This window comes from Syngnathoides biaculeatus, chromosome 16 (assembly GCF_019802595.1).
Source record: "Syngnathoides biaculeatus isolate LvHL_M chromosome 16, ASM1980259v1, whole genome shotgun sequence".
Taxonomy (NCBI): domain Eukaryota; kingdom Metazoa; phylum Chordata; class Actinopteri; order Syngnathiformes; family Syngnathidae; genus Syngnathoides; species Syngnathoides biaculeatus.
This window is the reverse complement of record NC_084655.1, coordinates 17,396,140-17,535,929: the sequence shown is the minus strand read 5'-3', so window position 1 is coordinate 17,535,929 and position 139,790 is coordinate 17,396,140. Positions and strand designations below refer to the sequence as shown.

The following is a 139,790-nucleotide window of genomic DNA, read 5'->3' as shown; positions in this document are numbered from 1 at the left end:
CGGATCCTCCCTATCCGCAGTGTACGCTGTCGTGAGCCTGACCGAGCATGTTTGCTCATGAGTGGACACACACATAACCTACATACAGCGCAACACACATCTAGTCTGTTATAATGCATACGCATGTGCGTTTGAGCTGCTAAGACGCACAGAGACAGTGGTAGTGTTTTTTTTTTTTTTTTTTTTTTTTTCATTGCTTTTTCTAGGGCTCCATCTCCGCAGTGTCCTCATTTTTCCATCTCACTGCCAGGTCATGTCTCCTGTAAAGCAAACGCTCAAATAAGATGGTCATGCTGTTGTAACGAGTCGAATGATCTGCTTGGTTTGTTGTCTTTTGGTGAAATGCAAAATGGCAACCACCTCTAGGCTGAGGAAACACCTTTTCTGCTACATTTTGTTTGAAGACAAATGAACACAATTGTGGTAGCGCCTCATGTCGGGACATAATCTAGGCGTTAGTCACTCTGCTTTGTGGTGGTGTGTCGGGAAGGGGGTGGGGGACAAAAATAAAAGCTTCAACCCATTTCACACTGACATTTTTACGGCTGTTTGTGTGCTGTTTAGATAGCGGGAAGATGGAATGCAGCAGGGTAAAAAGGTAAGTATTTGAACAGCCTGCTATATTGCAAGTTCTCCCACTTAGAAATCATGGAGGGGTCTGAAAGTTTTCATTGCAGGTGCGTGTCCACTGAGAGAGAGAGAGAGAGATAATCTTAAAAGAAAAATCCAGAAATCACAATGTATGATTTTTTTCATTTTTTTTAAACGATTTGTGATACAGCTGCAGATAAGTATTTGAATACCTGAGGAAACCAATGTTAATATTTGATACAGTAGCCTTTGTTTGTAATTACAGAGGTCAAACGTTTCCTGTAGTTGTTCATCAGGATTGCACACACTGCAGGAGGGATTTTGGCCCACTCCTCCTCACAGATCTTCTCTAGATCAAACAGGTTTCTGGGCTGTCTCTTCGAAACACGGAGATTCAGCTCACTCCAAAGATTTCCTATTGGGTTTTGGTCTGGAGACTGAGTAGACCACGCCAGAACTTCGATACGCTTTTTACGAAGCCACTCCTTGGTTTTCCTGGCTGTGTGCTTCGGGTCATTGTCATTGTCAGGGTGTTCAAATACATATTTTCTTCACAGTACGTAGAAACATTTCTATTTTGTATTATTGAAACCTGAATGGGGATGTTGAAAAAGTTCACACGAGGTAGGTCATTTCGCAATCCGGTAAAATCTGTCTTTTTCGGGTGTCCTGTGTGAAGCGTATCAGACAGAATCTGGAGGACAAAATCAGGTGGGAAATGTTCCACCTCTAATTTCCCCATAGGTGTGAATGTGAGTTCAAATGGTTTGTGTACAGTGCTATTCACTGGTGACCAGTCAGAGTGTATATCGCTTCTTGCCCAGAGTCGGCAAGGATAGGCTCCAGCATGTCCACTGCCCTAGTGAGGATAAGCCTTAATGGAAAATGCATGGATGGATGCTTGATTTCTTTTATTAGTACAGTGACCATGAGTGGCTTGAAATGCACCTACAAGTAAAATGAACGCCTGTTAATGTCATGGCTGCTTGATGAGGACACCTGCTACTCGATGTATGCATTTGATATAGCGTCTCTTGTTAACGTGGAGCAGTTAACGTCTCCTTTTCCTGCTTCATTTGAACGAATAGATGCTGTACAACTTGTTTTAAAAAGTTGCAGCTTGAATTAATAATCATTCTTGTGGAATATATTTATTAATATTTTAGTACCTGAGCATTGTCGCTTTGTGATGTTTCAAAAATAACTTAAAAAAAAAAAATCCCAAAAATGTGATTGGCCCAGTGTTTTTGATCAAGTAATTGAATCGAGACCGCACTGTAGGTCATCCTGATTATGTTCTGGCTTCTGGGTTAGTATCATTGCTGGCCTAACAGAAAGGATGATGATGGCTGTGTAAAAGGAAATAGCAGAAAGCTGGGGTACGTATGTGACCATTGTGAAGCCCATTTCACACTGCTATCAAAAGTGGCTTTTTTAATTGCCCATTGTGCTGTGTGGAAACTAGCGATGTGAATCGTGGAAGGACAATATTGATCCGGCTGTTTTCCAACGTCCATGGTTGCATCAGAGGATTCTCCACTGCTGGAACGGTGGTGTGAATTTTTAACACGACACTTACTTGTCACGCTCTTGTGTGGTTAAATCAATAACTTTGTGGAAATTACAAAAAAGAAAAAAAATGGCACTCGACGCACAGTAACTCTGTCGGGGTAGTCTCATTTTAAAGTTCGGGTTGTGCTTGAGTGACAGTAGATCATTAGCTGCATGCATGCGAGTGTGTGTGCAGGTGTGTACAGCTTCCAGTTGTGGTGTGAGGAAGTAACTCTCCAGCATGTCACATCAGCAGGTGGATGAGGTTCGTTCCAGTGGAATGTGGTTTAGCGGGTTTTTCGTGGTGGTGAACAAATGGCTCAGCTCACTGGATGACTTCCTTTTGAGTGCATCTCTCTATGGATCAGTAGAGATACAGTATGCCAATGTGGCCACCACAGTGGGATAGCAGTTGGCACGTCTGCCTGGCTGTCAAGAAGTTCTCGTTTTGAAATACAGCTCAGGCCCCGCCTTTTTTATTCTATTACCTGCTTAGTTACACATTCCAAAAAGATGCACGTTTTAATGGAAACTATGTTCTTCTTCTTTTCGGATTGTCCTGATTAGGTGTTGCCACACCGTGTAATCTTTCTCCATCTAAACCTATCTCGTGCATCTTCCTCTCCAACACCCACTGTCCTTATGTCCTCCCTCACAACATCCATCAACCTTTTCTTTGGTCTTCCTCTCGCTTGTTTGCCTAGCAGCTCCATCCTCAGCACCCTTCTGCCAATATACTCACTCTCTCGCCTCTGGACATGTCCAAACCATCGAAGTCTGCTCTCTCGAACCTTGTCTGCAAAACATCCAACTTTGGCTATCCCTCTAATGAGCTGATTTCTAATCTAGCCAACTTGCTTACTCAGAGCGAGAACCTCAACATCTTCATTTCTGTTAACTCAAGTTCTGCTTCCTGTTGTTTATTCAGTGCCACATCATGGCTGGCCTTACCACTGTTTTATAGACTTTGCTCTTCATCCCAGCGGAGACTCTTCTGTCACATAGAACACCAGACGCCTTCCGCCAACTGTTCCACCCCGCTTGGACCCGTTTCTTCACTTCCTCACCACACTCTACATTGCTCTGTATTGTTTACCTCAACAAGACTAAATTATTCTTAGGTGTTAATGTGTATGAGAGTGCTTGTTCATCTGTATGTTCCCTACGACTTCCTAGTGATTTGTCAGAATTGGCTTTAATGGCCAAGTGTGTAAAAATACAAGGAATCTTTCTCCGGCACTCGGTGCTGGACTGGTGCAACATTCATAACAAGGAACAACATCCATGGCGTACTCCACCATTACTTGCTCTATTCAGCAGTGATAGGCTTCAAAGTTTCAAAGTGAATGTGGTCAAACCAGCATACCGGAACAGATTTTGTTGGAATTTGAGGTTGTCACAGTGGCACTGCTGAAAGTTTCACAAATATTTACATAAATGACAAAAGTGGTGCACATGCAGACACGGCAGCAGGAAGTGTGGGAAATTGAGCCGTCTTGTCCAAAATGTATTCACCATCAACAACAATGAAGCACCACAGTGCCACTTGGCCCGTTGTTGTGAAGAAGTTAGTGCTCTAAAAGTAGGCCTGAACCACATTTAGAGTCATTCAATACAACTGAAGGTAACCACTGTGTTTTGCCATTCCAGTATTTTACAACTCGACATCAAGCTTGATTTATTGCCAGCTGTGCAGTATACTAAATGGGGAAGAAGTTGATTTGGACCTCGCGTCCACCATGTTACCGATTCCGGAGCTTCTTTTATGCTTTGTGAGAAGAAAATGACCAAGAGGGCTTGCTGTTCCTTCTTGCCCTTGCTCTTTCCTTGCACTCCTCCTGCTCGTCCTCCGCCCTTCCTTCCCTTGACGATAGCTACGTCCCTCCTTTTCCTGGCCTTCTTTCTCTCCTTCCTTGGCCACCCCTCCCTTCCTGCTGCTCTTTTCCCCCCATATTTCCTCCCTGTTTTGCCATTTCTCCCATTCTTCCATTGCTCTTAGAACAGACCCTGCCCAGTGCCAGAGAAGAAAGGGAAAGGGGGAAGAGAGAGGTTAGTTGGGTGTTGAGCAGGAAGGACGGCTGGCTGGCATCAACTCGTAAAACCTGTTGAGAAAGACTGCGAGATGTCCAAAAGTAGTTTTGGGATTGCACACTTTCCCAGCATTTACAAAAATCTTTCGCTCTCATGCACTCTCTCTCGCAATCATATTTAGGCCAAAACAGAATAGATACAAGTGCATCTGATTTACTTTATTTGATTCAACCTCTTGTTGAAATAGCATCGAGGCGATTTGCTATTTTAGATTGAAATCGTTCCAGTTTGTGGTTGGCTAATTTTGGCATCAACTGTACCCGAGGCTATTGGCGCTTGGTGTATTAAAACAGAAGGTTTGAGCAACTCCGGTCTTGACAAAGGTTTCAGTCTTCACTTGTTAAAAATGTGGCATTACAAAATCATCTGTTTCTTGGTTTTTAAACAAACACATATGTATTCATCAGAAGAACCAGTATTTTATTTTTGTATCTTAATGGTTTTTCTTACAAAACTGGGGTTAAACAGCACTTGGACGACAATTAATAGCATTAACAAATGAGATTTGTGGGGTACATTAGCATCACAAATCTTTTTTCCATCAATATGACAATGTTTAACTGTTACTTGAAAATCATCTGAACAGTTCATAAAGGCTTTGGGCAAAACTTTACATTACACACTGAACAGCGCAGTGTTCCATTTTGTTATTGCAGTTTCCAAATTTCTTTTAATCATAAGTCCTGAATATTTTTCTTTGTGCATTTCGTATGAAAACAATTGATTGTGGAGATGTTTGTCATGTGTTTCATTGGAGAGGGGGAATAAGATTTTAGCGTAAGTGCTTTATGTCGAAATGGCAAAAGATGACACGCTGTGGCGACCCCTAACGGGACAAGCCGAAAGGAAAAGAAGAAGAGCTTTATGTCGAAATTCCCCCGTGTTTATGCCCCTCAACATTGTCAGAACTGGCATTTTGATATGAATTTATAGGGCAGCTCAAGTGTAGTGGAAGATTTTAATCAGCTACGACCTGACATATACTTGTTCACTCCTACCAATCTGCTGAGCTGCACATCACATTTTAGAAGGACAAATATGAGTCGCATATTTGTCTTGATTTTAGAGCAGCTGGCCCTGCCCTACTTGGCTATAAACAGCCACCATGCAATTTACTTGCAAATAGGTTGATATTTTCTGTTTTTCTTTGTCTGTGTAGCCAGCCTGTGAACTCCCGCGATGGTTAGCATTTTCCCTGCTCTCCAGTTTGGGAATATTTCTCCATTTATTGACATCTTGTTTGTCTCTCGACAGTACTGGCATACGAAATGCTTTCGCTGCGAGGTCTGCAATATGTCTCTGAACATGAAGAATTACAAAGGCTTTGAGAAGAGACCATACTGCAATGCGTAAGTTGTCTTCACTTTGTTAAAATGTCTTTGTGCGAGTTGTTACCCAATGTCGGCCCCTCTTTCCCACCTCCCTTGTTTATCCGGGACTTTTATTCCTCCCTCCCTGACAGAGAGTCCTGTAATATGTGGTGTGGGAAAATGCCTCCCTCCCTGGTGAAAGGAGTGGATGAGTTTGGTTGGGAGGGATGGGGGAATCAACAAAGGAAATTCCTGAAGTTCCTCTCGAGTGACACAGGAGGACACGGCGCTAACTAGCTTGTCCACTCATGCTGCAATGCACTAAATCCCCCACGTGGAATTTGCGGAATCTCCCTTCAGAATAATGTTCTTTTCTCTCTGCATGTGATTTTTCTTTTTATTCAAGACTCATTAAACAGCCAGCGACATGAATCAAGATGTTACGATAGAGCCACTGCTCCACATTCGCGTTAACTGCGGTACAGCGTGAGCTAATAATCAGCTGTTATGACAGGATTTGGCTCTGGATTTTGAGTTATTTTCTGCCAGGGCTATAATTGAACAACATCCCTATTTCCCATTTCAACTTGATGATTTATTTTCTTGTGCAAGAATATTATGGTTGGCTTCTGGTTGTATGGTTGGAGTCTGTGTGGTCATCTCTGCAGATTTATGAAACGTTTTAAATAGTATATATCATATATTATGATGTTTAAATATGCTCGTGTGGTATTTGCGTCTCTGGAGTGCATCAAGTGTGTAATTAAACAACCAAGTAAATCTCATTAGCTGTTAGCTGCCCGTTTTGAAAATGTCTGTGAGCGAGCCATTTTTTATTTCATAACCCCACACTAACATTTTCTCAGCCCTTGACCTGGCTGCGAGGCTTAGTGAAGATCGACAGCCATTTTCAACCCATGGCCAGACTACACTGTCTGAAATATGTCACACATAATTGCAAAGCCTAAAGGTTGGAGGTTTTGTTGGGTCCATAGATTAACGTCAGTTTATGACCAGCGGGACATACAATGGTGACTTGCTACATGAGTTTAACCCTATTCAACAGTATTTTACTGTATAAAAACCCAATATCTGCTTTCTACATAGTGTGCGAAAACAAACTAGCTCTAAGCACAAAACACAAGTGTACCTGAGGGCTTATTAATGCCACCAGAGCTTTCAGTCTTCAGTTGTTAAAAATGTGGCATTACAAAATAACAAGCCCTTCTACTGCAAGGGAATCATGGTGACATGGTAGAGGTTGAATGTTTTTAAGTGTGCTGCCACTATCTAGTGATATCAGTATGAGGAACACCCGTATCTCAAAATTGGTTCGTACCATAAGACAAAACTTGATCAATTGACGGCTTGTATCTTGGAACACTCCTAGGTCAATCACTCTTCTCTCAAAGCATGCCCACACTTGATTACGAGGGGATATTGCTGTTTGCCAATGCTTCCACAAAGATTATGGCCACTTGTCAGTTTGCAAGCACTAAATAGTTATTTCTTTGCAAGTTTTCAGCAATTCTTCAAACATGTATAATGTAAATAGAAATAAATGTCTAAATTCACTTCACAGGCTCTAAAAATATGCATCAAAATTAATGAGTTGACTAATATGAACACAATCTGACTTGTTAATGGACTCTCTGTTCAGTAGCTCATACATCGTGGTTCATGGGGTGCGTTACAAATACCACTCAAAAGTTCGTACAACCCCATGACAATGTTTGGTGTCTGTTCCCACATCCTCGCATGACAAAGCTTGTAAGAGACCAGCACGTTTGGACTGCCTGTTGCACAGGCGCGGCACAGTTGTTGTTAGTGGCGCTAACAATGACGCTGTCCCACTTGTTCTTGTCTGCTCGTGTATCTGATGGAAGCACACTGAAGCAGCTCAATAGTATTTCATGTGCTTCTGTTACAGCTGCACAAGAGTTCTCTTTTATTATATTTTTAAGATTTGTTTGTGTACCAGTTTACAGATTTCCACAAAACCTCATAAAGGATGTGTGTGTGTGTGTGTGTGGGGGGGGGATCTGTCAACATCTAATGATTAGTTTTACAATCAGCAGCATGAAAAGTGGTCACCATCTTTGTGGAAATTTGTTAAAAAAAAACGTTATGGAGCACTTCAAGTGTCTAAAAACACTATGTCCAATGTTTCCAATCATTTCACACTTAATAATGTTAGATATTGGTTAATTTAGTACTACCATCACTAGTTAGGACACTTTAAAGTGAACAAATGCTAAGAACACTAAACACGGTACAAGGACATTCATGAAGTGCCGCTGGCAGAAAACGCCGTGTCACCGACATGTTGACCCCATTGTATGACCTGGCACAGTTTATAAACCCTTTTGAACCGATGAACTCATCATTTTCATTTATTATTCCACCTGTTAGTCACACTCCATGAAGGCTTATACAGTAGCACCTGATTAGTGGGACAATTTTTGTTTGACTTCTCCATTTACTATTTTTTCCTACCCCCTTCCACTCGGGTTCTCTGGCGCCAGCAGGAGCCAGATCCTTCGCAGAGTGTTTATTTGGCCTCTTCCCGTTAGTTTAAAACAGTCCACTTGAGCGTAAACATCATAAGTACCATTGAGCCTTCCACCGAAGGAAGAATTCTTTATCATTTCTTTCATACTGCTATATGATCACCGATCAGATCAATGACTTTAACATAAAATCACATCTGATTTTTTTTCTTTTTTTTTTTTTTTTTGTGTAAAGCTTAGTTTTAGTCATTTGCACCCATTTTACTCTATATGGATTTTTTTTTTTCCTGTGGCCTAAGACAGAGCACAGTTTTGTGTATGTCTGTTTATTTATATATATATATATATATATATATATATATATATATATATATATATATTCCCGCCTACACATTTATAAAGTCAAAACTTGCATCAAACTGTGGGTAAGAAGTTAATCATTTTAACATTTTCTGATTTTCTGAGCAGATCGGGCTTGAAAATCAATCTAAACTAATCTGAGACCTCAGGATGATTTAGAATAATCGTTGAGACATCTGATTATTGGGATTTTTCTGGTTGACTTGCAGGAAAAATGCTCGAATTGGTCCCTTTGTTTATGCCTCTACCTACCCCGCTTTAGTCATTCAACTTTAATAGACTTTAATTCTGCTTTGTGGAGCCTTTGCTGATTTTGCATGATATTCACAGGGGGATGATCAGAGATTTCCTTTCAGGGTGTGTGGATTGTACACGTAAAAAGTCTTCTACAGAGAAATCACTCCAAATGACACTTCATAGGGTTGGGTGGGCTGTTCTTAAAATGTTTCCCTTTGCTGTTTCCAGGCCTTCAGTCGAATACGGCATTTCCTGATCCCAGTATGTCAACATGTCAAGCAGCATGCGTGTGCGTGTGCCCATGTGTGCATAGCATAGCCACTTCACCAATCACACTCTCAACCTTTACCCCCCTCCCCAAACCCTCTTAACTGTTTTTTTAGCACCTGCCATTTGTGCATGTGTCACAGAGTTGTATGTGAGTCATTGTTATGCAAGCTGACTGACAGATGAGGGTTCTTGTGACTCACTTGCACCATAGCATGGTTGAGTACACATTCACTCAAAGCTCACACACAACATGCACACACAAACTGACACTTTTTTTTTTTAAGTCTCTTATTGTGTTACCACCCCAATGCTCCTGCACTTTTGTGACTGTAGCAGTTTAATGGTGGTTTTAGTACAAGGGCAATTGCCAAAGACACATCAGCAATCTGTGACAGAAAAAGTGATCTAGAGCAACTGGGCAAGGCCGCACACTCATACTGCTTCGCCCAAGCGGCACCTTTGACGTTGTGTACACAGTCAGTGTGCAGATTCATGCATCTGGCCCATAAAACAGATGCACAGCCAAACACAAATAACAGAGAATCTGTGCATTTCACAAACATTTATGCACGTTAGTTTACCGTGGCTTTAAAGTGACGGATGTTCGCAATATCCACATTTACAAAAGTAGTTGATACATCACTAGATTAAGATTAAATCTTTTTTTTTCTTGTCATAAATCAGGGGTGCTCAAACATATGTGGTTTAGGGCTACGTTTGATTTTTAAAATGGGCAGGTGTGCCGGGTTTACTTTCTCGTCTGTCTGGTCCTGGGATAGGTACCGTATTTTCCGCATTATAAGGCGCACCTAAAAGCCTTTAATTTTCTCAAAAGCCAACAGTGCGCCTTATAATCCGGTGTGCCTTATATATGGATCAATATTGAGCCTTTAGTGCAGCTCCGTCTAATGGATGCATAACGTAACCCCAGCCTCTACTATAGCATCTATTCTACGTGCCTTATAATGCGGTGCGCCTTATATATGAAAAAAAAAATTGAAATAGACCATTCATTGAAGGTGCGCCTTATAATGCGGTACACCTTATAGTGTGGAAAAATCGGGATGTATACCCACAAACACACGTTCAACAACACCAGCACTCTGCATCTATCGTTGTAAACAACTGCGCTATTTCCAGCCTTTTGGATGGGTGCATTTAGCATTCTGAGTGCTTGGGGGATTTTTTTTTCCCGCCAGTGAGCTCAATGACTCCACCTCACTCGAGAAAATTTTCAATTCAAGAGCTATGTCAAAAAAAAAAAAAAACAAAAAAAAACATGATCCTTCATTGCAGCAGGATTACAGGGGAGTTTCTTTTTTAGCGTGTTGACAAGAAAACTGTAAACAAGCAGCTTTAATCTGCTACCCGCCGCCAGTCCAGTCAGTGAGACTATATATATATTTGAGGTCCCCTTAAACACTGAGGTATAATGGGAGGACTTCAGGACATCAGCAAGATGCAGTTTTGCCTCCTTTCGACTACCACAAAACTTGCTGCTTCACCCTCAGCCATATTGTCACATATGTTTCACACTCTCCATGTTGCTGCAGTGGTTTGTTTTTTTCCACTGCTCTCATTCACACAAAAAATGATGATAAACAGCAAAGTAGCCAGCAGCCATCCACTAATGCTCACTTTCCAATACGCCATACCCCTTTGGCTGCTACCAAAATGGGTATGGTGTTTAACCCCACTTTCTCGGTTAGGAATTACAATAACAAACACAAATACCAACATTAGCTTTCCCTTTCAGTGTGCCTTTGAGCGGCATGCTGCTTTATTAGACTCCGTCTCCATTTTGCTCCTTCACTCAGTTTTCTTCCTGCTCCAGACAAAATCTGAATCTGTAGACAAATTAGTTTCCATCAGCTATGTATGTTAATCCTCCCTTTCCTCTCTGCATGTTGCCTACTTGATTTGGCAAAGCTACTCAATCTCTGCACTTTGCCACGTTCAAAAACTACAATGTACTGTTTCTAGTACTTAAAGCCTTTAAGTTTCTCAAAACCCGACAGTGCGCCTTATAAATCCGGTGCGCCTTATATATTAATCAATATTGAGCCTGTAGTGCAGCGCCATCTAATGGATGCATAATGTAACCCCAGCCTATACTGTAGCATCTATTCTATGCGCCTTATAATGGGGTGCGCCTTATATATGAAAAAAGTTTTAAAATAGCCCACTCATTGAAGGTGCGCCTTATAGTGCAGAAAATACGGTACCTCATTAGACAGGGTTCAAAGCGTGTCTTCAGCTAGAAATGTGAAAAATAAACAAATGCTAATGTGGGCCTTCCTTGTTGCTATGCCCGAGCTCTAGACTCTCCCATAAAAGACAACATTGTCTCCACTTTGTTGCTGCACTGTTGGCTCACTTCCTTTTGAATAAAATACAACATACTGAGAAGTCACTCCTTCTCCGTTGTTGTTTGGAATAATCTTTATTGGCCAAATAATACTGATACCACTGTGCAAATGATGCAGTTCAGTGTGTTCCAAGCTAGTCTTCTTTCCAGTCTCGTGTGTGTGTGTGTGTGTGTGTGTGTGTGTGTGTGTGTGTGTGTGTGTGTGTGTTGTATATCCCCTCGCCTGCTTCGGAAAACAGCCTTTTAAAAACCAGGGAACCATTCATAAAAAATGTCTACTCACATGCTGTTCTTCTTCCTGTTTCAACCCCCCCAATGAATATAAGCCTCTGTCTGCTGTGCATGTTTTTTTTTTCCACACACCTGCTATGGCTCTCTTCCAGAACACTGCAACCTTGAGGCTCCCATTACCCACTAACACACACACACACACACAGTAGCCTCACTTCCTCTTTCTCTGGCTACCTCAGCTCCCCTGACGCCACATTGTGAGCTATGTCTCAAAATACCTTCTGTCTTCAGGGGCTACTAATTCAACGTTTGGACCACTGTGTATAAAACGTGCCCTGCGGTTTTCAGGTGCCCCACAGGCTTGTCACTGTTAGTGTTGAGTGTGTGGTGGTGGTGCTCATTTCTGTTTTGTGTCTGTGTATTTGTGTGTTTTACAGACACTACCCCAGGGCAAACTTCACCTGCGTGGCTGACACTCCAGAGAACATCCGTCTCAAACAGCAGAGCAAGATGCAGAGCCAGGTGAGTCTTAGCCCAAAGTCCAGCTGTGGAGAACACGCATAGAAAGTACATGCATACACGTATTGTTGGCCCTTTCCGTTGGGGGTGGGCGGCGGCACGGTCAAAGCGAAAAGCCTCACTTGAGTTAACGCTGAAAAGACCACTTTACGATCGGCGTCCTGACGATCGCCCCAGCCCGTGAAAGTGATTCCCAACACTGACATTGTCACTGACAACAAATGCTTCAGCCTGGCTTGTCCGGATTAGTCCTCACCCGCCATATTTACACAGCTTATGTATATTAGTTTCAATCAGTCCTCATGGTTTTAATAGCGATACTATGACCGACCTTTCCGACCAGACCAAAATAGCCATCTTAACCCGGTAATGTGTCGTAATACAAAAAGGCGTTAAACTGGCCCTGCAGACTCTTGCTCCCACTTCGGGTGCCTCGAATCATATGGATCTTATCAAAGAGCTGCTTTGTCTTATTTGTGCGTGTGTCACACTACAGATTACACTGTGTGCATGTTAGAAGGGGGGATTTGGAGTATTGGGGTGAAGAGCACGATAGCTGACGGGCCGAGTGACAGATGGTGTTTTTTATTCATGCATCCTAGTTTCGCTCCATGCACACCAACAACCATAGAGGGAACTCTCACTATTTGTCCTGACACTGGTGTGCACGTTACTGCTTTTTATCTTATAATAATATTAGTTACTACTATACAATTAATCCTTTTTATATTTTGCATTTAAATGCATATACAGCGTCACAAGATACTTTATCTTTCCAGGCCTTTCTTTTAGGGATGCACCAAACATTCGGTCACTGAAAATCTACGGCCGAAAACCAAACAATGCAGTCTTGAGACATTTTCTGTTCACTTAAAGGTCAAGTGTCATCCCTATAGATATTGAAATGAAAAATACATATAACATTATTGACTTCAATGTCCATATGAAAAAATAAATATGAGCAGAGAGCGCGTCATCCATGCACAAAGTTGCAGAAGTGTCATTTGACATCCAAGTGGTCACCATATTGGCTGTATGTACTGCCCGTGACGTCACCCCGGACATTCGCCATTGAAAACACGCTGTGGCTCCTACTATGGGACACGCCCCTTCAGACACGAAGCTCTTTTTGATGAAGAGAACATTTCACAATCGAGTGACGTGTCTGGGGCAATATTACCCTGTTGTTTCGAGCCATATTTAGATGCTATGCGGATCACTTCTAACTAACAACAGACTCCCAGACAGTATGTATGAGCCAGCCTGGCCGAAGCTGTGCTCGTCCACGAGGCACGACGCGGAAGCCTTTGCCGTCGAGCCCGAGACGGCAGGCGTCCAACGCGCACAACGACACAATGAGCACCCCTGTTGTACGTCCGTGGATCTTTTATGTTATGAGAGATGTCTTACGTGGTCCTCCCAAACTATTTTTTTTTTTTTTAGTAGGTATATACACTCCTACCTGTCATTTAGAACCCACTAAGCTCTCGTCATTTGCACCCGTGCAATCCATTTTTCACGATGAACCGGGTCTCTTGGAAACTTAGGAAGGGTAAATCCATCATCCCAAGTGTTTGAGTAATATCCAACAATGGAATGAGCTGGCAATTTGGCTAACACGAAGGAACAACGAGCTATCTTCCCCCAGGTAAAACAATTAGAAACAAACGAGTCCGCTTGAGCACGCGACTGCCTCGAACGTCACTTCCTGTTTTTTCTCGAAAACAAATCCCTCGAGAGGATTTTCATGGCGGGAGTTACAAAACTCTGTATGTCATAATCACGTTTTGTGGTGGGAAATAAAACGCACGAGTCCATGCTGGGTGCGTTTTTTCATTAATAGCATACTAAAAATCATCCATTTCATGACACTTGACCTTTAACATGTATGTTTTTGAAATGTGGTAGTAAGCCAGACTACCTGGAGAAAATCCATGCGAGTACAAGAAGAGTATGCAAACTCATCTTTCCTTGAATGAAAACTATGTAAAATACACATCATTTCGCACCATTTATTCTTAAACCAAACAGCAATTTACTGTTCAACAACAACAGTGAGTCATATTGGGGTTGTCTTTACTGGACTACATGGTTGAATATAACAGTTTGGTGACGCTCATCCTCTGGCACCTTTGTTATGGGAACCCTATAGCTATGCAAGTTGTCACTCATTAAAAGACTGAGGGAACAGAACCACAGAATTGAGAGAGTCAGAGAGAATTGTGTTGGTTGAGGAGGCCAGATTGAGGGGGGGGGGGGGGGAGAAAAAGAGGAAGACAGAAGCGCACCAGTGCTTGGTGGTAGGAAGGGAGGGAGGAGCCGGGCTGAAAGAGGAAATGCAATATCCCCGGAAAGACAACGAAAGACCTCTTGGCTGAGGAGCGTTACACAGACGCAGTGAAATATGAATGAATCCACACAAAAGGGACGGCAGGAGGGGTGGGGAAGGAAGCGGCGACGTGATTGGAAGAAAGCAGGAGGGGAGACAGTCGGATGACGGGAAGATTATTCAACATCATGGCTTATCTTGGTGTGCACAGTAACCAATGAATCACAAAACGGGAAGTCTGAAGTGATTTGTCTTCGTTCGAGTGTCGTTTCCATGCATCAAAAGGAAGAAAAAAAAAAATCAAGTTCCACCCATAGAAGCTGATCCCTAACCTGCCTCGTCAGAACTGCAAACACAGTAACACTACACTACCTCTCCCTGTGCCCATATATGGTTACCACCTTTGGCCATCACTCTACCGTGGAACAGGAAGTGAGCGTCACCACGCAAGATAAAACAGAAAAACTCAGCTGCCAGCCTCGTCACATGATGGCCGATTCATGATTTTATGCTAAATATTTTAGCCCATTTATCCCAAAGTTCCACGAGGAAATCGGTCCATAGAGGTGAAATCAATTTGCTTGATGAGCGGGTTCACACGCATCTGAAATGTTCAGAAAGCTAACATTTAAAAAAGAATAAAGAATGTAGGTCAACGGCTATGAATGTTTTCTCTGACACACATGCAATGCATTGCGCAATTTCATTCCAGTTCTGGATGTTTGATCTCCCAAATGTTTTTTTTTTATTTTTTTCATTTTTACACTGCTTAGGTTCTCTATAAGGAGGATTTTGAGAAGAATAGAGGAAAATCCTTCACTGTGGTCACAGACACGCCAGAGCTGCAGAGACTCAAGAAATCGCAGGATCAAGTCAGCAACGTACGTTTCCATGAAATTATATATCCCCTCTTCATACTAAAATTAAAGTCTGTGTAAAGTAGATGTAAATGACTTAAAAAAAAAAAAAATAGCCAAGTATGAAACTGATACTTCAACATGGTGAAAAATCAAACCGTGTCCGCTTTCATACCCTGTGGGTTTATCTGCTGATTGCACTGTCAACTGTCAGTCAAATACCTCAACTACAGCCTGAAAAAATGGATCCTATGACGTCTGGAAGCTTTCATATGCCTACACATAATTACATATCAGTTCTGTGAAAATATATCTGTTTAAAGCCTCTGCTGGCTGGCATATACACCACTATATCTCACTGGGTCATTGTGGGATTTTTCTACTCCATGACAACAAAGCGTTCTTAATCAGCTACCTCAGCCCAAAGTCCATTTACTGCCTGTCTAGTTCTACTTCAAAAAAAATAATAATTTTCCACTCTTCTGGAATGCATTACAGTAATGAAGACACTAATGAATAAGACTCCCAACGGCTTAAGTGAATCATTTTTCCCAAATGTTCAAGAACATATGCCTGTGGGTACTAGTATATCGTCTGTTTACATGTGTTCCTGCACCATTATGTTCAATAGCCATCGTTTGAAGTTTGATAACCACGTTGTATTTCTTAGTATTAAACCATCCATCCATTTTCTTAACCGCTTATCCTCACAAGAGTCGCGGTTATATCAAATGGAAATGTAGAAGTCTAGATATTGACCAACTATTAAAGTGAAACAAAAACATAAATGAAGGCAAATTCTGCCATAAATTCTTAAATTTCTTTGACATTCATGGAACAGCACAATAGGTTTTTGAGGCAAAGATTAGAAAACTGTTTTTCTGTTTTATTTTTTTATTTTTGTTTATTGTTTTTACCTACTTTTATGAAAAATTTCTCTTTGAAAATGGTCACGTGACTGCATGGCTCAGTTTGATCGGTCAAATGGAGTCAAAAGTCATCAGGGGTGGGTCACTAACCACTGAATAGTGACGGGTAACTTTAGCATTTCATCAGTGAGAGCGTTTTTCTGCTGTGTTCCACATCAACAGTCATTAATTAGCCTCCAAGTAAGAGCAGTCAAGTAGAAAGACACACAAACCACTTCATGGCACGTCCCCCAGCGACTGTTCCCACGGGAATCACACGCAACACACCTACTTCCCCACCCGTAATGACATCCAAAAGTGGAGGCTGACGGCTAATGGCAGAGGCGCGAGGTACATTACACGCTACACAAAAGCCACACGATGGCAACGAGCTGCGATTGAGGCGCTGCATCTGCTTGAAATCACTCCTCGCCCGCAATACGCCAAACTCTGCCATCTTGTGTCCCGCTCCTTCTATTGTCCTCCCTTCCCACCATTGAGGAGCATAGGCCACTTCCTGCAAATCCCTGCCATCTGTTTGGACTGCTCCTCAAAAAAAACAAAAAACCCTAATAATCTTTCTCTCATACACACACACACACAATGCAACAGCGTTTTGCACTTGAGAGCATTGTTCTCTCTATCACTCGGCCCACTGTCCTCACCACTGCAAATGGACTCTTCGGCACCGCTGCTAAGAACAGGGAACCCTTTGATGCCGTCTGCAAGCCGGCCATAAATCTTGACCCGGGGGTTCTGTGAGTCAGTCTGTCGACAGGCCTCTCTATTCATGAAGGGCAGATTTCATCAGCGAGGCGTCTTTTTTTGTTTATGGGTGAATTTACCGCTAGAACTCGGGGGGAAATATTGCTCAGTCATTAGTCCCTTACCCGCACAATATTTTTGGCTCATTTCATGCGGCCCCCCAAAAAAAGCTTGTGGTCCGTTCTGCAGCCATATCCCCAAGCCCTCGGGTGCACTCCCTTATTCGCGTCACCTACTTGCTCTGATGTATCAGTGGCGGTTGCCGAGCAACGGCGCACACCCGCTTTCCTGCCCGCTGAAATGTCACATCCTGTCAGCGTCTGGAGGTGAGAGGTGTTACTGCACTCGGTCCCCACACCCATCACCCCTGCCGTTGTGCTGCGAGGGGGAGACCCCTTGTGGTTATAAAGTGAACACCATTGTCTGTGGCACAGTAAACCGTCCTGAAATCATAGTATGTATAATTGCCTAAAGTAGTAGAAGACTACATTTAATTTAAAACAATATGATTCAATTTAATAATTACTCGAGTAAAATAAAGTATTCCAGGGGTGGGGGCACCACTATTGCTGTACTCACTGGTGAGTAACTTCTGATTTATTTACACCCAAAGAATGAATGAAAATTAGACAGTGCCCGTATTTTCCGCACTATAAGGCGCACCTAAAAGCCTTTAATTTTTGTCAAAAGCCGACGGTGCGCCTTATCTGCTGCGCCTTATATATGGATCAATATAGAGGCTTTATTGCAACTCCATCGAGTAGATCCATAACATAACCCCAGCCTCTACTGTAGCATCTATTCTGTGCACCTTATATACGAAAAAAGTCTTTGAATAGGCCATTAATTGAAGGTGCTCCTTATAGTGCGGAAAATACAGTAACATAAAATGGGAGTGTAAAAGTCTAGATATTGACCAACTATTAAAGTGAAACGAAAATATAAATGAAGGCAAATTCTGCCATAAATTAACTTTTTGACATTCTTGAAACAGCACAGTAAGTTTTTGAGGCAAAGATTATTAAATTGTTCTTTTCTGTTTTTTTTTTGTTTTAACCGGTTTTCACGCAAAATTTGCTCGTTTGAAAATGGTCATGTGACTGCCTGGCTCAGTTTGATTGGTCAAATGGAGTCAAAAGTAATGAGTCGTTCCACTTGAATGGTCAAACAGTTATGTGACTGAAGTCTTTGACACACCAAAACATTGCGCAAGCATCCATCCATCTATCAATTTTTTTGCCGCTTATCCTCACAAGGGTCACGGGAGTACTGGAGCATTTCCCAGCTGTTAACGGGCAGGAGGCGGGGTACACCCTGAACTGGTTGCCAGCCAATCGTAGGGCACGTAGAGACAAACAGGCGCACTCACAATCACACCTAGGGGCAATTTACAGTGTCCAATTAATGTTGCATGTTTTTGGAATGTGGGAGGAAACCGGAGTGCCCGGAGAAAACCCACGCAGGCACGGGCAGAACATGCAAAGTACATGGGCGGGTCCGGGATTGGACCCGTGACATTAGAACTGTGAGGCTAATGCTTTACCAACTATGTCACTGTGCTGCCCTATCGCGCCAGCAATAATAAAAAAATTAAAAAGGTGGAATGTCGCTCTCATCTAATAGTTTTTTCCCCTTATTGTCTATAGATCAAGTACCATGAGGAGTTTGAGAAGAGCAAGACTTCACATCTCCACGAGGAAGTAGAAAGGAGCAAGACTCAGCATCAACAGCCAGGTAACCCTGCCCCAGGTAGATCTGATACCAAACCCGGTCGCAATTCATCTTAACAGATACAGCAACTATTTCTCATTTGACACGTTTTGTCTTACTGCTGCGTTTCGACAGCAGCTTTCCAGCCTTCTGCTGCCTCTCAGAACTACCACTACGATCCTGTCCCTGAACCTGTACGGCCAGCGGCCGCTGCACCTCCTCCCAGTGCCGGGGTATGTCCACACATCACCCTCTGTCCCAATTTTCCCAATCAAGAGCTTGAAAAGGAATTGAATATTATGTTGGCGTATAAGGAATAATGTCACAGCAAATGTCTAAATATTCTCTGGTGGGCTGAAGAAAAAAAATTGTAGCCCTATTAGGATTCTTGGCTGAGCTGGAGCTTTATCAGACCTTATTTTGGGTAAGTCAGGGTGCACCATCGACTGGTCACTGACCAATTTCAGCATACAAACATTCTCGCTTCAAGGTACAAAAATTAAGGCACATTTAATCACTATATTGATGATGGCCGTCAGATGGAGAGCGGTTGTTCTTATGCATCGTTTTGTGTGACTAGTCTCAGCTCTAATGTCTCATTTTTAAGAAGGAAAGTGGGACTCCATTGTACTTATCATACTTTATAACAAATGTAAGTAAATGTAATTTAAAGAATGTGTGATTTAATGCTGGGTGGCACTGTGAGCTCAGCTGTAAAGCGTTGGCCTCACAGTTCTGAGGACCCGGATTTGATCCCGGCCCCGTCTGTGTGGAGTTCGCATGTTCTCCCCGTGCCTGCGTGGGTTTTCTCCGGGCACACCGGTTTCCTCCCACATCCCAAAAACATGGAACATTAATTGGAGACTCTAAATTGCCCCTAGGTGTGATTGTGAGCGTGGCTGTTTGTCTCAATGTGCCCTGCGATTGGCTGGCAACCAGTTCAGGGTGTACCCCGCCTCCTGCCCCTTGACAGCTGGCATAGACTCCAGCAAACCCGTGACCCTTTTGAGGATAAGCGGCTAAGAAAATGTATGGATGGATTTAATGCTGCAATTCAGTTTGCTCTGTGTGTGAATGGCATTTTTCATCTGTTAGCATTAAGCTAAACACTCATAAAGCATACCTATGTGGTTGTTTAAAATAATTCTAGTTAATAATAAATAAATAAATTCTTTGGCATTAAACAGGTTAGTGTTTTTTTCCCCATCATTTTCACTATTGCCAAACTGTTGATTTGAGTTACCTGGCACCATACAGAACTCGTATCTCAGGTCTGAGCTTGCAGGTAGGCACAAAAAAAAAATCAGCCGAACATCTGCTCATTATGAGGAAAACTCCTAAATCAGATTATTCATATTTCAAGGCACCCCCGTATCCCTAATGTTTTTGCGTCGTGTCTCATATTTTGCAACCATTTTAATGCTATAAAGTGACAGAAAGAGGTGTTTCTGGGTCAGCAGAAGAGGTACCGGGCGGTGTACGACTACGCCGCCGCAGACGAGGACGAAGTCTCCTTCATGGACGGCGACGTGATCGTGGACGTGCAGCAGATCGACGAGGGCTGGATGTACGGCCGCGTGGAGCGCACTGGCCAGCAGGGAATGCTGCCCGCCAACTACGTGGAGGCCATCTGAGAGGGAGAGAAAAGGAGAGAGAAAGAAGAGGTAGAGGGAGGGAGGGCAAAGAGAGGGGGGGAAAGGAGAAAAAAAAGCCCAGTGCCATTTCATCTTTAAAGCAGCTTCTCTTGATTTAATTTAGCCTTGTCGCCCCCCTCCCCCCTGTCTCCTTTCTCATCGTTCAGCTCGCTAACCTCAACCCTTCTTCTGTCTTAACTTTTTTTTTTTTTTCTGTGTACTGATGTGTGGCTGTCGCTCAACCTCATCTTCGTCCCATTCCGGAAGTCAGCTCCATCTTTGCTACAACACTTAAAATTCTCCCCCCGCTCCCCCACAGCGCGACATTGGACAAAATATAAGGAGAAATATTTGGAAAATTCGCTTCGTGAGTCATTCCGCACAGATGTTTTGTTTGTTTGTGTGCGCGTTTCCTCGGTAAGACTGGAAGCAAAGTTTAATCTCAGTCGCAGTTACTTTGATTTCTCAACCCTGTCGGATCAGACAGCCGTCTGTCCTAATACAGTTTTAAGTCGAATATATATTTATCGATCCTGATATTATGCACTGTATCATGGGTAATGTTGTTCAACTGGAATCCGGAGCGCCTGCTCTTCTCATTTCTCTTTTGTTTTCAAGGATCAGGGATGAGTTGGGGAATGTCCAACATGCGTATTTGTACACAGCTGACTTCCTGTTTCCTGTGATGCAATGTCCCCCCCTCCCTTTTGCCACAAAGTTAGCGTACACAGCACAACTGTATTGTGTCAACCTTTTTAATCCTTTTATTCCTCTGCTTCAGCAACATTTCAGTCTTAATTTTTTCCTGAGATGTAAATGAATTTCTCGTCTGACTTGTTTATTCCCCCGCAACCCGCCTTCTTCCGCCTTCTATCTTGTGCTCATGTTCTTTGCCTTTTTTTTCTTTGCTGTATTGTAAGATGCTTATTTTGAACAGGAAAAAAAATTGTCAATTGTATTAAATGAATAAACCAGCAACACAATTTATGAAGGTTGGAGTTTATATAAAGTAAACTGTAAAAAAAAAAAAAAAAAAAGAGAGGAAGTGGTAGTGGGATAAGGAAACGGTGGCCGAATTCTAATCAGTGTGCCCAGAAACCTATAAAGTGTCAGCCAGTGTTCGAATGGTCGGTTGTAAATAATCTCCGACGATGGGGTGTGGTGGATTGATTTGGCGCGGCTATATCTAGATGACATTTGTACATTGGTGTATCATAACAGACGTCAGAGTGCGTCAGGAATTTTTTTTTACTGTGTAAGATGGCGACAGAGGGAATCGTGCTGGTGGTAATTATTTGAAAAAATCAAGTTTGGACGTTTGCCGACTTGTCAACACCAGTCTAGAAGGTCTTGCCGTGCTACCTTCAGGCCAGTGTAGAGATTTGTTGGACTGTCAAGCACAGCACGCTACCATTCCATGGGGTGGCACGTCAGTAGAATCGCGATGTCAGGCTAGCATAGACAATGACAACAATTTTTACAAACTTTGTCCCCTAAAACTAGTAACACTTGACCTAGCATTTGAGCGGCCAATATGCCAGGCTAGCTAGCTAGCATAGCACTACAACAACTGTTAATACCATCTTTGTCCCCAAAAATTGCTAATTTCCCCAAAATTTGTTAAGGGTAACTGTCCGCTGGTATTTACGCAGTTTGTATAATCCAGTGTCAAGCTAGGTAGTGTGCTAACCCTTTGACAAACTTGAACCTTTCGCCCCCAAAAAACATACTAGTAACCAGTACCCTGCTGGCTCGTTCCATTGTTTTAGTAATATAGCTTAGCACTATAATGACTACAAATTTTGTCTCCACAAATGTCACTCGTAACTAGTAAGGAGTCAGCTAGTGTTTGAGTGGTTGGCTACGGTCTGTGAACCTCACCTAGTACAATGACAGTAAACTTTCTGCGTACATTTCCCAAACTGCTTTTCAAAACATTGACTATGACGGGAATTGATCACAAGAGTGAATCATGCTGTTTCAGAAACCCGATTCAGAGCCCTCTCCCTCAGGCAAGTATCAGAATTGTTGGACACAACTGTTTTTACCCCCAAAAACATATTTGTAACGAATAAATTGGAAGCTAGCTTAAGGTGTTCGTGAACAGTTTTTGGCCCCCAAACATGTTATTTGTAACATAAAATGGAGGCTAGCTTCAGGCTAGCTAGCTAAGGGTGGGAATTGTCGGGAACAACAGTTTTTGTCCCCCAAACATGTTATTTGTAACGGATATAGTGGAAGCCAGCTTCAGGCTAGCTAGCTAAGGGTGGGAATTGCTGGGAACAACAGTTTTTGCCCCCCCAAACATGTTATTTGTAACAGATAAAGTGGAAGCTAGCTAGCTAAGGGTGGGAACTGTCGGGAGTAACAGTTTTTCTCCCCCAAACTGTAACAAATCACCTATCAGCCTGCATTTGCTTTTTTTTTTTTTTTTTTTTTTTTTTGGTTGCTCGATAGGACTCTGAAGACCATTTCTCTGCATGTCATCTCTGAGACTATTCTGTCATTCTCTGACCGTGCACTGAGACTGGGGCCATGTTTACGACACAATTGAGTCATACTTGTTTTTTTTTTTAAACTGAATTTGTATGTTTTTGACAAAAGTGATTGTTCGCTCTTACTAGAGTGACTGGATTTTAGCTTTGTCTATCAAGCTGGCGTAGAACTCGGACAACATTCTTTCTGTACATGATTCGTGAAAATATACCGTAAATGTACTACCACTGAGGGCATGTTTACAATCATGACAGGGATTAATCGTAGGAATTGTCGGGCATTGTTGACAGTAATTTATTTAGAGGGAGCGATTCTTGCACCCTTAACTCTTTGTTCGAAAGTAATGTCTGTCGGTGTCTTTGTTGGTCGTTCCATCTGTCAAGCTAGCGTAGCACTACGACCAGCAGCGTTGCCGACTTAAAACGGTGTTCTATGCAACGGCACTAGAAGGCGCTCACTTGGATAGGGAAGCTAACCGCGTTCCCAAAACTAACTGCGGTATATCGTGACATAATAAACTGTCAACACACCCGACTACAGCGACCGCCTCTCTGTGAACGTCATCTCCGAAACTGTTCTCATTTTCAACACACTGCAAACGGGGGAAAGTTTACAACAGCTACAGAAGGAATCATGGGATTAGTTTGGAAATTTTTAGCTCAATTTAGACGTTCAGATGCGTTTGACGTATTGTTTTAGATGGAAGCAAATGCTGTTCCTGACGTGAATTATTTTTTTACATTTTTTTTTCGTTCTCTTCCAAGTTATCTCGTCCCCGTCTCAGTCGAGCCTTCTCTTTCTGTGCTTCTGACTTATCCTTCCGTGCTTGTCATTTCTGCTTACATGTACCCGCCATAATAGGAATCATGAAACCCCAATCGGTGGAAGCTTGCTGACCAGTTTTGTGCATTTCCATCTTTTTTTTCATATGATTTTTAAACAGGAATAAAGATATTGTATGCATATTGACACGTCAAACAAAAAAACAAGTACATGACATGGTCAGATGTTAGGATCTGAAATCATCTGTCACAGCACTTCAAACTGTACTTAATGATTCTGCAGATTAAATAAAGTCATTTTTCTCAGACCGTTAGTCTTTTTTTCATACTCTGCAATGTTTGTTGGGACACGATTTGGTCTTAATATACAGTATAATGTACTGTTTATTACACTTTCTGCTTTGTGATTCACCCCGCCCCCCACAGCTCCACATTCTATTTGTTACAGACTTAGCGAGGTGGAAGTTTGACAATCAAATCGCAGGTGATCCAAAAAAGGGCCATCTTTTGACTTTTAGTCCAATTTTGTTGTATGTTCGGAAGCTATGGGTCAGAATTTCCTTGTTCCAGCCACTGATCTTAAAAAAAAAAAAAAAAAAGACTGGATGGCTCATTGGCCACCAAAAGTGAAGTTGCCATCCGCCATCTTGATACTCCCAAAACAACCATGCCAACTGCGTTAATTGCCAGTTTCGTGGCTGTGAGAAAAAATTCCACAGGTAAGTTAGAAAGATTGACTTTGATACTGTTACATTTTTTTTGTAAAGGGTTTATTTTCGGATGAGCTGAATTCACTTGAACAAAGTTTTGTTTACGGTTGTTCACTGCTCACTCTGCTTCACCTTTATAGGCTGATGGTTTTTCGCGAAAAAGCGATGTCAATATTTTCCTCAAGCGTCAGTGGATAAGAAAGAAAAACACATTTTCAGTGAAATCTTTGATAAATTTCATCACACAGAACTCTGCAAATTGACATTTTCCTCAAATGCGAGGAAACAGGTTGAAATTTTCCGTCTGAAATAGGACGTCGCAGGTGAACAATGCGTTTAGCATGTATTTTCCCATTACGACTCCTTATTTCCGAAAATATATCGAACTGATTGACTTCAAATGTCATGTTTTGATGCTTCGTTTTTTGCTACGTTATGATGATAGTGCTTCACATCGTATTTTGGGAAAAGTTAACATGTCACGGAAGTCGGGCCCTATGTAATATGCAAGGTCCCTTTCTGAATTTTTGAGCATCATTCCTGCCATCCTTTCTTCCTGCCTTGCACCCTTTTGTCTTTTCTTCTTCCATTGCTGTATTTGCCCTCTTTTCTTCATTTCACACTTTTTGTTCCCATCATCCTTTTCTTCTTTTCATGCCTTATCTTCTCGTCCATCCTTCATTTCTTCCATCTTTCCTTCCCTTTTCATCCACTCGTCTTTCCTTTAGTTCATCCTTCCCTTTCTGAACTTTTGAGCACCATTCATCCTTTCTTCCTGCCTTGCACCCTTTTCTTTTCTTCCATTGCTGTATTCACCCTCTTTTCTTAATTTCACACTTTTTGTTCCCATCATCCTTTCCTTCTTTTTCATGCCTTGTCTTCTCTTCCATCGTGTTTTTATTCCTTCCATGCTCACACCCCTTTCCTTCCATTTAGTCAGCCTCCTTTGTTTCCTTGAGGATTGTGTCAGGATTTGCACTTCGGCTTTTTTTTTTTTCTTAAAATCTCATTTTTCTTAATTCTACTTTCTTGAATTCTTGAAAGAACGAAACAACCTCTCCTAAAATAAAATTACAATTGCGCATTTCACTCTTCATTCGGGTTATTCTTCTCAACTATTTATCGTGCACGCATCCTCAAATTGCCGGAGTTTTGGGAGACGTCCGCGACAGCGTGGTTCGCGCAGACGGAGGCTCGATTCGCCCTCCACGGGATCTTACGGAAGCGTATTACTGCCACCCCCACCCCAAAAGAAAAGGTCGCGTTTCACAGAATTTTGTGAGACGTTACCCCCAAAAGACTTCCGGTTTGGATGGAGACCTTTAAATTCCTATACATCTACCCAGATCTTCAATAGATATGAAGAGTATTACTATCAGCTTTATTTTTTTTAATTGTGAACTATTTTACAGGATACATGTAGATATTTCATAGAAAGCTTTTGTTTGAAATAAAAAAAAAATGTCGACGTCGAGTCTAATGCGTTATTTTGCGGAAACTATTACGCATGCGTCAAACTAAACGGATGTCACAGGAAACGTCAATATTTGACATATCAAGTTGGCACATTGAAAGACAGTAGATGTGTATCCATCCAACCATCTGGTATCTCGTACCAACACATATAACACAAAAAACACACCGCCCATACACACTAGCACCAAATAACAAAACTAAATACACACAAATTCACCATGGTGACACAACAAACCCATGCCTAAACTTGTAAACCAATATAGAAACAAACACGAATACCAAACAGACGCACACGACACAAACAAATTCAAACCAAACAGACCAGAGCACAAAAGTCTTTTCGTCACCCTTCTCCACCCCGCAGGGGAAAATGAAGGCGGACCGCAACCGTGCCCGCGTGGAGAACTTTCTTAAGCAGACCCCCACTCAGCGCCGGGAGGCCGCACAGACCCGCCGAGAAGGAAAGGATCATGAACGAGGAGGACCCCGAGAGACAGCGCCGCCTCGAGGTCCCGCAACAACCAAACGAAGCAGTTTCTGGTGTTGTGCTTGTTTTGTAATGATCACAAACATTTGCATTGTTTCCTTTTGTTCAGGAAGCGGCTCAGAGACGAGAGCAGAAGAAGATCGAGAAGAAGCAGATGAAGATGAAGCAGATCAAAGTGAAAGCTATGTGAAGTCCGTCCGTCACCCTCAACGGCCACGTGTCGCAAAGGACATTTTTGTCAGGGTCTTATCAGCAGCACACCTCAGTGCATCATGTTTTTGTCTCAGTATTCTCTACCTGCTTGTAGATTTAAAATATCACGGGCCTCCATTGATTTGTAACCATAGCATTAATATAATCTTCAGTAACATTTGAATTTATATCTGCTGTGAGGTTGCATTCCTGCAGGTTATTTCTCATGAATTTCTGAGCAAAAGTCAATAATAAAGTGCACTGGAGTCTGCTGGTCTTGTTTTATTGACAGGGAGACGTCTATCTGCTCGAAAAGGATGACTGGAAAGGGTGTGGTGGGTTGCTAAATTTAACTATTGTGTCAGCACACTGAACTAAATTTGGTGTCATCACAGCACCACTCTTCCACATGAACAAGATGATCATATTACAATATATTGCATGGACAATCATCCCTCGCTATCTGTGGCAGAATGGGACAAGACCCTGAATAGTGAAAACTCAATGATCCTCATTATAATTGCATTAGGAGGGTGGGCAGCCCCGCTGAAATGGGGAAAAAAATGAAAATTCTACAAATCTGGGAATAGGTAAACACCTATGCATGTGCAAAATTTAGTATGGAGTGATCCACTGCATACAACAAAGTGGCATTGATATGATTATCAAAGCCTTGTCGTTTTAGTAACAGACATTTACATTTAAAAATACATAATTGTATTTAATATCTTCATTATAGTTTTTTTAACTCATTTTTTAAGAGCTAAGACATTAAGTGTACTTTTCAAAGCATATCTATTCGGTTGGAATGATTATTAAGCTTATTTAGTCGGAAATGATTTATTAGACAATTTGGTATGTTCCGTTTTTTTCCCGGCCTTTTTATTTTTTTAGGACTTTTTCTTCTTTTTTAGGACGATATTTTGTTGCATCTGATGACCCAAAAATACAGATTCGATCATTAGTTTCAATGTCATTCTTTACCTCATAAAAATTAGAATCATTCATTTAGACAAATCTTATTGACTACGTTAATAGTATACTAATATTATTGGTGCGCGCAGTAAAAGGACGCTGTCCAAACACTCTTTTGAGTGAAAAGCGAAAATTAGATCTAACATTGGATTACATGAAAATGTGATCAAAACAATATTAAAAATTGTCACTTTTAGAAACACAGTTGTGATTAGTTATTAATTGTATTTGCGCTTTGAATTCCGACAAATAGCCGCTAGAGGACGCTCCATTTTTTTCTATTTCAAAGAGCAGATTCGATTGTGTTTCAACGTTATAGTTTATGTGAAATACATCTATCAGAATAATATTCACGTCATTTGCATAAAAATATCTAATTTAAAGTGGTTTTGATTTTAGTTGGCATGATAGCTGTGATGACGTTTTTTTCATTTAATCTTTATATTTTTTGAGTGGAAAATGCGTATCAGAACTCGCCTGCTGTGTTCGCTTAGCCAGATGGAGAACAGGCGAGGCGTTCAGGTTTGTTACGCGATGGCCGCTCTCTCCACAATATTGGGCTATTAAACGCAAAAAACAACTCCCTGGTGCCTCGCAGGGGCTTGCGTTTGCAGCGACTACCAACCGGAATGTTAGCAGGGTCGTTTCCACAGGCTACTTTCGTTTGAGCCTACGGCTCGCAGCTGTCCCGTTTGTGTTTTGGTGGGTGGACTGTTTTTCTTGTTGCCCGGGCGGGCCTGGCGGCGGGCGGGCTGCTACCCTCAGATGAGCGGGCTCTAGTACTCTCGGAGGCGGGAGTGTTGTATTTTCGGGTGGAAACCAAACCCTAGAGTCCCGGAAAGTCTTGGACAACTCGGCTGCTGGTTACAGTATATTACTGAGTACTGAGTGTTGCTATTATGAGCAGTTTGGCTTCCCGAGTTGACGCTTATGCTACTTTAGCATTAGCCGACGTTCGCGATAACTTGAGTTAGCATTAGCAAAAAAAAGCTAACTAATTTGCCGCTGTTGTGTTCCACCCGAATCGCTTATAATATCTTTTGCATGGCCCAATTAAGAACCCGATTCGAGTTTTGCCAATTATGAACACTTGGGTGGAGAGTTCAGCTTTGTCTCTTCTTGTTAGCATGTTAGCATAGCTAGCTCAACTAAACTAGTGCTCTGTGACGTAACTTGGTCATTGTTTTGACAGCGTCTTATTCGGAGCGGCAAACGTCAGTAAACTATCGTCTTCTGTGCTTTTCACCGTATCTATTTACGAAACACGAGTAGTTACTATTCACGGTTCAACCTTGTCCGTTCCTGGGTTTGTCTCTTATATGCATTTAGTTTCATATTGCCAGTCCAAAGTCATGCACTGACATGCTTGTGTGTTTCAATCCCGAGACACCATGTCAACACACATGTTTTTGCAGCTGTAGGATGGATCCAGACAGCGGCGCAGACGCACAAAAAGCTGTGAGTTTGCAGTGGACGAGCTTCAAACTTGTCCAGGACCCCGCTATCAGACGGGTGGCGCAGAAGATCTACAGATACGATGGAGTGCATTTCAGTGTGCCTGTGAGTGTTTTAGAATTTTGTATCTTAAAGCCACACAAAGTGACATGACCAAGTACAATTGAGTTGCAGATGGCATTCGGTGCAGGCATCGTGGGTTCATCTGCTGCTTAGTGACACTGTGAACGTGAATGGTCGTCTGTTTTTATATCTGCCTTTTGACTGATTGGTGACCAGTCTAGGGTGTAGTCACGCTGGCTTTGGAAAAGACTCCAGCTCCCCGTGACCCTGAGAAGGGTGAGCAGTGTAGAAAATGGATAGATGGACTGCTGCTCGCATGCCTAATTGATGATCCTCAACTGACTGCAAAATAACAAACCTTGACACGCACGGCTTTTTCATTACTCTGTTTACGAACCCCCTGGCACTGCAGTTGTACAAACATGGCAGTGCATGCCATAATTCCAGCAACTTTTGCTCTCTTCCATCCAGTTCGCTATTGTTTTGTGAATACTGGTGTCACCTAGCATTTTAATTGACTTTACACATCTGTGCTGGCTAGCTTTAAGCTGATCAAACTGTAGTTCAACCTTGTGAGTGCTTCTTTAACTAGTTTTAATTAAACCTGCTGCAAACAGACTGAACTAGATGAAATTTAAGCCTCACCGATATGGCTTTAAATTAATTTTAATTAATAAATTGTGTCACTTCACCATATTGGTATATTTTGCAATATACACTTAAGTGTAGAATTATAATGGAAGTATTTATGAATGTTACAATGTTCTATAGCAAATTTAAATGGTTAAAAAAGCAATTTTGCAATCATTTATTATGTAGATCTAAAATAATATTGCTGTTGTGTGTGTATATATGTATGTGTATATATGTATGTATGTGTGTATATATATATATGTATATATATGTATGTATGTGTGTGTATATATATATGTATGTGTGTGTATATATATATGTATGTGTGTGTATATATATATATATATATATATATATATATATATATATATTATATATATATATATATATATATATATATACACACACACACACACACACTTTTGACCTTATAGGTTCTGCTTACTGGCTGACATATACGGTGAAGTACTGATTCATTTCTGGTTTTTGAGCGAGTGTGGTTACTGTGGCGCTGTTATTTTCTGTACAGACACTTTAGTAATCTACCAGCTAATTTGCTGTTCATCATTGGATACTCTGGGCTGTCACTTGATTCAGTCAGTCTCCTGTTAAAAGTAGGGCTCGACCATTATAATTATTGATTTCCACTGATTTATTATTTTTTGGGGGAAGGTACATGTCACAAAACATATCTAGCTAAGTAGAGATAAAATTACAAATATCTGAGCCCAATGTCAATTTGTCAAACATCTCGTGTTTTCCAGTGTGGTTAGCGAGACACACTCATGAAGTGATATGGTGATGGTATATCTGACTTTGTGAGTTGAAATTTTAATGATTTATGGATTCTATGATCCCAGCGCTTCTTACCCTAAAAATGTACAACAAAACATCTAACTGTACAGATAGTTTTACACGTGAGAAGTCGATTGCATGAGTTCCATGTCGGGCTTGTAAGATTTGTATCCCTTGTCAAGTTGGAGATCCGACTTCAGGACGAGCGGGTGAGTTAAAAAAAAATGTGGAGGGTACGGCTCGATGTATGTCATTATGAATCTGAGTGGGTACCAATATCATATGCGTCCTTTTCAGCGACACTGTCTTGCCCGACGACACGAGGCTGAATGTGCGTGCATCTCTTGGCAGTTTATAGTAACGATAAGGTGCTCTTTCAACCACCAAAAAGACGACTTTCAACCACCATGTTTTATATAGTGATACTGTCTTAGGGTAGCATTTAAATTTGCAACCATATTGAATTTATACTCGCGCACTGAAAAAGGGTCGCATGTACAACCATTTTGGTCAGAGTCGATTGTGTGGCAGTGTCTCAAAAGTGATGTGGTGTAGTGCGATTAACAAGTTCAGTGATTCCCGACCTTTATTCACCCGAGGCACATATCTTCCATTTGAAAAATCTCACGGCATACCAACAAACCCGATATATGAAAAGGTTTAAATTTGTTCACAATATCCTGTGAGGATTTGCAATGATTCTTATTTATTTATTTGTGGATTAACAAAATAATTTAAATGTTGTTTCTCGCCCAAGACACCAGCAGGTTTGTGATTGTTAGTCGGTCCACAAGGGTCAATTGCCGACTGTACCTTGATTGTCCTTTTCCATCTTGTTAACCTGCATCGCTGTGTGCGCGGCAGACATTAAATATAGTGCACTTCAAAGCCTCTTCTGAACATATGTCACCAGGACTCTGGATTCCCACCCGTGGGTGAACTGCGGGACCCGAGACCGCGCAGATTATGGTCCAGGTATTCAGAGATGGTGCTGCCAGTGCCAAAGTTTAAGGTGAGGAAAGTAGCACACATCTCAAACTTGCTCAGTCCGATGCATCTCTCGTCCTGTGTTTTTTCTCCCTGATGCACAGCTGGATGAGTTCTACGTGGGTCCGATCCCCCTAAAGGAGGTAACTTTCGCCCGGCTCAACGACAACATCAAGGAGCCCTTTTTGGCCGAGATGTGTGCCAAGTTTGGCGAAGTGGAGGAGATGGAAATCCTTTTCCACCCCAAAACCAGGAAGCACCTAGGCCTGGCCCGGGTGCTGTTCACCAGCACACGCGGTGCCAAGGATACAGTCAAGCAGCTAGACAACACCTCCGTCATGGGCAACATTATACATGCACAGCTGGACATCAAAGGTGAGTCTGGGGCACTGTTGGCACAACCCCAGTCAGCCCTACACACAAAGTTAAAATATATATACGTTTTGATGCTCTAATTGGAAGTGAAAATATTATGCCTCACTGCCAATGTTAATTTTTTAATCTAATACCCTCCTGATGGGGGTGACTGCTCTTTGCCCGTTTGCATATTGGGAAAGGAAAAGCCAAAACAAAATCAATCCATGCTGTTATTTAAAATGTGTAATTATTATACAAAAACACCTTCATTACCCTTTTCACCTCATGAGACCCCTAGGATGGCACTGGTGCACTCACACTTTGGGAATTTTCAATAAAGGTATAGCTAGTAAGCCTGGAACAATACAATAGTAAAACTGAAAATCATACTATAAAACAAGTCTCTTTGAATTGGCAGAACCGCGACACGCCCCTTACAACTCTACAGTTTGGGCCTCCAATTCCGATACATCCATGTATGATCACAGTGCGACCAAACGTTTTGCAGTTATTGTTATCAGGGCCTGACTGATGTTTTTTTTTTTTTTTTTTTTTTTTTTTTTTTTTTTTTTTTTTTGGCCAGTCCAAATTCCGATGTTTGGCAGAGAAAAGAAATCGATGACTGATTAATTGTCCTTTTCTTTTTAAATGAGTACTCATTAGTCAAGTAGCTTCTTTTGGAGTTGCTAATTTGCTTACAACAATTTTAAACTTACATCACATTTCCTTGACTCCCATTATTTTCTTCGCCATGAAGTTATGTCTCTGACAAACCCAGATAAAAAATATGATCCCTTTGACAGAGTTGCATGTTAAATAAAGTATATGATGTACATACTACAATAGTCAAGTCTTTTTTACAGGCTTTAATTTGAATTTCTCACTGGGTTATTTTTCGCCGGTAAGCCTATATTAATATGAAGCCCTTGACAACAGATAGATAGATGGCAGTTGCATATGCCGCAAGACCCAACTTTGCTGTATCGAACATACAGTACGAATAAATGTTTAATGGAATCAGCTGCTTTTTTGTCTTGATTGTATTCTTCACATAATGTAGCTTTTAGGTGTACCAGGCATTAAAAATAAACCAAAGAAACAAGGATGGTCGAGTTTTTTTCCATGACATTGCATTGGTGAGAGGGGGAAATTTTTTTTTTATTTTTTGTTCTACAGGCCAGCAGAGGCAGAAGTATTATGACCTGATTGTGAATGGTTCCTACACGCCCCAAACGGTCCCCCTGGGGGGCAAGGCGTTAGTGGACTGCCTCACACCACAGAACCCTGCACAGCCACAGCCTGATGTGGTAACCGTGATAAATAGAATATTTGATTTAACTTCCAAACCCTAACATATTCCTTCCTGTGCAGGCTGCGGATATCCGCCGCCGTCTCTCCAGCGAGCTGGCCGTATTGGCAGCGGGCGTCCAGCAAGCCCTAAAGTCCGGAAACATCACCCCTGGCTCTGCAGATACCGGTTTCGGCGAGCAACGCCTGGACACCCCTCCCTCTTCCTCCTCCGTGACAGGCCCTTACACCTCGGGGTCCTCAGCATCCTCGCAGACTGGGACACCATACAGCTCCAGATCCGGGACGCCGTTCTCTCAGGAGTCCGGCTATTCCGGTGCCAGGTGGGTTGTCGGGTCAAGTAGCTGTGCTAGCTTGTTAGCAGAGCTACTTTGGAAAAAGATAAAACATTAATAACACTCGAGCTCAGGGATTCCTAAACTTTGGTGGGTACTGAAGGCATATCACGTTAAAAGTGGTAAAAATGGGAGTCTCGTATAATCATTACTATTTTTATTGTAGTTGACTTTTACTACAAAAATGTGAGAAAAGATTGCTGTCTACATGATATTAAAAGGTTGAATATGAACAGAATTAAAAAAAAAAAAAATAAAGCTGAAAAAGAGTGAAGAAAGCTATCAAAGTCAAGGGGTGCACCAGACCAGGAGAAAAAAACAAACGTGTTTTCCTTACTAACATTTTCTTGCTTGTTTGCGCTTTTGTTTTGATTTAACTGTGTGGTAACACAGCGGGCGCATAGCTAAGATTTTAACTCTTACTTTTCTTGCTGACAGGCACAGTGGTTACAACTCAGGCACTTTGGGAAGCGGTTACCCCCCTCAGGACATGCTGCCTTCCTCCTCCTCCTCATCTGCTGTTTCATCCACAGTCGGCGGCGGATTTAAAGTGTCCCGCTACTCCGAGGACGTCCATGAACCTTCGCTTTACCACCGAGGTCGTCCCGGGTACCTTCCTGCTGCCTCTTACCGTCCCAACGAGCCGCCCTGCTACCCGCCGTACCATAATGCGGGAGGACCCGGCCCCCACATGGTCCACCACTCTCCCATGCACCCACTGCCTCCAGGGTCCCAGTATGAGCAGCCTGTCATGACTGAGCGGGACCGGGACAGAGACTCGGGAGGGCGTTATGGGGCGGTGGGCGGCATCTCCAGGCGGGCATCATACCATCACCAGCATGATGGCAACTCCTCCTCACTGAAGTATCATTCCCATCATTCGCACCATCACTCAGACCGCCGAGATGAGCGTGGCTACCGGCGTGAGCGTGTGGGCCCGCGCTCAGGCGACCACGGTCACCAGCGGCACCGCAACCACCACCACTCGCACAACCACCATAGCAGCCGCAGGAAGAGCAGCCACGACCGCGACAGGGACCGAGAGCGTGATGGAGACTACTCCGGAAACTCCGACCCCAGATACAATTCTAACTCGTACCGCTCTTCCTCCAACAGTATGTCACCCCCACCTTCGTCCTACTCCACGTATTCTTCCTCCAAAGAGCCCGCCCCTACCCCTCCTCAGGGATTGGATGCATCCAATCGTCTGGGGGCCACGACTCTCCCAGAGAGGGGCCCTGCACCTTCAGTGGGTGCCCTTCCGCCACCCCTTCCCCCACCTCCACCGCCACTGCCCCCGGCATCAGTCATTGCTGCAGCTGTTGCCGAGACGCTGGGTGCACTTGATTTCAACCAGGACAGTCCCACCCGAGAGGAGCAATGGACCAAGCCCAAACGGCGTCCCAGCACGCCACCGGTTCCGCCAAAGACCCCACCCCCTTTGTCCCCCTCCCATTCTTCCATCACCTCCTTATCCACTTCACCTTCCTCCACATCCCTCCCCCAGCAGCCTCCCACATCCGGTAGCTTGCCATCAGGCCGCCAGCGTGGTTCTGCCTCCCCGGAGCCGGATTCCACCAATGAAAGCTTGCCATTTGCCTACCATAGCAGCAGCCTGGACTCGCGCATTGAGATGCTCCTCAAGGAGCAGAAGGCCAAGTTCTCCTTCCTTGCTTCCGATGAGGAAGAGGAGGTGGAGAAGCAGAGGGGTACACGATCAGAAGGTGGGGCGAAAAGAGGGCGAGCTGGTGATGACTCAGTGGAGCTCACGGGCACTGACCAAGCAGGCAATGGCAGGGACAAGGAGAGGGGCAAAGGAGATCGTGAGCGAGACAGCCTCAGGAAACGAGGTAAAGACGCCGACGGTCGTAAGAGTCCCCCCAAGCCACCAGCTTCCACGCCATCTTCTTCCACGTACTCTCCTCATATCCCGCCCCCGGAAGAGCCCTTGCCGCCGGTCGGCCCTGCTCAGACGGAAGGCACCCCGGAGGAGTCGACGCAGGACCAGAGCACCGACGCACGGAACAGGACAGGAGCGCACACGCCACCTTACAATGGACAGAGTCAGGTAATCACTTGTCATTCGGCCGTCAGTTATTTTGTTCACTGTCACAAGGGCGGGCATTTCACCTGTCAATCACAGGACTGACCCAGGATTCAGGTTAAGCGCGTTCTCCTTAAAAATATCATTAAATGCGTGAATCTTGAAAAAAATTCTTGTCAGATATGTGGTTGCTCCCATGCAGTAGGGGAAAAAAATGGAAATCCAATGGTGGTTCCATTTGAATGCATGGAGACTATTTGAAGATTTAAATCATCCTTCTGCATTTTTTTCTATTCAATTAACTGTTAAAACCTTTTAAATTTTAAACTATTCAGTTCATTTGGGACATTTTGGAAGTTATTTTGCACATTGCCCAAATTCTCAAATTTTCCCTGACAAAATTCCTAAATTATGGAGATATTTTACACCTCCACCAATCCTTCCACGTTTCTTGACCAATTCAAAACATTCAAACAACTCATCACATTTTCGAAAATATTTTTCACATTCCGAAAATTTTATTTTCCCCAGAATAAATCATTTTCCTTTTTTAAATTCCTAAATGAATGGAGAGAATCTTTGTAAATTTCTGAAGCAATTAAATCCATTCCAGTATTAAATATCCGTGTTTCCTTTCAGTCCTCCCCTCATTCCTCGGGTGAAGACATGGAAATCTCGGATGAGGAGGAGGGCGAGGTGTCAATCACGACGGTGACGACCCACCAGTCCTCCATCAACACCTGCTCCTCGCCGTCGTCCTCCCAGGCGGCTATGCCATCACAGACAACAGACCCCTCGTCGTCGCACCCGCCCATCTCTGAGTCGGCACAGCACTTTGGCACCTCTGTGCAACCGCCTATCCCCTCCTACCCGCCTCACCTGCCACCCCCGCCACCGCCGGGATACTCACTGCAGCCGCCCCCGCCTCCTGGGATTCCGCCGCCGCCCCTCATGGAGCTGCACCCTGAATATCCTCCGCCCATGCCCCACCACATGTATGACTATGCCAGCTCAATGGAGCTGATGAATCAATACACCGGTGGCGCGCCCATGTCCTTCCAGATGCAGACGCACATGCTCAGTCGCCTGCACCAGCTGCGCATGGCATCGTCGAACGGCACGACGGGCCCGGGCGAGGCCGCCACAGGAGACTACTCCTCCTACCCCCTGCACTCACTGCCACACCCACACCACCCTTACATGGAACAAGAGGGGAGCGGGGCAGCTGCACACTACGAGCAGGATCACCGCTATATGCCTCCCCACATGCCTCCCTTCCCTTACACTGACCCCCACGGTAACCAGTTGCCGCCTCCGTCACACCTCCCCCCTCCACACACGGGATGGCCGCCGCACATTTTGGCTGCACACTACCCCTCCTACATGCCGCTGCCCACCTACGGCACATTGCCGCCCGGTGAGGGTGGCGAGTACCAGACCCCCACCGAGGAGATATCCGTGCTGCCCGAGAATCCTCACGAAACTACCGTGCAGATGGCACTCGCCACGCTCATCCAGGAGATGAAAAACATAATGCAGAGGGACCTGAACCGCAAGATGGTGGAGAACATCGCCTTCGCCACGTTTGACGAGTGGTGGGACAGAAAGGAAACCAAGGCTAAGGTAAGGAATTGTTCATGTTTTTAGTTTTTGGTCACTTTTCCATATTTGTTTTATTTGTTGTATTAGTTGTATTTGTCTACAATTAAGGCGATGACTCCTTTGTATCCAATTATTCATGATAATCCATACCTTGCACAAGAGAAATATACCAAACGTGAAATAATCCAGTCAAAATTCCATGGCAGACATGGACAGATTGTTGCAACCTCATTTGTACTAGAATTTCGTGGCTATGTCCCTATTGCATTTTCCAGTTAATAAATCATTTCTATATTAATCTGCAGGCTTCTGTTGCGGAAATTATTTAGGTATACCATCTCAATAAATTAGACTATTTGTTCTAATTTATGAATGTATTTTTTATTAAGCGCTATACTGTAAAGAGTTATATATTCTAAAGTAAGACTGTGAACAAGGGTTCCAGGGACGCTGGACTGCAGGTACTTCTCAATGAATTAGAATTAATATATTCTCATTAATAATTATAATAAATGTTTAATTTATATATTAATACATTAATTCTGTGTGTGAATTAATATACTAAAATTCTCAATTGCATTGACTGTTTAATTTATGAATATATTATAATTTATTGAGATGTACCTTTAATCCATAAATATTGAATTAAATTTTCTTATTCTCGCTCTCGCTCTCTCATATACACACTCTTAATACAACGGCTGTTGTCAGCTGCCACCATGTGCAATAGAAAATAAATGATTTTTTTTTATTTTTTAAACCCTTTCTTTCAGCCATTCCAGACAATGGCAGCCTTCCGTGAAGAGGAGAAAAAAGAAGAGAAAGTAAACCGTCCTCGCGAGCCCCTCATGTCTCTGGTGGACTGGGCCAAGAGCGGTGGTGTGGAGGGCTTCTCCCTGCGGGGAGCACTCAGGCTACCATCCTTTAAGGTAAATGTGTGCTCGCAGAGAGTGCAACAAATGACATAAACACTAAGCAAAAAAAAAAATGTGCAGGTGAAGAGGAAAGAGCCTCAGGAACTCATGGAAGGAGACATGAAAAGGCCGCGACCGTCAACCCCGCCCGATGAGGATGACGAAGGTTTGCCGAGGTCATGTTATGTCAAGTCATGTCAGAAGCAGTCTGCTTAAAACTCGTGTCTTATTCTCAGCGGCTGACGGGAGAATGCCGGATACTAGCCGAGCGGGACTGGACAACAAGAGGAGGAAAAAGAAGCCCAGGAGTCGAAAACCTTGGGAGTTGGATAGCGAGGGAGAAGAGACGTCGGATGGTTCCTCTTCTGAAAAGGTTTGATGTTGCGCTGTCTTTGCTGCTAGCAACAGGCTAGCATTTCAGCTTACTTTTCTGATGGCTACTTTTAACTTTATTTCCTAGGATGATGACGATGTGGAGGCGAGTGACAAGTCTGATGGTAAATAACGCTTTTTTTTTAACCACACGATGTTATGATTAATGCAATGGCAACTCCCACTAGTTATTTATATTAACCTCCATCATGCACAATCGAATTTAGCAGTCACACAAGAAAAAAAATGACAGAATACATTTTTAAAAATCCATTGCAACTCCATCACACATGGCAATGTTTAATGTCAGGATTCGTGCCGTTGCTCCTCTCGCCCTTTACTCATGACAACCGCTACCTTGCAGGGTAGAAATGAACAGAATGATTAGAAATAATCCAGCCAGTAACATCCATGATCTGCACAGTCGACTGTACCTCTGACTATTTATATTAACCTCTATTTTGGCCAATTGAAATAAACAGGAAAACAATCCACCGTCCAAAATGTCCAATGCACGCATGGCCATATGTTTCATTCATGGCTTTTTTCGCCAGTTATTTGTGACAAACGCTTCCTTCTAAGACAGAAATTAACACAATGACTATGAATTACCCACAGTCAAAAAGGTGTATTACTTATTTTTCAGACGATGCCCTGAGCGCTGACAGCGACGATGAGAGCCTCTCCTCGTCCTCTGAGAGCTCTTCCTCTTCGGGGTCCTTGTCCTCGTCCTCCTCCGAGGACGAAGAGGAGGAAGGGGAGAGGCCCGACAGTGACGGACTGGACACCATGGATGAGTCCACCATGGACAGCACGATGGAAAAAGACAGCCGGTGTGTTACCTTGTTTATAAGAATAAATAAATACACCTTTGTTTTGTGTGTCCTAAAAACACTTCTGATGGAATTTTGCTTTTGTACTTTTATCAGGGGGAAGATTTTAACAAAGGCAGAACTCAAAATTGGTGAGTCTTCTTTAGTCAATGTCACCTTCTGAAAATTCTGTCAAAGCCATTAATAGATGAATGTTAACCAAGATTGATTTTGATAAAGGATTATTACATTTTTCCAAGTGGTAGATCTGCTGAGGATGTAGGTTTTTAGTGTTTTTCTAATACGTCAGCACTTGAAAAAGGATTATTATATTTTTCTATGTTGTGGGTTTTATGATTAATCACTGTGCATAAATGTTTTTAGCATTTTACATTTATATTAGTCCCAATACTATTGGTAATATTCATCGCTGGCCCACTGATAATAAACCATTGAAGTTGGTGGTGCTGGGTCAACATATTAGGCTGCTTTAAATAAGAAATTTTGTGTGCTCTCAGTCACCACTTGATTTTAAAGTCCAGGGTGATGATTTTACATACTGAAACTTTAAAGAGGCAATTTTCACTCATATTAAAACAATTTCCAAGTGTCTTGCAGAACACTTAAATACAAAATCCGAGTGTGATTTTAGGTAACACTGTACATCCAACAACACTGCAGTTCAGTTTGGCTTTTATTTCCCTTTAGCTTTGAAATGAAAGTCTTAGACCAGCTGTTGCTTTAAAATGTCTGACTAAGTCGGTGTCAGGTCAATCTATGGGAAAACTCAAGTGGGTGCAGCCTTATTTCAATTAGTCATTCTTAGAAAATATTAACAGTTGAGAAATGCGGATTGGCGCTTTTTCCTCTCCTGGGATCTCACAAAAAATGTATGCAATGTTTTCCAGGTAGAGCCAAAGACAGCCAAGCGGGACCTCTTTCCAAGCGGCCACCATCCCCTCCGTACCCTCGTCCTCCATCCCCCGTGGTCCTTGTCCCCCCTCTCAAAAAGCGCCGAAAGACCGTCTCCTTCTCTACCGAGGAGGATAGCAAAGCTCTCTCATCATCTTTGCCGCCGTCACTGTCCCCGCTTTCCTTGCAACCAACGGCCGAGGCTTCCCCCCTCTTGCCCACCAGACCCTTGGACACTCGCGGGGCTGCTGTCCTGCGTCCTGCTCATGGCATCCAGCTTCTTCCCTTCGCATCCAAACCGGGTGAGGGCAATGCTCTTATTTTGCCACCATGTGGACGGTCTGTGGATTCGGAGGAGCCCAAAAGCGTCTCCCCTCAGATCACGCACATCAAGGCTGCTGGGAAACGGGGCTCAGGCAAAGACTCCCCTAAATCCTTTGCCCCTGCTGTCATGGTGTGCCGCACTGTCCAGAACCTCCCACTGGACCATGCCTCTATGTGCAGGATTGCCTTCGAGGAGGCACCCCCTGTGTCTCCCCTCAGCAAGCGACCTCGAGGAAAGTCCCGGACTACCATCAGTCCCACGTCCCTCCGAGAAGAAGACGAGGATGAGAGAGACCAGAGGCTGAGGCTCCGGGAGCAGCTCGGAGCATCCAGCTTGCTGCAGTTGGCATCAGCCACCACCACTGACTTGTCTGTGTTGGCTGACGTGGCCCTGAAGATGGAACCAGACGCCGGAGATTCAGAAGAGACCGAGACGTCGGACGAGGCTGAGGAGCAGAAGATGGAGGCTGGGTTCTTCTCCGAGGAGGCTCTGCTGCGTGTCATGAGCCCGGAGAGCTTGGTGGTTTTCATGGAGCACAACTACTGCAGACCCCCCATCCTCTCAGCTCCACCTTCCCAGAAGAAGACCACCTCCAAGCAGGAGTCCTCCGTCCTGCTCCCGGCTGACCTCAATGCTATGTCTGGGGTGCTAGAGGCACCTGAGGAGGTCATCGGCGAGGCACTTCCCCCAAGAGGCGATTCTGGGGAGTATTTGGGTTTGCTGTCTGAGGAGTCTAGCCAAGGCAGCGCTACACATCCTTCGGCCAAGAAGCCACTGGTGGGCAAAGCTCTAGAGATGGAGAAGAGTAAAAAGAGGAGAAGTAAAGACAAGGAGAATCTGGACATTCTTTCAACAAAGTTACAGAAGGAGATGCCAGCCATGAAACAAAAAAAACACAAACTTGAGGTGTGTGTGCTTTTACTCTTAAATGAACCAATCCAGTTAACACATTAAGTTATGCAAAATTACTTTATTCATAAAAAGGAAACCAAAAGTATACATGTAAAAAAAAAAATGGAAACATTTTAACATCCAGCTGCACGTTTTTCTAAGTTTTGATGCACACTTATCTGATAAAGTAGCCTAGAACAGGCCATTTCAGTAATGTGGTGTCTCAGTTTGAACACCAGAGGGCACTATGTAGAAGAAGTACCGTAGATATATAAGACTAGGCAAAGTATAATGAAGGGACAAAGTAGAATTAAGCAGAGGTGGGAGTAAGTTAAATGTGCAACATATAAGCAAGTTTCAAGTCATAACCGTCAAGTCTCAAGTAAATCCCAAGTCCCTGTGTGTGTGTGTGTGTGGGGGGGGGGGGAATCAAAGTTTGATCAAGTCGCCACAAAATTTCAACCAAGTCAAGTTCAGTCATTGGTTGGTTTTAAGTAAGTCAAATCATACAATCTTTCTCCAGTCGGAACATATCTTGTCGTGGTGAAATGTTTTTCCAAAATTTTCTCTTCCCCCCATCCCCACTATAAAGCAACAATAAAAGCATTATTTATACCCTATAACAGTTAAACAACTGAGCTTATGATTGAATTTATTACAGTAAATTTCAAGCTCAATTTCGAACTCAAGTTAACTGAACTTTATTTCTGAACAAACTGTGCACTTCATTGACGGTCTTGTACCTGTTTTGGTTCTTAAGAACAAAACGAAGCAAAAGACTTTCTCTTGGTTGAATATAGTTAGTTGTGTACTTAATGAGCTAATGGAGATTGGAAAAATATTCAGAATTAGGCGAATAATACATGACAAAATGTTGGGATCCTTCAAAAGAATAATTTGAACAAAGTCTGCCTTCCTATTGTGTCTTAAGTTAAATCAGTCGTGTTTGTTAATTTATTAAAAAAACAATGACTGAACAACTGAAAATTTTCACAAGATTAAAGGTTATGGTTCACATGTTTTGGTCTAAATGTTAAAATACAGTACAGAAAGCTTTACCACAGTGCAGAAACAACAGATGAGATTTTAATGGAGATATGTCAACAGGTACATTCACATTTTATTCACATAGCCACTGACGATTTTTACTGTACATATAGTGGAATGCACTTTTGTCAACATTTTTGTCGGCTTGATTGTAATGCAAAGTGATTCCATAGAACAGGTCTATAGCGCCAATACCATCCTTTTTTGTGTTAAATCTCCACAACACTAGTGATCACTTCAAAAAGCACTAGTATCCACAAACATGTTAGACAAGTAGTAGAACCAAAACTGTAGTGACATTGCCTCGGTGTGTGCAGGACTCCGACGTGGACGAGGACGTGGATGTAGAGGAGCTGGAGTCCGGGGAGTTAACAAGCACCGACTCGGAGGATGAATCTGCGGTGATGGCGGAGGACGTGAGGAAGAGCGAGCGCCTCTTCCTCCAGGAGGCCGGTGTGATGTCCGCCAAACCCCTGCCTTCCCCCAAGCCGCCGGCGATAAAGTACGAGAACCGCAGCAAGTTCGAGCAGATGACCATCCTGTACGACATCTGGAATTCGGGCCTCGACGGCGAGGACCTGATGCTGCTGAAGACCACGTACGAGAAGCTGCTCCAGGATGACCACAACTCTGACTGGCTCAATGACACCCACTGGGTGCAGCACACTGATATCCTTCTCACACGGTCTATCTCGCTTTACTGTAAGACCAAGGGTTGTACATTGCCAATTCGTGTTCCACTCATATTGCTAGTGCTACATATTGACCTTAGCGCTGAGCCGCACTGACCAACTTGCCCAACCCTCGACGGAAGAAGAGGAATGTGGACGGGCAGCTGCGCGAGCACGTGACTGGCTGCGCCAGGAGCGAAGGATACTACGCCATCAGCCGTAAAGAGAAGGACGTCTACCTGGACTTGGACCTTCCCGAGCAGGTCATACGGGAGGTGGAGAATGTCGACAGCTCGGTAAGTTTGGGCCCCTTCACACAGTACACCACAGGGCACACTTTTTTTAAAAATAACCATAACCTAAAACATTTTGGCACGGTGGATCAGCTGGTAAAGCGTTGGCCTGACAGTTCTGAGGGCCCAGCTTCAATCCCTGGCCCCGCCTGTGTGGAGTTTGCATGTCCTCCCCGTGCCTGCGTGGGTTTTCTCCGGGTACTCCGGTTTGGAGACTCTAAATTGCCCCGAGATGTGATTGTGATTGCGGCTGTTTGCCTCCATGTGCCCTGCAATTGGGTGGCGACCAGTTCAGGGTGTACCCCGCCTCCTGCCCGTTGACAGCTGGGATAGGCTCCAGCACTCCCCGCCACCCTTGTGAGGATAAGTGGCAAAGAAAATGGATGGATAAAACATTGTTAGCCAACTTTTATTGAGCCAGTGGACATTTTCCATTCAAAAAAATCTGACGTTAGACTGAAAAACAAAAAATATATAGCGTAATGAAGGCAGTTTTTAAGTTCTTTAATTTTAAAATGTGTAATCGCAACGATTTTGACAACTTCAATCTGCAAATGGAGATAAACATTTCTTTACACTGTGGTTAACAACAAGCATGAAGGCTCTGACTAGAAAATTGATGACACAAGAGAAATGTACTATTAATACCTGATTAACATTGGTTACTGGACATACTGTTATGTAGAGTCATGAATGAGATATTGAGATGTAGAATAGATACTTTTGAAGCCAAAAGATTATGCGTACTGTTCAAAAACACATTTTTTTGTCTCACTGTCTGAAGTCAAATCAGCCTAAACCCCTCCTGTTTCAAGTATAAACATCATAGGAATGTCCATTCATCATGCCGCTCAAGAAGGAGACGGGCTCTGTATCCCAAAGATGAATGTATTTTGGTCTGAAATGTACAATTCAACCCCAGAATAAAAAATAAAGACCTTTTGAAGACACTGGATGAATCTGGTAAGAAAATGTCGTTATCCACACTGAAATGAGCCCTGCCTCAACATTTGCTGAGAGGCCACTCTCTGAGAATGAAGCCATTTCTCTTGTGGGGCCATTTTGCTACAGCAGGAACTAGAGCTCTCCGTAATGAATGCATGTACTAAAATTTGACTGTAACAGAAAGACTTCTCTCTCCCCTCTTATCTGCTTTATTGGGGATTTCACATCAAGTTCACTGAACTCCTTGGATGTGGGTCAAGGTTGTTTGGCTTTCATCCACCTCAAGGACACCGCAAAACATCTGATAACACGACATCCTCCTCTAGAAGACATTTGTTTGTTTTTGTCTTAAAGGGCACCAACCGCGTGCTGTCAGAGCGGCGATCAGAGCAGCGGCGGCTCCTCACGGTCATCGGCACGCCGGCCGTCATGGACTCCGACCTGCTCAAACTCAATCAGCTAAAGGTACGGCCGGCAAACATGCATGCCGATAACCACGCACACTGCAACAGGGTCCGTTTCCAGACAGCCTCAAACCGCATGACGTTTTCAAAATGTCGCTTTTGTAACCTAATGTTGCAGCATACTTTTGCCCGCGCACAATGTGCTAATAAGGAAATGATAACACATCTTTCAATGATTGAGGATGGATGGAAAATGCAAGACACCTCAGAGATTGTTAAATATGTAGTAGAATAAATGTTTTATTTACTTTATATTATTATTGTTCTATTGTTTATTTTTTCACATTAATATTTAATTAATATTTTTTCTTTGTTATATTTTGTTTAATTTTATTTTTTTTATATAATTTATTTATTTTTGATTTTATAACATTTATTTTTATATACAATTCTACACATTTTAAATCCACACAGCCTCAATATGGGCTTCTCGTGCGATTTTCCAGCTTTTTTCAGGGTCCCTGTTCTGTATAAAGGGCACACTTATAGTTTTTCACGTTCTGGGTTGTATCAGAAGCCACTTTTACACTTGTAGTAAAAATGATATTTGTACATGTAGCTCGGGTGTATAAAAAGTACCACAATTGGGGATGAGGTGGGCTCTCTCACACTGCCTGTACAAGAACATTATTTGTCCTTAATAAATAACTTATTTGTGACTATGAATCGGGGAACAAAAGTGAAATTGAACAACAGGGGAATCGCAGCATTAGTTCACAGTAAAATTGTGAGCTTCTACATGAGTTAAATATGTTATTTTTTTTTATCGTGGTGGTGGTGGTGCAGTTCCGCAAGAAGAAGCTTCGATTCGGACGCAGCAGGATCCACGAGTGGGGTCTGTTTGCCATGGAGGCCATCGCTGCCGACGAGATGGTCATCGAGTATGTGGGTCAAAACATACGACAGGTGAGCCTTATTTCAAATACTTCAATGTAGCACCATTGCCATCTGTCAACGTTAATGTAATATGTGTGCGGACACGAACAGATGGTGGCGGATAATCGGGAGAAGCGCTACGCCCAGCAGGGCATCGGCAGCAGCTACCTGTTCCGAGTGGACCACGACACAATCATCGATGCCACCAAGTGTGGGAACCTGGCACGCTTTATCAACCACTGCTGCACTGTGAGTGGATACACTCGCTCATTCATGTTCAATTCATTTTGAAATTATGTAGTCTACCGTACAGTCGTCCTCTTTGCCCACATTATTTAATTTTTAAGCATATGATTTAGGTTATTAGAGTATACAGTGGTGATTAGGGACCGAGGCCAAACTGGAATTGCAAATTCTCACAATAGTGAACACTTATCTAAAACTGATTTGAATTTGTCTATATTAAGTTTAAACGAGTGATTCCCAAAGTGTTGGTGGCCCGCAGGTTCTCTTAATATGTGAACGAATCACTGAATAGAATACAAATATAAGGTGCGACATTTAAAACATGTAATAATCAAACATATTACAATAAAGCACGTTTTTTTTTTTATTCAGTTCAGTTCATTTTTTTATTTTAATGTGCATTCATTTTTTTTCCAAGTTTCATTCCATTTGACTAAAGTATTTTCTAACAAATGTATTTTCTATTAAATGTGCAACATTTGAGATGAATCCATTACAAAGTACCGTAATTCCCTGCCTACAGAGCGCACCTGGTTAGAAGCCTCACCTAGTACATTTGTAAAGGAAATGCCATTTGGTACATACATACTCCGTAGCTGTGTAAAAGCTGCAAGTGCCCACATTGAAGCCCACATTGAAACACAAGATATTTACAAGAACGGTACAAAGAGAGTTTAACGCTAGCGCTGCAGCGCTAATGCTAGCGCCGCGCGAGCAAGGCCAGTTAAAAAAATAAATAAATACCGGTAAAAATAACTGGGACATGACATTAACACGCTAGCGCAGCTCTAACAGGGCCATACCGGTAAAGGTCACTTGCTTGGCACATATATTCTACCAGTCTCACTCTTACCTTTTCTGCTCGAGTGCCCCCTTGGGGCTGTTAGAAAAAATGCACAAATTAGCCGCATCACCGCATAAACCGCAGGGTTAAAAGCATTTGGGGAAAAAAAAGTCGTGGCTTGCAGGCCGGATATTACGGTAAATAAAAAATTGTTTTCCGATATTTAAGCACTGAATTTAAGTGGGGGTCTGCAATTTTCAGTCACTCATAAAACCGTCATTCACATATTAGTAAAATGTTCTATGAAAAAAACCAAAACTGCTTCTCCAGCCCCATTCTATACCTCTAAATAGATTTCCAAGAAACCACCGCGCATGAGGAAAGACAACCAATCGCCGGAGGGTGTGATTTACAAGGTGTCCACCATTTGTCAGCCTCATGGTGACCTGATACCTTCTCATAGAAAAGCCCCTTATTTTTAACTGTGACTATAACACTTGATTTTTTTTTTTCTTTTTAGGTTTGAAGTTTCATTTTTTTGTCACTCAAATTTGATTTACTTAGCAATTTATGGATCTACTATTTCAAATGAACTTTTGCATCACACGGTGTCATGCTGTCGTGTATTTCACCCCCACAGCCCAACTGCTACGCCAAGGTGATCACCATTGAGTCCCAGAAGAAGATCGTCATCTACTCCAAGCAGGCGATCGCCGTCAACGAGGAGATCACGTACGACTACAAGTTCCCACTCGAGGAGAACAAGATTCCATGCCTGTGCGGCACCGAGAACTGTCGCGGTACACTCAACTAACTCTCCTGTCGCCATCATCCCCACCCCCGCCCCCCCACACACACACAAACAAAAAAAACCATGTCCACACCTTGCACTTTGGTGGCCATTTTGAGCTCCACCCACCCCCCACCCAGCTCTCGGAAGATCCACACTTCTCCATGCACAAGGAAGGCAAACGCAAAATTCAGGGTTTTAGAATTTTTAATCCGACATGTTCCCGTTCTGTTATAAAAGCGTTCCCCTTGTTTCGGGATGGGTTTGTTTTGCTGTCCGTATTATCTGATATTACTGTTCTAAAATCATATTTCAAGCTTCCGTGTGACCCAGATCCAAAGGTTATCTCCAAATTTGAAACAAAAAAAAAACGGAATGCCTTCCCTGAGTTAGTTCTCGTATTGTTTTTATGGTGCTGTTCCCGTGTTGTCGCTTTCTTTTTATTCTGAATTATTTCTACCAAATTCCTGCAGGTTTTGTTATCGCCGTGTGTTTGCACAAGTCTGTTTTTAACAGGCACTTTTTTTTCTTCTTCTTCATTTTCTTCATTTTTGCATTGTTTCGTAAAAACAAAACAAATAGAAGGGGGGTGGGGTAGCGAGAGGTTATTTTTTACTGACAAAAAAATACAAATGAAAAAAATGGCGACGGGCACTGGTCCAAAGTTTATCTGTTGAGTAGTAAAAAAAGACCAAATTAGTCTTTTTTTGTCTGCTTTCCCAGATGAAGTGATGAAAAAAAAATGGATGTACAGAAGTGTTTGTTTCTTGTAGAAACACACTGAGTTGTAAATAGATGTCTCTTTCACCCCCTTTCTCCCTCCACACCAGGACACATGTACATACCTTCAACTTTTATTTTGTATGGTTCTTCCTCTTGTTTTAATATTATTTGCAATCTTGTTTAATGCGTTGGACCCTTTATTATTGGTGCATTAAAATATTTTTTAAAGAAAAAGCGGCTCGGGCGGGGGGTTTTGTGCTGGGATGGGGAGGCGAACAAGAAGTAGACCGACGTTGACCCACTTCCTGCGCCGGTGTGACGCACCTGAACAGATACTCAACAGGAAGTGTCGGCGTGTGACCTAAAACGGGTGACGCGTCATGGTACCGTTATGCGTGACTGTTGCGTGTGGTCTTAAAGGAGACATGACTATTTCATAATTTAAAACAATTTCTAAGTGCCTTATAGCATGTTTGTGGCAGAAGTAGTTAGACGCTGTGGTTACAGTAAGCGGAAGTATGGATACTTAAGTAAAAGTACTAGTTTAATTTCATCCTCGCTCATCATGTCATAGGGTCTGCTACTCGGTTTGAGGGTGATTTATTATAATAATTAGCTCAGTTGTGAGGTAAGAGGCGGAAGGCAATTTTCAATCATCTACGACGTGCCTTGTTCGCAGATCAGAACAACAAGTTCAACTTTGTCGGCCTTTAATGGCTGCTGACAGCATTGAACTTTGACCCCACTCTTCAGCTCCAATCGCAGCAGGTGCCCTATTGGCCGGTCCAAAGGAGAGCAGTAGGAACACGCTAAAGAAAGTACGTGAGGTCAAACACAAATGAGTACTGAAAACTTGGGAATAGTAGTATAATAATAGTAAATTCCTTTGTTTCAAAAAAAATTTGGGGCACTCTTCTACACATCTTTTTAAGACGTCTGAGCATTAAAAAATAAACTAAAAAAAAAAAAAAAGTTCATTTTTTTGAAACACCACCAGACAGGATTAATATAGGTACCTAGGGATATGTATTCCAGAGTATATTATGGAGTGAAGAGAAAGAAAATAGCTAGAAATCTATTTTTTTAAATATAGCTTTAAAAAATTAAAATAGTTTTAATGAACTGCACAGATTTGTTTTTCACATGGCGCGTAAATTTCCATGATTTAACTTTTGTCTACCTGTTGCCACAATTTGAGAACCACAGCTTAGAAAGATTTAGAGTTTTATGTATACATTATGGTGGCTCAGCTGACAAAGCGTTGGCCTCACAGTTCTGGGGTCCCGGGTTCAATCCCGGCCCCGCCTGTGTGGATTTTGCGTGTTCTCCCCGTGCCTGAGTGGGTTTTCTGTAGGCACTCCGATTTCTTCCTACATCCCAAAAACATGCAACATTAATTGAACACTCTAAATTGCCCCTAGGTGTGATTGTGAGTGTGACTGTTTGTCTCGATGTGCCCTGCGATAGGCCGATGACCAGTTCTAGATGTACCCCGTGGACAGCTGGGATAGGCTCCAGCACTCCCTGCGACCCGCGTGAGGATAAGCGACAAATAAAATGGAAGGGTCTATATATTATATTCAGACTTATTTTGGTGCTTCCTGTGTCAAAAATAATCTTATTTCAGATACATAGTTGTTTTATGCAAATATGTATGTACAGTAAAGTGTGTGTTTTTCATAATACAAAATGTAAACTGCTTTTTTTTCCCCCAAGTGTCTGTATGGCTATATTATATTAGATCATATTGAATTAGAATTTTTGGTTTTTTTTTTTTTTTTTTTTTTTTTTCAATTTTCAAAGAGCAACATTTTGGAGCAGTTCAACCAAAAGTCATGAAAAGAATAGAAATGCGGGGAGTATAGCATGTTATTATTTAATTATTGTTTTCTTTTGTGATGTTCTGATATAAATGTATTTTTCACATTTCCCAAAATATTTTTTAGATGCCTGTAAAACCCAAATTTAGTTTTGGGATGATCAGATTAAAAATTACAGAATGTGATGGAAAACTCCACACAAGCAAGGCTGGAATTCAAACCACGATCCTTACAATTGTGAGGCAGACACTTTAATCAGTCGACCACCATGCCGCAGGCCAAAAACATCCATCCATCCATTTTCTTAGCCGCTTATCCTCGAAAGGGTCGCGGGAGTGCCGCAGCCTATCCCAGCTGTCAACGGGCAGGAGGCGGGGTACACCCTGAACCGGTCGCCAGCCAATTGCAGGGCACATGGAGACAAACAGCCGCACTCACAATCACACCTAGGGGCAATTTAGAGTTTCCAATTAATGTTGCGTGTTTTGGGGATGTGGGAGGAAACCGGAGTGCCCGGAGAAAACCCACGCGGGCACGAGGAGAACATGCAAACTCCACACAGGCGGGTCCGAGATTGAACCCGGGACCTCAGAACTGTGAGGCCAACGCTTTCCAGCTACTCCACCCTGCCTCCCAGGCCTCAACATTAAACCTCCAAATGGTGATCATAAACCTTTTCGGAGGACCCCTGACCTGTTTCGACGTGTTGCGTGCAAACTATTTTAAGATGCTCCCCACATAGGGGGTGTAAAAATAAGACACACACATACCGCACGAGTAGCCGAGTGCATACACTAACCACACACACACACACACACACCATAATGATCTGTTCACTCTGGCTTGGACCTTGTACTCTCTTAATATACGTAGTATCATTATTGATATGTCAACATCAAATTTCCGTATAGGTTCAAGTAAATCTTTGTCTCTGTCTGTTTCTTTACCTCTCTCGTTCTTGTGCATTTAGGGCCTGTGCCCTAGTCAGTTTAGTGCAAAGTCTCCTCCATGCGACATTATCTGAGCTGCTTATCCTCACGAGGCTCGCGGGGAGTGCTGGAGCCTATCCCAGCTGTCTTCAGGCAGGAGGCGGGGTACACCCTGAACTGGTTGCCAGCCAGTCGGAAGGCACATGGAGACAGATAATTAGAGTTTCCAATTAATGTTGCATGTTTTTGGGATGTGGGAGGAAACTGGCGTGCCCACAAAAAACCCACGCGAACACGGGTAGAAGATGCAAAGCTCCTCATTTTGAATTTTTTGTGTTTATTTGTTGTACTTTTCGTTTTTTTTTTTTTGATTGACAAGGTTTCGTTTTAAGCACTAAAAAGTCTGATATTTTGCAAATATAAAAAAACAAAGATTTTTAAAAATTAGGTTGGTTTATTCTCTCTTAGATTAGGGAGAAAAATGAATAATTTCAAGAAAGGTCTCTTCGCAAATGGAAAAAAACTCTAATCACCTTTTATATTATTTAAGTGTAAAAATGTTGACATTTTAAAATGTCCATAAAAATAGTACTGAATCCGTTATTTTCTTTGAAAATATTCAAATTCGATTCAAATCGTATTTAGTTGTTTTTACTTTTAATTTACACACAGCATTCCATTTTATTATATTTTAAGATACATCAATGCGTTTACTTCACAAACACATCAATATGACACATTTACATCTAAAATTCAATTAATCACTTATTACATATTTAATTGAAAGCTATCTGCACATTTTTTATTTCATAAAGAATTATCTATTCTACACTACACACTCTATCTACACTTAAAATATCTATATTAAAAATATATAATATTAAACATTTACACATACATTATTCCATTTAATTTACAATGAAATAAAACAAACGTTTTGTTTCATTGTACCCTAAAAGTTTTTTTTGTATTTATAAATTATCATTTACTATTTAAAACATTTGATTCTAAATCAAACACAAATGGTATTTATAAGCGAAATGCATAAATGAGTTCGCTGCCCCTTTTTTTATTTTTTGATAGTGGAGAAAAAACTTTGTTTTGATAATCCCTTTGTGAACTCTTTTGTGTTTTTTATTGTTATTGTTATGCTTCAACGTCAAAATGTAGCAGGCAGACATCAGAATAATAGTCTTTATTACAGGAGTGACGTATCAGCTAACGGAATGTGACCAGTGAACATAAATCACAAGGATTGTCATTTTAAATTAAATCATACCAAAAAATGTTTTCATCGTGTACTGGAAAATACACACAAACACAAAAAAAGACGGTGTCGATAAAGTTGAAAAAAAAAAAAATCACTCTATAGAATAGTAAAGCATCCGACTGTCCTGGGGTCCTTAAACGCACCACGGTCAAACGATATAGTCGAACTCGCGACCGACTTCTGCTCTACTTGTCATACTCGTCCCCGTCCTCATTGTCATCACACCGGGCCGGACCGCAAGACACCATGTCCGACCGCCGCTCCGAGCTTGTGTACCTCATCACGGGGGGCTGCGGCTTCTTGGGCCGGCACCTGCTCCGGGTTCTGCTGGACCACGAGGGAGACACCGTGGCGGAGGTTCGAGTGTTCGACAAGCACACGGATCCCGGACTCAGCGAGCTCGGAACCGGTAAGAAAGACGGCGAACACTTGAGTTCAGCCTCTTGTGGGACGTAAGCGGGGTTTAATCACTTTATACAAGAAGGAGTAATTATATAATCTTCGAAGTGCTTCACGTAAAATAAAGTCATACATATAAAAAGAGAGATTTGCAACATTTTACAGTATTGTTATTATTATTATAGTATTTTATTTTTATTACAAACATACAAGAAATTAAAAAAAAATAAAAACAATTCCGTTTCACTTGAATGCCTCAACAAGCAGCGCTTTGGCAGATGGTGAACAATTTTTAAAACTATAAAGACAGAATGACACTTTAAGCTGTTCATTGACACTCCCAGTCGACGTTTACTCTCAAACTAAACATAAAACAAAAACAGTTACGTGTTATTTAAAACAACAATATAGCTTTGTATTGGGGTTTTCTGTTTACTTTAATAATAAAAAGCAATGCAAAATGCCATAGACGGGCTAACAAATAGTGGTGCGGTGTTGTAACTGTTACAGCAATGGCTATTTGAAGAGTTTTCAATACATGTTGTCGATGTATATAATAAGCATATATATATATATATATATATATATATAAAATCTTTTGTGGAAAATGGCGATTATACTGTAACTACTGTAGCTCACTGCGTTTTGTCCATATAGCTGTACTATATACTTAACTTATGAAGTTGAATTTTGGTGGGACTTGAACTTGATCCATTTCCCTTATGAATCATTAAAAAGCGCGCACATTTTCACTGTTGCACTTTGCACACGCTCCCTCGGAGCTGCTCGCGATCACCTTTGAACCTCTGGCAAGCGACCGATCAAAACTGCGGCAACTATAATTACATAATGTTGTTTCGTGCTATTAATGCTCATTCGTCAGTTGTAAATAAGTGCAGCATGTGGTACCTTTGTTTTAAAACGAGCAAAGTACAGCCTCCCGTGTTGCAGGGATCCCCCCTCAGGATGTACCCACTCCCATGCGCTTCCTGTCGGCCTGTCACCACCTGCCACCTGTGTCAACGCGATCTGGGTTTGCATGTTTTGTCGCCCGGCGACAGGTCCGTGTTGCAACTCGCCTTCCCCCTCACCGAGCAGTCAAATCCATCGAGATGTGAATTGTGTTGGAAATCCACTGACGTGGACGTGATGCCTTCGTGGAAAAACGCTTTGTTCGGACTTTCATTGTGCGTCGGCAAATACGCTCCAGTACACCGAGGCCCTCGTGTAACCAGAGACCGCAGTCCATTCCGGCCGCACCCATCCTGGGCCTCACCGACTGTCAACACATCGAGCGCCTGTGCAACATCCATCCCTCCATTTTCCGTACCGCTTATCCTCATTCGGGTCGCCGGTGTCCCCAGGCCTATCCCAGCTGACTTCGGGAGATAGGCGGGGTACGAGCTGGACTGGTCGCCAGGCAATTGCCGCCATGCTCTCCGTCGGTTCTGACTGACTGGATGTTTACGTGCAGAACTAACACATTCGTCACGGCCGACACGTTCATTGGTAAATTTGAAGAAAATGGAGCCCGCGCCATCACTGAACACAACACTCTCAGTGCGCGTTAGATTGAATTTTACGAACGTGTCCTTTATCTTCCGGAAAGGTTCAAGGACTCGCTCGAGATAAGAGAGGCCTGCAGTATCGTTGCCAACATTCACCAAGACAAAAACTTTGCAAACGGTGCATTTGGAGAAACTTGGAAATCGGAACTTCCGAAAGAAAAAGCGCACTGGAACACCTACTTTACTTTTTTTTTTTTTTTTTTTTACATGCTGAGGCATAACATCGTGCTTTCTTTCCGAAATATTTTGTTGGCCGTCACGAGCTCAGACTTGGAAATTCCCCAGCTCCCCTGAAGACACTATAATCCCTCAACACAAAAATGATATAAAATACTCACAAATATTTGGCGTTACAAGCTATCACTTGGACAGGACAAATACACAAACACAAAATGAGAACACCCGCAAGGCCTCGAGCTGACTTCAGCTCCTGATGTCACTCACTAGGCCACGCCCCTTACAAGCACACATCCAACGCTTGACACACTACAGAACGTCATCACGCTGCATAACGCCAGTTAATTTTGGATTATTTTTTTTACAATAATGCTCCCGTGTGCTCCCCTCTCAGGCCGGACGAAGGTGACGGTCATCCGGGGCGACATTACGGACTACGACAGCGTGCTGGAGGCCTCCCGCGGCGCCCACGTCATCATCCACGCCGCCAGCCTGGTGGACGTCTGGCACAAGGTCCCGGAGGCCCTCATCTACGCCGTCAACGTCAAAGGTGAGCAGCTCGTCATTTGGGACTACAAATATGGCGGCCGATTTAACCGGTACCGTCAGAAGTCAGCATTATTTATTCACTTGGGACAATAAACATGGGCACCAAAAAGTTCTTGACGTAAGTAGAGGTCAGACCAACTCGCTCGGGACTACAAATATATCATATGAATATGTCATCAAGAAGTTTGGCACCGTCATAGTTTGACAACTCATTTACTGCCAATGTTTTTCCTGTAATTGGAAGCCAAACCCACTCGTTTGGAGCTACTCGTAAAACAGCCGCCAAGAAGTTTGTTGCCGTCGTAGTGAGACCTGCTTGGGACTACGTGTTTGGATGCCAAAATGCCACACATTTTGGGCACCAAATACTGATCTAAAAAAAAAAAAAAAAAAAAAGACTGGGTAGCGCATACTTATCTAGCCCTGTCGATTGGTTGATGCCAGTTGGCCGCCATCTTGGTACTCCCAAAACATGTGGAGGACATGATTTACAGGTTGGATTATGGCAGGTTTTTCCCCAAAGTTTGGCATGAAGAATTAAAATTCGCTGTGTGGGCCTGACATTTTTTCAGTTCTGGTAACATGAAGGATTTTCAATTCGACATGGTAAGCCAAAAAAGTCCAAGTGCAAAGAAAAGACAAATAACAATGTGACTACCAAGAAACCTCGCATATAACCTCGGGCCCGATTTCCGTGACATGTTCACTTTTCCCAAAATACGTTGTGAAGCACTATTGTCATGACATGGCAAAAAAATGAGCATTTTTGTCATAAAAACATGAAATTGGAAGTCAATCAGTTAGGTATATTTTTGGGAAAAATGACTCGCAATGGTTGTTCATTTGTTGCATCTGCGACGTCCTATTTCAGAAAGAAAAATGGAAACTTGTTTCCTCGCATTTGAAAATCTAATTCAATTTGCGGAGTTCTGTATTATGAAATTCATCAAAGATTTCACAGAAAATGTGTTTTTTTTTTTTTTTTTTTTTTGCTTATTCACTGATGAAGTTTGGGAAAATATTGACATCGCTTTTTCTCGAAAAACCGTCGGACTATAAAGGTGAAGCAGAGTGAACGGTGAACAACAACAACCGGAAACAAAACTTTGTTCGAGTGAATTAAGCTCACCAGAAAATAAAATTTAGAAAACTTTACAAACAAACTTTAACTGTGTCAAAATAAATATTTCTAACTCAACTATGGAATGTTTTCTCACAACCACGAAACTGGCGATAAATGCGGTTAATCTCTGTCGCTGCACAGGACGGCATGGTTGGTTTGGGAGGATCAAGATGGCGGATGGTAATTTCAGTTTTGGTGACCAGTGAGACGTCCAGTCTTTTTTTTTTTTAGATCACTGGCTCCAAATATATCCACCGAGAGCTACTGTATGTTGCCATATTTTGAAACATGGCTGTAAGCAAATCAGCCGTGTTTGAGTAAAGGTGCAGCACACATATTTGAATAGCCAAAAACGCAACAATTTCCTCACAAACTTTTCTCCATTGAAGATTTGTCATTTATTTCTTTGCTGATCACGGTCGTAGTGTCTCTTTACACAGTCATCAGCCATTTTTTTGTTTACGGTACATCGAGGTTGGGTATTTGGATCTCTGACTTCCCAGCTACATTGAATGCAACATTCATCCTGTTTTCATAAAAGCATATTTGCGCTGCTATAAAGAATCACCGAAATAAGAATAAATGAGTTCATGCTGTCGCATCCATCCCACGCCGTATATTTGTGCAGTGAGACGGCAACTGTCAGTGCTGCCATTCAGATGGAAGGTTTTTGGTTTTGTTTTTTCCCCCAGCAGCCCTCAAACGTTCCACGCTGGCAGCTCCGTGACAGCTTCCACAGAATGCTGTGAATGCCTGGCGCGCGGAGCAATGAGGTCGTCGTTACCTCCACCGGGGGAGGTTTACAAACGCTCAATTCCATTTTGGGGAAAGAAAATTACATTACGCGGCTGTCATCATTTTCTCCATGACCCAAAAGACTTTTTTTTTTTTTTTTTTTTTTGGGTCCTGTGTAAGAGTTTTAGTTGTGTAAGAATGTTATATGCAGAAGGAAAACAAGAAACCAGTTAAATCAGTAGCTGAAAGAAGCTTCAAGCTGTTGATGCCACTCCCGGTTGAAGTTTATTGTCAAACTAAACATCAAACAAAGAGAATAACTTTTTTAATTTAGAACAAACACCCAAATTTGCCTTCTGCCAGCATACTGCTAACACGATAGCAGGTGAAACATCGTAGCAGGCTCACCAATAGCATCCATGCTTGTGATCTTATAACTCTTTAAGCAACAGTCATTGGAACACAAATGGTGCATCAACACCTGCAGACAGATAATACAGCATTACTCAGAATGTTTTCTTTATCCTAGAAGAAAAAGCAACCGATAAAACTGCAGTTTACCGCCTCATAATAGTTTTGAAAGTATGGAAGTGAAGCACAAACTTAGTTTTTAAATTCTGTTTTGTGAAGTAAAAATAATTTTATTTTCCTTATTAAAAAGCATTTTTTGTCGTTGTTGTTGAGGGTCAAACAGATTAACGGCATTTCCATTCCTTTCAATTAGGGAAAGATGATTTGTAGCACGAGTGTTTTGCTTTACGAACAAAGTACATTTGTATCTCAAGGCACCGCTATCATTTATCCCTGTTTTCTTGCGGGCCAAAAACATTTGTTTAAAATCCAATTATTATAATATGTATAAAACATCTTTTGTGATACGTGTTCCTTTCTTTTATGATTTCTTGACATGATGGTATCTGTTGGTAATATTTTTGTTTTTTTAATGATGATTCTGCCGCGTGTCACATTGACCTGCGTCTGTCACGTTTTCAACGCAGGGCCCACACATAAATTAAAATATAATCTAAAAAATAATCATCTGGGCGGGGGCACAAATGAAGGATCTTCCTGAAAACGGTGATAATGAGCTTACCAGGCGCACCTGAACATCACACGCGATACCACAGCAGTCATTTTATTATGCATTCCTGGGCTGTTTTTCTTTCATTTTTTTGTTTTTTCCTTTCATGGCCTGACGCTCGGCACATACCGGAGACATTAACATGTTGCAGGCCAGGATGTGACGCTGGAAAAACTGTGCCAGGCCTTTAAAATGCTTCTTTTAGGAACATTTAGAGCGACACCCCAGACATTTGGCAGCACTTGTGTACTTAAGGGAGTCACAAGAAATGGCAATTGTGATGGTTGATGACGAACTTATCGGTGGGGGTGACTTTGTGGGTTTTTTTGTTTTTTTTGCTTGCATGTTTGGAATAGTTCACCAACCATGTAAGCCTGCTAACCTTTCATTATCATTGCTAAGGCATGTTCCAGCACATTTTCTTACACCCTCTTGACCATAAGGGTCCCTCCCAAGTATTCACATCTTGCTCTATCCAAACAACATGAATTCAAATTTTTCCCTGCCTGCAATAATCTAATATTCCTCACGGAATGTAATAATCGTCATTCAAATCTTTTCTTTTTTCTTCTGTCAGGGACGCAGAACGTTATCGACGCGTGTGTGGACAACAACATCTGCAGTCTGCTGTACACCAGCAGCATGGAAGTGATCGGGCCCAACATGAACAGGGAGCCGTTCGTCAGGTACACACTTGTACTGCGTTACTACTTATTCCTTTGTTTCAAATGTTGACACCCCAGCACTGTGAGTACTGCAACAGAAGAGTGCCAAAAAGTGATCTAAGTCTGTTTTGGGATAGCCTTTTGGCAAGAGAAGAACATCAAACTACCGTAATTTCCGGCCTATAAGACGCAACTTTTTTCACACGCTTTCACCCCTGCGGCTTATGCGGTGATGCGGATAATTTTTGCGTTTTTTCTAACTGCTGCAAGGGGACACTTGAGCGGAAAAGAGAAGAGTGAGACCAGTGCGATTTATGTGCCGAGGAAGTGACTTTTACCAGTATGTTTATTTTTTTTAACTGGGCCTGGCGCTAGTGTTAGCATTGTGCTAATGTGTTGCTCTGTCTCAGTGATTTTTACTGGTACGTTTTTGTTTTTAATCGGCCCTGTTACCGCTGCACGAGCGTTAGCGCTCTGCTAGCATGTTGCTCCTGTGTTACTGCTGTGTCTCAGTGATTTTTACTGGTGTGTTTTTTTTACCGGCCCTGTTAGTGCTGTGCTGTGTTGTTACTGTGTAGTTGCCGTGGCTGTTTTTTTTTTTTTTTTTTTTTTTTAACCAGCCCTGTTCGTGCTACCTACCATGTTGTGTTGTTACCGTGTAGTTGCCCCGGCTGTTTTTTTTTTAACCGGTGTTTTTAATTCAATTTTATTTTTAAACAGCCCTGTTCATGCTACCGTGTTGTTTCTATGTTGAGTAAAGCTAAGGTATTAAAACATTGAAAACTCTCTGTGTACCGGCTTTCTTTGCAAATATCTCATGTTTCAATGTGGGCACTTGCGGCTTTTACACAGGTGCGCCTTATGTATGTACCAAATGATATTTCCTTGACAAATGTACTGGCTGAGGCTTATAATCAGGTGGGCTTTGTAGGCCAGAAATTAGGGTATATTTGCTTTCTGGTTTTTAGGTTACCATCACTGTGTTAGTCGGAACTCCGACAGAGGCGTGTTGCAAAATGTTCCAAATCTTTTTTTTTGTTTGTTTATTATGATACAGGTCAGCTATTTGAGTGATCGCGTTTTTCCACTGTAATGTTTCCTTGCATCGTGTCTGGCAGGTCAGTTATGTTATGCAACGCTACTGCGAGCACACTTAATACACTTAAACCGTCATCCTGGGTTTACCCACTAAGACGGCAAAACCCAAGACTGAGCGATGACACATCGTCGTTTCTTTTTCTCCGACATCTGCGACATTCCCGAAACTCTAATCCTGACATATGTTGAAATTAGTGGCTAAACTAGTCACATTATGACTTACGCCTAATTTGGCGTTGAGTCATTGGAGTCATCAGATTTCACCGTGATGCTGTGCTCAGATGTAAAGTTGGAAAGCAACAATATTCAAATTGTCAATTTGTAGCCTGTTTGAATTGAGTATTGATTGCACAAAAGCTCTCACATTGGAAAGCTAAAATGATCTTAAAATGGTCCCTTCAAAGCAAATTGGCAGTATGTTAAATTTCCCCTTGTCAACCCCACAAGATTCAGCTACAGTGTTATTTATTTTTGAAAGTATGTGGAAAAAACATTGTGATTAAAAAAAAAAAAAAAGTCACCAAAATTGGATACATTCTATCCTGGCCCCTCTTTCACTCGTATACAAAAGCATTGTAGAAATGGCCAAAGTAGTTTTTACATATTCCCCATAACCTCTCCAACAAACGGTAAGAAAAGATAAACATTGTCTTGGTGATAACAGAAAACTCCTTAAAATAATTGTATGTTGGGTGCTGTATTATATCCGAGCTGCTTTCCTTGATGTTTCGTTCCATTATTTTTTTTCCAACCAGAACTCTTGTAAAGAAAGATTGAGTCACATTTTCTTGATCATTGGTCACCTCATGTATCATTATCGAATGTCGTTGTGACATGATTTAAGGCGGGCGGGACAAGAGCCCATAAATCTACTGTAATTTCCCGTCTACAGAGTGAACCGGATTATGAACCTCACACAGTACATTTGTAAAGGAAATACCATTTGGTACATACATAAATCGCACCTGTGTAAAAGCTGCAAGTGCCCACATTGATACGCGAGATATTTGCAAGAAATACAGTACACAGTGTTTTCAAAGTTTTAATACCTTAGTTTAGCTTAACATTGCAACAACATGGTAGCACGAACAGGGCTAGTAAAAAAAATTTAATAATAATACCAGTAAAAAATAAATAAAAACAGCCGCGGCAGCTAAACAGTAGCAACACAGTAGCACAGCACTAACAGGACCAGTTGGAAAAAAAACATACCTAAATCACTGAGATGCAGGTGTAACACAGCAGCAACACTCTAGCGTGGCGCTAACGGTAGCGTGGCGCTAACATGGAGGTTAAAAAAAAAAACATACCGGTAAAAATCACTGAGACATGGCAATAACAGAGCAGCAAGACGCTAGCACAGCGCTAACAGGGTCGGTTAAAAAAAAAAACATACCGGTAAAAGTCACTTCCTCAGCACGTATATTCCACCGGTGTCACTCTTACCTTTTCCGCTCGAGCGCCCCCTTGCAGCCGTTAGAAAAAATGGCACAAATTAGCCACATCACCGCATAAGCCGCAGGGTTGAAAGTGTGTGAAAAAAGTCTCGGTTTATAGGCCGGAAATTAGGGCGATCATACGGTTGCTTGGTTGCGTTCACGGCAGCATGACTTGATCCTGTGACTGTGACTACGCAGGGGTAATGAAGACACGCCCTACCAGGTGAAGCACACTATGGCCTACCCCAAGAGCAAGGCCAAGGCCGAGAAGATTGTCCTGGAAGCCAACAGAACTAAGGTAGAATTGGCACTTTTTTTTGGGTGACTCTCCACATGATTGAAAGGCGTACCGAAATTCATGTTGCGAACATCCCCCCCCCCCCCCAAAAAAAATGGCTCCTCCTCATCCTGCCTGCGTAGGTGCGGAATGGCGAGCGTTTGCACACGTGCTCGCTGAGGCCGACGGGCATCTACGGCGAGGGCCACGAGCTCATCAAAGACTTCTACAAGCTGGCCGTCAAGAGGGGAGGCCTGATCGTCGGCGGCGTCCCCGACGAGACCGAACACGGCCGAGTCTACGCCGGTGAGTGCTGGAATAGTCACGCGACACTGCAAAAAGCAGAAGTCACGCGTGTCCTCTTCCTCTTTGCTCCTTTGGAACATAAAATATGCCTAACCACTCTCACGTTTCTCGTGAGATGATTGAAATCATTGGGATTGGTTCTTCAAAAATGGAACCAAAAAGCGGCTTCAATGCAAGTTGTGTGTTTCAAAGTAGCTCCACCTTTGACCTACCCTTCCTCTGTGACAGAAGAGTCCCAAAATGCGTCAGGGATCCATTTTTTTGGGAACCCTTTCTAACTTTTGGGGACTGAAGTGGTCCCAAACTAGCTCAGCCCAATCGGTACCTTGTTGTTTTGAAGAGTCTTGAGAAGTTTTGTTGGTTAATGCTAATGTTAATGTTGAAGTTTAATTTGTTTGCCTTTTGGTGACAGAAGTGTTAAACCGGACCTCAGCCTTGTTGGTATATCAACAGAACAATGCCAAAAAGTGGTTATAATTTCTTTTTTGAGAGCATTTACAATTTTTGGCAAACAACAAGCGTGTCATTACTGGGCAAAACAGCACAAGAGCAGCATTCCAAATCTTGTTCCTCTGGGCAGGCAACGTGGCGTGGATGCACTTGCTGGCCGCCCGGGCCCTGCGCGATCATCCGGAGACCGTGGGCGGCGAGCCCTTCTTCTGCTACGACGACTCGCCCTACAAGAGCTACGAGGACTTCAACATGCTCTTCCTGTCCACTTTCAAGTTCCGGCGGGTGCGCATGCCGCTGCCGCTGCTGTGGTTCCTGGCCGTGCTCAACGACGTCCTGCGCTGGATCCTGGCGCCCTTCTGCAACTTCTCACCCCTCCTGAACAGCTACACCCTGGCCGTGGCCATCACGTCCTTCACCGTGAGCACGGATAAAGCGCTGCGCCACTTCCAGTACCGCCCGCTGTACGACTGGGACCAGTGTCGGGACCGCACCCAGAAATGGGTGGACACCTTCTCCCTGGAGGACCTGAAAAACACCCAATGAACCTGCTGCATCAGTAGCCCCACGCTTCTACGTACACGCACATGATTCCGTTATTACCCGCATAATGTTACTAAATACTATATTTTCAGAGAATTCCAGTTATTCAAAATGGTGGTCTGGAACCTGCAGCGTGGCCTGGCGGACTTTTTCAAATATAAATACAACCTCAAATAAACTGATATATATACATTTTCACTTTTCACACCAGAACTAAAAACTTAGCGATTGTCTTGAGTTCCGGTGTACTTAACCCGGTCCAAATAAGGACCTTTCTACTGAAGAGAGTTCCAGAAACCTTTTTGGGGTGGCGTTTCCTGCACTGAATATGCTTGATTGATGCCAGGATTCTGAAAACCACCCAGGACAGGACCAGGATCTGTTAATTTTGACCGCAGATGTATCCCTGATGCGGGAACTGTTTTGCATTTGAACCATGGTCGTGAATTTAGTTCTTTAGATGTGGCCTCTACTTGTGCTAGTTCGTTAAACAAAACCAGCAGTCACAAGCTTCAGGGACTAACAAGGGGACTGAAATCGTGGATTTCTGTACTGACTGTCATACAGTCCACAAGTTCGCGGCGATGGTACTACATGATTATGTGAAACTGTTGTTTGAAGCCTGAAGGATCGACACTAAATGTAGAGTACAGTATTCCAATCAAGTTTGGTGTCCGTGGAGCTATGGAGTCCCAGCAATAGCGCCCCCAGAGGTTCACTGCGGAATTACAATAAAGCGGTCCGTTATTTTCATCGTCGTCGTCAATGTTGTTCTTGTGTTGTATTCTGAAAATGATAATTAGACAATTATGACAATCAAATCTGACAAATGTAAGCACCGCTTACAAGCAATAACCACATGTACGATCACGTCATATTTTTTCACGTTTTCCACCCTGTAATTTCAGTAATGATATTTTTTCCGATGAGACTGTGAAATGATGTTTATTAAGTGTGTAAAATAAAAATGCTTTAATATATTTTAACTAGTTGTGTTTAGTACATCTGTTTGTTCTGGGATTTGGGGATCTTGAATATAGTAGCGTTTTTTGTGTGTGTGGAAAATACAGCAGTAATCGGGTGTTCCCTCAGCATTTGTCAGCAGCCACGCCTTGTCTTTGGTTTCCTTCTGTGTGTTTTTTCCATTGCGACCGCCACAACATTTGCACGCTTCTCAGGGAAGTGTGGAGAAATGCAGTCCTTGTTGCTGTCTACCGTTGCTGCGTAGAGAACAATAAATGCATTGCTATGGGGGTGCAAAAAAGGTGTTTATTTTTTTTTTTTTTTTTTTTTTCAGAAGTAGCCTGTTGATGGATAGGGAGCGACAAAATAGGCCTGGGAGATATGGAAGCGTATTGTTGTCACACACACACACACACAAACACACACACACAAATCCTGTTTTTCCAGAAATAAAATGTCCGAAAAACAGAGGGAAAAATATTACCCCGAAAAACAGGATTTTTTTTTTTTGTGTGTGTGTGTGACAGCAATACGCTTCCATAAAATTAGCTCTAAAAGCAGGATTTTATTGGGGGGGGGGGGGGGGCGAAAAATAGGATTTTTATTTATTTATTTATTTTTGGGGGGTGACAGCAATACGCTTCCCTATGGGAGGGCTGCTATCAGGAAAAATGAACAATATTCCATCCAGTACCTGTGATATGCAATTCATGTACTACTTTTGGGTTTCTTTAAGATTTGGTCAAAACCTTTCCTGCCTCAGTTTAGTGAGGCGGCATAGAGTGAATTCATAGACTTACAGGGGACTTTGAGCAAGTGCTAATTTTCCGGTACTCAGGCAGAATTGCCGAACACTCCCATACCACACCAGTTGGTTGAATTTTTTACATTTTTGTCCTTATTCGTACAGAAATCTGTGTTCCCATCTGGAAATTAATGCAACCCATTATTTATAAATTAAATACACAAAGTCTTGTACGATGAAAATAATTATTTTTGTTTCAAGAATGCTCGGGCTCAATGTGGGATTACACACTATTACCTGACTTTAATGCTGTCAGAAATGAATACGATGAATACAAAAGCTGAACTAAATTGAATCTGGCGTCATCTGTCGATCAAATTAATTAGGTGCACCAATGTGACGTAATTACATCAGCACCCATCTCGCTATACCAGTTTTAAAGTCAGCGAATTAAGTATTTAGGCGACAAGTATTTGTTATATCTTCCGGCGTTCTGTCGTGGTAAAAAAAACATTTTTAATATCATTAATGGGGTTGTTGCCGTGCAGCTGCGTGCGCGTCCCCGCCGCCGCAGACACGCGCACGTACGGACCTGTCAGTCGGAAATGCGGGTGCCTAGCAGACGAAGTACCAGCGCCGCTGAACTCAGATGAATTACACACACAGAAAAAAAAAGAAGTGGTTTATTTTTCTTTTTAGTGATGCAGGAATGAAAATGAGCAGGTTGCACCAGTGAGATGGTTGACCAGGTAACGGGGGCTAGCACGCTTTGCTAACACAGACAGACAGACGGCTCCTGCTAGGAGAAGCTAGTAGCTCGGTGTTTGGCTAGCTGGCTAACACCACCACCAACAACCGCAGCCGCCGACCCTCGACACCCTCACTACCGTTTCGGTGGGTCGCCTCCACCGCGTTTCCTTTACTCTCCACCGAGGAGCTTGTCGGCGGAGTCGTAGCTGTGGCGGGCCAACGCAAGCCCGGGAACCCTCAGCGGACACACGGGCGGACGCGTCGCAGTGACAACGCCGGCGTGGGTGAGTTGAGCTTTTTTTTTTTGACGGCCGGCAGAGTGGCCGAGGCCTCGGACCTCGCTCGGCTCGGGCCTTCTGCCACATCAGATGCGCGCTGGCTACTTAGCCGTGCGTAAATCGTCCTTGCTGGGCGGCCGGACCTCTCAATGAGGGGGGCCCTCGAAAAAGTGTTGTTAGCTTAGCATGTAGCCGCCTACAGGCTCCACACTGCCTGATCAGCAGAATAGCGGATTGGCGTTGTGTTGACAAGGCTGTTATGTTATTGTGAAGCACTTGACACCCACGATTTATGAAAGAGTCACCAGTGCTGAAGATGTTACTCCGGTCATGCGACCTGCGTAGTGCACTGGCAGAGTCTGCAACAATGTGGAATTACTCATCATATCCTTTCTATTTAAAATATCCCAGCTTGCATAAGAGGAAATACAGCCTGGCATGTATTGTTGCATTGTTATGTTGAGAGAGTGCAGCACGCTACCTGATTGAAATGAAAAGAAATAACCATCGTAAATGCTCCTCTTGTGTGTCCAGTACGCATAAACATGACGCTATCGTGATAGCCTGCCACAGTTTGCAAAAGAAATGAAACTACTGGAAATCATTCTGAATATTAAAAAAAAATCCCTGGCACACCCTGTCAAGCATGTACGTGTCATGATTAATGGGATTGCTCCTAACACCAATTATTCACAATTACTGCTTCATGCGCAATAGAAAGAAATAGAACGAGAATAATTTGCAAGTAATCTAGTGGAAATAAAAGTGCTCGGCCATGCACAATATATGTCTTATATTTAAGGCCATAACCAATGCCACTTATTAGTTAAAACTACCCCTTGCCCAGTAGAAATTAACTGAACAAAAATAATTCATCCAGTCGCACAGGAGTCCACAATCATGCACGAGTACATGCTTGCTCACAATGTACAGAATGTTATGAATAATGCAATGGCTCATCACCAATATTTCATAACAGCTTGCTTGCACAAAATAAATAGACAACAGCAATAGGAATTAATCCATAGTCAAAAAAGTTTGCAGCACTTATGCACACAGGCGTGCATGACATGAGGCCTGTAGTAATTACTATGATTGTTGCTCACACTGGTTATTAATAATGACCACCGTTGTCTGCAAAATAAATGAAAAAAATGTTTAAAAATAATTCAGTTAAAAAAAAAAAAAAAGTCCAAAGCAAACTTCGTCACACCTGAATGTGTCTTGCTTAATTTAATCGTGTCTCTCATTTGTTATGCACGGTAACCCTTACCTTGTGCATTAAAAATTAAAGCCTGTTCTATTTTCCTGACTGACAATGCAACAAAACAATTATAATGAACGGGTTAGTTTTGCCACTTTGTCATCATCATATCACTGAGCCGTGTTTGTGGTCGTGGCATAAAACAATCGGTATGAGCTGCAGATGTGTTTTGACTGATTCATTGTTACAAAATGTTACAGAAGAGCTCTTCTCGCAACATGGCCGAACTCACTGCCTTTTCCCCGTCGCAATCTCCAGCCTTGCTTGATTCCCACGCGCCTCCCCCTGCGTCGCCGTTGGCCCCCAGTTCTGCCCTCTGCAATGATGTAAATGTGACCGTACACACTCCCACCACGCTGTCGACGGCACCACTACCGAGCCTGTCAACAGAGCTTGCAGAGACCCCTGTGGGCTATGATCAGGCGGCGCCGCCCCAGAAAGCGGAAGAGGCGGAGTCTGGTGCTTACATAGAAGCAGATGTGCCGCAACCTGCGCCCCCTTCCCTTGACATCAGCCTTGGTCCCAACCTGTATCCCAGCGTGCGCATCACCCAGAAGCCTCCCCCCACTCCTCCAGCTGATGTCCCTGTGGCACAACCTGCAGCGCCCCATGCAGCGGCACCTGTGGAAGAGAAACCACAGCGAGCCCCCAAGAGTCCTCCCCCGCCCGTGTCCCCCAAGCCTCAAAGTCCCATCAAAGCACAGCCGCCGCCCTGCACCCCGCCTCTCCAAGCGGTGCATCCCAGCCCAACGGTGCCGTCCCCCACCCCCATGGTGCCGGTCATCCAAGAACTTTCCCCCAGCGTACCCCCGCCGTGCATCCCCCCTCCAACGGCGGGGCACCCCAGCCCCACAGTGTCCCACTCCAGCCCCACGGTACCACTCATCCAAGAGCCGGCACCCAGTCTACCCCCACCGGGCGCCCACCGGCCGGCCCCTGACACCCTCAGCTACCTGGAGTCTGCCAGCCTGATGTCAGGGACGCTGGAGTCGCTGTCGGGCCTCGGGGACGACGGGAGTTCGCTGGGTTCTGACTCTGAAATCAATGGCTTGGCGGTTAGGCGTACTGACAAGTATGGATTCCTGGGCGGCAACCAGTTCAGCGAAGGGAGGTCAGTTCGGTTCGCATCAAACTATTCATTGTGGGTGTATCATACCTTTTGCACTTGTGTGACAAGTGGTCATGTTTTCAAATGAGAACATTGCATAGTTAAAACTGAACGTTTGTTTTAACTTTTAATGTGCCTTTGATGTTAATTTAAAAAAAAAAAAAAAGATTGCATCGTGCTCATCTACAACGCAAATTGCCTCCATTTTACATTAGTGAAGTACAACACTGGTTAACTTCCTTTTTACTTTAATGGCAGATAAAAAGGTTAAAATGTGACTGAAAAGTGGAAACATTGCCTGCACATTTGCTATTACGTTTTGATTGACCTTTGGAAAAATGTAACCTGATACCTCTCCAGGTAACAAAAGTCAAAATATCTGTAAAAATATATAGAATTAATTAATAGTAATAAAATGAAGGTGCCATTAGGCCATTGCTTTGCAAGTGACTCAAATCGTCATTATCCATCCATTTTCTTTGCCGCTTATCCTGACGAGGGTCACGGGGAGTGCTGGAGCCTATCCCAGCTGTCAACGGGCACCCTAAACTGGTTGGCAGCCAATCGCAGGGCACAAAGAGACAAACAGCCAGACTCACAATCACACCTCGGGGCAATTTAGAGTGTCCAATTAATATTGCATGTTTTTGGGATGTGGGAGGAAACCGGAGTGCTCAGCAAAAACCCAAGCAGGCACTGGGAGAACATGCAGACTCCACACAGGCGGGGACGGGATCGAACCCGGGTCCTCAGAACTCTGACCATTCTCACCATTATTAAATGATATTTCATGTGATCCTCTGTGACGAGACACGACCTTTAGTACCATCTATTGCCTGCACAACTAATGACTGGGCGCAGTTCGACTCTGTTTGACCGATTATAAAGGTTTTATTTGTAATTTCTATTAGTTCATGCAAATGGCTGCGCTTGTTCATGTCATTACTTTAGTTTGCCATCTCTTTCCTGCTCTAAAGTTCCTTATTAAGCTGCCTTTGCTGTGACTCACATGCTGCTGAGCGTTTGAGTCATCAACATGCACTGATGACCTTCTGCATTCGAACCTCTCAGCTCCCCTCTTGATAAGTTTTGATAAGCGAATTGCTTTAACACCACTCTCCCACCTTTTTAGTAAGAACGCACTTGTATCCGCAGTTGTATCGTTGTGACGTGGTCGTATTGTTCATTGTGGCAGTGACAAGGAAGTGCGGGTGGAGGTGTCCCGGCAGAGGGAGATGAAATGGCTGGACATGTTCAACAACTGGGACAAGTGGGTCAAACATCGCTTCCAGAAGGTACGAGAATGCACACTTACAGCTTCGTGTTGACATGCAAGTCATCCGAAACACTTTGAGGGGCAAACAGAGTAACTACATTGTTATATCACGTTAATAATGTGCATTTGATATGTTGCAGGTAAAGCTGCGATGCCGGAAAGGGATCCCTTCGTCTCTCCGCTCGAAAGCGTGGCAGTTGCTGTCCAACAGCCAGGAGCTGCTGGACGCCAACGCTGGCAAATTTGAGGTACAATAATGTTTGTAGACTTTTGAGCTGCTAAAGCAAGATAAACGCATACCTGTATTGCACATACCTGCAGTATACATGAAAAATACAAAAGAAGAAGAAATAGAAAAATGCAGCTAATTTCTGTTTTAATGAAGGACCTTCATGGACACGTTACGCTAAAGTATGATAAATATTATAAATCAACATAACCAGTTTCTGCTTTATTTGTGTCTGGTTAACGCTACCAGCTTCAGCGAGTTTCCTGATTGGCTGTTGTTCATTTTCATGTCCAAGTCACGGACTTTATAGCTCGGCCCATTTTAGGATTGATGGCACATACACCCTCGATCATATGGGCACACTTCACACACCTCACACATTTGTGTGTACCTCGCTTTAGTGGTAAGACGCTTGTGTACAAAGTTCCCAGCCATGCCTGAAATTCTTATAAATGCCGGACATTCAGTGTTGCAGTTTTGTTAGTTCAGACATTTCTTGGAATTTGTGAATGACATATGTATCTTGGAGATGAATAGACTATCAAACTGAAAAGTTTTTTTGTTCGATGTGTGTTTTTATATGGGATAAAATGCTGAAAGACAACCTGTTTTGTTAAACTATCCTCTTTGAAAAAAAACACAGTTATGAATGATTATAGTAAGCAGGCACACACATCACGTTATATGTTTTAAAAATGTAACAGTAGAACTAAGTTTACCAATTACCAGACAGCAAAATAGATCAACACAATGTTTAGATTTTGTTTTCTTTTTTACATTTTTTTTCAATTCTTCCTGGTCATGTCAAGGGATCACTATATTGCACAATCATATCCGCCCCATTGGTCAATGCTTAAAAATGAAATGCTCGACACGCCTCAAAAAAAAGCATGATCAGAGTTACGTGACAACTTCATTTTGGAATTTAAGCAAAGGAATCTATTAGAAGGGGGAAATGGGACCGCCGGGTTTGACCTACATGTTTAAGTCGTGTTAAAGTGGCAGGCTGGCAACGGGAAGTTGTGGCTGAGGCGTCTGCGAGGTGCAGGAAGCCGTAAGCCTCTTATTACACCGCGTAATCCCGCCTGTCAGACGTGGGAGTCCACTCGCTGCCGGAGGGAGGAGACATTCGTCGGTGCTCTGTATCAACTTCCTGTCGTCTTGTTTGTGTCTTCTAGCCGCTTGCAAATGCTCATGTTTCACTGATTGATTTTGTCTCGCCTGCAGGAGCTGGAGAGAGAGCCGGGGGAGCCCAAGTGGTTGGACATCATTGAGAAAGATCTTCATCGGCAATTCCCCTTCCATGAAATGTTTGCTGCCCGCGGCGGCCATGGGTCAGAATCAAACCCAACTTTATTTACACACGCCCTCAAAAAGTTTCCGTCCCTCTAATACAGAGATGTAATTTGGTTTAAATGTAGGCAGTTCTGGTTAATGTGTTGTGGGTCCGCAGGCAACAAGATCTGTACCGCATCTTGAAGGCCTACACCATCTACCGGCCTGACGAGGGCTACTGCCAGGCGCAGGCTCCCGTGGCCGCCGTGCTCCTCATGCACATGCCCGCCGAGGTGAGTGAGAGTTAGCCAATTTCTGAATTATTTAGGGACTATTTCCTGTTGTTCTGTTTTATTTCACTGGTGCAAGGCAGAAGTTGTCATTTATAACCGTCAAGAGGAGCCGTCATATTAATCACGACCCCATTGTTCATGTGCTCAGCCATGCCATACACTTTTTTTTTTTTTTTGTCCGGATTATTTTTAGTCATTCTGTTCTATTTCTGCTGTGCACACAGACGATTATTACAAATAAATGTCAAGTGTAACAGTGAAACAATTTAATTGCAACTTGCCAAGTGGACTTAGCCTGTAATGATACAGTATACAAACTGAAAGTTGCGATACAAATCTTTGAAATGTCCGAACCATGATCCGCACTCTACATGTGACAAATGAATGCGCCTTCAAAAACGGTTATCCCAAAATTCATTTAAGTGAGGCATGGAAGAGCAGACAGGCTACTGATAATTTCTAATGATTATTTTTATATTTCTATTGTGCATGATGTAAGTCATCTTTTCTCAGTGTGGTGAGTATGATGCATTACTGTGTTCATTCACTGTCTTGTGCCTAGTCACAAGATGTCTGTCGACAATAATTCATATTGTGTGTACACTTTTGATCTCCAGCAAGCCTTCTGGTGCCTGGTGCAGATATGTGAGAAGTATCTCCCCGGTTACTACAGCGCCGGGCTGGTGAGTCCACTGTAAACCTCAGCTTTACGTTCTCTCTTCTTTTGACAACTTGTGTTGTTTTCCCCTTTTCAGGAAGCCATTCAGCTGGACGGCGAGATCTTCTTCTCACTGCTACGCCGGACGTGTCCCATGGCTTACAGACACCTGAAGAAGTTCAAGATCGACCCCATCCTCTACATGACAGAGTGGTTCATGTGCATCTTTTCACGCACGCTGCCCTGGGCCTGCGTGCTACGTGTATGGGACATGTTTTTCTGTGAAGGTACGAAATACGAGTCACCTTAACAGATTTGATCTCTTTCTTTTGCGCAAGATGGCAGTAATTCTGAAAAATCGGCGCTCAGGGTGCGCATTATGACGTGTACATTACATGCTTGTGCATGTACCTGTGGACCAATGCTCCCTCTAAAATGCGCAACTGCGCATTTGCGCACTTGTCGCACTCTCACAGCGCAGAGGAAAACAGATCCAATGCAGTTAACTACAGCCTGAAGTGGTTTTTTTTTTGTTTTGTTTTGTTTTTTAACACGGCAGCACACTGCCTCTCACAAAGAGCTGCTGCTCGGTCACACCGGGCCACACTACTACTTCCTAGTTTACCTGACATCGCCCCCATCCATTTTAAAGGGGTACAATCATAATTACAAACACCAGGATATGTGAATAATAGAAGAAAAAGTAGTGAAACTGGATGAGATATTCTCTTTTTTGAGTGAGAAAGTTCTGGTCTGAAGCCAAAGTAGAGAGTGCAGGATGAGATGGTGTGTAATGTTAAAATTCCACCTTGGCACTGCCTGATCAAGGATGAAAGCACAGATGATACAGTGCACAAAAAGCTAAATCTGTATTTTAAATATAGGAAACAACATAACATTAACCCTAAAGCTGTTTGGGAGCATCATTCAGCTTTCAACATGCATTGCGAAAGATATTCTGGAAGCAATAATTCAGTTTTACACCAAGAAAAACAGACGGGGACATCATTGTGGGTTAAAAAAAAATTCAAATTTATAGTTAATAGTTGGTTTGGTATATATTTGTATTGGAATGTATTTTTTTTTTTGTTTGTTGACATTTTCAGTGTAAGTTAACAAAAACACAAAATTGTTCTTCAAAATGTTCTGATGGGAATGTAATCTGAACCTTTTAATGAGCGATGTAACTTCAATGGATGACACTGATTGACCGCAGTGCATACATCTGATGTTGCCCAGGGTGGCCAAAGGGGGCGCTCATGGGCTTAGTGTCTTTGCTCAACACGTCAAAAATTAGAGGGAACATTGCTGTGGACTTTTTTTTCCCCACTTAATAGATTATGTTGTCGTGTTTTTCCAGGGGTGAAGATCGTATTTCGGGTGGGACTAGTGTTGCTCAAGCAGATGCTGGGCTCGGTGGACAAACTGCGGGAGGTGCAGGGCATGTACGAGACTATGGAGCGGCTCAGGGGCATCTCACCAGACACCATTAAGGAGGACAGCTTGGTTCAAGAGGTGCGTCACTACTCTTCTCGAAGTTTTTACTGGTTCAAATTGTGACAAAGCCAGTACGATTCTGCCCATCAACCTCTGCAAACACGCATGCAAACCGGTAGTTTATCCGGTAGCGGTTGACAATACGTTAACACTGAACGCAAAGAGAGGTTTCGCCTTGTGGCTTGGCAGCCTGGGGGCCGTACTGAAATATCCGAGCAGCTGTTCAATGCGGATGCTGTTTTTAATATTTTTTTTCTTCAATAATTCCTAGATGCGGGATGTTCAGTAACTACTGGTCGCGCCGCCTGATAAACATTGAAACAATTTTATATTTGTAAACAAACCTCAGCAATGCACCCAGACAATATTGGAATACGTGCAGCCATATTTATCCTCTGGAAAAAAACAACTATTTCCTCAACTCCTAAGTGAAGTCTTCCTCCCGTATCGCTCTCTGGTTCCTCCAGGTGATCCTTCTCCAGGTGACGGAGGCACTGATTGAGCGTGAGTGCAGTGTCCAGGTGAGGAAGTGGCGTGAGTCCCGTGGGGAGCTGACTCACCAGCCGGGGCGCCGCCTGCACGGCACCCGGGCCATCTTCGAGCACAGGCGCCGCGCCGCCGCCATCAGCTCGGGCGGCAGCTTCTCCTTCCTGGCCAGCTCCGTGCCGCCGCCGGGACCCCTGCGGGCTTCGTCCTCTCTGCTTTCGCTTCCGGGTTTCCGCAAGTCCAGGACGCCGTTTCACTCGCACGCCAAGAAGAGCTCCTTCTCGGGGCCCTCCTTTTCCGAGGGGGCGCGGCCTCAGTCTCCCCCGGCCGTCAGCCAGAAGCCGCCCATTCCTCCTGGGGCGGCACAGAGGGTACCGCAAGTCCAGAGTCCCCTAGTGGGGGCCGGCCCACGAGGTGGTCACAGCGCACCGGCGCCCAACGCTTTAACCCCCACCCCGAGGATTGTTTCGGAGCAGATCACTCCCACTATCCCCTCGCCAACCGCCAACAACGCCCCGCTGATGCCGGGCACCGACGCCATCATGAAAGGGGAAACCGAGTCCCCGCCGGCAACGCCACCACCCCGTGTGGAGGAGGACGGGCGCAAGAAGAAGAAGAGCAAGGAGGACAAGAAGAAGGAGCGTGAGGATGAAAAGAAGAGGCTGAAGGAAAAGAAAGAGAAGGACAAGGCAGAGAAGGAGAGACTCAAAAAGGAGAAGGAGCGTCTGGAGAAAGAGAAGAAGAAGGCGGGAAAGAAGAAGGACAAAGGGGCGGCGGCACCGGGGTCTGACCACGAAAAAAATGGCGAGCCTGCCGCAGCCAGAAGTTCCGCCTCGTTGGAGCATGAAAAGAAAAAGGAGGCTGAGTAAGAAAGAGGGGAAAAAAAGGTCACCCTTGGGGATGGAGGGAAGGATTCAAAAATTATTTACGTACTTGCATAATTGCCCAAGTTGTTTTTTGTTTTTGCAAAAGAAGTTAAAATGCAATAAATTCAACAAACAAGAATAGTCTAGTTGTCTCAAGCTTTGACCGGGATGACTGAGAATCAACAAATATTTCAAAAAAAAAAAAACTTTAACAAGCACATGATTTTTTAAATTGATATTGCGATAGTAAATTAAAAATGACTTGGGCAATTATGCGCTTATGTTGAAGAAATGGGACTTCCTGGATGGCGAGGATGTGATCTCATGTTCACAACAGGGCGCCACTTTTTTGTTGTTTTTTTTTTTTTTTTTTTTAAGAGATTTTAACCATGAAAAACCACAGAAGATGTAAATATTTCTAATAAGAATTGATACTCTGCCTCATAAGGCGTTGAGTTGGATGCTTACCATCATGCCGAGTCACCTCCGGGAAAACGTCCGGAACCCTAAATCGGGAACGTTTTGGGGCGCACCCGAGCTATTTATTAAGTCGTGTGGCGTTACTGTGGTGTGCGCCTCCCCAAACCCCTCCCCCACTGATGACGGAGTGTTCCAACCATGTGGTGGTGCTTTTTTGTGTGATTTTTAGTTAACGCAAACTAATAAGGGGGACGTTTCAAAAAGGCAGTCAAGTAGTTTTTATAGGTTCGGCCTAATTGCTGCCACCTCAGTAAATGAATGAAACGGCAGTGCCGGATGGCCACCAAGAAGGATTAGTGACACCTGAAACAGAAGAATTGTCTTATGAGAATAAAGGTTTTTTTTTTCTTTTTCAAAGATGAGACGTTATTTAATGAGGAAATTATCTACGCGACTTGCTATTTTCGGTTTGCTCTTTCTGTGGTCGCTGCTGGAAGACACTCGTGATTAGTTTCCACAGTTTTTACACAAACACGTTTCTTGACGTTACCAGTGTCCTTCGCTACATGACTATTCTTGAAAAATATTAATTTAGTCGCCTTGTGAGAGAAATACTTTTTTGTCCAACTTTATTTTTTCTTGGAGGGGAAAAAACCCTTTATTCTCATAAAACATTTTTCCTCCTTTGTAGAAATAAGACCAATGAGTATTACTTAAATAATAATAGTAATAATAATAATAATAATAATGCATTTTATTCATCCAAATGTCAGAATGTGACCGGAAGACGATGAAGGATGGTCTTTGCACTTCTCGTAAAACAAACAAAAACATTTCCTGTCGGGCTTGCTATCAGCAGGTTTCCCTCCTTTTTTTTTTTTTTTTTTTTTTATACATAATTTTTTAAAATGTTATTTTATTTTAATAAACCACTTGAGTGTGAGGTGCCCGGTGTGCCTATGTAGCATTAACCTCTCACCTTCTGATGTATTTATGTACAGAGTGGTTAATTTAATCATATATAGTATATAATGCTGATTAATATTATTGTTCTTATTTTTCTATGAGAGTTATCGGACGCCTGGTCGACTGGAACGCCGTCGCACGTCGTCGTCATTATTCCACGTCGTGTTCTGGAACGTTTTTTGGGAGTGGGAGCTCGAAGCTTCCTGCGACGTAACTGTGGAGCGTTCGCTTGTTGCCATGACAACAGCACATCAGTGCAGTGCGAGCAACACTGACTCCCCTTTTTTGTCGTTGTCCTCTTGTTGTCGTAGTTGTGAAGGATCTTTGTGCATCCAAAATGTCCTCCTATGTTAAAACACTCCTAAGTACACACAAACACACACACGTGTAGCGTTTCCACGAACGCTCCTATGCAAACGATGACTGGCGCAATACGTCACCGTGGTTACCAGGTGCGGACTCAAAGAAAGTAGTGCATTTATGTCGGATCCTTTGTGCGTTTCTCGTCTGGAAAATATTCCATCGACACAAAGATTTATGAGGCTCTTGTCTTTGTTTTTTTTTTTTTATGTGTTTTTGAGTTTACAAGCTACTCTCACTCTAGTGAAAGTGAATTAATTGACGATAGTCTAGCTAATTGAATTCATTCCTCCACATCGACAAGTGATGTATTTAATTGATTAATGGTGATGATGACATTTGTGATGAGTAATAAACTATAATATATTAAATTAGCCCTGTGTCGATGCCGGTTTTAGTTTTTCCCCTTTTACATTCTGCATGTTTTTGTGACAAATTCCTAACAATTGAATGCAGTTACATGACGTTCCACTGGGTGTCGCTCAACTTTAGATTAACGTCGGGGGTTTTGAGCTCGTTTTACCATGGCTGTACTAAACCTTCCTTCCATCCATCCATCCATTTTCTTTTGACGCTAATCCTCACGAGGATTTCGGGGAGTGCTGGAGCCTATCCCACCTGTCAACGGGCACGAGGCGGGGTACACCCTGAATTGGTTGCCAACCAATCGCAGGGCACATAGAGACAATCACACCTAGGGGGCAATTTAGAGTTTCCAATTAATGTTGCGTGTTTTTGGGATGTGGGAGGAAACCGGGGTGCCCGGAGAACACCCACGCAGGTACGGGGAAAACATGCAAACTCCACACAGGCGGGGCTGGGATTGAACCCGGGTCCTCAGAAATATGAAGGCCAACGCTTTACCACGTTATCCACCGTTCTGCCCTGTACTAATCCTAAAAAAAAAAATAAAAAAAGAGGTATGGGTGCGAGGGGTAGTTTCTTTGGCATGGGTTTTTTTTTCTTTCATTTTTTTATGCTATAACTTAACTATTGAAATGCTTACTATTTCCAAAGGTTAAAATGCTAACATGCTAGGAGTTGGTATGCAAATTTTTATGGATACGATTACAGAGCTGGGTAATGTAGATTTAGGATTTTACATTATGCCAATTAATTAGTTGAGTTCAATTTCAAGTGAGAAATGATAAGGCTAAGGCAGGTGATCAGTTCTTTACACTTTTCCATGCAGTTGGAAACAATTTAATCTAAGAATTACTGAAACACGGATATTCTCAGGTTATTGAATCGATTGCAATGGACATTTCCGATGGCGATCTTGAGCTCCGCCCCCTTAGCCATGTCCCACAAGCTTCCGAAATGGCGATTGAAGTCGATTTTCTGTCACATATTCCAGATAATATTAGGGTGTGTTTTTTTTGCCAAATGCGACAGACTTGTCCAAGAGAGTTCTACAGAGAGGTTGCAACTATTTCCCGCAAGGTTATGTGCATGGAATTAAGATTTTGGATGGAGCAGGGTGCAAAAAAGTGACGCCTCACAAACTTATTACATATTGAAATCCAACAGGATAAAATTGTGGAATTGTACTTCGCGTGTAAAGCAGGGTGAGTACTTTTTACTTGAAAAGATCACGAGTAATATCATTGTAGTCTTTATAAGTGAATGGGGGAATTAATTTGACTTGGCTCGTAATGGAACCCAGTGCTCTGTTTTAAAAGTCCTTTGTGATACATTTCCGCGAGCCTTAATCCATCGTAGACACTTTGTCAACTATGTTTTAGGCTTTGGAAAATTAATCAACTTGTAACCTAGCTGGATATCTTTCATCAGAATTGCACGTTCCCCAAGCGGATCTGAGGACCATTTTCTTCATAACATTGACTTACTGACCACCAGCAAGGTCCATTGTTGTGCTTGTCAGAACAGATCAGAGCGGTCCAGTCGTGATCGATTCAATGTCCTCAGAATGAAATGACCTTGATGAATGACAATATCCACAGGCATCAAATGCAAACATGCCAGCAGTTGTCAGTTTGATTTAGAGGAGCGGAATGGCGAAGGTAATAAAAACTGTACTTAATGATTTAAAATTTGGTAGGAGTTGAAAACAACCAATTTGCGACCAGATCAAATGTTTACGTTGACTCGCTATTTCCCTCCAACAACACCGCCCCGCTCCTCCCGAGAGAGAGCCACTGAGCACAGACACTCTTGTACAAAAAGAAAGAGGTTTTATTCACAGTTTGTCCCTTTTTTTTTTTTATTCAGTACAGAGGAAAGGTGAGGACGAGGAGGGACGACGTGGACCAGTTTACGGAGGACGAGGAGGCCGACGAGCACGCCGGGAAGGGCGGAGGAGGGAACGCCGCCGAAGACGGGAATGTTTTCTTTCGGGGGCTTCTCTCCTCCCCTTTCAGTGTGTCATCCCTTCCAGCCCGGGAGGACCTCTTCGGAATGGGAATGAGAATCCCTCGGGTGGTCTCGAGAAGGACGGGCGGAAAGAAAATGGCTGGCGTTGGCGAACCGTGATGACATCATCATTTATTGAAAAGCATCCCCTGTTCCCCCGCAAGCCGACACAGACATCCCGTGAGCCCCCGCGAGTCTCTGCTTTGAATGAGAGAAGGGGGGGGAATAGGGCATGGTGGGGACCCCCGTGGGTATACACGGAGGGTATGATGGAGGGAGGCAGACAGGGAAGGAGGAGGGAGGGGAGAGGCAGGAAAAAGCGAAGGGATTTCTCGTCTTTCTTCTGGTCTTCTTACTCCTCCTTCTCCTCTCCGTGTGTGATGACGTAGCAGATGTTCTTGTAGTCTACGTTGCCCGCGACGTCAGGGGGGAAGGCGGCCCACATGTTCTTGATCTGCGGGGACGACAGCAAGAAGTTAGTGGAAGAGTTGGGGAAAAAAAAACAAAAACAAAAGGCGACTACCCGTAGTCAGATCTGGAAAGCAGGGGTGGGAACGGTGGGGGTCGAGGGCCACAACTGATATCGAAATACATTTGGCCACGCGTAGTCGGTGGCATCTTAGCATTAGGCTATGCAATGTCAGAGTAAAAAAAACAAACAAGCAAACATTGCAACATTTTTACTGATATGTTAAACAAATATATTCAGTTCCTTTTCTTTTGTCTTCTTCTGTGGTAGGTTGGCAGCGCTAAATCACAACCGGCTGGTGTATTGACGTAATACCGATGCTATTTCCTGACATGACTTAGTCTTTCCAGGTAACTTTTTACAACCCGTTGAAGTTTATGTTTCGCAAAAGTAACATTTGCGCACGACTGACTAAATGCTGTAAATAAAACTCATCCGGTTTTACCTCCTCCTTGGAGAACCTGTCGCACTGAGTGGTCAGGAGCTCCTCGAGGCTGAGGACACACACACACACAAAAAAACGTCAAAATAGAATCAATGATACTCGTTTGCAGTTACTGCATATTTACTAATAAAGTTTCGCTTTTTCTTTGGCTGTTACTGCACCGCAGAATCAGTTTCAACAATAAAAGATGATAAAAGAGGAGACAAATATGGACAAGAAGTCTCGAGAGTCACCCAAGGTCTGCTGAAACAGGCTCCGGCTTGCCTATCACCATAATGAGGACAAGTCCATCCATCCATCCATTTTCTAAGCCGCTTACCCTCACAAGGGTCACAGGAGTGCTGGAGCCTATCCCAACTATCATCAGGCAGGAGGTGGGGTACACCCTGAACTGGTTGCCAGCCAATCGCAGGGCACATAGAAACAGACAAACTTTCATACTCAAATCCACACCTACGGACAATTTAGAGTCTCCGTTTAACCTGTTTTGGGGATGTGGGCAAGTTCTACTTTTAAAAAAATGGAAAATGAAGACGAGAAACTCACAACTGCTTCTTGATGGTTCCGGTACCCTCGGGGTCCAGGACCTTGAAGGCGGCAAGAATGACGTCCTCGGGGTCAGCGCCTGGGGAGAAAACAAGGTCATAATTTAAAAAAAAAAAATCATAATAATTTCAATTTCCTGTATGTTGGCGTAAAGGAGCTCAAAACGTACCCTTCAGCTTCTCGCCGAACATGGTGAGGAAGACGGTGAAGTTGATGGGGCCGCTGGCCTCTTTGATCATGGCCTCCAGCTCCTCGTTCTTGGTGTTCAGCTGGCCTGCAGCCGGGACGGCGAAAGGTCAGGATTGATTACTCGAGACCGGCAAAACACACGTTCCGCAACGCATCGCGGGTTCGCGTTCGAGCTCCAGTACTCCCTGCAGAAATTGTTGCAGCTAAATTGGACGAAATGTTTAGATTTTGACCCAAGTCTGTTTGGTTAAACCACAGCTAGTTCCTCTCCCTGCAAAGCGTGGCTATTTCTGTGAAGGATTCTGCATTGACTGACAAGACCTAAAGAGGACCACATCCCCCCTGAGGTGTCCACCGGCGGCATTTTATATCATTCAATGGACTTTCATGTTTTCTTCCATTTTAATGCATTTTCTAAAAATGTTCTTTGTCCGGATCAGGGGTCTTGACTGCAGGCGTCTTTGTCTTTGATTTTTGTGATCTGTGGTCCCGTCAAGCCATTTGAGTCGGTTTTTGTGTTTGAGGAACTCACCCAAAGAGGCCAGAACATCCCTCAAATCATCTTTGCTGATGATGCCGTCTCTGTTCTGGTCGATGATTGTGAAAGCCTGAGAGGAGACAAATTGACGGGAACGTGAAGGACACCAAAGTTATATTTGGTTCTAGCTTGCGTCGACGTGGATAAGCTAAAACCGTCTGGACGCTTGTCAATAAGATTCTCCCCTTACTGGAGCGAGATCCTTGCGGTACCGTAGTCGCATTCCTAAAAGCGCCTGCGCCGGCTTCCGTTACGAGTTAATTCGGGACAGACGAGGGAGCAGCTGTGTGATCTTCTTCGGCTGACACTCAAGATCTGTGATTAGGATCCCAGCCGCGCTAATCATTCTCAGAAAATGGCGTCACGATCGAAGATAGTCTTAAATGCGATCACCGCTGTGTTTATGGACAGTGCTGGTATCGTGGTGTAATTGTAATAGCTGGGACTGTGGAGGTCAAAGGTAACCAAAACAGGAAGGAGGTGTGGGACATTTCATCCCCGTGCAAACGACATGCTTGTTGGAAGTGTAAAAGGTTTTGTGGCGTTTGGTGTGCACAGGACAAACAACGACTGCGGTGAAAGTCGATCCCGCGCTTGGAGAAACTCAAATTCGGCTTTACGGCGGAAAAGAAGCGAAAGCCGGCGAACGGGCTGACGGTCGTTCGAATTTCGGGGGTGTTCTCACCTCCTTGTACTCCTGGATCTGACTCTGCTCAAACATGGAGAAGACGTTGGAGGAGCCGCTGTCTCCGGCTGCCTGCCTCCTCTTGGGCTTCTTGGGTGCCTGCAGACCAAATTTAGGGTGAAAAGTACAAGATGTTACTTACTTAATTAATTACTTCGTTATAGATGAGTAACTTCTTCCGTCAAATCATTCTTTACATTTTACATGTGATTATCTTTCTTCCTTATCTTACGTACTCTTGACTCCTTGGCTACTTACTTTCTTACACTTTTACTTTTGCCAACATGTACAGTGCATACTTTTACTTGCTTGATTACCTTCTTTGGCTTCCTTACAAATCTACTTGTACTTGTATTCTTGCTTACATCTTGCTTACTTACTCACTCAATTTTAGTTGCCCACTCATACTTGCTAGCTTTACATTTTGTTTTTCCTACTTGAGTATTTACTCAGTTACTTGCCTATTAACTGAGTTAATTTGACTAAATTACTTACTTTTAGTGCTGCTTGCGTCTTTAATTCTTTTAATTCTACCAAGATTCTCACTTTTACACACCTTTTTATTTTTATTTTGCAAAGTATTTGCACATTTATTCACACGCATACCTTTACTTACCGTATTTTCCACACTATAAGGCGCACCTAAAAGCCTTTCATTTTCTCAAAAGCCGACGGTGCGCCTTATAATCCGGCGCGCCTTATATATGGATCACTATTGAGCCTTTAGTGCAGCTCCGTCTAATGGACACATAACGTAACCCCAGCCTATACTGTAGCGTCTATGCTATGCGCCTTATAATGCGGTGCGTCTTATAAATGTAAAAAAGTCTTAAAATAGGCCATTCGTTGAAGGTGCGCCTTATAATGCGGTGCACCTTATAGTGCGGAAATATACGTTACTTGCTTCACATGCTTGCTTACCTACTTGCTTGTCTGTTTACAGTACTTACATATTTACTTGCTTTTTTTAAAAAAAAAAAAAAAGCTTGTATACGTAGTTACTGTGGCCAACCTGTTTGTTTACTTAACTTCCTTATTTTTGCTTACTTAGGCACTTTTCTTTTTTGACTAAAACTTTACCAGGTTTTTGATAACTGAACTATTTGCTTTGACTTCCTTTTGTGACTTCCTTTCACCTTCTTGTTTCGTCACTTTTACTCGCTTACACACCTTTTCCTACCAATCCGGGCAACCTTGCAAACAAATCTTAAAGGTACGGTCCTTGCTCCAGAGGTCCGTCATATTAATGATACATTTTGCATCCTCAAACCACATGAGAAAAAACAAAACAAAACAAAGGAAATCCAGAATGTAAAGTCCACGTCGGCAGGTCTGCTACTCACCATCACGAGAGGCTGAGAGCGGTGGTTTGGGACGATGAAGAAAGAGAAGAGAAGGTGAAGCCGCGTTGGTCCTCTGCCCCCGGGGGGCTTATATAGCCCTGGGCCGCCTCGTCTAACTTTAGCCACAGCCTCAAGTTTGGATGGGGGATGAAAAAAGAGAGCGAGAGGGGAGGATGCTTAGGGGACGAACGGATGGCGAAACCCGAGGGAGACAGAATGGCGGCGACGGCGTATCCCCTTACAGGAGAGCCGAAATAGACGAGGGGCGTCTTGGAATTAAGTCAACCTGATAGCCGGGGGAGCTTGAGGCAGGTCCCCCGTCCCACGTGGACAAATAAGGACATCGAGGACACGGATGCTCGGAGGACCGGAGGACCCGGCGCTCCCTCCGCCCTGCTTCTTCCTTGTCTTCCACGCCGACCCTCGCCCCCTTTATTTTTGGGTCTTCGCTCGGTGGGGTGTCAGGGTTGTGGGACGGGAGCACGCGACCCACGCCGCCTTGACCGTTTATGTGCACGGCTACCGTGGCCCCGGATGGAATCCTGTCATGCTTCATGATGTCACAGAAAAAAAAATTCTAATAGGCTCCTTGGTATAATGATAATAATTTAGTTGTCATACTCCCCTGATAAAAGAAAATATAGCAGCAAAAAAATAACAGATTCCATATATTTAATGTACATCTCTATTTTAAATCAAAATCCCAACATAAAAACATTTCAGAATGAACCCGATGTTATAAATTTCAATACATGAACTAATACAAGCATAATATCAATACAATTTGACGTATTGATTTCTTTCCCTCCAAAATATGTTATTTCAATCCAAATTTTTGCTTTATTTGTAATTTTTAGGTGTTGAATTAACGTATTTTTTTACACACCTGTTACAAAAATTCATCTTTACCTTGAATCTCCATAAATGTAATTTATCAATAATATGCAAACATTCCACAATGACCTAGCTATATGTAATAAAGTGGTATCAATACATGAACTAATTAGTTATGCTTGTATTAGTTCCTAATTATTTACTAATACAAGCATAATATCAATTTAAAGTCGACTTATTGATTTATTTCCCTCCAAGATATGTTATTTCAATCCAAATCTTTGCTTTAGTTGTCATTTTTAGGGACTATATCAACATTTTTTTCCACACCTGCTACAAATATTCATCTTTACCATCAATCCCCATAACTGTCATCAAACCTAATTTATCAAAAATATGTCGTAAAAAATAATTCAACTTTACATCTATAAGATGAGGACATTTTATCTTAGGTCATGCTGGTGCAAAATGTCGGAAAACGATGTAAAATATTTCGAAACGTGCATAATAAACATAATATTTCATGTAAGTGTTATTCATATGTAGTTATATATCAATTTATATAAAAGTATTTTTTGACTGTCCTTTGGGTCCCCAAATTAGATTGAATATTGCCTTGAGGCAGAATGCAAAATCCTATCTATCTATCTATCTATCTATCTATATCTATCTATCTATCTATCTATCTATCTATCTATCTATCTCTATCTATCTATCTATCTATCTATCTATCTATCTATCTATCTATCTATCTATCTATCTATCTATCTATCTATCTATCTATCTCTATCTATCTATCTATCATCCCCATATTTCATGCTTCTAAGTGAAACTGAGTTTGGGGTGTGAGTTATTAAAACATTTCAAGGCATAGTCCGTCTTTGAAGGACCCCAAAAAATGGACATAATGCCCTCAAAATGGTCACTTCAAACCACAATGGCAGAATTCTTGTCTTTTCGGTCGTGGCTTCTTCAGATAGCTTATCTTCAGATAGATTGAGGGACTACTCATGCTTACCAAATTTCATGTTGCTCCAGTGTCATCTTTTACAATATGCAGTGGGCCTGGCAAAAAATATCCATAGGTGCCAAAGAGCCTCTTGCTACACTTTGGACACCCTGTGTTTTAGCACCGTGAAGAAAAAATAAAAATAAAAACAAAGTCATTTAAGCCTAAATGACAGCGTGGCGTCATAGATCATTTATCTGACGAAGTGTTGACAGTTACATTAGGCCGGGTTCAAAGGTCAGCCTCTCCACAAAGCGACAGGGGGTCAGGCGTGGGCCAGGCTCGGGACGTGCCAGGATAAACAAACCGTTCCAAATTGTGAGCGTTTAAGAGGTGAACGTGATGCGACAGGTGAAAAAAAAAGGATGCGTGGAAACATAAACAGCCAATAATAGCCTCCACCGACAGCTGGTTCGTTAATGAAATGAGCGCGGATTAGCCACGGGAAAATTGGGACGCAAAAAGACTTTCAGGGGAAAGCGTTTTGCTAGTGAGGGTTCAAGCCCACCACTCATCCGCCACCCCCTCGTCGCCTTGGTAGCAGCTCAAGTTTATTTTGCTATTTTGGTCACTCCCAGCTGTCCCCCTTCTCCAGCGAATGTCTGATGCCATCGCTCGCGACACGCCGAGTAATCCCCTTATATTGCGGCCTGGGAGGGGCCCGGGCCAGGGTACCAGAGGAGTGGGCAGGGGGCCGGGGGGTAGGGTGAGCAGGTGTCACGGTTGGTAAAAGGGTGCAAAAATGCCGAGCAGCAAAGTCACACCTTTGCACAAAAAGGGACGCCAGGCAGAGATCACAGGTTAATGGTGCGTTCAAGTGTCTGACACATTGTAATTCATTTTCTCACACCGACGAAGCCTCGTAAATTTATGGATTGGCTACAGAGATAACGTTGGATAGATAGATAGATAGATAGATAGATAGATAGATAGATAGATAGATAGATAGATAGATAGATAGATAGATAGATAGATAGATAGATAGATAGATAGATAGATAGATAGATAGATAGATAGATAGATAGATAGATAGATAGATAGATAGATATAGATAGATAGATAGATAGATAGATAGATAGATAGATAGATAGATGGGAGCTGAAGCCTGAAATTCGGTTGCCACAATCATCATGGGGAGACCCACGAAAAGACATTGAGCTCATGCCTGATTATACACAGAGAGTCTGCCATTTTGGTTTAAAGGTCATTTTGGCCAATTTCCGATGTCCTTGAAAAACAAATTCTGAAATCATTTCACAGTAACAATGAATTTCAATGGCATGACCATAATGAGTAGACGCACAAAAAAAGTGTGTTTGTGGATGGGGGGTGGGGTATAGTAATCAGCAATCCATAAATCCTCTTTTGTAATATTGTAAAGTATTTGTCTGAATTCGTGTATATTTTTAAGTGACTGTCGAGATGTGAGCTTTGTTTGTTTTTAGAACATTTTATTTATTTTTGAAACGTCGCCATTGTAATGACTGCATCCAAAGAAAGTGACAAAACTTTTTATCTGGACTTTTAGCGACCTCTGACGGTTGAAATTTAAAACCACCGTTAACGAATATTCCCTTCAAGCCACATAATGATTGTTTCAAGATGCACTAGCGGAAAAAAACGCCTCATCCTTGAGAAAATTATGTTCCAACCACTAATATGAACCAAAATTTCCAACATAACCCAAACCATAAATCTAATCCACACCCACACTCTGTATTTTGTCCATTTAGACCTCCATGGAGCGACTCTCTAACATGGACTCAGTGCAAAAGTGCCAATTTCACTTCAGTTGATTTTGTCATATGAGTGTCCAAAAACCCCACCCCCACCCCCACCCCCACACTGACAGCTACTTCTGTTTGACCCAGTTTTCTATCCACTTTCTCCGTATTTGGCTCTGATTTGTTGTGAGACCACACGCGCTTGTTTGGTCGACAGCGCTGGCTCGGGAGCGGAGAGGTAAGACGCGATCTTCACTGGTGATGTAGATCATGTTGAGAAATTTGAATTTTGCAAAACCCGCGCATGTTATACGTCCACTCTATACTTGTACGTCTGATCAGTGGCCGGCTGGATCTCGCTTTGAGCCTGGAATTTTTTTTGTCCAAAATCATTTTTTACAACTTGGCATTTTCAATTGCGATACTGTGATGCCATTCTTCTGCGAAGCATTTTTTTCCAATTTTATTTACGTAATATTGATTTTTTTTTTTTTTTTTTTAAAGGACTGTCACCCTTGTGCCCCAAAAATATCCATGTTGGGTTGATTCTGGGGTATATTTGTATGTTTTGGAGGCAGGGATAATTGTAATTAAATGAACTATAAACATCCTTCCATCCATTTTCTTTGCTGCTTATCCTCACGAGGGTCACGAGGGGGTGCTGCAGCCTATCCCAGCTGCCAACGGGCAGGAGGCGGGGAACACTCTGAACTGATTGCTAGCCAATCACAGGGCACATAGAGACAGTCACACTCACAATCACACCTAGGGGAAATTTAAACTGTCCAGTTTTGGGGATGTGGGAGGAAACCGGAGTGCCCGGAGGAAAAACCCACGCAGGCACGGGGAGAACAAGCAAACTCCACACAGGCCGAGATCGTACCCGGGTCCTCAGACCTGTGAGGCCAACTTTACCAGCTGATCCACTGTGCCGCCAAACTATGAACAACACATTGTAAATAAATTTCGATATGTTATCCAAACCCCCCGACATCTCACTTCCTCTCCAAAAACTCTTAGTTTTCACGGCAGGTTAAGAAGATCTTCTTGGACGTTCTCTCCCGGGGGGCGCCGAGCGGTCAGCCACTCCCGGCGGGCCTTCCTCACCTCCTGGCCGTAAATTTCGTGCAGCTCGCAGAACTGGTCCCGCGGATCGGAACTCACCGGAGCTCGCCCGGCGTACGACGGGGGCGTCGGCACGTTCAAGGTGGCGACGTGAGCGTTCCGCCTGTGCCGCGGCTTGGGTGACTTTTTGGTGACCTTTGCCGATGGTGATAATGATGAGGAAGAGGATGGGGGCGGTGGTCCCAGGTTCAAGTTACTGGGGGGAGACTCACCAAAACCTTGGTGGGGTTTCAAGGCTGCAAAAAAAAAAAAAAAAAAAAGCCAAAAGGAGTCACGAGAAGGATTATTTTTTGGTACCACGCCAAAAAAGATGACAAAGTACACCATTTTGGAATTTATTACCGATTTATGGTTTTAATAAGTTCATTAAAGAACTTAAAAGAACAAATACATGACAACATTTTGGCTTCTTTTGGCTTTAATCTTTTTGGTCGAGGCCGGAAGCCAGTTCAAAGGTGTTCTGATGTGACTTTAAGAACTGAACAAAAGATTTTTGCTCTATTCAAGTTTGAAGATCATCTGCTTGGATTTGATAGCCTCAATCTTACCTTTTGATCCCAACTACCATTCAGATATTTTTCTTACCCAGTCTCTTCAGGTTTAAAGACAAGGGTGAAGATTGTCCCCTACCTTGGTACTGCACATGCAGGTCTCTCAGTAGAAGCGACAGGTAGCAGTGGCTGGCGGACAGCAGGGCCCGTACCCAGCCCTCCGCAGCGTCCTCATTCCCCGCCGCAAAGTGGTACCTCTTCGGTTCAGGTCCCCGGAAGACCAGGCCGAAGCAGAAGCGTCGGACGGCATCCGCCGCCCGCCGCACGGCGCATCCCTCCAGCACGATGACGCCCAGCAGGCGGCGGTCCGCGGGCCGCTCCTGGTAGAAGAGCAGGTTTCCTTTCAGGACGAACCAGCGCCGACAGTATGATCCGTTTCGCTGTTTCTGCGAGGATGACGGGATTATTCGAGGGTTAAGCTTCCAATTGAGCTGACTTTTGCACGTTTGGTTCGGGACCTTTTTGAAGAGATATCCTTCTTTGTCAACTGGTGACGTGCAGGTCAGGTAATGAGTCAAAATCTTCACGTGGAGCTTCATAACAACACTAAAATGAAGGGAATATGCTTTCATTTTGATAAGAACTCAAATCCCCAACCACTACTCTTCCTCCCACCCAACTAATATCCACAAAACCTAAACCAAACACTCTTGTGTATTATGCAGATCCGTAACTCACCTATGTCAATGCTGAGTCCCTCAGAGCATCATTTTCACACTCACAAAAATGTTCTTGATTTAAAAAAAAAAAGAATTAAACTTGTTTTCTTATCGCTCTTCTTTCTCCTTCAGCATGAGAAACAGGCGCTCTTAAATGTTTGGGTTTCAAAGTTTCAAGTTACTTCCCGTTGATCGTGTGGCCGAGGACAAGTGTTGAAATATAAATAACTTTGGCCCACTTCCTGGTGAGAGCTCCCAGACACATTGTATCCTCTGCGATGTGGCGTCAAGGCCCTCGATGGAGTGGTTGCTCAGTAAGAAAAAGCGGCACCTGGAAGTGGTGCCGGACCACTTCTGCATCCTGCATCACTCGTGAATTACTCCAGTATGTGATGTGCGTGTGATCTAAGACACGTTTAATTCTCCTACAGCCTCTACTATTCTGAATTATTGTTATCAGCGCTGAAGGCTTTTCTCTCTTTCATATGAGGATCAGGTGAGCTTTCTCCTGCCTTGCCACCCCCAACCCCAGCTCCTCATTGTTTGACAAACACTGATCCTTTTTATCCAGCTGAACCACAAACAACAGTACTGTACAATATTAGGAAAATTACATTCAAAGCAATTTTAGACCAACAGTTTGCTCTCTTTACGTGTGGTGGCGCTGTGGCATCTCCATGGACAACCTTTGCGAAGTAGAAGAAGGATAAGAAACCACAGAAGAAGAACAAAACTGCGCATACGTCGTTTGCAAAACATCGCTATCAGGTTACATTTTTCCCCCTTTTGTTGATTCTTGCTACTTTTTTAAAATATATAAAACTGACGCCGTCACCACGTGACATTTAATCCACCAACAAACACTGCGTCACCTTAACCCAAATAAACTCACAGTGCTTCGGATTCGTGCATGTGCCGCCTCCCTGCTGCAAGCTAACATGTTAGCAACAACGCTAACGTGATTGCCGTACCGATATTCGTCCACTTTTCTCCCCTTACACCTCATACTCTTGTGTTTTTGGGAATAAAACAAGCAACATGCCCAAAAGGAAAGTCACGTTTGCGGATGGTGACGGTGGGGAGCTGGACCTGGAAGACGAGGTCCCAAACAAAAAGGTACTTTTGCAATATTACATCACGCAGATTTCTCGTAATTTACTGTATGTCCCTGTTTCTTCATTTCATAAATTTAATTTTGGAATGTATGGATAATTGGGCACAGAGGCGAGTTGAAGACTTCAAGAATTGACTTATGTGGTTGTCCAGTATGTTTGGAGTTCCTGCCCAGGGATTAAAAAATGAAATCAAACAAGGAAGTAAATAAATCAGCTTCCTTCTGAAAATGTGTGAGTGCGCGCTTGCTTCTACACTTGCGCCCCACTTTTGCCAGCTGTGCTTTTTAACATTCCCAAACCCACACTGAGTTTCTGTGTTGTGGGGCAGGTTCTTTTTAAGTTATGTCACGTGCAACAACTTTTTCATTAGATGACAGTGTGGACACGTCCTTTGAATGACACTATGTGTGCCTTGTTTACTATCTTGATCCCTGGCTTGTTTTTTTTTTTTTTTGGTTAATTGGTTCAGATCCACACACCATTCCTTAGAGTATTTTGACACAAACAGGCTACAGACATATTATCAGGTAGCCTGTGAATGATTTTAAGCGGTGATACGATTTGAAATGTTACTTTTTGTGCATCCTGAAGTCGACGCTTGAGGTGGCGAGTGGCCCGGGCTCCAGGTTCAAGGGCAAGCATTCCCTCGACAGCGACGAGGAGGATGAAGCGGAAGACACCCAGAGCACCAAATATGACATTTTGGCCAGCGACGATGTGGACGGTGGGTGTCTCGTAATGTCCGCAAGTTGTGGGACTGTCTTGTTTGCTAATTTTCCATCAATTGTTTACTTGATGTCCGTTGTGGGTCTCAGGCCAAGAGAATGCCACCATTGATTACGATGAGGGCGTTTCCATCACGCCCTTCAACCTGGACGAGGAGATGCAGGAGGGACACTTTGACTCAGAGGGGAACTACTTTATCAAAAAGGAGGAGCTGATCCGAGACAACTGGCTCGACAATATCGACTGGGTAACTGTGCTATTAGGGCCTTCTTCTTTAGACTCTTCCACACAAATTTCACATCCTGCATCAGTAGACTGCATTTATATTTTGCACAGAACCCGGCCAAGTGAAATATTTTTCCAACTTTGGTCATTTGCATCTCACAATCATGTTTTTACACAGTTTCTGTAGTATTTGTGCATCAGACATAACAGAAGTTCTAGGTTTTAGCCGCATTTTTCAGACGGCAACAGGATTTACGTCTCCAAACGTGGGATGCTTTGTGAAAGCACAAATAATGGTAATTTGTGGCCAATGGTATTTTTGGAACATAACTCGCGGGCGCCTTATATGGTCCTCGTGGGCTACCATTCGCCCGCGGGCACCGCGTTGGTGACCCCTAGTGTACAAGAAGCATTCAACAACCGCCAACAAACAGGACATCCCAAATGCAAATGCATATCATGATCAATCAATTAAATCAAACAACAACACAGTTATCCCACCAGGTGGCGCCAAAGTAAGGATTTGATCTGCTTTTTTCCCCCTGCAACGGAGAGCAGGAGGATAATAATTTACTTATATGGGAATTCACAAATCCCTAATTTTGAAAGTGCATGGTTGTAAAGTGGCGGCACGGTGGATCAGCTGGAAAGCGTTGACCTCACAGCTCTGAGGTTCCGGGTTCAATCCCGGACCTGCCTGTGTGGAGCTTGCATGTTCTCCCCGTGCCTGGGTGGGATTTCTCCGGGCACTCTGGTTTTCTCTTCGTGAGGATAAGCATCAAAGAAAATGAATGAATGGTTGTAAAGGTGTTCTGGTTCCTCCCACTGAGGATCACAAGGAACAAATAAAAAAGTATTAATTCTGTAATTGTCCTTTTTTTCTAGGTGAGGATCAAAGAGCAGCCGTTCAAACAAAAGAAGAAAGGACTCGGAGCCAAACGCAAGCGCAGAGCAGGTGATGAAGATGAGGCCGATGAGGAGAAGAAGCGGGAGGAGCAGCGAGAAAAGAAGGAAGGCGGCGAAAACGAGGAGGAGGAGGAAGGGGAAGAAGAGGAGGTCGAGCCCGCCGAGGACCCCCTGGCCTCCTTCACGCGGCAGCAGCTCACAGAGGCGCTGGTGGAACTGTTGTTGCCGGGGGAGACGGTCACGGGGGCGCTGCGGCGGCTTGGGGGCCTGGGCGGGCGCAAGAGGGGCAAACTGCGGGACGGCGGCGAGCGTGCGCCGGAGAACAAGCGGGACACGGAGAAGCTGGACCGCCTCACGTCTCTTGCCGACAGGCTGGTGGCGTCGGGCATGTACGGCATCTACCAGCAAACCCAAGAGAAGCTGGCGTACGCACTCAAGAGCATGAGCAGAGAGCAACCAGCGTCGGCGGCGCAAGAGGAAGATGAGGACAAACTGGACATGTTCGGGGAGGAGTTTGACGAGAAGCGGGGCGGACGTGACGAAGAGAAGAAGGACGACAAAACAGGTTCGATGCTCGCTTGCTCGCTTTGCTGCACGAGTGCACCGATTTCATTGAATGTCGCGTTGTCTCTTTGCAGTGAGCGAGGAGGTTTTGTGGGAGTACAGGTGGGAGAACGAGGACAAGTCGGAGGTCTACGGGCCCTTCACCAGTCAGCAGATGCAGGTAGACCACTGACGGACTGCTCGCGGTTGCATGGAGTGAATCCCTTTGCAGTGCACTCCCACCCATTCACTGAAAAACACATTTTCTCGTGGGTAACGAAATACTTTTGCGTCTTTATTGCAACTCCCACTGCGCTGGGAAATAGGTAAGTAATCATATTTTTATGGATTGGGAAGGCGATGTACTAGCCAGCGTCCTTGCAAATCTAGTGCAATTTTTCAAAATCAAATCATCTGAGACTTTTTTTTTTTAAGGGTGAAGTTGTAAGATAAGTTAGAAATTAGATGAAAGTGTTTTGGGATCATAGTTTCCAAACTATTAATATAGACCAGGGGTGCCCAGAGTTTTTTACCCTAAGATCTACTTTTCAAGCAGCCAGCCTCACGCGAGCTAGATTGTTATGTTGCCTCCTATATATAAAATACAGAATTAGCTTTTTGTGCACTGTATTGTCTGTGCTTTCATCCTGGATCAGGCCGTGGCAACGTGGAATTTTAAAATGACACACCATCTCATCCTGCACTTTCTACTTTGGCTTCAGACCAGACCTTTCCCACTCGGAAAAGAGAAAATCTCGTCAAGTTTAACCACTCTTTCTTCGATTATTCACATACTCCGACAGTCAGTGCATCTTAAAACAACAGCATTTGTTTTTTAACTTTCTCCATTAATATCGAAAGTAAACATGAGCAGCGTGTCCAGCTCGTCTTTGCTCTACGTTGTCCAGACTCTGTTGCTCAGTAAAGCAGGGGTGGTGGACGCTGTCATTATGAAACACATTGATGGGCTGCGTAAGTACTGTAACATTTGTAATTATGAGTGTACGACTTGAAGAAAATGGGGGTGAGGGGCAGGTGTAAGGTAAACTAGGAAAAAGAAAGTGTAGCGGAGAAGCGGTCGTTGTTAGAGAAAGTTCCGTGTGCTGCCTAAAAGAAACCAGTGGCGGCTTCCTTTCATTTTTTACAGTACGTATGTGAATTGTGCCGTTGGCTGTAACAACTAGTCTTCCCTCACTCATTGAATCACATTGCAAAATGGCACAAAGTGAATAGCTCTGTTATACTTTCAATTTGCATTGGATTTTTTTTTTACGCACAACGCAGAATATCTGCGAAAAGACTGCATCAGCGGTGGACGATTACGCACGCGCGCAGTTTAGAGAGAACGTTGGCTGGCGTCTTTTTTTTTTTTTTTTTTTTTTTTTGGGCACGCCGTCCCACGATCGACCAAGATTGCGATCGACGCATTAAGCACCGCTGATATAGACATTTATAACCATTTGGGGGAGGCATTGTTTGGATGGGTTTTGTTCTTAAGCCTTTAATCATCACCAGAGTACCAGTCATCTATTTGTTGTTGGGGGAGCCTTAATTCATTCCTCAAATAGATGGCTCAATTTTAATTAGGGTAACTAATTTCTTGAGGCTTCATTGGTGTTTACATATTTCATGTTTAGAAGTTTTTATCGCTATATTTTTGCTCCTTTTTGTATTTTTTTTAAATGTGGTGCAGCCCCTGTTTTTATGGAAAACAATTCAAGATTTTTTATTTTTTTTTGGGGGGGGCGCTGAACTTTTTTTTCCCCCCAAATGCAATTGTAATGGTTGTTAATTATCTATAGATTTTCGCTATTCTCTGTCAGATCTGTTGTCCATCCCCCACGGGTAGCGGGGGTCCACTCTGTTTAACCTTTATCCAGACAACCAAAATCATTTTTTCCCCCAGGAAATTTGGGTTCAACCAGTCATCAACCTGTTGTGTTGCTAGTTATTGCGGCATACACAAGAAGAACGCTCGCCTGTCTCCTGGGTTTGGTGACGACATTCCGCTCACGTTCAGCTCGTTTCAAGTGTCGCCAACCTAAACAGAAAAATCCAACGCCCCTTGGATAAATGCACAGGACAGACGGACAACAATTGGTGTTTCAATGTTGTGGTAAACAAAACAGCAGCACCTATTTAAAGTCCATAAACACTCCCAAATGAATCTGGAGACTGCTTATTTTTTGTTTTAGGTATGTCTTTATAGTAGGTTTCGCTTTGGAATAATCCTCATCGCATTTTCTCTTTAATTTCCCACCGTCAGCTTTACAGATGCCAGATTTGCTTTGCTTCTTCCTCACTAACTAATCCTCTGGTTGTGTGGCCAGGACTGGGTGGATGAAGGCTACTTCAGCAGCGGCGTCTACTGCAGGCGCTTAGACCAGGAAGGCTCGCAATTCTACAACTCCAAGAGACTGGACTTCGAACTCTACACGTGATGGGCTTCTCTCGCGCAGCGCTACGTCGTCTCTTCTTACGTCTGCATTCTTTTTAAATAAATTGCCTATATATTGTATTGCTGTTTGTTACTTGTACTCAATAAACAAAATACCTCGTTAATGGGATGAACACAGAATGATGCCCTAGAAAGCATTTGGAATTTTTGTTTGGGCGGAATAATGTAAATCTTATTTCCAACTCGTGCAGAATAAATTGTACGTGTTATTATTTGTCCTTTTTGTATTAAGTGGCAAATACAATAGTTCGAATAATAAATGCATCGGCTAACATAGATATGAATCAGTACAAAACAAACGCAATGTAGCAGCGAGGCTAACCGGCGTCCCTCAATGCCGGCCATGTTGGGGAGGTCATTCGTGAGGAAGCAAATATGTTTACATGTAAAATAGGCTCCCAGTTTGTCATTGTTCAACATTTTGCTTAACCGTGTGCAGCATAATATAGAGGCAACCTTGATCTTTGAGTTGTCTTTCCGTCTACACACGGAATGCAAAGACGACTTTGACATGGCTAAACTAAGCGTCGCAATATGCACGGAGCTCAAAATTGGTGCAACGTATCTAGCAACACAGATCTGGGCAAACGTCGATAAACCGACTTCCTCATTGGTCACCCCTAGTGAGTGATGTATCAAGGGCTTTTCCCATTGGCTGTGCGTCAGAGGCGGTCTCCGGACGACCTACAAGATCAACTCCGATTGGCCAGGCCGCGTGTTTGTCAGATTTGTAAAATATGCACCCGTCCGCCGTCGCTGTCGGTCGCGCTCCGGCGTGTCTTGTTTACTATGAAGACGTAAGGGGTCCACCTCGACATTTCTGGTAAGATTAATTTTGGTCAATTTTTCAACGTGAAATCAGCTTCTCAACCTGCGTGAGCGAGACGAACGGCGGTTCCTCGTAAGGGAGTAAACAGATGCACCCCGACCGCTCCCGGATTCGGCTATTCTCTGGCGGAAACACTGTAGCAATGTAACCCACCCACAAAGGAGATTTAGCGATTAAACTAACTCGCAGCACTGGTTGAAGTGTCGGGGTGGGGGGGGGGGCGATGTCTTTCCGAAAACGCCCGTCTACGCCGGACTTGTGACGAAGGCCCACGAATACGTCAGCGGCTTGCTCCGCTTGAAAGTTAAGGTTTGACGTTGGGTGCATTCCAGCAAATAGACGGCAATCTTTTCTCAGCGGGGCGGCACATCATCTTTTAAAAAAACAACAACAACCCAAAAACTCGAGTTTAAACTCGAGTGAATAAATCCCACAACATAATAAATATTCAATATGTCAATAATTTATAATACTGGTCTAGTTTTGACAAAACTTCCATCTTTCGTGTTTTTCAATTTCATTTTAATTGGTTCAGTTAGTGAGTCGCTTTGAAGTAACGTTACTAAGAAATAATAACTCGGATAACATTAGAATACTTCGAATGTTTCTATTAACATTGCTGAGTCCGAAACCCGAATTTAGGCAGGATTTATTGCGAGTTCTTGATGCCTTGCAAAACATTTTTTAGACTTTTTTTGACCTAAACAAAAAGGAAATGATGGTCTAATGCCTCCCTCACTTAAAAAAATGAGATAAATGAAAATCCTGAATATTTACCAATGATAATCACGACAGTTTGAATCCAAGCATACCAAGTAAAAGTCTTCATGAGTTTTTGGGCCACAAAACCAGAACATTCCTCGTAAACCGAGCCTGACATGTCAATTGACCTTGGCAGAAGAATTAGGATTAAAAAAAAAATAGGCTAAATATGTTCAGTGATGATTTTTAGTCTTTAACCTCAAGTGTCAGTTAAAAAATATATATAAATAAATATCACATGAGATACACCGCTTCCAACCGTCCTAGACTGTTGGCCGTAGGTTATATTTCAACATCTAAGTTGATTAAAAAGTGGACGTGGTGGAAATACAGACCTAGCTCACAGAACCGTTGAGGACTGTCTAATGCAGGGTTGTCAAACAGATTTTTGTCACGGGCCACGTTGGAGTTAGTTTCCGTCAGAGGGCCGTGAAACCCTAAAAATATTCAATCTCCTCTTCATATTTGACACAATTTATGTGCTCGTTTTGCAATCAGAAAGAGAGGGTAATGGGTTTTTACCTATTCATGTTTGCTAGCACAAAAATGACGTGATCATTCATGATGTATGACAATTTGACATTTTGATGCAGATTTTCACAAGGATCGTGGAACTTGACACACTAGATTTGCCTTCGCGGGCCACATAAAATCGTGTGGCGGTCTGTATCTGGGCCCAGGGCCTTGAGTTTGACACCTGTGTTCTAATGAATTGACAATTCTGATTAATGACACAGATGTTCTCTTTTTTTTTTTTATGCTGAAATAGATAGCGTGCTGTGATGTACTCAATGCTAGCCTTTTTTTTTTTCAACAAAATGACTCAAATACAACCCAACCAGCCAGTTTATGCATACCTGTGAAGAAAAAGCCTTCCACAAAGGAAGTTCGGTTCTTCATCTGTCCCTTTAAACATGGCCGCCGTGCCAGCAGAGCGTCTTGCGATCTCCGTCGTTCAACTGTTCTCTGCAGTAGTCGCTTCTCCCGTGGTTTGACCCAGCAGTGACGCCGATGTGTTGTCTTGTTGCTGTTTACAGAGGAGCAAGCGACCGAGAGGCGGGCCATGTTGACTTTTCCCTCCGACTCGCTCCCCCACCTCGCTTTCCCCATGGATGGTGATGCAATGATCCCCCACCCCTTCTGTAGTGCACCCCCACACACTGAGCCTCAACCACCACCACCACCTCCTCTCCTCCCCCTTCCCTCCACCACTCCCAGGTATCGTTGACCCTCACGCCTACCCCTCATTTTTTTTTCCACACGTGTATTTCAAATTAGCATACATACAGTGGTCCCTTAATTCGTGAATAACATAACTTTTTAACGTTTTCAAGAAATTCAAGATATGAGCTGATTTAAAAAAAAAAAAAAAAATCATTTTGGTTTTACTTGAGTGAAAATGTGAGATATGAGGGGTGGCAGTGATTTTTATCACTTCACAACAGGCAGCAGTTTGGGAGGTAATTAAAAATAATTTGTCATTTGCGGCCTCTCCTGATAGATGTTAGCTTTATAACTAAACATAAAACAAATAGAATTAAACGTGTACTTAAAAAAAACATAAACTCCACTCATAATGGGAAAAGCCAATGAGGGGTGACGAAATAGCGTCCGAGTTGCAGTATTGTAACCTTTTTAAACGATGGATATTTAAACACAAACTGTAGAAACAAAATATTTGGTAAATGATCTACAGTGGAAAGCGTTGGCCTCAAAATTCTGAGGTCCCGGGTTGAATCTCGGCCCCACCTGTGTGGAGTTTGCAAGTTCTCCCCATGCCTGTGTGGGTTTTCTCCGTTTCCTCCCACATCACAAAAACATGCAACATTAATCAGACACTCTAAATTGCCCGTAGGTGTTATTGTGAGTGCGACTGTTTGTCTCAATGTGCCCTGCGATTGGCTGGCAACCAGTTCAGGGTGTACCCCGTCTCCTGCCCGATGACAGCTGGGATAGGCTCCAGCATTCCCCACAACCCTTGTGAGGATAAGCGGCTAAGAAAATTGATGGATGATCTGCAGTTATATAGCGCTTTATCGATCAATACTTCGAGGCATATTCTTTATCCTCTGCAAAAAAAAAACCAAACGACTAATATCACTGCAGGTTACTGAGTCACTTATTGTAGTAGTAGTAGTAGTGAAACTCTTCTTCATTTGTATCTGCCTAAAAGCTGCCTAAACATGCTACATTAGGTGGATCCATGAACTATGATATAAATATGTTAGATTTGGGGTTTGTGTGAAATGTGAATATGGAACAGTTGTATAGAACATTAGAGATATGCACTAAAGGGAAATTGGGCACTTATAGTTGAAGTGTAAGTGCAGCCATTGTCCTCAAGAGCTCTTATTTCATCTTTGGTTTTTGTTTACCTTCCACTTTTTCTTTTGTTTGCAACCACTCCGACCGTTCCTAAGTGACAGCACGCCATTAATTTCAAGGTGCCGCGTGTCCACTCTTTAACGCTCGAATCCTTCCGACAGAGCGAGCGATGGGACGTCAGGCCACGGCGGGAGCGATCGCGTACAAGCGGGCGAGCGTCAGGGCGCTGGAGTGGAGAACGAGGTGGCAACGGCGTCCGCGTGTAATCCGTCCTCGTTCAGCAGACACAGCGCGAGCATGGTGCCGGATTAAACCTTATACGTGTGCGTATGTCTTTCATTTATTAAATTGGCTCCCTTTGTGTGATTTTTAGGTGCAATTGTGTCAGTCCAAGCAACCGAGAGTTGAAAATGCATACGAAGATAACAAGCACATGCAGGTGAGTTTGAGTCATCATCATTCTTTTTATTTTTTTTATCCCCCCCCCTTTGTCATTTGATCCTCGTGTGTCGACATGGGGTGCGTGGGGTTAATTGAGTGATGCGCAATCCTCCTTCACGGTCTGCTGCGTCCCATCAGCATCACCATTGAGCGCTTTTGTTCTTGACCCACTAACACAATAACAACACTTCCCATCAGGGCCCATTTCACCTTTTTATAAAGTTCTACAAAAACCTCAAGATCATAAAATACATTCCAAAATGTTCTGCTTATTTTCTGCTGCTAAACACATTTTAGTTTTGAGGGGGGGGAAAAAAAAACAGAACTTGAAAAAAGTAAACAGTGATGCTGATTATTAAATTAATTGGTGATGATTTTGATTGTAATCATGACTATTTGACTAATCCTGGTAGCCCTAACAGCTATTCATGTAAATATGTACCATAATTTCTCAAGTATAATGCACACGCCCAAAATTGACCAAAAAAAAAAAAAAATCAGGAAAACCCTTCTACCAATTTACAATGTGCACCACCGATTTGCTTCGACATATATGCTCAAAATATCAGGAAAGATCTGCATTTATATTTTGTTAGGTTTGTACTTGTGTTGTTTTTCAAAAATCTACAACAATCATTAATCTTTGTGCACGTGCTGATATAGCCGTAATATAATCTCGTGCTTATCCTGGTCCCTGTAATTGTCAGAACAGAATCTCTAAACCAACTCAAAAAAATTCTCAACAATGGCATAACATTTTATTCATACTGTCGATACCACATATTACAGTCTCAAATAAATATTTAACACTGTTTGACTTATATTTAGAATATATATACTGTATATAATATATATTGTAATATTTGCGCATAAAACATTTGTGTATAGTGCAGTTTATCCTCTACCTTTGGTGACTTGGTCCAGTTCTGGTGCCTCCTGAATTCATGAACAGTGATCCTATTTTGCTCCCACAGCTTGTCATCCTCTGTGCCATGCATGGCGTTTGTAGGGAAACATTTTTTAAATCCCAAAAGTTTCGGTGCTTTCCGCTTACGTCAGGTGGCTATCAAAACAACGTGAGGTCAAACTATGTAGAAACGAGGGTAATGGGCACATATAAATAAAAATAAAGCAAGCATTTTAACTGTGTGCTCTCTCTCTCCCGATTTTTTTCTTTTTCTTTTTTATTTTTTTATGTGCCCATGACGCTCGTATTATGTAGTTTGAGCTTCAGCTCATGTTGTTTTGATACCCACCTAAAGCCATTGAGGTGAGCTATCGTTATTTCGGACTGCGGCTCTATTTCCGGGTTGGCGGCGGGATCGCCACGGGTGAAGACACATTTCTTTTAAAAGCAGCTGCACAACTACCCGTGGTAGTTGCCTTTTTCTGTCTTGGTTTAAGTTAAAACAAACTCACGGGCAGTCGTTTCTGATCTTTGGAGCAGTAGCAACAAACATGCTACGCTAATGATCGTAAAATGCAAGCTCCCCGAGGAGGTCATAGAGTTGTGGTTGGTGGCACACATTACCATAATATATACATAAATCTGTAACATGAGAATTTTTATGTTTTTTTTTTTTTTTTTTACCACGCTATCTACCTGTACACGACTATACAATGTGATTGTATTTTTTTATTTTTCATCCATACCTAAATATAATGCGCTCTATTTTTGAAAATATTTTTGGGAAAAATGTTCGTATTATTTTCGAGAAATTACGGTAATTGTCCACTGCGGTAAGTTGGTGTAAAAGTAACAAAATTAATATCAAATAATGAATATGGTCTGTGAAAGTGTTTTTCTCGCTAGTTTTTTTTTAAGTGCTGTGTATTGATTTTTGCAGGATGGCTGTGATTTTGAAAATGCAGCAGAGTTCCAAAACACGTAAGCGCGATCACACGGCGGCCATCTTCTTTGCTCGCCTTCCTCAGAGTTCAACATGTCATTTTTTCTGTCTTTTATTCCAGGGAAAAGGAGTTTGCAGAGGAACCAGACAAGCGTCTGCTGGAGAGGTCGGATCCAACATCAGCGAGCGAGGCGCTGAGCCACTTCGCGGACATGAGCGCCGCTGCCCCCTCCAGGTGGCTGATGGGCCCTTTGTTCAACTCCTTCAAGTCCAAGATTGCCAGCTTCACGGAAATAGTCATGAGTCCCACAAAGCTCTTCAAGGACAAAAACTTGCCGGCTGCTGAACTTCAACCGGGCGAGAACGACGAGTCTTTGGGAGCAAACCGCGGAACACTGGAAAACAGCAGACGGGAAGAAAATGAGGGCGCGTTCACTCTGTTGCTGCAACCTGGAAGTGACTCTCGGCATTCTCTGAGGTTATTTAGCACATCGCTTGACGGAGTAGAGTTGCCTTTGCCATCAAGCCACCAAGCTCAACTCTTGGGGGAGCCCACCGTGAATCTAGCTGACATTGTTGAAGACAAAAAAAAGTCATTGGGGCAAAAAAATCGTCAGAGGAAGCCTGCCGTGGAAAGGGTTATAACCTTGTATTCCTGCAACGTCCAGCTGGAGCGTCTTCAGAATCCCAACGCGAACCACGTCGCTTGCCGTGAAACTAATTCTGGTTTCGCGCAGTCCAAAAGGATGCTGAAAACCCAAGGCTGGGAGGAGAGCAAAAGACAGAAGTTGGACACGAAAAATAATGTGGCGAAACAGCCGGCCCACAAAAAGAAAGCGACGTCCGCGGTTTCAGACGGACGGGAAGAGTTCAAACCGGACGGCAAGTTTCGGAAAGTCAAGCGAAAAGCGGAAGGGGAGGAGAAGAGCGACGACGGCGGCGGCAGGAAGGCCAAACACAGGACGAGCGACCTTGGGAGTAACCCCGCAGCGGCCGCCGAGGCCGTTCTGCCGCTCGGGAACGCAACCGCCAAAGCGCGCAAACCGAAGTCGCTGGTCCCGACGCTGCCGTCCTCTTTCGCCCGCCGGTGTGCGCCAGCGGAGGTGGACGCTCAAAGCGAGGGCGGCCCCACCGCGAGACCCGGCAGGGCCATCAAGAGACCCAAAAAGGCTCCCCAAGGTAGGCTGCAAGCACAGACCAAAAAGACTGAAGCCAAATGTGGAAAAGCGCCGATGCCCGGTGAGCCACTTTACTTTGAAATGACTCCCTTTGAAGGTCACCAGTCGGAATGTACCGAGCCGAACCAAAATGGCCATTCCGGTGGCGGTGCCTCAATGTTACGCAACAGAAGGGGGAACAGGAAGGAGCCCAGAGGAGATTCCCAGGTCAGGAGGTCTCGATTTAGTGGGACTCACTCACACGACTGGACGGCTTCTGCCACCGCGGAGGACCTCCCGTCACCAACCGTCCAAAGCGCCCCGGGGGGCCGCCTGCGGCGCAGCTCCTCGTGCCCGGAGATCCCCTCGCTCTTTGCCTCGCTCCCCCGCCAGCCGCCGCCGGCCTCGGTCTCGGCACGTGTCCATAGGGGCCGCGCCCGCCGCCACACCGTGGGGAGTTTGGAGATAGAGCGAGAGATCGCTCCTCTGTGCCTCCGCAAGGAGGTGTACCCGTCCAGGCGCTCCTTACTGAGCGACGGGCAGAACCTGCCGCCCGCCCTCTCGCCCAATTCCTCGCTGTCGGCGCTGGCTTCCTGCTTCCTGTCCAGCCCGCTGGCCTTCCTGTCGGGCAGAGGCGAGGACAGAGCGGCCGCTGCCAGCCACCCCGTGTCGGGCCACGCCGCCCAGTCGTCCTCTTCTGCGCCAATTCTCATGAAAACCGATACCTCATGTGGCGCCCTCGACGCCTGCGCCAGGTAAACTTTGAACTTCTTTTCTTATGAAACCTTCGACCAATGAAACGAACTGTTTAAAAGAAACATCCATCGATTTTCTTAGCCGCTTATTCTCACGATAATGTATAATCATCTTATTAAAATGCGTGCATATATATATTTTGTGTTAATATTCTAAATCAATAAAATGCTTAACTGCAAGAGAGTACTCTGGTATTTCTAGTACACATTTTCGCCTCATCTTAATACAAAAAAGATTCACAAAAAAAAATTTTTTTAATAAAATAAAAAGTTTATGAATAAATTGCATCAAAGATAGCGGTTACGCTGCACAGTAGGTTAGTTGAAGAATAAATTGTGGGTGTAAATGTCTGTATGAATGGTTTATTTGTGCAGAAATGAAATGAACCTTAATTTTCCTAACATGATTGAAGTTCATTTTTATATGAAGTGCTTCTATTAAAGTCATTACTAAAATGCAAATATTTAAATACAAATGATTCAATCAGATAACAGTTTGAATTAAAAAAAAGTTTTTCTATCATAACTACAATACCGTTATTAATATTAGATTCCCCGCGCATCTTTTTTCTTTTTTCCCCAAGTAAATATTTTCAATAAAGGGTGAAATTGCGGTGTTCCTTGATAGCACGAGTCTGCTGGCGGGCGAGACTGACGGCATCGCGCCGAGTGAGGACAACGACGACGACGACTCCACCAGTCGCGGGTTCGACGAGGCGGTGGCGGCGGCGCTGAGAGAAGAAAAGTCTCTCTCCGACTCGGAGCTCAAGGTAGGTCTCACCGCCGCCGCCGCCGCCATCTTGGTCGGGTTGTCCCGGTGCCGCGAATGGTCACACCCACACGCCGTCGCCCCGGCAGACGGTGGAGAAACACGAGCAGCGCGGCAAGGTGTCGTCCATCCGCATCCGGAGGGCGCTGCCCAAACCTCAGAACAACCTGACCCCCATGGGGCTCCCCAAAGCCGTCAGGTGGGTACGCATGTGCGGCCATCTTGTGTGCTGCTGTCATGTGATTCATTCTTTTTTTTTTTATTATTATTTTGACAGGCTGAAGAAGAAGCAGTTCAGTTTGGAGGAAATTTACACCAACAAGAACTTTTGCAAACCACCAGAAAGGTGAAGACAAACGTTTAAAAATTATTTGATTGGCTAAAACATGTCGTCACAAAACCACATGGATTAATATATATTTTTTTTAATTATTATTTTTGTGCTTCAGCCGGCTAGAGACCGTCTTCGAGGTGCCGCTCAGCCGCCGCGACGGCTCCGAGTCTCGGTTCGGCCAGCGCCGCCTCAAGCGCTTCCTGGAGTTCCTCGAGGCGGGGGAGGCCCGGAAGCCCAAGAAGGTTCTGGGCGGGGGCGGCGGCAAGGCGGGGGCCGCGTCGTCCCGCACCAGACGGGGGGGCTTCGCCAAAGACGACTCGGTGGCGTCCCTTCTGGCGCCGCCCGACGCCGACTCTCTTCTGTGCGCCAAATTGAAGCAACTGGACTTGTGGCTCATCGGCGACCGTGCGGACTTTCCGTCGGTTCCCTGAATGCACCGCCGGACGGGAGCACTCTCCGCTCATCTTCGTTTGTTATGAACGTGATGACAACAGCAATGGCAGCTCGTATTTATTACTTTGCAACTTAATCGCATCACAGTTGTTTTTGTGTGTTGTTGCCCAGTTGAACGAGGCGGCCTTAAACATATCCTCAGTATTAGTTTTGTATCCAAGCATCCATTTTTTAAAAGCGTTTGTCACATCAAAATCTTTATGAAAAAGCACAACAAGCATTGAAGATTGCAAGAATGCAATACTGCCACTTTTTTTGTTTGTTTGTTTTGTTACCATGGTAGCTAACTTATGGACTTTCCTCCAAGCTTGGATGTTGAATATTAACGTGTCAACGATTATAAATGTTGGTTTTATACATAAAGATTTACAAGTGTCTCTGTTGTGGAAAATAAATATCAGCATTCAAGGGTGTCCCGTAGGAGTCGTGCTTCCGGTCAGCGCCCCGCCCCACGGGCCGCCTCAGTCTCGTAGCGTCACCACGTACGAGAAAAGCGCCATGAGCATGGGCGTCAGAGCCAGGATGGCGAGCCACGTGACGATGGAGATGATGGCCAGCCTTTTGGCGCGTCGCGAAAACCTGGCGGACGCCTCTCGGTCCGGCTCCACCTCTGCCTGTTGTGGAGGGAGGGAGAATAAAAAGACTGTTTATGGAACAGTACGAATACATTTGAGTTACTGTGATGTTTTTTTTTTTTTTGACAGGGGATATGTTTCAAACTTCTTTTCCTTTCAGGTTGTCCCGTGAGGGGTCACCACAGCGTGTCATCTTTTTCCATCTAAGCCCATCTCGTGCATCTTCCTCTCTTAACACCCACAGTCCTCATGTCCTCCCTCACAATATCCATCAACCTTTTCTTTGGTCTTCCTCTCGCTCTCTTCCCTGGTAGCTCCATCCTTACCATTCTCCTACCAATTTCCTCACTCTCTCGCCTCTGGACATGTCCAAACCATCGAAGTCTGCTCTCTCGAACCTTGTCTCCAAAACGTCCAACTTTGGGTGTGCCTCTAATGAGCTCATTTCTAGTCCTATCCAACTTGCTCACTCCGAGCGAGAACCTCAACATCTTCATTTCTGCCACCTCCAGTTCTGCTTCCTGTTGTCTCTTCAGTGCCACCGTCTCTAATCCGTCCATCACGGCCGGGCTCACCACTGTTTTTTCGACTTTGCCCTTCATCCTAGAGCGGAGACTCTTCTGTCACATAGAACACCAGGCACCTTCCGCCAACTGTTCCACCCCGCTTGGACCCGTTTCTTCACTTCCTTACCGCACTCACCATTGCTCTGTATTGTTGACCCCAAGTATTTGAAGTCGTCCACCCTCGCCATCTCTTCTCCCTGAAGCTTCACTCTTCCCCCTCCACATATATTCTGTTTTACTTCGGCTAATCGTCATTCCTCTCCTTTCCAGTGCATGCCTCCATCTTTCTCCTCTGCCTGCTCCCTGCTTTCACTGCATATCACAATATCATCTGCGAACATCATGGTTCAAGGGGATTCCAGTCTAACCTCACCTGTCAGCCTATTACTACTGCAAACAGGGAGGGGCTCAGCGCGGATCCCTGATGCAGTCCCACCTCCACCTTAAATTATTCTGACACCCCCCCAGCACATCTCACCGCTGTTCTGCTGCCCTCATACACGTCCTGTACTATTCTATGGGGGATATGTTTCAGACCCACCTGCAATATCTCAAACGATATGAGATGTGTGTACATATTTTTAATAGCAGCCATCCTACACACTTAAAACAAATTTGAACCCGAAAGTCTTTTTAACAATTACTTGGATAAATACATCTACATCATCAAGCGAACACTCAAAATGCTCTGTTTTTGTGATGAAATAGTTCGTTCCACATTTGATTTTTTTTACATCAGTACATTTAAAGTGCAATACATTTTCCTGTCTTTAACTTCGTTCTGTTTTTTAAATATTCATTTCCCTTTTTATGTAAATTACTTTAGCAATACCCGTTTGTTTGCCTGTAGCACTACGAGTCTACATTGCAGAAAAAACAAATAATAAGCAGTATGCTCCACCATTTTTCTAATTCTCTGTTTTTGCTTCTTTCTTGTATTTATTTCCAAATATCGTGTTTATCTGCACGCCCAGCGCACCTTGACTGAGTCGATGAGCGCTTTGATGCCGATGCAGGAGATGCCGCAGATGATGCTGCAGATGGTCAACCTCCTGTGATGCTTGTCGCCGCAGCACGCCGCCGTCGTCGCGAGGCCTTGCTGCGGTTCCGCCGATCCGGGCACCATGTTGAGCGGCGTCTCCTCGTCTACTTTGATGCTGGTGTGAGGTGAGTGCAACATGGCCGCCACTAAAAGATTAAAGGCATCGACGGTTATTGGCTTTAAATTTAGTTCCCACATGCAGAGCCCCGTGCATTTAGATGAAGACACATTTTATGTTTTCCTTTTATTGTCAAAAAGTGACGTCAAACACACGCACGGTCACATTGATGGCGTGTTCGAGTTGTAAAACGTTTTTATACAAATTATGGATTATGTACGAAAAGCACAGCCAAAAAGGCGAAAAGGAATGACCTGATGTTACGTTTTCAAGGTCACGTGTTGCCTTCATGGACAATGTCCAATCGTAGTTTTCCGCACATAAATGATCTCCTCACTCGCCTCGGTTGGGCCGCAGGAGGGGCCTCGGCCCGTTCAGTACCCGGGACAGTTCTCGCCGGCGATGGCAGGCTGTACAGCAGTGGTCTCAAACTTGCGGCCCCCAAGATGATATTTTGTGGCCCCCACCTTACTATGAAAGTTAAATGATAGTGTGGCCCTGCAGTTTCTCGAATTGCCAGGTAAAAAAAACCCAAAGGATAAAATCTTGACCCGGTTACAGGAAGTTTATTGAAAACTTTGAACAAACCAAGTCATTGGGGACAATGTCAAAAACAGAATAAGCAACCATCGCAACATTTTGATTTGCTTTAAGAGAGTCCTGATTGGCTTGATTCAGGATGATCTAATCTGCCACGGGTTTTTAATCGGGTCATAGAAAGGTTCGATGTTCATATGTTCTTCAAACTTGGCGCTGACATTCATCTTCCGCTTTCGGTGGTGTTATTGCCTTTTTTTTTAACCGAATGCGACCAGTTTCAACCGTCGTAAAACATAATCCGTCATCCAAGACTACACGTAGGTTGGATGTTGCCTTCAGGCGCAGTCCAAAGATGAAACACTGAGGGTGAGTTCTTAATATGGGCTTTTTAATCTGTGCAGCCGTCCTTGGCTTCTCGTCGCCTCCCAAGGTGGCCTCCCTCCCGCCACCCTTCTGAACGACGTGAACGCCGCCGACGAGCCCGAGCACGTTCGCCGAGGCTCGCAGCAACTTCTCTTTTGCTGACTATGTCGACACCGAATCCGAAAGTAGAATGCCGCAACCGGCCTTCAATATTCACAGTTTGAGGGGGGTGAAAAAAAGGAGAAGAAAAGAAACCTAAAAGCCTGACAAACCAGTTTGAATTCCCTTTGACTCATGCTGCTTTCAGGGACAATCTCAAATAACAGCTTTCCTGATGGCGATTGTTGCAGATGTCTACATTTGTTTTGATCTGACCCCGTAACATCTTTTGTCCTTTGACATTTGATGTCAGGTGTTGCCTTCGGGGACAGTCTGAAATTGTTCTTCCCGTGCCTGCGTGGGTTTTTTCCGAGCACTCCGGTTTCCTCCCACATCGCAAAAACATGCAACATTAATTGGACACTCTAAATTGCCCGTAGGTGCGATTGTGAGTGCGACTGTTGTCTGTCTTGATGTGCCCTGCGTTGGCTGGCGACCAGTTCAGGGTGTACCCTGCCACCTGCCCGTTGACAACTGGGATAGGCTCCAGCACGCCCCGCAACCCTTGTGAGGATAAGCGGCAAAGAAAATGGATGGATAAATTGGACACTCTAAATTGCCCCTAGGTCCGATTGTGAGTGCGACTGTCGTCTGTCTTGATGTGCCCTGCGATTGGCTGGCGACCAGTTCAGGGTGTACCCCGCCTCCTGCCTGTTGACAGCTGGGATAGGCTCCAGCACGCCCTGCGACTCTTGTGAGGATAAGCGGCAATGAAAATGGACAGACGGATGAAAGTTACAGTGGTGTTGCCATGGAGAGTTTCATGATTACTTTTTCACACTTTTGCACTTGATCTGACCCCGTCACATCTTTTGTCCTTTTTACATTTAATCTCAGGTGTTGCCTTCAGGGACAGTCTGAAATTGTACTCTTTATAGTGGTGTTGCCATGGAGAGTTTCATGATTACTTTTTCACACTTTTGCACTTGATCTGACCCCGTCACATCTTTTGTCCTTTTTACATTTAATCTCAGGTGTTGCCTTCAGGCACAGTCTGAAATTAAACACTTTATTTTATTTTTTTTTTTGTTGCACAACTGAGTTTGAAATCTGTTGATTTACACACTATGTGAGTTCATGCTGCCTTCATGGAAAGTCTGTTCAATTGAATTCCATCAACAATTTAAACTATCAACTAATGTGTCCGTCCATCTCAGGTGTCGCCTCCAAGGACAGTCAGAAATCGTAGCTTTCAGAGTTCAGAATGTCCTAAACGTGTATAAACGTGTACCTGCTGTAAATATTCACATATTTGAAAAAGAAAAAAGACAAATTCCCGCCCAACTAGTTGAGATTCGTTTCTTTTCCAGAAAAGACTCCCCATGTAGTGACGACGTTGGCTTTGTTTTTCACGCTTACATTCGCACACACACACACACACAGACAAATCCCCCCCCAAAAAATCTTACTTCCAAGCTCCTGTTGTGGTCGCGTGTCCTCCTCCCTTTTGTCCTCTCGCTTCCTTGTTTTTGTTGAGTGCGATTCCAGTTTAAAGCCTCCCGTTGGCCGTCATGTCGTAAAGAAGTCCAATAATGTAAAGTTGTGCAAGTTGGACTGAAACCGCCACGCCCGTACGCAGGCACGTTCAGGATCTCGCCTTCGTACGCACGGGCGGACGCGCGCACGGGGGTGCGGACGGTCTGGCCCCGGAGGTCGAAAGAAACGCGGCCGAGGTGTGTCGCGGGCTGTAAATACAACCTCGGAGTGGATCACATTCCGGTCTTGGCTCATTTTCAAGTCAACACCGGCGCGCGTTTACTTTTGTCTGTAATTGCACCAAATTTTAAACGATTGATCTTGAAACACAAAATATTTGGTAGGTCATCTGCAGTGGAGGTGCAGTGGAAAGCGTTGGCCTCACAGTTCTGAGGACGCGGGTTCGATCCCGGCCCCGCCTGTGTGGAGTTCGCATGTTCTCCCCGTGCCCGCGTCGGTTTTCTCCGGTTTCCTCCCACATCCCAAAAACATGCGACATTAATTGGACACTCTAAATTGCCCCCTAGGTGTGATTGTCTCTGGGTGTTCCCCGCCTCCTGCCCGTTGACAGCTGGGATAGGCTCCAGCACCTTGTGAGGATGAGCGGCGAAGAAAATGGATGGGTGGTTTCTGCAGTTCCTTAATGTCTTTGTAACATACTGCGGCGCCTTGAAATGAGAAGTTTTGACAATACGAGTCCGTCTGTACGGCTTATTTTTCCGTCTTGAGATACAAGCAAAAAAAATTACGATACGAGTACGCTTCAGTCCCCCACCGCTTCGATGCCAAAAACAGATCGCGCAAATTCCAGCCGCCATCGATTCACATTGGTTTCCCCCCATAGAAGAAAAACACAAAAGGGCAATTCGACAAGACGTCATTCAGGGTGTGGTCCACCTTTCCCACAAAGTTAGCTGGGATAGGCTCCAGCCCTCCCGTGACCCTTGTGAGGATAAGCGGCCTGGCAAACAGATGGCTGGATATATCCAATTAGCTGGAGACTTTGCGTAATTGCTCAGAAAATGTATTGTTGGATTACTGCAAAGGATGTCTTTGTTCATCTTAAAGATTGTGTGATATCTTTCTGCTCAACTAAAGTTGGAAAACACTATTAATCTGTGTGTAAATCCTAAATATGTATTGTTTTAATGTGATGACTAAATATGTGTACCCCTTTTAATAATTATACAGTAACTATACTGGTATAGAAAAAAGTGTTTTATCAAAAGTTTTCGTGAGTGTTTACCACTACCAGTGTACGTGACAATGTTATTGTCACGCAGGGGTGTGTTGTAACTAAATATACTCTGTTACATTTACTCAAGTGCCATTTTTTATACTTAAAATATACTTATTAGAGTACTGAAAACAATACTTTGTGGTGAGGAGCTGATGTTTTGTTTTTGCTTTGGCTATGCGTATTAGCCCATAATGTGCAAATTTGATCATAAATACTTGTGAAATATGCATCTCTTGGGGTATGTGGTAATATCGCATACAGCAGAATTTGCACCTTTGGATTTAAAAAAAATATACATATTTTGATGTTCATGCGCTTAAAAAAATAATTTACTCACGATTTAATCAGAACTTCAGTATTTTTTTCACAGTGTACTTTTTACTCTTACTCAAGTATTTTTTTAAGTTACATTTTGGTCAAGTGACAGTACTCTTGAGTACAAAATTTACCTACTCTACACACCTCTACTCTCATTATAAATACTCAAATATACATGTGCTTAAGTGTTTCCAAATATGAATGATGAAAGGTCTCCTGTAGTTCATATCTGCCACATCCAATATGGCCGACGGGCTGACGAATGTAATTTGACAAGCGTGCATAAAAGATCAGAGCCAATGGAGGGCTGGTGACGTTTCCACACCTGACTTCTTCTTTTGAAGCTCAATTGCTTCCTCCTCCCCCTTCATTGCAGCGCCCCTCGGAGTTGAAAGTAGGAATTGCAAGCATCGTGCATGACAAGTTTGATTCGTGTAAAACATCGCCAATGAAAAACGGTTGTGGAAACATGGCTTTCTCAGATGAAGGCCATAGGACAACTATTAATTCGCTCAAAAAGTGTCGTAGGGGGCACCCGGATTTGAACCGGGGACCTCTTGATCTGCAGTCAAATGCTCTACCACTGAGCTATACCCCCTCTGCACTACGCAAGTGCTCCGGTAAAAATTATGGTCATCAATAATTCCGTACAAGCATGTTGAAATATTTTTTACCATTTATATATTTTATATTTTTTATTTACTTTACATTTTCTTGATGGGCAGTCAGGTTTTTTTTTTTTAGAAAGTCTTGCTTGTTTCATAATGTAAAAAAAAAAAATGAAACAAAACTGAAAGTATTACTTTAAAGAGAAAGCTCTTCAAGTAATCCGGTAAAAATTAAGAAAGTCATTAATAATCCAGAAAAAGCACGTTGAAATATTTTTTATCATTTATATATTTTATATTTTTTATTTACTTTACATTTTCTTGATGGGCAGTCAGGTTTTTTTTTTTTTTTTAGAAAATCTTGCTTGTTTCATAATGTTAAAAAAAAAATGAAAGTACTACTTTAAAGAGAAAGCTCTTCAAGTGGCATAAAAATAGTTATTCTGAAGGAAAAGATTCTTTTTTGGGGGTCGGGGAGTTGTAACATTTTCGAAGAAAAATTTTTTTTTGAAAGAAACCTCCATATTTTCAAAAGAACATTCTACATGTTTTTTTCCCCACACATTTTGAAGAAAAAAAAAAGGTAACCGGCACACAGGATTCTCAAGGCATTTATTGAAAAGTTCGTCGTACGTTCACTTGCTTGTGTTAAGTTTTGCATTGTCTTCGTTCTCAATTGCAGGAACATTTGGCGTTTTCGCAGTCCAGCGGACGAACGAAACTTCATATCTGCTCCGAATTCAACATAAAATTGGGGATTTTACAGCAAAACTAAATGAGAATATGAGATGAAAGTCATGACGTCACTGCTTGACGTTCACTACAGCGTTCCTCTACAAAGAATACATTTGTCTAGAAAGGAGGTTTTTTTTTCAAAGATGGTCTTTTCTGGATAAAAGTGAGAAATGAAAATGGTTTTTTTCCCTTTTTTTCTTGAAAAATACAAAGTCTATATCACATTTTTTTTTATAAGGAATGGGTTTGAAAATTTAAAGGAAAAACGTTTTAATTGAAGAAATAAGTACTTGTTTGGAGGGGGGAGAAAAAAGTAGTATTGATTCATTTGTGTGTGAATAAAGTAGTTTTTTTTAAGTTAATTGTTATACAAAATTACAAAAATTTTGTATTTTTGAGAAAGTCCCCCGCCCCCACAAGGAATATGTAGTATATTTGAAGAAAATTAAAAAATGTATATATTGAAGAAAATGTTTTTCTTTTTAAAGTAATCAAAAATTGAAGGCTTTTTTTGGGTGTATTTTTCAAGAAAATATTTTGTATTTTTTGAGAGGCCATTTTTTAAAAGTTGTACTGTGGAGAGGGGAAAAAAGATATTTCAGACAAAAGAATTGGATTTTTTCCTAAAAAAAAGTCCTATTTTCAGGATAAAGGCGTATTTTTGTGGAAAAAGTCATTTTTTAAAAAACATCACATTTATTTGTGAGAAAAAGTCTTATTATGATTGGGAAAGCAACTTTCTATATCATGATCATGTGCATCAAAACTGTGATTTAGTATTGTTGCAGTGTAATTATGTATTTATCCTTTGAGTGTGGTGGAGATACTCCTTTGTAAAATAAAAAAAAATGTGCAAAACATGTTCATGCAATGCCTCACAGTTCTGAGGACCAGGGTTCAAATCCCAGCCCCGCCTGTGTTGAGCTTGCATGTTCTCCCTGTGCCTGGGTGGGTTTTCTGTCGTCTGTGTCTACGTGACCTGCAATTGGCTGGCGACCGGTTGAGGGTGTTACCGCCTCTCACCCGAGGACAGCTGGGATGGCCTAGTGAGGATAAGCAGTATGGGAAAAAGATGGATGCCGACGCACGGCACTGCATCGCTTTTTTCATGTCAACATTTTTTCAAAACATTGTTGTTGTTTTTTGTCTGTTTGTTTGTGCGTGCGATTGTGTGTGTACGCGGGGGGGAGGGGCAAAGTGCGTCACGGCAGTGGGATTGGTCGCTGGGAAGTCTGGAAGACGCCCCCCTGCCCCCTCCCCGCACCTTCAGTCCAGTGAGGCGAAAAGGAACCAGGTCAAGATGGCGGACATTTCAAGTTTGGAACGTGCGTAAGGGCCACGCTGAAAAGACACAAAAAAAATTACAATTACCTGGCAAAGCCTAACAAGGATAAATGTAAATCAAACAAAAATGTTTTTTCACATGAAAAAAAATCCTCTTTTTTTCTCATTTGATTTTTCAATTTTGACTGTTCCCTTATTTCGTTTTTCTTCTCCTAAAATGGAATTTCCCTCATCCTTTATCTTGTAATATTTGACCATTTTTCTCTTCGACAATTTTGATATTGTTATTCTTATTCTTTTCAATTTTTTTTTACATACATCACATTTGAAACTGTTTATGAGCATTTTTCCCTCCATTACATCGCGACTTGATCTTATATTCCAATTTTGTTTTTTAAACGTACAAGTGACCTTTCTGTTTTTCCTGTGACATTTTCAACAAAGTTGACATCATTTTCATAACATTTTTTTGAAAAATTGTTTTCTATTTAGCACGTCCCTTGTAGCGGTCGCGAGGAAGCAAATCTCGGTTCACCTTCTAGCTCCCGGGCCCCCCCGGCAGGACGGGGTCCGAGACGTGCCTCTGGATCTCCGGCGCTATCGAAGAGACCTCCAGGTGCCCGGGGAGCGACGGGAAGCGCTGGGCGGCGCCCAGGGGGCCGAGAGGGCCCAGGGCCTCGGGCTGCGGCGGCGTCAGGGAAACGCTGTCGTCGGAGGCGGCCGTCAACTGGATCCCGCTGGACACCGAGTCCTTGGACTTGGACTCGGACTCTGGACTCTAGGACGGGAAGTGGGACAAATTGTGTGGGCCGAGCAGTGAGATTTTTCTCGTACAATGAGCATTTTATTTGCCCAAGTCTAACTTTTGATTGATACCATTGTTATATTATTGTCTATAGAGTATTAAACATGAATGGCTTTTCACATGAAAATGGGAATTAATCATTTATTCATGTTATTTATTTTTGGTTTCTGGGGACTGTGTTTCACAGTTGAGTATTTGCGTACCTGCAGCAACGATGCGGCGCGGAGGACGGGCGGCGCCGAGGTGCCATAGAGGGCGGCGGCGGCAGCGGGGGGCGGCAGGGGGCCGGGCGACACGGCACTGTAGGCGGGGGGCACCGGCGCCATCTGCCGCTGAAGGAGCTGCAGGATGACGGTGATGTCCGCCGTCATTCGGCTCTCCAGCCTGCGGCGAGGACAAAGAGGCTCATCAGTGATCCCAAAATCATCCAATCGTGTTTCCATATTGCAAAGAATTCCCGTGTATTTGCTGTTCGGCATTCGCACTTTCAGCTTTTTTTAATTTTTATTTTTGGGGGAATCTCTCCAAAAAAACTTTTCTGGTCAAGCCAAACCCATGTCTGATGTACAAATGCGGCTTTGGCCCCATCTAGTGTCAGAAACATAATCGTGCAGCTCATGTTTACTCACTTTTTAAATGCCATTTGTGAAATAAAGTACTATTTTTATTTAGAGAGATGCCAATGTAGGCGCAAAATTACACTTTAGAAAATGAGAAGTATGAGACAAATATGCCTTAAAAGTCACACAAATTGCTTTCTGATGGGACCAGTTTAACCCTGGGACTGATTAATTCTACAAAGTACTAAAATACCTTTTGTCAATATTATTGAAGCATCGGGTTGAGGATTTTTGAGCTCAGAATGAAGGAAATGTTGGACAAGCAGTTGTGGCTCATGTGCAGAAACGGGCTTCCGTAGAAAGTGAAAGTAAAACATGATGTTATGCTGTCAACAAAAATTACATTTAAACTTATTAAATACATTTTTCTTTGAGTTATTGGGAATTTAATATGACAAAGTTGTGCTTCGAGCATTGTGATAACTCTATATTGTGATAGTCTTTCATTGTCATGAACGAGACTCAAGATAAAAAGAGGTTCAGACGGTCCACTAGAGGTCCCTGTTGCAACTGACCCGCTCAAAACGAACATTTATTTTTATTATTATTTGGAATTAATTGAAGGTTTCAGTCTTTCTTTTCAGTCTTTTTTTTTCTACTTCACTTCACTCATGTACAGTACTGTCCAGAGATGAACATGCGGTACAGACATTATATAAGGGGGTATAGCTCAGTGGTAGAGCATTTGACTGCAGATCAAGAGGTCCCCGGTTCAAATCCGGGTGCCCCCTTCCATCCTGTTTTATCTGTACGCTATGTCCCAATTTTTCATCTAAACATTTTTCAAAATCGAGTCCCACCGGTTTAACTGAGACTGCAGCACTTCCAGTCTGGATCCCAGCTCGCTCGGCCGGTCCTCGGGACAGGGGCCGGTCTGGAAGCCGGCGGTCCTGGCCGCGCACGACGAGCGCCGCTGGGCTTCTGGGAACTGGCTGCCCCGGCGCTCCGGCCAGTAGCCGTAAAGGCCCGGCATGCTGACCGGAACCGCTGCTGTCAACACAATCGCAACACGTAAAATACGTGTGCTAAAATATTGGAGACTAAAATATTTGAGCCCGTTTCCACAACGGAGTGACTTTTCACCTGAGTATGGTGGCCCGGCGAGGTCTACGGGCTCGGCCATCCCGGGGGAGGGTCGGCCGTGCGGCAGGAGCCTGATAACAGCCGGGGGGAAGTCTCTGGCGTCCCCGCCCGCCGAGGGGAAGAGCTCCCCTTTGCTGCTACGTCTCCCGCGTTTTATCTCCTCGTCGCTGGACTCGGACGAAAAAGTGTCGCTGCCGCACTGCTGGTCCCAGCGCGACGTTGCGACCCTGTGACGGCCGGCCATCGGGCAAGACTGCTCCGGGTGGGCGTCCTCCCGGTCCGTGCCATCTTAATAAGGACTTTTTTTTAAAAAATGATGTAACTGTCGGGAGACATTTTCTCGCAAAGGCGGGGGTCATCACTCACCGGGTCGGTTGCGGCGTCGCGGGGAGCTTCTGCGGCGCCTGGTGCGACGGTAGCCGCATTCGGACTCCTTGCTCGGGCTTGGCTGGTTTACCCGATCTGCCTGATACATAGCAGCTTCAGCGATGTACAAATACGAGCGTCATGAATATGTTGGCGCGGAGTTTTTGCATCTACTCATCACACACACCAGGTTTTCGAGCCACCTGCGTCGTAACATTTCCAGGACTAGGGTCAGAACTCTACAGGAATCCCTCATTTGTCGCAGGGGTACTGTTCAGAACCACCCCGCAGTAAACAAAAACCACGAAGTAGCGACCAATTTCTTATGTACTGTACAGTGAAAGTACAGGGGGCTATTGTGCTTTGTGCTTGCATTTTCATTTTTGTGCATGTATTTTGCAGAATCTATTCCAAAATCGCTCCGAAGAAAATGAGTCCTGTAGAAGCGAACGATGTCCACTGAATTGAAGTAAGAAAAATATGAGCAACGTGTGAGCGTGTTACTTCTGTGATCGGTAGAATAGTTAAAGTAGTAGTAGCAGGAGGAGTCATACAGAAGTGAAAGTGTTAATTTGGACATGGGCGATCTAAGTTAGTAACAGAAGAAACTTTGAACTCGTAAGTCATCAGACAAAACCGATCCTGGAAATGGCTTCTGAAGTGATTCTAAATGTTGGACTTTCTGCGTGTTTTTAGGTGTGGCTTCTTGAGACTTTTAGTGGTCCTACTTGTGATACACACTGATTTGTAAAATGCACGTTTCATACAAATCCAATACAGTAAAGCCTCAGTTCACGAACGTCCCCGTTTTCCAACAAATCGGGCTTTCAAATGAAAATTTCGAGATTTCGAACGAAAACCGGTACTCGAACGCCCCCGACAAAACCCGGAAATAACAAATTGCGTGCGGCCAGACCATCTGACCCACGACGCGCTTTGTTGTGAATTCCAACGACGCCGAGAAAACCCTGAAATTATATATTGCACGCAGCGCAACCAGCGCACTTTTGTTATTCTGTATAACGCAGCCTCCGTACACAGACGTGTCCCGGTCACGACTGTTGTTTTTCTTCTTATGGAGGACTACCGTATTAACCCCCACTCATGGGTCCAAAGAAAGCAAGTTGCTTGTTTAAACTTATTCTGCACTTTTGTTCATAAAAAAAGTTGACAAGGCTGGGGGCCGAATCGCTACAGATATGGCAAGGCACCCCCAGCCTAGCCTACTCCACCACTAAATCATACATTTTACGCAAAAAATAAATATATTTCTTCAATTATTTGATTATATAAAGTATTTAAACTATACATGCATTTCTACTAAGCACTTTATTATCAGGAAAAGCTAAAAAAAATGCTTTAAAAAGCCCAATTTGTTATGTTTGCAACGCATTATTTCTTTGTAATGGGAAACATTGATTCAGTTTTCGAACAATTCACTTTTCGAACCGTTTTCTGGAACGGATTGCGGTCTAGAACCGAGGCATCGCTGTATTAGTTTTATTGTTGCATAGCGTTTCCAGAGTACAGTACTTGGCTAAGTACTGTTTTGTCCACTCCCTGTTTTTGTCTTCCTTTCTCAGCCGTTGATCACGTTCAAGCGCATTTTCCAAAATGTCACCTCGCACTGGTGGCACTCACATCTCTCAGGTTGAAGGTGACCTCCAGGTTGTGCCAGAAGGTGTCGGCGAAGTCCGGGTACATGTCCAGAACCTCCATCAGGTCGTCCCTCTGGATCTTGTGGAGGTCGCAGTACGTCAGCGCCCGGACGTCGGCGCTGGACTTGCCTGGCCGGCCGTACATGCTGACGGACTCGCCGAAGATGTCGTTCTTTCCTGGACGCGGGCCAAAAAGCGATCAAAACAAAACAAAAACACTGCGGTGAATTTTCATCTGAAAAAGGAAACCGCGCGAGCGGCTTGGAGCGGGACAGTTATTGGGGATCAATGGCGCTGGGGCATGGAAGAATAAAATAGAGCGCTGCCCAAACACCGCTGGCAACACAACATAGATAAGTGCGTGCGCTTTGATGTGAACGCCATTGTGGTTGGAACGAAAAAAAAAAAAGAGGACAAAATAAAAAAAATGCGTAAAAAATTAATAGTTTTTAGTGAATAACATGAACCAAAACAATCAAACAATTGAAATGGAAATGAAATTGATGTGAACAAAAAATTAACAGAAAAATGCATTCTAATTTAAACTGGTCCTTCATTTCCTCACCCAATATGGCCACCACCATGTCATCGCGGAGAATCTCGATGGAGCCACTGGAGATGAAATAGAGGGCGGTGAGAATGTCGCCGCTGTGCACCAGGGTGTCGCCGGGCGGGGCGTGGGTGGTCTTGAAGCGGACCGCCAGGGCCCGCAGGCACCCTTTGTTGGCGCCGCGGAAGGCTTTGCACTGCTGCATCAGCGTGCGGTTCAGGTGCAGGCAGATGTCGGCCTGCAGGCACTCGGGGAAGCCTTTCAGCACCTGCGTAGTAAAAAATGAATGAATAAAAATGAAATTCAAATTAAAAAACAAAAATTAAGAAAAAGTGCCAATTAAAACAAAATAAAACATGGAAAAATACAAATCTGTCAAGTAAAATGAAAAAAAGAAAACATGAAATAATACAAGAAAAAATAAAATCAAAAACACAAGACCAATAAAACAAAACGAAAAAAAAAATCTGAAAAAAAAAAAATCAGAAAAGAAAAAAATACAAAAAAAAAAACAGAACAAAAGACACACATTTACACTGACAATGAGTGGGAAATTCACCCACATGCCTTCGAGTTTTACCACCACTGATTTAAATAACAATAAAAATAAAACGGAAAACGAAACACAGAGAATTAAAATACAAAAGAAGAAAGGCTGGATGGGCATGCGGTTCAGGAGGAGAACCTGCACGCCCTCGCACTCACGGCGTTCATGTCGATGCCGTTGGTGTAGGACCAGGCGTGCTGGAAGTACTCCTCGAGGCGCTGCCGCAGGCCGCCCGGGATCTGGTGGAAGCGGATGAACTCTTTGACGCGCAGCATCTGCGTGTGGTAGCGCGCCGTGCCCGAGTACAGCCTCTGGATGATGGCCGACACGTTGCCAAAGATGCTGGCGTACATCAAAGCTGCGCGAGAGGAAAGCCAGAAGTGGAGCGAAATTTCAAACTACGCTCGTCCTCTTCTTTGCTGTCCGTTCGTACAAAAGCGAATACGACGCAGGGGGGACTCACAGCCGATGAGCATGACGCAGATGGAGAAGATCTTCTCGGGGTTGGTGTTGGGCGACACGTTTCCGAAGCCGACGCTGGTGAGGCTGCTGAAGGTGAAGTAGAGCGCCGTCACGTACTTGTCCTTGATGGACGGCCCCGACGCCGCGTCGCTGTCGTTGTACTGCTTGCCGATCTGCTCGGCCAGGTTGTCCAGCCAGCCGATCTTCATGACGCCCACCCGCGCCGTGCTGGTGCGCTCCACGTTGCCGATGGCGTACCAAATGCACGCCAGCCAGTGGGCGATCAGGGCGAAGGTGCACATGAGGAGGAAGAGTACGGCAGCGCCGTACTCCGAGTAGCGGTCCAGTTTGCGGGCCACGCGCACCAAACGCAGCAGACGCGCCGTCTTCAGCAGGCCGATCAGCGTGGTCGTCTGCGGCTGGGGCGAGAGGCGCCGTCTTGTTATTGCGGTCGAGTAGGGCAGCAGCTTTCGAATATATTTAGAATCGATCACTCTTCCGGTTGTCCCGTCCGTTTAACATTTTGAAACAGGAATAGCAGGACAAAATATACATGTGAGGTAGAGGTTATTTTTCAATTTTTGTACTACCTTGTGATTTTCTCACGACATTTAACAATGTACTCTCCGAGTGCGTTCAATGGAAGAAAGTTCTCGTTTGTCAAGCAAACAATTCCCAATAATACATTTTAGAATCATAAATGCAATATTGTGAAACTAGAGTATTCTCATATTGTTAGAATCTCATTGCGGTCCCTGCAGTTTTTGCTGTTGGCAGAGGGTCTTGGTCCCAAGCCTCCTTGAACAGTGAACTTGTTTTTACATTTGAGCTACACCATAGAACGGCATAATTTGGTGAACATTGCCCCTAAAATTAATAAAGGTTTTATGACGGCCAAAGTTTGACCCAGAAACAGACTACAGGGCAGCCTCGGTTCTCGAAGGAAAATTTTGAGATTTTTTTTTTGCTTAGGTTTTTGAACGAAAATTGGGACTCGAACGGCCCCGACAAAACCCGGAAATGACATAACGCGCGTGGCCAGACCAGCTGCCCCACTCACGATGCGCTTTGCTATTGTGAATTCAAACGAACCCCCGGAAAAAAAACTGAAACTTTTTTTCCCCTCATTATTGCTTGTTTAAAGTTATTCGGCACTTTTGTTAATAAAAAAAGTTTACAAGGCTGGGGGCCGAGTCATTACAGATACAGCAATGCACTCCCAGCCTAGCCTAATCTACCTATAAGCGTACATTTCAAGCAAAAAATTATCCATGCATCCATTTTCTTTTGCGCTTATCCTCACAATGGTCACCGGGAGTGCTGGAGCCTATCCCAGCTGCCAACGGACAGGAGGCGGGGGACACCGTGAACTGGTTGCCAGTCAATCGCAGGGCACATAGAGACAAACAGTCGCACTCACAATCACACCTAGGGACAATTTTTGAGTGTCCAACTAATGTTCCATGTTTTTGGGATGTGGGAGGAAACCGGAGTGCTCGGAGAAAACCCACACAGGCACGGGGAGAACATGCAAACTCCACACAGGGGTCCGGGAACGAACCCGGGTCCTCCGAACTGTGAGGCCAACGGTTTACCAGCTGAGCCACCGTGCCGCCAAAAAATACATCTATTTCTTAAATTATTTTATTACATAAAGTATTTAAACTATACATGTATACCTACTATGAAGTTTATCAGGAACAGCTAAAAAAAAATGCTTTAAAAAGCCCAATTTTTTTAGACTTGGAACGCATTATTTATTTTTCCATTCATTGTAATGGGAAATATCGATTCGGTTTTCGAACAAATCACTTCTCGAACTGCCTTCTAGAACAGATTGTGTTCGAGAACCAAGGCTGTACTGTATTTGCGCCCATTCAGGGCCTTCCATTAACAGCCGCCAACCAGCTAAATGCGACACAATTTCAATCGGGAAAAAGCAACCTGCAAATGTATTTCCATCTGAAGTAGTAGTAGCAGCTCAGCATCGCGCGGATGATGAATTTATTTCAAGTTCGATCAGCCCCTGGCTCCCATTGACAAAAGTATTTTAGCTGTTATCTGGTGTAGTGGCTCGTAACTGTGGGCAAACAGTAGCCGATATCAAATCGTGGCTGTGGGCCAAAAACGTTCATCGCAAAACCCCGTTCGCATGTTTTCGTACCTCCTCCGAACCGGAGCGGAAGATGAGCAGGTCGAAGGGTATTGCCGCCACGATGTCGATCAGGAACCAGCCCTTGAAGTAGTGCTGGGCGATGCGGCTCGGGTTGCTGACCACCTCGTCGTTGCGGTTGACATACGTGGTCCGGAAGTTGATGAGGATGTCCACGATGAACATGACGTCCACCACCAGGTCCACCACGTTGAGCGGGTTGCACGTGTAGCCGCACGTCCGCCGGCGGTCCTCCTCCACCTCGTTGAGGAGGAAGGCGGCCGAGTAGGGCGTGAAGATGGCCGTGTAGATGACCAGCAGCAGGATGAGCCAGTCCCACATGGCCTTGAAGGGGCTGTAGTGCAGGATGGTCCAGCGGTGGATGCGCGGCGCCTGCAGCTTGTACTCGGGAAGCACGTCGGCGCCCAGCGACAGCACCTGACGCCCCAGAGAGAGATGAATTGGCGCCGGGATTCATTTGGAACACTTCGTCCGCCTTTGCACACACATAGTACTCGTCAGCTTTGTGCGCGACTAATATCTTTAGTGACAAAATGTGTCACAGGAAAAAAAAAAAAAAAAACTCCTGTCCCACTGAAATTCTGACTTGGACGTAGCAGAAATAAATCTACACAAAATAAAATACAAATCTAAGAAATCAATTGAACGACACCCACGAAAATGATAATTAAAAAAAAGAATTAAAAAAATTTTAAAACTAAAAAAGGAGCGAAAAATAAAAATAAAGAGAAGAGTATGTCTGTGTAAAGAAATGTCCACTCAATGCAGGAATGCTAAAAAAAGGTACTTACCATGCATATACGTACTTACTTATAGTTTTACAACAATTTATCAAACTTAACACATTTATAAAAACATAATAAACAGCTCTCAATATACAGCAGCGCTTTTATGCACCCTTGCAATAATCAACATATTGTTGCTTTAATGCCGCAGTCCAAACTACTACTTCTTTTTTTCGGCTTGTCCCGTTAGGGGTCGCCACAGCGTGTCATCTTTTTCCATCTAATCATCTTTTTCCATCTAAAATGCAATCAATCAACCAAGCAATCCAGACTACTATCACGCGTACAAAGTACTTAAGTGCGTGCAAGCCTCTTCAAGAAATGAAGCAAACGCAAAATCGTTTTTGGATCACAATCCCACTTGCGAGATTTGGGCCCGCACTGACCGGTATGACGACCAGCGGGTCCACCGGCAGCCTGGCGTCGGCCTGCCCGCCGCAACAGCGCGAGAGCGGGCGCCTGCAAAGCCTCCGCGGCGACGCCTGGCTCCTTTCTCCGTCCCCTCTTTCGTCCGCCGTCATTTCGTGCGGCGAACTTCCTGACTCCCCGCACTCAAAATGACTGCTGTTAAAAACGGGGCCGCTTTCACCTGCTTCTGCCCCCGACCACGTGACCCCATTTCGGTGTCCACCACGTGACGGGCAGATAAGTGCTGACATCGATTGGTCACCGAGCGCTGAAGTGAGAATCTGAACCCCCGCCCCGATGGATTAACGCTCTGACTGCAGGGCCCTGAAATTTATCTAAATATAAACTGAACTGAAAAACTTCAAACTAATCATACGCGCGCTAATTGTGTCAGTTTCGGGCACTTTGAGGCTAACAGATGACATTCATCACAGTGAAGCCATTTTGTACTAGAAGCCAGGCCAAGTTTTGAAAACATATCAATAACTGAAAATACATCATGAGAAATGAACGAATGAGGGAAAAAGGTGACATCCTTCATATCTGGAAACCAGTAAAAAGCTTCTTCCATTTCATCACCACCGTCCTTTTCTGAGTATTCAATATCTGCTGTGAGTGATCATTAAATACCATAAAACCTATTGTACATGGCTCAAAACACACAGATTCCATATTTTTGTATTTATCCCTTACAGCACAGGTGTCAAACCCAGGGCCCGGGGGACAGATCTGGCCGCTACAGGATTTTATGTAGCCCGCAAAGGCGGATCACGTGTCTCAACGTCCGTGGTCCTTGTTAAAATCTGTACAAAAATTTCAAATTATCATATCATAAATGATAACGTGGATATCTTGCAAGCATTTTAGACTTACCAAACATCAACAGTAGTTGAAAAACACATTAACCTTGATTTCTGATTCCGAAACTAGTTCATAAATTTCATGTGTAAATATGATGGGGCGATTAAAGATTTTTATGGTTTCAGTCATAATGGCACTCTGAGGCAAACCATAACTACAGTGTGGTCCAAAAAAATGAGTTTGATACCCCTGCCTTATGACATGTTGGGGACTGTCATCAAGGGGGGGAAGCGGTGCCTTCAATTCTATCTTTCACCAAGGGGTCGCCAATTATTGTACAGTTGGGGGCAATTGAATGATTGATCATATGGCAAAATTATGCCACTGATATGATAATTAGCAGTTTACAGCGAGATCACGCGTACGCGATGCTTTTCACGTCGCGGCCAGGCTAATTTGCGTTTCGCTTTGTGTGATGTCAGCCGGGATGAAGGCACTCAACTGCTGTCTCCGACAAACATAATCAGTGAATTCTCTCCTAGGAACCACAAGAAGTGTGTTAAAATTTTGTTTCCGCTGGCTAAAAAAAAAAAGCACCTTGAAAAAAGTCACATATTAAAAATAGCCAGCGTTTTAGGAGCTTGACTATATTTGGGAACAAATCGAAATAAGGCCAGTAAGGGGGTCAGCAAAAGGACGTTTGTTGACAGAAGCGTTTTGGTGAAGGTTTTAAATCTGGTGAAGCGACACTCGGGGGGGGCGCTCACAGGGGGCGCTGACGGGTCGCCGTGACCTGCCGAGCGCGCGAGGACGACATGCTAATGAGAGTGTAAACACGAGGTTGACTCATCCAACAAGTTATTGATGAGCTCTGTTTCGTAATGAGCGCCAAAAGTCCCCCCCAGCTCCCACCGCACGCAACTTGTGAGCTCGTTATAATTAACATGACGCCAGTTCGCGCCCGCACGATGCTGTTCTGTTAGCCTGAAAAGAACAAGACATCAGTGAGACTGTACATGACAACTTGGGGAAGTAAACTTGAGGAACAACGACGCCAAAAAACGACAATTTAGTGTGAAACAAAACCAAAATGACAAGTTGAGAAAGTACAACTGGAGCAACTGAAAAAAAAAATCATTTTGTGCAGGTAAACTTTAAACAACAATTTGTGCAAGTCAATCCGGGACAAGTAAGCCAAAACGACAATTTGGGCCTCCGTGAAGCCCAAAAAACAACAGTTTGGAAAAGTAAACTTTGCACAACAAAGACAAAACAAACAATATGGCCGCCCGAATCTGGGACAAATGAGCCCAAAATGACAATTCATGAGTAAAAAAACAAGGATGAGATCATCTGGTCACATGACAACAACAAGCCCCCACTTCCAGCCGCTCACCTGTGCACATCCACGTAGACAAAAAGTGTATCTTAAGAGAAATCTAGTAGGAAATAAATGGGGCCTGTGTGTGTATATAAAAATACAAATAAAACTACTCACAGGCTGCAGTTTCTGCTTGAAGCTCATGTTGAAGTGCACTTCAGGCGAACCAAACCGAGCGCGAGAGAGATGGCGACCTCTGTCCGTCCATCCACATTTCTCCCTCCCTACATTCACCCACCCTCACCCCCACCCCACCCCACCCCACCCCACCCTCGCTCCCTTCTCACTCCCTCTTCTACCCGCCGCATGAGGCCCATCCCAGACGGTAAAAATGGCCTCCACGTGATAATATGTTGGCATAATGTCGCCTGTGACGTGTGACAAAACGAGAATACGGGCGGCTAAACTACGGGCCACAAAGTTGTGACAAGGTAGGTAATTTAGATCTGGCAACTGGGAGTTGCAAAGCCAAAATTAACCAATTTAGCCAAGTAGACTGGGGGCAACAAATGAAAATTGACCAAAATGACAATTTATGCAAGTAAATTAGAAGCATTAAAGACGAAAAAAAAAAAAATTGGGAATGTACACTTGGCGCAACAAAGCCAAAATGACAATTTGGGCAGGTAAACTGAGGTCAACGTAGCCCCAGAACAAAAGTCAGCATGCACCCGACCACGGCCACAGTGAAAATAAGCAATTTGGGGTGTCACACGATACCCGCATCATGAGAAGCGTCACTGAATGAGATCCAATTCAAGAGCAGCTTTCAAATTTACACTTTTGATCGACAGAAACTCGACAACACGTTGCTGATATTCTTTCTTAGGCCCACAATAAGCGACACAATATTGGGAACGGCTGCTGTTCAGATACAGTGCCAAAATATATGATAAAAATGTAACGATAACAAGCAGGGTTGTGGTTCAAAATGCCAATTTGAAAGCAGGGAAGTTATTTGAACTTACAAAATTAAAAAAAAATAAAAAACGCATTTCCTCTGCGGAAGCCAGGGGGTGCCACGCACCCGCTCGCCCTCGCTCCAATAAGCACACACACACGTCCACATGCAGACACACAAACACAGACGGTCGCAGGCTCGCTTGCTCCATCACGCTCTGCGGACCGATCGATAGTGGAGAGGATCAATGGCAACCTTCATTTCTCTTTTGCAAGGTGCCAATCGAAACTCAATTAAGCAGCCGGCAATTTTTATGGCGTGACGCAACAATAACCGGCGTGAAAGCAATTTAACGCCATTCTCGCTGTGACGCGGCCGGCGTTAGCCTGCAAGGTGTATTCGTGTAAACGTCGTCCTCCACGTCCATTAGCCCAAGCGGCCAAGGTCACTGGGAGAGACGTGCCGGCCAAGCAGCGCTGCTTCATGGCCGCGCTTGGCGAGTAGACCAGGGGAAAAATCATTTTGGCAAACGGAGGCATAAAATGATCATTTTGGCGACTCAATTTGGAGTAGCTAAGCCAAATGTGGAACCAAAGCGGGTGCAGCAAAGCCAAAACAACATTTTGGGTGATCTGCGGGCAGCAAAGCTAAATTTGGGTTTGTAAATTACCAGTGTGACGGTCTGAACGCTCCCCCGTGCTGAAAAGTCTCCTTGTGATTAATGCGAGTGTGTTACTAACAGGGGAACTCTGGGTATGTAAATTACCGGTTGACGGTCTGACTGCTCCCCCGTGTTAAAAATTCTCCTTGTGATTAATGCGCATCTGTTACTAACGGGGGAACTCTGGGTACGTAAATTACCGGTGTGACGGTCTGAACGCTCTCCGTGCTGAAACGTCTCCTTGTGATGAATGCGCATGTGTTACTAACAGGGGAATGCTGGGTACGTAGCAGACGCTTACTGGGAAATCTCCCGGTCTCATAGTTCCCCTTCTTCTACATAGAGGGAGCTAACATCGTTTATAACTTAACCCTAACCTAACCTTAAAACAAAAGTCATAAATAAATATACACATATGTACGTTCACTGTGTTTGTCTTTCTGAGACATCCATGGTGAACATGAACACTCGGCGACAAGTTGTTGAAGCATGGATGGGGATGTTTCAGACTGGCGGGAAGTTTACAAAATATACGCGCATGCGCATTAATATAGTTGTTCACTATTGTTATGTGTGGGAAATGGTTTGAGGACTGCCTATATAAGGATGAGAAACACAGAGAAGGAGGGTTCTTCTCACCTTGGAACACTATCTACACGAACGCCGGCTGCCTTTCATTTTTGGACCGGAACTTTCGCTAACTTGGACGAACATTTGCTTGTTTGGGAAACCCTCATTCAATATTAATGGCTTAATTACTGTTTTTGAACGCCTATTTTGTGTTAGCTATTTTATCGTGTTTGTGTTGATTTGTGTGAGATTAAATTGTCGGAAACACAATACAACTGCCTTGTCGCATTTTGCTGATTTGAACAAAGGGGACGTTAGTCTAAATTCACAAGTAACACTATGGACGTCCCAGAAAGATAAACACAGCGAACGTACGTATATGTGTATATCTTTTTATCAACTTTTGTTTTAAGGTTAGGATATGACGCATGTTATTTCCCTCTATGTAGAAGAAGGAGGAGTAGAAATGAGAGCGGGGGATTTCCCAGTAAGCGTCAGTTACGTACCCAGACTTCGCCTGTTAGTAATGCATGCGCATTAATCACAGGGAGACTTTTCAGCACGGGGGAGCGCTCAGACCGTCACACCCGGCAACAAAGTCAAACTGGCAAGTCAACCTCTGCATGGTTACAAATTGGCAAGTAAAATCGGGGCAACGTCGCCAAATTGCCAGGTAAAATAAATCAAATTGGTGAGCAAATTGAGCTCAATAAAGACAAATTTGCCACGTAAATGCAGCAACAAAGCCAAAGTCAGATTTACATTGGGGCAACAAAGTCAAATTGGCAAAAACACCACAGGCAACATAGCCAAAATGAAAAGTGAATCTGGTGGCAAACATGATTATTTCATGACACAGAAGCGCCTATATTTAGATTTTACCGGCACACGGTGCCTTCCCTTGATATTACAAGAGCTTCATTGCATCGATGTGCTTTTGACGCCGCGGAGGCGACGCAGCGCGCCCGCCGCGAAGACACATGTCACACCTCAAGTGAGATTATTCCTTCCCGCGGGCATAATCTAAGGCCCTCGCCCAGAAGCCAGAAGCGGCCCTCCATTTTTAGATGCGCCTGTGTGCGTGTGCATATGCATACGTGCGAGTGCGTGACAGTCGTGATACTTAATGACCCGAACCCGTTACCCACAGGCGCACACACATACACATACTGCTGAGAGGAAAAAGGAAGTGAGAGTTCTCACAGTAGGTGGTGGAGGAGCAGAAAGTAGAACTATAAATGTCATGTTCACCTCCAGCTGAAAGATAAATGATAGCGAGAAGACTCAGAGAGCAGAACGTGAGGCCTTAAAAGGCAAAAGCGGCTCAGATTTCAGTCAAAGGGACCGACGGGGAATGACAGCCTACATAAAAACAGGTCCCCCGAGGAGAGATGACAAACACGAGTCCGATCATCTTCTAGAGGGATTTTCGATGCTCTATTGAGGCTGTCGCGCTACGTGGTCAATCTTGATCGGATCCGGAGTAAAATCGGGTGTGGCATGACAGCTAAAATAGCAAAAACTAACAAAAACAGGGAAAAAAAAGTGAGACGATCGCAATAAGAGCCTTTGTGTTTTTAGTTGTTTAGATTTGTATTCATTCTGACTTGATATGACTGATTTACATTTTTGTTCTTAAAATAATCAAATGTAAAATGATGCAATTCTGTATTTTATATATTCATGACTCTACTTTAACTATATGAAGCACTTTGAGGGTCGTCTTTGTGAAAAGTGCTACATAAATAAATTCAATTACTGTACTTACTTTTACTGGATCTCACATGTGCCATTTAGACTGCTGTAAATGCTCAATCTGCATCATACAACTCATGTTACAGCTGAGCAAAAAATAAACCAAAGAACAAAATATGTTAAGATTCACCCCAAAAGCTAATTTTGTGAGAATTAAAAAAATATTTCTATAGGATTTTCACATAGCATTTAAATTTCTATCTGGATTGGAACTAGTTCACAATTTTGGAAATATCCATCCATCCATTTTATTTGCTGCTTATCCTCACGAGGGTCACGGGGATTTCTGGATGCTATCCCAGCTGTCAATGGGCAGGAGCCCGGTACACCCTGAACTGGTCACCAGCCAATCGCAGGGGACATAGAAAAAAACAGTCACACTCACAAATCACACCTTGGGGCAATTTAGAGAGTCCAATTATTGTTGCTTGTTTTTGGGATGTGGGAGGAAACCGGAGTGCCCAGATGAAACCCACACAGGCACGGGGAGAACATGCAAACTCCACACAGGCGGGGCCGGGATCAAACTCAGGACCTCAGAACTGTGAGGTCAACGCTTTACCAGCTGAACCACCGTGCCGCCAATTTGGGAAATATTTAACATTAAATTGAAGATAGCAAACATAATCACTGAACGGGTGACTACCATGGAAAACCGTAAAAGGTAAGTGAAATTTGATTGAAAGGGAATAAACTGCAATAAGACTCAACATAAAAAGTCTTTGATGGGACGGATTTTTCTGACCAGTTTCGATGGGGTTTTTCCATACAAATACGGATCACAACTTGGTTTGATATTCAAGTTGACACAAAGCAAATTCCTTCCACACAAGAAAAGATTTTCAAAGAATGTTGAATCATGCTGATGCTGGAAAAGAAAGAAAAAGAAAGAAACAACCCTGGTGGCAGAATTGCCTACGACAATATTAACAAAACCAAACTTCACATTTACCGTAAGAACGACGTTGTTGGACTAACGTCCACTTTCTAAGAAGACCTTGCGAGCTCACCTGCGTGACCTGAGTCACCTTCTCCGTGACGTTCTGTGTTCTGTCTTTGACTTTGCTGGGCGCGATGATCTCGATCTCGCCGGGCGACGGCGGCCGCACGCGGTCCGAGCCGAAGGTGAGCGTCACCTGCGGGATGCGCCCGATGGCCCGGTGCCTCATCAGGTCCGAGTCCGAGGTGGAGTTGCCGCCGCTCGGCTTCAGATCTGCGCGGAGGAAAATGTGTCATCGCTAGTGCTTTTTCTTTCCTCCGCCTGTCCCCTTTCAAACCAAGTACAAGAAAGTCTGATTGCTTTTTGTTGTTTTCTCTCACGCTACATTCTAGCAGGTGTTATATAATTGCTTCAGGCTATTCCTGTTTTTTTTTTCCTCTCCAAGTGAGCGCGGTTAATTTTGAAAAGGGGCTCGTGTAAGACTCACTGCTGTCGGTCCGGGTTTCTCCCGGCCGAGCGTTCCGCTCCGCTTTCATCCCGTCGATGTCGTCCAGGGAGGAGGCGCGTCGCAGGCTCCGGACGCTTTCCCGCGAGCCGGTCCGGGCTAAGGTCCCGCGGGGTAGCGGGTGGCCGGGGTCGAGCCGGTCCGTCAGCAGGGAGCGCCGCTTGGCGGAGGGCTTGGCGCAGGGGGACGGAGGATCCAGGTCTTGCTCTATGAGGGCCTCCGTCTCAGACTGCATGCAGCTCTCCTTGGACGGGATGCGGAAATCCTTCAGGGGGACTTCCTCACTGTTGGGCTAAATAAATAAATAAATAAATATCGCACTCCCACGACCCTTGTGAGGATAAGCAGTTCAGAAAATGGATGGATGGATGGATATATTTATATCCAGAGAGAGGGAGAAAGAGAGAGAGAGAGGTGTTCAGTTATTGTCTTAAAACAGGAAAGCATTTTTTGTAATACTGTGCGACAAAAATATACTGCGTTAATCATTACAATTAATATCCATTCATCCATTTTCTTTGGTGCTTATCCTCACGAGGGTTGCAAGGACTGCTGGAGCCTATCCCGGCTGTCAACGGGCAGGAGGCGGGGTACACCCTGAACTAGTTGCCGGCCAATCGCAGGGCACATAGAGACAATCAATCACACCTACGGGCAATTTAGAGTGTCTATTTAATGTTGCATGTTTTTGGGATGTGGGAGGAAACCGCAGTGCCCGGAGGAAACCCACGCAGGTACGGGGAGAACATGCAAACTCCACAAAGGCGCGTCCAGAATTGAACCCGGGACCTCAGAACTGTGAGGCCAACGCTTTCCAGCTGACTCGCCGTGCCTACGATTAACTCCCTTCCCTTACGTCCACTGCCTAGATCATGTTTCCTCCACGGTATTAAGTAATTTTGTTGTATTTTAGTTTTACAGTAGTTTTTTCTCCTCTCTACTTACTCAAACTGTGACAGGCTGTGATCGCTCCGCGGCTGAAAGTGTTGTTTGAAAAAAAAAAAAAAACTTTTGGAATCGTGGTGAGCGAGAGACAGCGAGAGAAAGGAATGTGTGTGTGTGTGAGAGAGAGAGACCGAAGTGACACACTATTTCCGAATTGGTCGCTCATGGATCCTGTCAGGAAGCGACATCCCTCAAAAAAACACAGCAGAGACGTCCAAACAGCGAGCGAGCGAGCGGTTCATTTGTTTTTCATTTATCTCTTTGATGGCTTTTCCCCTTTAAACAATTCCCCGCAGCTGTTTAATGACACTTTCACGTGGAATTTCATGTGAGCGGACCAAAGAAAATAAGATTTTTCTTCCATCGAATGATCGCAGTATTGTTTTCGCCGGCAAAAAACTGAGCGTAGTCACGCTTGTGTATCATAAATGAAGTTCCCTTACCTGCAGGTAGTCCACCACCACACCCTCAAACTGATCTTTGGAGAGCGAGTGCCGGCGCATGGAGCGCAACATGGGCAGTCGCATCTTCAACCTGCGATTCTTACCTGAAAGACAGACGCTCCGCTGAGCTACAGTCAAGTAAGGCAAACAAACGCTCGAGTAATGGCGACGAAAAAGAAGACAGAAGCGAGAAGAAAAACAACAAGCGTCAAGGAGCAAAGTGAGACAGGAACGGCAGGCCTGGACAATGGAAATGGACAAAAATAACAAATTAAAAGATGACAAGACAGAGAAAAAAACAAAAGTGAGAAAAAATGATTTGAATTAAAGAAAGCAAGATGGAAGTGAGAAGACGCTCAACAACAACAAAACAACAAAAAGAAACTACAGTGATGCCATGCGATAGAAGTTGAATTGGTCCCGTGAATCAGAATCAGAATCAGAATCATGAAGCCAGGAAAACAGCCGGCGTGAGGAGAATTCTCCAGAAAGGTCCAAATGAACTTGGATTATTGTTTTTGTCATTGATTATTATTATTATTTGCATGGGGGGAACAGGGGTATGGCAGCAGTGCTTCGCAGAACATCGAAAGATGGTATGCGTTCACACACACATAAAAATCTGATCGTGTGGGCAAAATTAAGTCCTGGTAGCCCCCCAAAAAACGACTCCATATGTTCCCAAACGTGTAAGCGACAGCGGCGGGAAAAACCAGCGTCTGAAGACGTTGCTGGAGCGGTTTAACCGCTATTTCGCTGAGAAGTAGAAGGATTACGAGGGGATTTGCGACCCCTTGGGAGTCGCCGGGGAAAGCGTCGCGTTGCCCGGCAGCGAGGAGGCTCAGCTGCAAATGGCGGCGTATCCCTCCCGTCCCGCTCAAGCAGCAAAGTACAGTACTACATTTTTATGAGATGGTGGCCTCTGCGCTCTGGTTCAGAAGAGGACCAAAACCACCGACAGACAGGATCCAAGAGTTGTTTTCTCAACTATTATCTCAGACTTTGAGACTTTTACCAGGGGCGGAAAACATCCCCAATTGTCCCTTTAACTCTGGAAAAATCTGGTCAAGGTGCAGTGTTATTCATTATTGACCAAGCGTGAAGTCAGGCACAAAGAAAGAAGAGTTCACTCAATACCTGTAAGTGACACAGAAAGCTGCAATACATATATATTTTTTTACAGAGGTTAAATAATATATATGCCTGTGACTATTGGTATATTGTCCGTCTACATGTGTTGCTGCACCGTTTGTTCAAATATCCGCCGTTTAAAGTGTGAAAGATTCTTACATAGATGGGCCGTCTGTGGTGTTTTGCAGTTTGCTCGCATTTAGCTAAGCGGCCTTAAGGCCAACTACGTGACTGTACACAATACACGACATGTAATTCTTTTTGTTTGATGTTTAGTTTGACCGCAGACCTCAATTGGGAGTGGCATTCAACATCGTGACATCTTTTTTTGGTTCACTACCTGCCTAACTGCTGCTTTTTGTGACACGAGTTGAGTTCACTGCTGCCATATAGCTCTTCTATTTGACATCAAAAAAGTTTGAATAACGCTGGTGTCTCTAAAAACTGGAAAGAGGACTCAATCATATCTCAAGGCATCACTGTATGGAGTAGAAAATGACAAGTCCTCACAGTAGAGCCAGCCTTGACTGACTCGCTGCCTCAGTCCAGACTTCTTGAGCGTGGGGTCAACAAGTTCCTGGAAGTCCAGGATGAACATGATGACGGCGCCTTCCTCGCTCTTCACCGGAACGATGTCCACCATGCAGGGCCTGCACGTGCCTGCCATTTAAAGGCACAAGCGATATTCTCTTGGAAATGTGTGACAAATACAGTTTTTCCGTGTTAAAATACAAATTCTCGCGGTCAACGGTTCCATTTTGGTAAACAAATATCACACTCACTGTACACCATTGTTGTGACAGTATGACAAGAACGTACAAAATACATCTGGTCGTGGTTAAACTTTTCCATATGGGAGGTGGGGAAGGGCCGGGGGGGGGGGGGGGGGGGTTCTGGATTTCAAACTTAAATCTGCAGTCAAAAGATCTACCACTGTGCTACATATCCCCATCGGTGAAGTTCAAGCATCATGGAAATGTCGACCGCATGTTGAAAGAGAACGACGACAATCAGGAGATGTCTAAAAATAGAGCCGGGCATTCGTGTACGCACGCACGCACGCACGCACGCGGCTCAAACTCGCCTTTTCCTTCTGCAGTGAACCAGCCAAAACGTTCACGCGAGAAAACGCCGGGATGTCGAGACTTGTGCCGCATAAAAAGAAAGATAAGTGCAATGGCGGAGATCAAACCTGCCGTGGAATAATCCGTCTGGTTCAGTCAGGTCTTGCCTCACCTGACTTCATTCGCTATTTACTTTATTTCATCAACTAAAGTATTGAATTATTATAATTACCAAAATAATAATGTGAGTAAAGTGAGCAGTGTTACATGAAGAGTGCATTTAACCCATTATTATTATCATTATTATTATTAAACAATGAGTTAAATATTTACAATTAAATGTATGATAAATAGTAGCACTGTATTTCATTCATATACTGGAATTCAATTTTATACATGTAAATGTGAAATCATTTTTGTCAACTATTGAATTTTTGTACGCCTTTGTACTCTAATATACATTTTTATGACAATATGTAATGTGTGGAAAAAGCCAACTTCTCTGATTATCTATTGCCTGTTGGCGCACAAATATTGTACTATTGTAATCATACTACTGTAATATTTGTGGCTACCTATTAGCATTCTCACTTGTGTCCCATTTTTTGACAATATATTGTATTTTTGTGACAAAATACAAGTTTTTATAAACTATTACATTTTAGTGCAGAAACATCGCAACTAGGTGGCACAGATTAAAAAATTGCAGTCGGATATTTATGTGGCAAGATCAAAACTGTTGGGGAAAACATTGCAACACCGTGGCTAAAAACTGATAAGCGGAACCTGTCCTTGCACCAGGTTGAGTTAGGGGGCATTGAACCAGGGACCTCTTGATCTGCAGTCAAATGCTCTACCCCTGAGCTACACCCCCTGAGAATTGCACCTACTGGCAGCAGTAATCGTCGCCTTGAGATCCAAAGCTAGCGCTCGACCCGACCAGAACAAACTTCTTTGTTATTATTTCATGTTATAGCGGGGGCGTGTCCTGCCTTTAAACTATGTGGGAATATCAAAAATGCCCCTCATAAATATAAAAATATCAACTGGAATAGAAAGGAGCTTAGCGTAACATTATAGATAATCATGTAATTAGTATTTTTTTCATAAAAATTGAATTTACACCATCTCGGAGGCAGCCGTTTGATTCAAAGACTGAAATGTTTCATGGTACCTTCCTTGGCGTAGTAAAGGATCTCCACCTTGCGCTCCTCGGAGCCGAGCAGGGCCTGAGCGAGCTGCGCCAGGGCACTCTTCAGGGTGCCGGGCCCCACCAGGAACTGGCAGGTGCACGGCTGCTGCATGATCTCGGCCCGCGTGAAGCCGAACATCTGGCAGAAGGCCTCATTGCAGAAGATGATGCCGCAGTTCTTCATCTGGGCGTTGGCGATCACGAACTTGCGATCTGGAAGGTCATGACTTAGCATTTAGCAGCGCCAAAATAAATTTAAAACCAAACATGACCCGTTAACATCTTTTGGGGAAAGAACCAACATAATAGTTGAACATTTTATATTTTATATGGACTAACACATCTCATCTTGAAAAAAAAAAACGGTAAATTGCTCACCTTTGCTAGGCTAAATATCAGGAAAAAAAACAGACTAGCTCAAAGAGAATCAAGTTTGGGATTTGCAACCTGGAGCATTCTCGGTTTTGGCTGTTAGCTTCAATGCTACATTCATGTAGTATGCAGCATTTTACGACAACTAATGCAGGGACGCCTCGGTTCTCGACAACAATTCGTTCTAGGTTCGAAAAGTGAATTGTTCAAAAACTGAATCGATGTTTTCCATTACAATGAATGGAAAAATAAATAATGTATTCCAAGCCAAAAAATTTTGGCTTTTTAAAGCATCTTTTTAGCTTTTCCTGATAATAAACTGCATAGTAGAAATATATGTATAGTTGAAATACTTTATATAATAAAATAATTTAAGAAATACATTTATTTTTTGCTTGAAATGTATGCTTTAGTAGTAGAGTACACAAGGCTGGGAGTGCATTGCCGTATGTGTAGCGACTCGCCCCCCAGCCTTGTAAACCTTTTTTTTTTTATTAACAAGCGCAGAATAACTTTAAACAAACAATAATGAGGGGGAAAAAAACATTTTTTTAAAGTAACAAAAACATCCGTAACTCGAATTAACAAACAAAACAAAAATGCAGAAATGCTTCAACAACTGTACGTATCAAACGTCTTCGGGGGTGCTGACTCGCCCCCTTATAACAAAAAAAAACCCAAAACCTAACATAATGTCATTTTTTTCTGCCGTCTCTTAAGAACATTTCTGAAGCGGCTCATCACAACATCATTAAAATTTTAGAGTGCTCTGCTGCATTCAGGTTTATTAGGGGGATGATGTTCGCCAAAATGATGGATTTCGTTGCACTTGGCACAGATGGCTTTCATTTCAGCACTTGGGACAAACAACAGTCGCAACCGGGACACGTCTGTGTACCGAGGCTGCGTTATACAGAATAACAAAAGTGCGCTGATTGAGCCGCGGCGCGTTATGTCATTTCCGGGGTTTTTTTCAGCGGGCGTTTGAATAGACAATAACAGAGCCTGTCGTGGGTGGGTCAGCTGCTTGTGCCGCGCGTATTATATTATTTCCGGGGTTTTTCGGCGGCGTGGGAATTCACAACAAAGCGCATCGTGGGTCAGCTGGTCTGGCCGCACGCAATATGTTATTTACGGGTCTTTTCGTTCGAAAACGGGGATGTTCGAAAACCGAGGCTTTACTGTACTTCTATTACTCCCATTACTGCCAGTCCTGTTGACCCTTAAGAAGAAGCGTTTAGATGACGAAAAGATTTTCAAACGGTCCTCACGTGGTATTCCTTGTAACATTTTTGACTTGGGGTCAAGTAGAAGATGTTGGCTTTGTTCTCGGTTTTGCGCGCGGCGATACGCTTGGCTATTAATACCGTCAACAATCATGCGGAGTGGAAGTAATGAAGTGGCTTTCCAGGCTGCTTAGCATCACGATGACTCCTGAGAGGCCGCAGAGGGGCACCTGGACACTTAACAGAGAGACTTTTCTGTAAATGTCATCGCCTCTGTACGTGTGTACTCTTTCAGTACGCCACAGTACTGATTCCAAAAGACTTGGCATCTGATTTTAGTGCCGTTTAGGATAACTGTGCTTTAACTTTCTTTTTTTTTCCCCCTCTAGCCACTTTATCATGATGCATGCCAGTGGCTACAAAATAGGAGGGTTATTATTATCATCATTATTGTTGCAGCAGTATTTTTTAATTAGTATTTAAAAATGAATTTTTGAATGAATTTTGTATTTTTATTTAAAAAGTCCATTAATTTTTTTCACCATTGTTATTATATTATAATAATATATATATTTAATATATATTATTTTTCAGCATTTTTTAAACTTTTCAACGAATACCACTTGGAAAGAGATGACAAAATATGCAGGGTCTATTTATATTGAATAATAAATAGGAGGGTTATTATTATCATCATTATTGTTATAGTAGTAATTTTTAGTAGTATTTAAAATTGAATTTTTGAATGAATTTTGTATTATTATTTGAGAAATACATTTATTTTTTCACCATTGTTGTGGTATTATAATAATGTATATATTTAATATATAATATTTTTCAGCATTTTCTAAACTTTTCAACGACTACCACTTGGAAAGTGATGACAAAATATGCAGGGTCTATTTATATAGAATAATAAATAGGAGGGTTATTATTATCATAATTATTGTTATAGCAGTATTTTATTAGTATTTAAAAAATATTTTTTTAATGAAATTTGTATTTTTATTTGAAAAATCCATTTAAATTTTTTCACCATTGTTATTATAGTATAATAATATATATATATAATATATAATATTTTTCAGCATTTTTTAAACTTTTCAACGAATACCACTTGGAAAGAGATGAAATAATATGCAGGGTCTATTTATATTGAATAATAAATAGGAGGGTTATTATTATCATCATTATTGTTATAGTAGTAATTTTTAGTAGTATTTAAAATTGAATTTTTGAATGAATTTTGTATTATTATTTGAGAAATACATTTATTTTTTCACCATTGTTGTGGTATTATAATAATATATATATTTAATATGTAATATTTTTCAGCATTTTCTAAACTTTTCAACGACTACCACTTGGAAAGTGATGACAAAATATGCAGGGTCTATTTATATAGAATAATAAATAGGAGGGTTATTATTATCATCATTATTGTTATCGCAGTATTTTATTAGTATTTAAAAAATAATTTTTAAATGAAATTTGTATTTTTATTTGAAAAATCCATTTAATTTTTTTCACCATTGTTACTATAGTATAATAATATATATATTTAATATATAATATTTTTCAGCATTTTTTCAACTTTTCAACGAACAACACTTGGACAGTGATGACAAAATATGTAGGGGCTATTTTGGGCCACCGTTTTTCTTTTCTTTGTATTAAACTCATCATCCCTTTTAAAAATGATCTATTTGTATTTCTTCGGTGAGCAACAGTTTTTTTTTTTTGTCTCCACTTTGAAAAAGGTGATTTAGTAAGTATTGTATTTATTTCAGACTGGCATGAAAAGTGCAGTACAAAAAGAATTGTATTTGTCATGGCGAAACTTTTATCATCATTACCCTTATCTTTTTTTTTACTTTTTGCATTCTCGAAACATAGACAGTAATAGATATATATTTTATTGTCTTGTTGTGCTGAAACCAACTACGTGCACATCATTTGCGCTGGTTTTAGGTTTTTGTCTGGAATACACGACGTCCCCCCCCCCCCCCCACGCAGGTGAACGCGCTGCTTAGCAACCACCAGCGACAACGACGAGGGCTTTTAAATGCCCCAGTGTGGCGCATGCGATGGCGCACAAGAGGCGCGAGAGGCATTGTGGGTAGTGAGTGGGGGCGAAATTAGGAAGAAAGGTCGCGTTCATTAAAGACCGCAGTTAAAAGGATTCAAAGAGGAGAGGTCACGTGTTGCGTCTTCGTTAGCAGCTGCTACATTAGCATTAACCAAATTTCATCTTCTTGCTTATTCCTAATTGAATTTGAAAACAAACCCAGTGTCATTTCTCAACGGAATCAGAGCACAATTTGTGATTACTTACTTTTCTCAGTCCCGACAAACGTTGCTTTTGAGATATTTGGATTTCAAAGTTCGAAACATTTCACAGCAGCGTCACTCCTCAAAAGATTCAGACACAAATTTTTAAACGTGTCCCTTTTACTTTGGAGATATTTGACTTGTTTCTTCTTTGTTTGAAAATAGAATTTTACAAACTGAACTGAAGTCATTTAAGCGGTATTTACACAACATTAAACGGAAGCGTTCGCATTTGGGGTTCAAACAAGTGAAGAGACTTACTTTGCTCGTCGAATTTCCTGATGATGGTGTCAAGATAAGTGTTCTGGAGGGCGACGTGACCGCGTCTCACGGGCATCTTGACAGCGACGGCAACATGTGCGACCTTTCCGCAATTCTAAATTGGCATCCGGAAGCGCCAAATTTAAAGCGGCGCACGTGCCGAGTTGATGCTGCCGAGAGGATGAGGACGGCGGCGACGAAGGCCGGTTGCCACGGTGATGCAGGATGCTGATTCAAAAACAAAAACGGGAGAAAAAGTACAGTCAGGTGCGGTTCATTTCAGACGCTTGAGCAGGGATTAAAACGTGACCCCCCAAAAAGTCGTACGACGACACGCAGGAAGTTTGTTTCGCGACATTCTCCATTAAGTTTGTGTGCCGAGAAATGCGGAGAACAACGAGAAGCTCACGTCGGCCCCAAATTGGTCCAGTCTACTTTATGCTGCTTTCCTCCGTCCCCGTCCCCCCCGCACACGGTCCGCACGAACTCACCGCGTCAAGTAAGCGAGGGCTCAAAGGTGCGGAAATATCCAGCAGCCAGCCTTTCAAAATAAAAGTATCTCAGCGTGGACACCGCTACAATCATTTCAAGGTTCAAAGCAGGTCCGGCGCCACACAACGACACTGCAAAATGGAGGGAATTTAGACACATTTAAACATAGTTAAAACAGTAATATTTTGTATTTTAAAAATCAGCACTTTACGTTATCACATCCGTCGCCCACGGTTCCGAGGTTAGCGGTTAGAATCCAGGTTCTGGCCTTCCTGTACAGACTTCCACTGTGCTTCTGTGGACTCTGGCTTCCTCGCACATTTTAAAACTATGT

At 43.5% G+C, this 139,790-nt stretch overlaps 10 protein-coding genes, 1 long non-coding RNA gene and 2 other non-coding genes across 33 annotated transcripts in view; 8 read left to right on the top strand and 5 right to left on the bottom strand.

Annotated features, from left to right (window-relative positions):
* The window catches only part of LOC133513991 (LIM and SH3 domain protein 1-like), a 31,381-nt gene extending 7,554 nt beyond the window's left edge, over positions 1-23,827 (top strand). The window contains exons 2-7 of one of the 8 annotated variants that reach the window (XM_061845186.1): positions 5,488-5,582; positions 11,957-12,041; positions 15,141-15,248; positions 18,544-18,631; positions 18,746-18,840; positions 20,065-23,827. In XM_061845186.1, coding sequence (XP_061701170.1) covers positions 5,488-5,582; positions 11,957-12,041; positions 15,141-15,248; positions 18,544-18,631; positions 18,746-18,840; positions 20,065-20,241 — 648 coding nt within the window. In that variant the 3' untranslated portion in view covers positions 20,242-23,827. Of the gene's footprint in view, positions 1-5,487; positions 5,583-11,956; positions 12,042-15,140; positions 15,249-18,543; positions 18,647-18,742; positions 18,841-20,064 lie in introns of all 8 variants that reach the window. The other 7 variants (XM_061845184.1, XM_061845182.1, XM_061845180.1 and 4 more) reach the window with 7 other exon arrangements.
* Positions 23,828-25,487: 1,660 nt separating this feature from the next.
* On the top strand, positions 25,488-26,655 carry LOC133514670 (uncharacterized). Its single transcript, XR_009798830.1, has 2 exons — positions 25,488-26,214; positions 26,302-26,655. It is a non-coding gene; the product is annotated as an uncharacterized LOC133514670 (long non-coding RNA).
* A 1,069-nt stretch (positions 26,656-27,724) lies between these two features.
* setd1a (SET domain containing 1A, histone lysine methyltransferase) lies at positions 27,725-48,231 on the top strand. Of its 4 annotated transcripts, none has more exons than XM_061845178.1 (21): positions 27,725-27,881; positions 28,775-28,919; positions 31,219-31,317; positions 31,397-31,667; positions 32,826-32,953; positions 33,021-33,280; positions 33,731-35,360; positions 35,976-36,959; positions 37,712-37,867; positions 37,934-38,018; positions 38,089-38,225; positions 38,313-38,349; positions 38,871-39,057; positions 39,154-39,188; positions 39,945-41,179; positions 42,529-42,880; positions 42,997-43,178; positions 44,475-44,585; positions 45,371-45,490; positions 45,572-45,709; positions 47,131-48,231. In XM_061845178.1, the coding sequence occupies exons 2-21, from the start codon at positions 28,782-28,784 to the stop codon at positions 47,302-47,304; spliced, it is 6,459 nt and encodes a 2,152-aa protein (XP_061701162.1). In that variant the 5' UTR covers positions 27,725-27,881; positions 28,775-28,781; the 3' UTR covers positions 47,305-48,231. The 4 variants fall into 4 exon arrangements, with proteins under 4 accessions (XP_061701162.1, XP_061701159.1, XP_061701160.1 ...); XM_061845175.1 differs by having other exon boundaries at positions 32,826-32,956; XM_061845176.1 differs by lacking the exon at positions 27,725-27,881 and adding an exon at positions 27,888-28,061 and having other exon boundaries at positions 32,826-32,956.
* Positions 48,232-52,157: 3,926 nt separating this feature from the next.
* Positions 52,158-63,418, top strand: hsd3b7 (hydroxy-delta-5-steroid dehydrogenase, 3 beta- and steroid delta-isomerase). Its single transcript, XM_061847242.1, has 6 exons — positions 52,158-52,431; positions 54,561-54,716; positions 58,232-58,340; positions 61,055-61,154; positions 61,277-61,439; positions 62,020-63,418. Exons 1-6 carry the CDS (start codon positions 52,269-52,271, stop codon positions 62,433-62,435), a joined length of 1,107 nt encoding a protein of 368 aa, XP_061703226.1. The 5' UTR covers positions 52,158-52,268; the 3' UTR covers positions 62,436-63,418.
* Positions 63,419-64,719: 1,301 nt separating this feature from the next.
* On the top strand, positions 64,720-78,239 carry LOC133514231 (TBC1 domain family member 10A-like). Of its 2 annotated transcripts, none has more exons than XM_061845740.1 (11): positions 64,720-65,174; positions 66,633-67,543; positions 68,736-68,835; positions 68,957-69,064; positions 70,273-70,379; positions 70,499-70,613; positions 71,231-71,296; positions 71,369-71,558; positions 72,632-72,786; positions 73,236-74,119; positions 78,099-78,239. In XM_061845740.1, the coding sequence occupies exons 2-11, from the start codon at positions 66,651-66,653 to the stop codon at positions 78,112-78,114; spliced, it is 2,634 nt and encodes an 877-aa protein (XP_061701724.1). In that variant the 5' UTR covers positions 64,720-65,174; positions 66,633-66,650; the 3' UTR covers positions 78,115-78,239. The 2 variants fall into 2 exon arrangements, with proteins under 2 accessions (XP_061701724.1, XP_061701723.1); XM_061845739.1 differs by lacking the exon at positions 78,099-78,239 and adding an exon at positions 75,611-76,237.
* A 317-nt stretch (positions 78,240-78,556) lies between these two features.
* mylpfa (myosin light chain, phosphorylatable, fast skeletal muscle a) lies at positions 78,557-82,592 on the bottom strand. Its single transcript, XM_061845743.1, has 7 exons — positions 82,455-82,592; positions 81,112-81,210; positions 80,421-80,496; positions 79,869-79,973; positions 79,700-79,778; positions 79,154-79,202; positions 78,557-78,693 (listed from the first exon to the last, which is right to left on the bottom strand). Exons 1-7 carry the CDS (start codon positions 82,455-82,457, stop codon positions 78,592-78,594), a joined length of 513 nt encoding a protein of 170 aa, XP_061701727.1. The 5' UTR covers positions 82,458-82,592; the 3' UTR covers positions 78,557-78,591.
* A 90-nt stretch (positions 82,593-82,682) lies between these two features.
* On the bottom strand, positions 82,683-88,637 carry pheta2 (PH domain containing endocytic trafficking adaptor 2). 2 transcript variants are annotated; one of them, XM_061845741.1, is made up of 4 exons: positions 88,376-88,637; positions 87,777-88,243; positions 87,186-87,382; positions 82,683-83,004 (listed from the first exon to the last, which is right to left on the bottom strand). In XM_061845741.1, the coding sequence occupies exons 2-4, from the start codon at positions 88,234-88,236 to the stop codon at positions 82,693-82,695; spliced, it is 969 nt and encodes a 322-aa protein (XP_061701725.1). In that variant the 5' UTR covers positions 88,237-88,243; positions 88,376-88,637; the 3' UTR covers positions 82,683-82,692. The 2 variants fall into 2 exon arrangements, with proteins under 2 accessions (XP_061701725.1, XP_061701726.1); XM_061845742.1 differs by lacking the exon at positions 82,683-83,004 and having other exon boundaries at positions 85,351-87,382; positions 87,777-88,083; positions 88,156-88,243.
* A 356-nt stretch (positions 88,638-88,993) lies between these two features.
* Positions 88,994-94,433, top strand: cd2bp2 (CD2 (cytoplasmic tail) binding protein 2). The gene is made up of 7 exons (XM_061847254.1): positions 88,994-89,124; positions 89,391-89,472; positions 90,063-90,195; positions 90,287-90,444; positions 91,308-91,893; positions 91,967-92,052; positions 94,202-94,433. The coding sequence occupies exons 2-7, from the start codon at positions 89,395-89,397 to the stop codon at positions 94,310-94,312; spliced, it is 1,152 nt and encodes a 383-aa protein (XP_061703238.1). The 5' UTR covers positions 88,994-89,124; positions 89,391-89,394; the 3' UTR covers positions 94,313-94,433.
* Positions 94,434-95,001: 568 nt separating this feature from the next.
* On the top strand, positions 95,002-104,417 carry prr14 (proline rich 14). Of its 2 annotated transcripts, none has more exons than XM_061846864.1 (10): positions 95,002-95,152; positions 96,958-97,138; positions 98,407-98,488; positions 98,619-98,684; positions 100,534-100,574; positions 100,658-102,448; positions 103,077-103,218; positions 103,307-103,416; positions 103,495-103,563; positions 103,667-104,417. In XM_061846864.1, the coding sequence occupies exons 2-10, from the start codon at positions 96,984-96,986 to the stop codon at positions 103,980-103,982; spliced, it is 2,772 nt and encodes a 923-aa protein (XP_061702848.1). In that variant the 5' UTR covers positions 95,002-95,152; positions 96,958-96,983; the 3' UTR covers positions 103,983-104,417. The 2 variants fall into 2 exon arrangements, with proteins under 2 accessions (XP_061702848.1, XP_061702847.1); XM_061846863.1 differs by having other exon boundaries at positions 98,407-98,545.
* LOC133514845 (transmembrane protein 265-like) lies at positions 104,039-109,076 on the bottom strand. 3 transcript variants are annotated; one of them, XM_061846865.1, is made up of 3 exons: positions 108,777-109,076; positions 106,125-106,333; positions 104,039-104,618 (listed from the first exon to the last, which is right to left on the bottom strand). In XM_061846865.1, coding segments are annotated over exons 1-3 (363 nt in total). In that variant the 5' UTR covers positions 108,778-109,076; the 3' UTR covers positions 104,039-104,465. The 3 variants fall into 3 exon arrangements, with proteins under 3 accessions (XP_061702849.1, XP_061702850.1, XP_061702852.1); XM_061846866.1 differs by lacking the exon at positions 108,777-109,076 and adding an exon at positions 107,481-107,566; XM_061846868.1 differs by lacking the exon at positions 108,777-109,076 and adding an exon at positions 106,647-107,416.
* Positions 109,077-110,927: 1,851 nt separating this feature from the next.
* Positions 110,928-110,999, bottom strand: trnac-gca (transfer RNA cysteine (anticodon GCA)). Its single transcript has one exon. It is a non-coding gene; the product is annotated as a tRNA-Cys (tRNA).
* Positions 111,000-111,611: 612 nt separating this feature from the next.
* On the bottom strand, positions 111,612-139,469 carry kcnh6a (potassium voltage-gated channel, subfamily H (eag-related), member 6a). 6 transcript variants are annotated; one of them, XM_061846909.1, is made up of 18 exons: positions 139,456-139,469; positions 138,965-139,192; positions 134,757-134,987; positions 133,029-133,178; positions 131,388-131,491; positions 129,982-130,291; positions 129,565-129,767; positions 121,284-121,709; positions 119,121-119,586; positions 118,816-119,015; positions 118,126-118,378; positions 117,544-117,737; positions 115,903-116,002; positions 115,537-115,824; positions 115,254-115,443; positions 114,037-114,217; positions 113,564-113,806; positions 111,612-113,085 (listed from the first exon to the last, which is right to left on the bottom strand). In XM_061846909.1, exons 2-17 carry the CDS (start codon positions 139,038-139,040, stop codon positions 113,567-113,569), a joined length of 3,612 nt encoding a protein of 1,203 aa, XP_061702893.1. In that variant the 5' UTR covers positions 139,041-139,192; positions 139,456-139,469; the 3' UTR covers positions 111,612-113,085; positions 113,564-113,566. The 6 variants fall into 6 exon arrangements, with proteins under 6 accessions (XP_061702893.1, XP_061702890.1, XP_061702894.1 ...); XM_061846906.1 differs by lacking the exon at positions 139,456-139,469 and adding an exon at positions 139,374-139,451; XM_061846910.1 differs by lacking the exon at positions 139,456-139,469 and adding an exon at positions 139,374-139,451 and having other exon boundaries at positions 115,254-115,440.
* On the top strand, positions 115,113-115,184 carry trnac-gca (transfer RNA cysteine (anticodon GCA)). Its single transcript has one exon. It is a non-coding gene; the product is annotated as a tRNA-Cys (tRNA).
* Positions 139,470-139,790: the final 321 nt, after the last annotated feature.

Coding starts and splice junctions, on each gene's coding strand:
- setd1a (XM_061845175.1), top strand. CDS start 28,782: ATGGATCCAGACAGCGGCGCAGACGCACAAAAAGCTGTGAGTTTGCAG. Junction 31,668..32,825: donor TGCACAGCTGGACATCAAAG/GTGAGTCTGGGG, acceptor TTTGTTCTACAG/GCCAGCAGAGGCAGAAGTAT. Junction 33,281..33,730: donor TCCGGCTATTCCGGTGCCAG/GTGGGTTGTCGG, acceptor TCTTGCTGACAG/GCACAGTGGTTACAACTCAG.
- hsd3b7 (XM_061847242.1), top strand. CDS start 52,269: ATGTCCGACCGCCGCTCCGAGCTTGTGTACCTCATCACGGGGGGCTGC. Junction 52,432..54,560: donor ACTCAGCGAGCTCGGAACCG/GTAAGAAAGACG, acceptor CTCCCCTCTCAG/GCCGGACGAAGGTGACGGTC. Junction 61,155..61,276: donor TGGAAGCCAACAGAACTAAG/GTAGAATTGGCA, acceptor CTGCCTGCGTAG/GTGCGGAATGGCGAGCGTTT.
- kcnh6a (XM_061846909.1), bottom strand. CDS start 139,040: ATGCCCGTGAGACGCGGTCACGTCGCCCTCCAGAACACTTATCTTGAC. Junction 114,218..115,253: donor CTGCAGTCTCAGTTAAACCG/GTGGGACTCGAT, acceptor TCCTCGCCGCAG/GCTGGAGAGCCGAATGACGG. Junction 113,807..114,036: donor GCGCCGCATCGTTGCTGCAG/GTACGCAAATAC, acceptor TTCCCGTCCTAG/AGTCCAGAGTCCGAGTCCAA.
- cd2bp2 (XM_061847254.1), top strand. CDS start 89,395: ATGCCCAAAAGGAAAGTCACGTTTGCGGATGGTGACGGTGGGGAGCTG. Junction 90,196..90,286: donor GGCCAGCGACGATGTGGACG/GTGGGTGTCTCG, acceptor TGTGGGTCTCAG/GCCAAGAGAATGCCACCATT. Junction 92,053..94,201: donor TCACCAGTCAGCAGATGCAG/GTAGACCACTGA, acceptor TTGTGTGGCCAG/GACTGGGTGGATGAAGGCTA.
- prr14 (XM_061846863.1), top strand. CDS start 96,984: ATGTTGACTTTTCCCTCCGACTCGCTCCCCCACCTCGCTTTCCCCATG. Junction 98,685..100,533: donor AAGATAACAAGCACATGCAG/GTGAGTTTGAGT, acceptor TGATTTTTGCAG/GATGGCTGTGATTTTGAAAA. Junction 103,417..103,494: donor GGGCTCCCCAAAGCCGTCAG/GTGGGTACGCAT, acceptor TTATTTTGACAG/GCTGAAGAAGAAGCAGTTCA.
- LOC133514231 (XM_061845739.1), top strand. CDS start 66,651: ATGGCCGAACTCACTGCCTTTTCCCCGTCGCAATCTCCAGCCTTGCTT. Junction 68,836..68,956: donor TCAAACATCGCTTCCAGAAG/GTACGAGAATGC, acceptor GATATGTTGCAG/GTAAAGCTGCGATGCCGGAA. Junction 70,380..70,498: donor GCTGCCCGCGGCGGCCATGG/GTCAGAATCAAA, acceptor GTGGGTCCGCAG/GCAACAAGATCTGTACCGCA.
- mylpfa (XM_061845743.1), bottom strand. Junction 80,497..81,111: donor AGATCCAGGAGTACAAGGAG/GTGAGAACACCC, acceptor GTCTCCTCTCAG/GCTTTCACAATCATCGACCA. Junction 79,779..79,868: donor GTTCGGCGAGAAGCTGAAGG/GTACGTTTTGAG, acceptor TTTTCTCCCCAG/GCGCTGACCCCGAGGACGTC.
- pheta2 (XM_061845741.1), bottom strand. CDS start 88,236: ATGAAGCTCCACGTGAAGATTTTGACTCATTACCTGACCTGCACGTCA. Junction 87,383..87,776: donor CCTGCATGTGCAGTACCAAG/GTAGGGGACAAT, acceptor TTTTTTTTGCAG/CCTTGAAACCCCACCAAGGT. Junction 83,005..87,185: donor CGTACGCCGGGCGAGCTCCG/GTGAGTTCCGAT, acceptor GACATCATGAAG/CATGACAGGATTCCATCCGG.
- LOC133514845 (XM_061846865.1), bottom strand. Junction 104,619..106,124: donor CGCTCATCGACTCAGTCAAG/GTGCGCTGGGCG, acceptor CCTCCACAACAG/GCAGAGGTGGAGCCGGACCG.